This window comes from Felis catus, chromosome B4 (genome assembly GCF_018350175.1).
Source record: "Felis catus isolate Fca126 chromosome B4, F.catus_Fca126_mat1.0, whole genome shotgun sequence".
In the NCBI taxonomy this organism is placed as follows: Eukaryota; Metazoa; Chordata; class Mammalia; order Carnivora; family Felidae; genus Felis; species Felis catus.
In genome coordinates, this window is record NC_058374.1 from 141,996,604 (window position 1) to 142,100,706 (window position 104,103).

General features: G+C 50.3%; 2 protein-coding genes and 1 pseudogene across 4 annotated transcripts; 2 read left to right on the top strand and 1 right to left on the bottom strand.

Annotated features, from left to right (window-relative positions):
- Positions 1–17,184: 17,184 nt before the first annotated feature.
- Positions 17,185–67,446, top strand: SHANK3 (SH3 and multiple ankyrin repeat domains 3). Of its 3 annotated transcripts, none has more exons than XM_023257676.2 (22): positions 17,185–17,499; positions 17,889–18,092; positions 18,912–18,983; positions 21,037–21,145; positions 21,221–21,372; positions 21,468–21,635; positions 21,806–21,922; positions 22,328–22,405; positions 23,370–23,436; positions 29,164–29,437; positions 32,410–32,612; positions 33,769–33,882; positions 39,128–39,203; positions 39,496–39,578; positions 40,108–40,232; positions 40,334–40,466; positions 41,428–41,508; positions 45,548–45,571; positions 49,169–49,299; positions 49,923–50,007; positions 54,691–56,947; positions 64,911–67,446. In XM_023257676.2, exons 1-22 carry the CDS (start codon positions 17,200–17,202, stop codon positions 65,500–65,502), a joined length of 5,445 nt encoding a protein of 1,814 aa, XP_023113444.2. In that variant the 5' UTR covers positions 17,185–17,199; the 3' UTR covers positions 65,503–67,446. The 3 variants fall into 3 exon arrangements, with proteins under 3 accessions (XP_023113444.2, XP_023113446.2, XP_023113445.2); XM_023257678.2 differs by lacking the exon at positions 64,911–67,446 and adding an exon at positions 63,831–64,891; XM_023257677.2 differs by lacking the exon at positions 45,548–45,571.
- A 5,563-nt stretch (positions 67,447–73,009) lies between these two features.
- On the top strand, positions 73,010–78,992 carry ACR (acrosin). Its single transcript, XM_003989430.6, has 5 exons — positions 73,010–73,162; positions 74,022–74,228; positions 74,431–74,714; positions 77,635–77,780; positions 78,330–78,992. The coding sequence occupies exons 1-5, from the start codon at positions 73,086–73,088 to the stop codon at positions 78,885–78,887; spliced, it is 1,272 nt and encodes a 423-aa protein (XP_003989479.5). The 5' UTR covers positions 73,010–73,085; the 3' UTR covers positions 78,888–78,992.
- Positions 78,993–89,255: 10,263 nt separating this feature from the next.
- LOC109501933 lies at positions 89,256–90,322 on the bottom strand (annotated as a pseudogene).
- Positions 90,323–104,103: the final 13,781 nt, after the last annotated feature.

The window sequence follows — 104,103 nt, forward strand, 5'->3', positions numbered from 1 at the left end:
GGGCTAGGGAAGATAAGGCTTATCTGGGTGACAACAAGGTGGAGAGACGAAGACAACTTGTCAGTTGAATTACAAACAGGGGTCAAGTTGGTCAAGTTTTATTCAATCTTGTGTGCAAGGGAAAACCCTTGCATCCTTAATGCCTGAGACCACTTCAAAGATCCACTCAGGGCAGGAAGGAGAATCACCAGATACACTAGTCACACTAGATACAAAACAACCTCTGGTTACAGATCACTTATCTGTGAATGACACTCAGCCGGGCTAGTGACTGGTTTCAGAACAAATTATGCCATCAGTAAAGTTCATCAGATCATTGCATGTGCATATTTCACCAGGAATGATGATTTCTTCCCAGAAGGAAGTTCTGCACAGACCAGGTGGGGGACAACTTTTCCTTGCCAGTGCTTCCAAGGAACTAGATGAAGCTCAGAATGAACATCTTCCAGAGCAGATCCAATACTTAGCAGCAGACTCTAGACCCCATGTGTATGGCAGCCGGGACACCCACTGCCTGGTGCAGGTCTGGCTGTGGGGCTGGGAGGCAGCTGCTCCTGCACGGGTCCAAGGGCTTGAGGGGGATAAGGTTGATGTGTGAACTTCTCAGTAGTGTAGCCTTTCAGAGCAAGACAGGGGCAATTTAATGTAAACACAGGAACAGAAGACTTAGGCACCAAGATAATTGCACCATTTTGCACATCTTCTGCATAGTCCTGATGGATGGATATTGGAGGAAGATGACCCTAAATCCGGTGGGACTTACAGTGAGCATCGGTTCTGGATCTGAGGGGCTGGGATGGTGTTGACTGTGCACTAGTAATTAAAACCAGGCCTCATACCGGCCCATGTGATGGAGTTGAGATGCTGCAAACTCCTTGGTTTAATGGTGTTGAAAAACAAAATTCAACAGAATAAATTTAAAGATCTAATGATCTTTATTCAGTAATTCTTGGATGGGGCAGTATCCGATCCAGTAAGTAGAAAGGAGCTCCAAGGAACTGTACAAAATGGAAGGATTTTATAGGCAGAAGGAAGGGGGACAAGGAAGTTAAAAGAGTGGAATGCTTTAGGTAAGGTCACCTTTCCTTAGGGAAGGCAAGGGGTCTTATCATGCAGATGATCTCACTGTGCTGACTAGGAAATTGCAGATTCATTGGTTTGAAATTCCACTCCTGGGAGAGGCTGAAACTGCCATTAGGTTAGGTGATAAGTCTTGCTGGGGCTTAGCAAAAGTGACTCCATCTTGGGGCCTGCTGTTTCTTTTGAGCAATGGAGAAAAAGGCATCCAAAGACTGAGACAGGAAGGTATTGTGCTTGAATTGCTCAGTTGTCCCCTAAGTGTCCTCTGAGGGGGCCTGGAGGACACCCTGTCAACAAGACATTAAGGAGTGTAGTTTGGAGTAGACAGGGGAACAGCAACACCCTTGAAAGGTTCTGGGAAAGTTGGCTGCTGTAGGGAGGAAAAGGAACAAGGTGAAGAGATATTGGGGTGGCAGAGGCTACATGGCCAGGCAGATGTGGTTATCATGATGATCAAACAAAATGGTGTGGACTCAGAGACCATTGCCTCATTGCCTTGGAGTCACCCTCCAGGACACAAACAGAGGGCAGTGCCAGTGGAGGCTTGGGCGGTGGTGGAAAGACCCTGGGTCTCAGGAACTGGCCTGTATTGACTCACAATGCAGGAAAGTCCCTCCAGCTCCTCTTCCAATTCCTGGACATGAGTCATTCAGAGACCTTGAGCCTTCTGCCAGAGGGAAAGACCTGGCGGAAACACCCGAGGCCATGCAAAGTCTTCCCTGTGGCCTCCCCTGCAGGGAGGTGCAAACTTTTGCCCAGATTGCCATGCACTGGCGAGTGGGGCAGGGGGTGGGCTGGGGAGGGACACTTGAGGTTTTCAGGGATTGTTAGGTACTGATTCTGAGCTAATGCCACTTCCCAGACACTCTGATGCCTCCAAAGTCTACTGATCAGCAGGGTGCTTTGGAGGTCAGGTGAGATATGCATTCTGGACCAGTTCATCTCACAATGGACACAGTGAATATGTGACTTTATCTTGTATTAATTTCCCCAGTTCTCAAAATATATTGAGCAGCCAATGTAACACTATTTGCTGGTCCAGGCAAGGACTTCCAAGGCAGGAAGCCCATATGGGCCATTGAGAGGCCTCTAGGGCTCCCCCCTTATATCAGTTGAGGAAACATCAGCCACATTGATAACTAAATCTCCAAATCTCAGAGACTTAATGCAACAGATGTTTATTTCTTGTTCACAGAAAGTCAAGTTTACAATATTGGCAGGGACTGGGGAGTCTCTGCTCCGTACAGTCATTTAGGGACCAGGGCAAACGAAAGGCTGCCATTCTCAAAATGTGGATTTAAGGTCATCTTTTTTTTTTTTATTTTTTTTAACGTTTATTTATTTTTGAGACAGAGAGAGACAAAGCATGAACAGGGGAGGGGCAGAGAGAGAGGGAGACACAGAATCGGAAACAGGCTCCAGGCTCTGAGCTGTCAGCACAGAGCCCGACGCAGGGCTCGAACTCACGGACCGTGAGATCATGACCTGGGCTGAAGCTGGATGCATAACCAACCAAGCCACCCAGGTGCCCCTTAAGGTCATCTTTAATGCCTGGATCCTGGATGCCTACACCCAGCAAGCAGAAGGGTGAAGAGAAAGCATGCAGGCTTGAGCAGGAGGTATTTACAGGTCAGGCCTAGAGCAGCACATATCATTTCTACCCAGATCAGTTCCAGAACTCTGTGACATGGCCCGACCTAGATACAAAAGAGGCCGAGAGGTGTGGACTATTGGTGTTGGGGCACCAGCTTTTTGACACCTCAGTTTGCCAACTGTGGCAAAAAAGAGTAACTCCTTAGGAGACCAGTTCTATGGTGCTGCTGGGGGAGAGTATATCTCTAGAAGTTCAGACTAGATGCTTCCCTTTCAGTCCTTCCAATGACTTTGTAGGCACTAATTCCAGTATTAAATCCTTCTCTGCTCTAATTAGCTGTACACAAGTCTATAATCTATATCCAAACTCTAGCTTTTACAGTCAGTGAGATCAGAGGTAACTTAAGTGAAAGGCTACTTTTCAAAAAAGAGAAATAAAAGATTTTGTAACAATTTACCACAGGATGGAAATAAAATCTTTCCTCAGAATTCATGAAGTATAGACTACCTTCAAATGAGTGTGCATTTTATTTTTTTTAATTTTTTTTTTCAACATTTATTTATTTTTGGGACAGAGAGAGACAGAGCATGAACGGGGGAGGGGCAGAGAGAGAGGGAGACACAGAATCGGAAGCAGGCTCCAGGCTCCGAGCCATCAGCCCAGAGCCTGACGCGGGGCTCAAACTCACGGACCGCGAGATCGTGACCTGGCTGAAGTCGGACGCTTAACTGACTGCGCCACCCAGGCGCCCCAAGTGTGCGTTTTAAATCTAGACTACCTGGGTGGTTTGGGATTGAGTTGAAGTGGTTATAGTTTGGCAGCATTGGGGCACCTAGCAGGAGCAAATGCAAATCATCAGTCTGAACTCAATTTCTCCAGGTTCCCACAGGTTGGATTAGCCAAACATGAGATCACAATCTAAAATCACAAACCATATAAGTATGCTAAAAATGTTCACAGGAAAAAGCAGTTGAAAACCTAAGTAAGAGATGAGAAACAATCAGAAAAGATCAGAAAAAAACAGGGAAAGGGAAAGAATCTGATAGATCTGAAAATGAACAGAATATAACTTTAGAAAAGAAAACTATAATTGAAATTTCAGTGGGCAGATTAAATAGCAAACTAGACACAGCTGAGAATTATTGAACTAGAAGATTGGCCTACAGAAATTACCCAGAATGCAAAATAGATTAGGAGATGAGAATATTTCAGAACAAGAGGGTCTAACATATTTAAAAATTTTTAATCTTTAAAATAATTTCACACTTTACAGTTTCATTAGATATATTCACAATCTTGTGGGAATCATTACCATTGTCCATTTCCAGAACTTTTTTTATCATACAAAACAGAAACTCTGTACTCTTTAAATAACAACAACCTAGTCTCTCCTTCCCCAGCCACTGGTAACCTCTAGTCTGCCATCTGTTTCTATGAATTTTCCTATTTGAGATACCTCATATGAGTGATCATATAATCGTTGTCCTTTTATGAATGGCTTATTTCACTTCATGTTTTCAAGGTTCATCCATGAGATCTAACATATTTTTAATAGAGGATACCGAGGAGACACAACATTAAAAAAGAGGAAAGTAGTGAATTTCCAGATTTGATGAAAGATATAACCCCTAAATTTGGGAATCATAACAAATCCCAAATAGGATAACTAAAACTAAAATAACACCTACACATATATTGAAATTGAATTATATTAAAGACAATAGGTTCTTAAAAGCATCCAAAAAGAATAATCTACAGAATAAATAACTTAAAACAGCATATATTTCAATGTCAACATAGAACCCAGATGACAACACCATAGTAGGTTTAAAACGTGGAGTGTACATAACTGTTAACCTAGAATTGTATACGTAGGGTGACAGATTGCTAGCTGCCTATTCTAATATCCATCATGTTTTCTTCCTTATTAACAGAGCCCTGATTTTGTAGGGGATCAACAATGTGTTCACCTAAGAAAGGACTTCATTTCCTAGGCTCACTTGCATCTAGACTCAGTTCTAGCCAATGAGATGAAGCAGAGTCATCAAGCAAGATTTCAAAAAAGTTCCTTAACAAGGTCAGACATCTGTTCATGGTGAAAACTCTGCAAATGATGGCTAGAAGAGGACCTTCTAAATCTGATACAGGCCACCTCCAAAAAAACGTTCAGGTAACATCGTACTTAATGGTGAAATATCAAACATTTTCCTCCTATGATTGAGAGAAAAGCCAGGGTGCTTGCTCTTACCACTTTTATATAACACTGTACTGGTGGTCCTAGCCATTGCAACAAGGCAAGAAAAAGAAATAAAAGGCCTGACAACTCAAAAGGAGAAAATATTTTGCTATTTGCTGTTGACCTGATTCTTTATGTAGAAAATCCTAAGGAACCCATAAAAATGCTATTAGGAGAAACCGGGTGGCTCAGTTGGTTAAGTATCCAGCTTCGGTTCAGGTCATAATCTCACAGTTTGTGAGTCTGAGCCCCATGTCGGGCTTTGCACTAATAGCTTAGAGCCTGCTTCGGATTCTCTGTCTCCCTCTCTCTCTGCCCCTCCCCGCCTCTCTCAAAAATAAATAAATAAATATTAAAAAAAATAAAGATGCTATTAGAACTAAGTGAATGTAACAATTTTACAAACTACAAAGTTTATATAAAAAATCAGTTGTATTTGTGTATACTAGCAATAAACAATTATAAAATAAAATTAGAAACAAAGCAAATAAACAAAGGAAAAAAGAGACCAACAAAAAACAAGAGTCCTAACTGTAGAGAGCAAATTGATGGATACCAGAAGGGAAGACTGTAGGGGGATGGGTGAAATAGGTGACAGGGATCAAGAGTACACTTATCACAATGAGCACTGAGTAATGTATAGAATTAGTGAATCACTATATTATACACATGAAATTAATATAACACTACATGCTAAAAAAATAATAATGAATTCTAAAAATAAAGAAGTAAAATTAAATTTTCATTTGCAATAATGTGAAATAACAAAATTCTTAGGAATAAATGTGACAAAAATGTGTAAGAACTTTACACTGAAAACTACTAAGCTTTGCTGAGAATTGCTGAGATAAATTAAGGACGACCAAAATAAATGAGGGGATTTACTGTGCTTAAACATTGGAATATTCAATATTGTTAAGAATCCATTCTTTCTAGATATATATTTTAAATGTTTATTTATTTTTGAAGAGGGGACAGAGAGAAGATCCGAAGCGGGCTCTGTGCTGACAGCAGAGAGAGCCTGAAGTGGGGTTCCAACTCATGAACCACGAGATCATGACCTGAGCTGAAATCAGACGCCTAACTGATTGAGCCACCTGGGTGCCCCTTTTCTAGATATATTTATAGATGTAATGCAATATCAGTCAAATTCCTATCAGGTTTAAAAAAATTTTTGTAGACATTGACAAGTTGATTCTAAAATTTATATCGAAATGAAAATGACCTGGAATAGCCAACAAGATTAAAACAGAACAAAGTTGTAGGGTTTATACTACTTGATTTCAAGACTTTATAGAAATTAAGACAATCTGGTATTGAAGAAAGTATAAATATAGATGGAAGGAAAAGAACAGAAAATCAGGAATAGATATGCATATATGTGATCAACTGATTTTCAACAAAGGTGTAAAGACAATTCAGTGGAAAAGGAAAGCCTTTTCAAAATGGTGCTGGGATGCCTCTAAAGCAGCAAAATCTACAGAGGCAGAAGACAATAGTGGGGCTGAGGAGAGAGGAATGGAGAGTTAATGTGTAAAGGCACGGTTTCCATGTGGGATAATGAAAAAAGTTCTGGAGATAAATAGTGGTGATGAGTGCACAACACTGCAAATGTACTTAATGCCACTGAACTGCACACTTAAAAATGGTTAAAATGGTAAGTTTTATATTATATATATATATATGTATATATATATATATTTTTTTTTACCACAATAAAAATATTTTGAAAAAATTTTTAAAGCTTATTTTTATTTATTTTGAGAGAGAGATAGAGAGCAAGCGGGGAAGGGACAGAGAGAAATGAAGACAGAATCCCAAGTTGGCTCCATACTGCCAGCACAGAGCACAATGTGGGGCTGGAACTCACGAACCGTGAGATCATGGCTTGAGCTGAAGTCAAGAGTTGGAGGCTTAACTGACTGAGCCATGTAGGCGCTCTTTGAAATAATTTAAAACGTGGCCCGAGGGGTACCTGGGTGGCTCAGCCGGTTAAGTGACTGACTTCGGCTCAGGTCATGATCTCAAGGTTCATGGGTTTGAGCCCGCGTCAGGCTCTGTGCTGAACGCTTGCTCAGAGCCTGGAGCCTGCTTCGCATTCTGTGTCTCCTTCTCTCTCTGCCCCTCCCCTGCTTGTGCTCTGTCTCACTCTCTCTCTCAAAAATAAATAAATATAAAAAAGAAAAAAAAAGTGGCCCGAAGCAATTGGACATCCCAAAATGGAAAACACAAACAAAATCTAACTTGAAATTAATCATAGTCCTAAATGTTACAACTAAAACTTCTAGATGAAAACATAGAGATGGGGGGCACCTGGGTGGCTCAGTCCGTTAAGCATCTGAACTTAGCTCAGGTCATGATCTCACAGTTCAGGAGTTCGAGCCCCATGTCAGGCTCTGTGCTGACAGTGCAGAGGAGCCTGGAGCCTGCTTCGGATTCTGTGTCTCCCTTGCTCTTTGCCCCTCCCCCGCTTGTACTCTCTCTCAAAAATAAATAAATATTTTAAAAAATTAAAAAGAAAGAAACAGAGGAAAATTTTTGTGATCTTGTGGTAGGCAAAGATTTCTTAGGACAAAAGAATATTTTTGTGTCCAGAATATATGAAAAGATACTAAATTTCAGTAATTCTAACTACCCAGTTTTAAAAAAATGAGCAATAGACTTGAACAGGCATGTCACAAAAGAAGACACATGAATGGTCTATAAGCATATGAAAAGAGGCTCAGTATCATCAGGGAAATGTATATTTAAACACACAAGGAGATACCGCTGCACATCTATTAAAATGGGTAGGATTAAAAAAAAAAAGTCAATGCCAAGTATTGGCAAGAATGTGGAGGAAAGGAAAAAGTTGGAATTTAAAACGATACTACCATTCTGGAAAAACGGCTTGCCAATTTCTTAAAAAGTTAGCATACATACATCTACCATAAGACATAGCCATTCTAACCCTACATATTTACCCAAGAGAAATGAAAGCAAAAGTCCACACAAAAACTTCTACACAAATGTTCATAGCAGTTTTATTCACAATTGTCCCAAACTGGAAACAACCCAAATATACATTTCAACAGAAGAATTGACAAACAAAATGTGGTATTTTCATAAAATGGAATATTCCATAGAAAAGGATGACCTGAGTGAAGTTCATCCCTAGAAGGGCTTCCCTTCAGGGCAGAGGGCAGGGATGAGCAGGTGGAAGGCTACTCTGGCAGAAGGTAGGCCAGGGCTGCCCTGTCATTGAGGAAATCCAGAAGGGGGGGCTGGGAATAACTTTTTAAACTAAATTAAATTAAATTAAATTAATTTCTGTTAATTAAAAAATTAATTAAAAAATTATAATGTTTACTTTATTTTTAAGAGAGAGAGAGAGAGAGAGACAGAGCATGAGCGGGAGAGGGGCAGAGAAAGAGGGAGACACAGAATCTAAAGCAGGCTCCAGGCTTTGAGCTGTCAGCACGAAGCCTGAAGTGGTTCACTCCCACAAATCGTGAGATCATGACCTGAGCTGAATTCAGATGCTTAACCGACTGAGCTACCCAGGGGCCCCTAGAGACTCCTTTAAACTACTATTCCATTTACAATCCATGTGCCTGTCTTCCAATACTGGGATGGATTTATGATTTAAAAATATACATCATTCTTTTTAACACTACTGTATTGTATACCTAAAAATGATTAAGATGGTAACTTTGATGTTATGTATTTTTCACCATAATAATAAAAAAAACCTACATAGTTCTTGATTTGTCAGTGATCTTTGGTTAGGGGGAATGGGTCAACATGTGAGCAAAACTCAGTCTTGCAAGAAAATGTCATTGGAATCCTAATTGTGAAATTATATAGGCAGATATTCCTAACTTTTAATTTCACTATTAAAATAATATTTAAAATCTAATGCTCTTTCTAAGATTATACAACAAAGATCAGTCATCCCCACACATCACTCTGTTTTGCCACTATGTATGAAAATGTTCACTAGGATGCATTCCTTGGGTTGAAATGACAGAAACCAGATCTGAACTAGCTTTATGATGTTAATAAAAACTCGAGTGTTTATGTTGCACCACGCCCATGGTCAGCATTTCACGTCCATTTATCCCATCTAGTCCACACAATGGCCCAGGAGGCCAGAAGCCAACCTGTGAGCCTTGCCTCATACTCAGCAACTTGAAACAGGACCTGGCATGCAGTCAGAATGAATGAAGGAATGAAATAATTCCTACCATTGTCCTCAACTTACCAGAGCATGGAGCTGTGCTCTGGAGACATAGGAAAGACATAGGAAAGCTAGGCTTACACAGCTAGGCCACCCAGGTGTTTGGAGGCAGAACTGGGACTTTAATCCAGGCACCTGCTATAAGGACAGCCCTTCAACCCGTCCATTATGTGGACTCTCAACCCAGAAGGGAAGTGTATTGGGTCTCCAAGAGAAGCAGAAGTGCTTTCAGATTTCAGGCACTGTTTAGGGACTTACCCTTCAGAGCCTTCCTTGTCTCCCGTATCTATATTTCTCTCAGTGTTGTCTTCTCAAGGCTGGAATCTTGGTCACCAGTAGCTACTGAGTTCAGATCTCTCTTATGTATCTCAAGAGTGGAGAAACAGTTATAAGAGGTAAAATCCCAGGGCAGGATTGTCACTTGCCCTGGTGGATCACATGTACACTGCCATGGTTCAGGTCCTGGTTTCTACTGTCTAGCCATACACGACTTTGGACAAGGTAAGTTACTTAGTCTTGATGGCTTTTGTTTCCTCATCTGCTAAATGAGAACAATAACAGAGGCTGGCTAGTGAAGGACATGTAGTGCTCAAACACCTTAGTAAGTAATTTATTTTCATAATTCTTGTTACATATTTCCTTTTTATTTAAGCAATTTTCATAAAGCCTTGTGGTGGTCTCTCTGTAGAAAAGTCTCACTGTGAAGTTGTAACTATTGCCTGACCCCATAAGCTTTGGAGTTTGGGTTATTTCCTTCTTTGTAGTCCCCAGGACCACCAAGCTAAGAAATTACCATGAAAGTAGTCCTGGAACATTAAAAAAATAATAATAAAAAAAATTAAAAAAAGGGGCACCTGGGTGGCTCAGTCAGTTGAGCGTCTGACTTCGGCACAGGTCATGATCTCGCTGTCTGTGAGTTCGAGCCCCGCATCGGGCTCTGTGCTGACAGCTCAGAGCTGGAGCCTGCTCCAGATTCTGTGTCTCCCTTGCTCTCTCTGCCCCTCCCCCACTCATGCTCTGTCTCTCTCTCTCCCGCAAAAATAAATAAACATTTAAAAAAATAAATTAAAAAAAAAGTAAAAGTAGTCCTGGGATAGGGGCACCTGGATGGCTCAGTCAGTTGGGTGTCTGACTTTTGATTTTAGCTCAGGTCATGGTCTCACAGTCATAAGGTCAAGCCCTGCTCTGGGCTCCGCACTGATCCTTGAGCTTGCTTGGGATTCTCTCTCTCCCCTTCTCCCCCTTTTCCCCACTCAAGCATGCACACGTGCACATGCTCCCTCTCTCTCAATAAAAAAAAAAGTTAAAAAAAAAAAAAAGGAGTCCTGGGATAGTGGCACTTCTCTGAAGGGACACATTTAGGCTGCTTAGGATTCCCACATAAATACAGGCCCAATTGAGTTCATGGCCCCAAATTACAAAATTTTCACAGAAATAATCTACCATGAGTGACAGTCAGTAGACACCACAAAGAGCAAGATTAGACCCCCCAAAAAAGTCATACAATGGAACTATTGCCTAGAAATTTAAAAATAAATATTTTTAAATGATTAAAGATAAGAGAAGACATTTTTTAAGTTGCATTAAATAAAAAAGAAAAACCCATATAAAGAAAGAGAAAGCAGATTTGATAATGTACCAAACTGAACTTCTAGAAATAAAATCAATAGTCATTGAAATAGAAAACTATATGGAAAAACCCCCCAACTATATGGATAGAATTAACAGCAGATTAAACACAGTCAAAGAGAATATTAATGAGGTGGAAGTCAGAATTGGGAAATTATCCAGAATATAGCACACACAGAGGAAAAAAAAGTACTGAGAGGAAAATAATTGTCAATTTCAACTTCTACATTGCTAAATTTTCATTCAAGAAAGAGGGCAAAATAAGAAATTTCAGAGACTGAAAGAATTTATCACTACCAGACATTCATTAAAAATATCTGAAGTGTGTGCTTTCAGGAAAAAGAAACTTCAACCTAGAAGGAAGAGTGAGTGAAGAAACAGGTTCACATATGGCCAAATCTAAACCAGTGCTGACGGCTCCACAGTGAGAATAACAATGAAAAACATTAATTTGGAGGTGAAATGGCAGGGACAGGAACCTAGAGGATGAGAGAAATGATTGCAGCTAAAGCGTTCTAGTCTTATCATTACACAGAAAAGAGATAGAGATAGTAAATGACTTTAGAACTTGTTAATTATGCATGTTGAAAATTTAAGTGTATTTATGAAAGTGATAGGCAATGCATAATTTCCAAACCAACGGAAGTTGAGGGAAAGGGAATTATAGAATACTCGATCCATCCAATTCAGGACAGAAAGGGAGAAAAAAGAAGCATAGAGAGAAAAGGTAGACAACACAAAGGAAGACAGTAAAAATGAATTAAAGCATATCATCAAACATAATAAACACACCATTAGAGGTTTAAAACTGTAAAATTGATTTCAAAAATCTAGCTACACAGACTGTACATAAAATTCATACCTAAGATATAAGGAACATAATGGAAAAAGATATATGAGGTCAACACTCACACACAAAAAGGACTGTAGTATACTAATTGGTGGAAAAAACAAAATTAAGGCCAAAAGCGTGATTAGGGATAATGAGGGGTACTGTATAATGACAAAAAGAATAATTTATCAGGAGGCTATAATAACTCTAAAGCTGTTAACAGTTAAAAATAGTCTCAAAACATTTAAAACCCAAACTGGCAAATTTCACGGACAGACCGCTAAAACCACTATCATAGCAGTGCGATTTTAACCCATTTCTCTTGGTAATTTATAAATCAAGTAGATGCAAAATTAGAAAAGGCATAGACTACTGTAATAATGCAATTAACAAGCTTGATATAATGGAGATTATATACCCCATGCATCCAACAATTCCTATTAAACAGGAAACTTGCTGGGGCGCCTGGGTGGCGCAGTCGGTTAAGCGTCTGACTTCAGCCAGGTCACGATCTCGCGGTCCGTGAGTTCGAGCCCCGCGTTGGGCTCTGGGCTGATGGCTCAGAGCCTGGAGCCTGTTTCTGATTCTGTGTCTCCCTCTCTCTCTGCCCCTCGCCCGTTCATGCTCTGTCTCTCTCTGTCCCAAAAATAAATAAACGTTGGAAAAAAAAAAAACAAACAGGAAACTTGCAGGGCATGTATACCACTATAAAGAAAGTCTTCACAAAATCCCCAAAGATCAGTATTATGCAGACCTCCTCCTTCTCCCACCATAATGCAATAAAATAAGAAATCAGCAACCAAAGTTTAGTCTTCCCTCCAAAAAACCTAGTATACATTTGAAAATGTAGGGGCGCCTGGGTGAAGTGTCTGACTCTTGATTTCAGCTCAGGTCATGATCTCAGGGTTCATAAGTTTTAGCCCCAAGTTGGGCTCTGCACTGATAGGGTGGCGCCTGCTTGGGATTCTCTCTTTCTTCCTGTTCTTCCCCAATTTATGATCTTTCTCTTTAAAATCAATAAAAATGTAATTTTAAATAAATAAATAAATAAATAAATAAATAAATAAATAAATAAATAAATAAAATAAAAAATGGGGGGCATCTAGCTGGCTCGGATCAGTGGAGCATGCAACTCTTCATCTCAGAGTTGTGAGTCCAAGCCCCATGTTGGGTGCAGAGATTACTTAAAAAGTAAAAAAAAATCTTGGGGTGCCTGGGTGGCTCAGTTGGTTGATCATCCAGCTCTCAATTTCAGCTCAGGTTATGATACCACAGTTCGTGGGTTTGAGCCCCGTATCGGGCTCTGTGCTGACAGTGCAGAGCCTGCTTGGGATTCTCTTACCCTTTCTCTGCCCCTCCCTCCGTCTCTCTCTTTCTCAAAATAAATAAATAAACATAAAAAAAAAAGAAAATGTAAGTGAGCATACTTTCAGCAATTCCCAAGCCAAAAAAATAATTGATATTATAAGATCAGAACAACACGAAATTAAAAATACTACTTATCAAGACTTAAGGGACATAACTAAAGTGGCACTTGGAAATGGACAACCTTACATGCTTATTGTGAGAAAAGAGAGACTAAATGTTGAGTTAAATATCCACTCAAAAATTGGAAAGAGTCATAACACAATAAAAAAGTAGAGAAATATAACAGAATAAAACAAAATAGAAAATAGAGATGATTAGCAAAATAAAAAAAAAAAAACTGATTCTTTAGAAATAGCTTGTATTCCCAGAAATTAAAGTGAACAAATTAGACTCAGGATGAAATGGAACCTAAATATACTGATAGACATTAAATAACTAGAAGCAATAAAAAACCTACCCACAAAAAATACACCAGATCCAGACAGTTTTACAGTCAACTCAACATTCAAGGGTTCCTGCCTCATGTGTCCTGTGCTGGAGTCTGGGAGAGGGTCTGATGTGAAAACAGAAAGGTGGGTGTGAAGAGCCTGTGGGTTGAAGCTTTTATTTATCCACTCGGCAGATATACGCTGCACATCTATGGGGCACCAGGCACTATTCCAGGGCTGTGGACACACCAGTGAACCACAGGAGCCTATGTTCTCGTAGGGCAAGACAGACACTAAACAGTAAGGAAGTGAGTATGTTAGAAGAGGTGCTGCGGAAGAAAGAGTAGATCAGAGGAAGGGGCGCAGCAGTGAGGGGAAGGAGGGTACATTGAAGAGAAGGGCAGTCAGTGGAGGGCTATGAACAGAACACCCCACCAAGTTGTCATGGAAACCAAGGGGGAGTCTGGGGAGCTGGGAGAGGGCCCCACAGGAGGGCAGGGTTGGGATTTGGAAGCGGGCCCCAGGAGTGTAAAAGGAGGGAGGGGCACAGTCGAGCTGAAAGGAGGCAAAAAACTTTGTCAGGAGAGAGCCTACCACAAAGGCCAGGAAGGTGTGGACCACCAATGCTGGAGGGGGCTTAAGAATGTCAGGGTTTGGAGTATCAAGTCAAAGGTGACAGATGATTGATGTTTGGGAGGCAGAGCGAGCATGTGTGGTGGAAGTGGGGGACGGGAGGCGGCATGGTTGTGGGCAGGGGCCCATACCAGAATGAGTCTGCCCCGTGCCAGGCATTGGGCCAGGCGCTTTGCCTACATGAATTCCCCCAGGCCTTATGAGGCCTGTTTTGCATCTGAATACGTGTGGTGGGAGAATGTGGGAAAAATATCTTTCTGGCATCTTGGTCTGGATGGAAGGAGTGGGAAGCAGAGGGCCATAGGCCTGGTGACCCCTCACCTTCAAGGACAGACATAGGCGTGCAGAGGGGGCTCGGCTGGGCTGTGGAGGGGGGCAGGGGCAGGCAAAGGGTGGCCCTGCCTGAGAGGTGGAGTCAGGTGGAACCCCGGGCTGCTCGGGAGTCTAGGGGAGGTGGTGAGGGGCCTGGTTCTTTTATTCTCAACGAAATGAAGGGCAAAGACACCCACTGTCCTTTGCCTTCCTTCTCGATAAACCCATCATGTTGCGGGGATGGAAGGACATAATGTGGGTAACGTGCTTCTGGGTATTGTTATTTTTGCTGTTTGCTGGGGTGGTGGCAGAGCTGGGGGGATGTGCAGGCTTGGAATTCATTCATTATGTGCCCACCCCAAGTGCCAGGCACTTTGTGGAACCAGCACAGAACTGAGCAAGGCTCTGGTATCTCCCGGGCAGTGCCAGGCCCAGCCGAGCCTGGAGACCATAAATCTGTTGGTTGCTGATCAGCAGATATGAGGTTTTCTCCCCAAAGGTTTGACGGCCACGGTGCAGGACTAGAGTGGGACTCACCCTGGGCAGTAGGTTGGTAGAGGGAGGCCTGGGAGGGGCTCCTGTGAAGTCCAGGCTGGGTGGGCACGGTGGCAGGGCCAGGCTGGGGCTGCTCCTCTTGGGGTCCTTCTTTCATCCACCCAGAACTAAGGGCTCTGCTGAGCATGTCCATGGCCTAGAGCCAGCCACAGCAGGATGAAAGGCTGGGAGCAGGAGTGAGGGCAGGTGGGGGTTGTGGTGGGAGGGCTGGGGAGGGCAGGGTGGGCAGGAATTGTGGGCCTGGATTGCTTGGTGGTGGGGGGTGGGGTGGGGCAGGAAGATAGTGGAGACAGGAGAGGGGCTGGGAAGCATTAGTTTCCTCTCTCCAGGGCTGGGCCACAGGAAATCCAACCCTCGTGCTTCCCAAGGTGCTTCCTGAAGATAAAAAGTAGGCTTCTGACGGCCCCTTCCTGCTCCCCCCTTTCCCCAGCCCTCCCATCCTGCCCCCAGCCCCCAGGGGACCATCAGCTCTAGCACTCAGGCCAGACCAGTGGCCTTGGGAAGAGCCTGGACAGGGGGGTGGGAGGTCTGGGCATCCTGGGGCCACACTTCCGGGCAGCGTGGGTCCGCCCAGGCTTGAGGAGAAAGCAGGACCGACCCACAGACAGCGCTGGATCCTGCTCTGTGGGGTCAGTGGGGAGTCCAGGGAGGCAGAGATTTTTTCCTAAAGGGGTAGTAGTGGAGGAGAGAGCCAAGGCTTGTCCTTGGGAAGAAGGCCTTGCTCTGGCTTGACCAGAGACTGTTCTGGGGGCAGAGAGGTGGGTATTGGTGGGGAGGGGGCTTTGTGGTGGGCGACAGTGGTTAAGGTGGCTCTGTAAAGAGGGGGTCTGTTCTTGGAGGGGTGCCATGCACTGCTCCTGTGGGGTCAGGAGGTTTCCAAGTTGTGGTGGGGAGGAGTAGGGAGGTTTTCTGTGTGTGTGTGTGTGGGGGGGGGGTTCATTCAAGTTTATTCCTGGGAGGCTCAGGGGATCTAAGGCTGTTGTTCTTGGAGAAGGTTTGGAGAGGCTGGTGGGGGGTGGTGGGGTGCGGGCAGGGTCTCTTTCCACCAGGGAACAGAGGGTATGCCCATGTTTGGTTGTTCTGTGAACATAATCAAGTCTGTTCAGTGAAAGGGTGAGCAGTTCGGCTATGGGGGTCAGGGCCTGCTCTTTGGGGGCATGGTCAAGGCATGTTGGGGAGTTCTATGGAATCAGGAGCTGTTTCTCCGGAGATCAGGGATATTTCTACATTTAGGGGCTGCTCTTTGCTCTCGGGGGTCTTGGGGGCACAGGTTTTGCAGCACTGGGGTAGTTTTGGGAGGCTTATCAGTGTTGGGGGGGTGCCATGCTCCAATGGGGCGGTGGTGCCTGAGCTAGTTTCTTGACTGCGCTCCCCTCTTCTCCGCCCACTCATCACCCCCTCCCGCGTTGCCACGACAACGTGTAAAACTAAAATTCACTTTCCCGTCGCAGGTGGAGACTAGTAGCGCCCCCTCCCCTAAGCCTGTCCTCATAGGTCGCGCCCCCATCCTGTCGTCGCTAAGGTGACAGGGAGGGGGCGACAGGCATTGGATCTAGGCAGACCAGGGGGCCTGGAGAGTGGGGAGGAGGAAAGGCGGCCTCGGAGTCCGGAGCGAACTCCCCAAACTCGGCTGGGGATGCGGGAAGCCGCGCTGAACACTATTCAGCGTGGTCGTAAGGGTTAAGTCGGAGGGTTAATTGGCTCCGACCGTGGAAGAGCCCTTGGTCCCTCCCTGGCCCCGATGTCTCCTCCGTCTCACCCCCCAAGCCTGGGGCAAGGCTGGTCACCCTCTCCCCCGGGCCTTGAGTGGGGTAGAGAGGTCGGTAGAATGGGGGGGACGCTGCCACCCCCGGAAATTAATTCTCCTGTTTTTTCTCTCCCCTTCCTGCCTCGTCTCTGGTCCTTGTGCCCAACGCGGACCCCACCCCAGCTTCAGGACCCCCTCCTCTCCGAATCTTCTTCGGTGGTCCGCGGATGCTCGCCCGCAGCCGAAGGGCGGCGCGGCCCTCGCGGTTCAGCCACTCCCCCCACGCCGAGGCCTAGGATTTCCCGCCCCCCCCCCCCCGCCGCCAGCGAGCAGCCCCCAGGGCCCCCGCCCTGTGGGGCGGCCCAGGCCCTCCGCACGACCCCTCCCACCTCACCCCAAGACCGCCACGGTCCCCCTCGCCCCCGGTCCCCGACTGGCCCCGAGCCCTCCCGGCCCCCGCCTCCGGCGCAGCCCCCTAGCCACCCCCGCTTCCCTCCCGGCTCAGGCCCCCTCCCCCCGCCGCCCCCGCCCCCGGGGAAGGCAGGCGCCGCGCGGAGCCGGGGCCGATGCAGCTGAGCCGCGCCGCCGCCGCCGCCGCCGCCGCCCCTGCGGAGCCCTCGGCGCAGCTGTCCCCCGCGCCGGCCCCGGCCCCGGCCCCCCCCGGTCCCCTCCCGCGTAGCGCGGCCGACGGGGCTCCGGCGGGGGGGAAGGGGGGGCCGGGGAGCCGCGCGGAGCCCCCGTGCGCTCCGCTCCCGGCCGCGAGCCTCCCGGGCCCCGGCCGGGGCGCGGGCACGGGCGCGGGGATGGACGGCCCCGGGGCCAGCGCCGTGGTCGTGCGCGTCGGCATCCCGGACCTGCAGCAGACGGTAAGCCCCACCGCCCCGTCCCGGTAGCGCCCCCGCCGTCCTCGCCCAGCCCCCCCCCCTCCTTACACCCACCCCACTCCCCCACCGCGCGCTCCGAGGCGGGCGCGGGAGACCCCAGGCCCGCGGCTACTCACCCCTCCCCCGCCGCCTCCGCGGAGACCCTCCCCACCGGCCGGGCGGGGGCGGGTCCCGGGGAAGCACCGCCCTCGGGGCGGGTCCTCGCCCGCCGGCCGCGGAGGCGCGGGGTCCGCGGCTTGGGCTGGGGAGCCCGGGACTCCGGCGTGGGGGGTGGGGGGGAGTTGGGGTGGGGGGGGTCGGGGGGGCTCCCGGGACCTGGTGCTCTGCGCGGGGTCGGGCCGGGCCGCGCTCACGAGCTCGCTCCGCTGCAGAAGTGCCTGCGCCTGGACCCGGCCGCCCCCGTGTGGGCCGCCAAGCAACGCGTGCTCTGCGCCCTCAACCACAGCCTCCAGGACGCGCTCAACTACGGGCTCTTCCAGCCGCCCTCCCGGGGCCGCGCAGGCAAGTTCCTGGACGAGGAGCGGCTCTTGCAGGAGTACCCGCCCAACCTGGACACGCCCCTGCCCTACCTGGAGGTGAGCGGGCAGGGGCGCGCGCAGGGCACCACCACAGGGTTCCGTGGCAGGAGCAGCGAAGGGCACGGTAGCGACGGACGCGGACGGGAAGAGTTAGTGTGGAGCGGTGTGTGTGTGTGCGGGGCGGGGGTGGGAGGCTGTGTGTGGCCAGCGCAGTGAGCGGTACGTGCAGTGTGTGTGCGGTGCGCAGTGTGGTGTGTGTAGCGTGTGAGGTGCGAGCCTTGTGTGTGGTGTGCAGTCAGCATCTGTGCGTCGGGGGCACACCGTGGTTCTGCAGAATGGGGTGTGAGTGTGCAGAGCGGTGTGTAGAGCGAGCCGGCGCGTTACCTGTACGCACATCTGCCCCCTCCCCTTCCAGGGGGTCTCTGAAGGCAGACCCGGTCATAATGGAAAGGATATTGCATGCGCCGTCAGGCGTGGGGACACAGGCTTGTAGTTTGGGGCGGTGGTGGCAAGTGCCATGAGCATTAAAATATGCATTATGGTGGCTGAGCACGAAGTGGCTTGGCCTTTTTGGTGTCACAGGGAAATAGGGTTTGTTCTCCTCAGAGAGGACATATCTAGGAAGGTAAGCCTGGAATCAGGTCTTGGAAGAGGAGCGGGATTTTCCAGGGGATCCTGGGGATGGGAATGAGAGGGAAAGGGTGGTGCAGGACAGCAGGCATTCATCCCATCTGAACTTGGGGTTGGCTCTGTGTCACTGGCAGCATGAGCTTTGTGTGGCTGGCAGGGTGAGTAAGCAGGGCTTGGTTTTGTCGGTGCATTTGCTCACTCAGCCCAGGTGAGTGCCTTTTCTCTGCCTTTTTTTCACCTGAGCAGTTTCGATACAAGAGGCGAGTTTATGCCCAGAACCTCATCGATGATAAGCAGTTCGCAAAGCTTCACACAAAGGTAAGGAGGCAGCCACGGAGAAGGGACTCCAGAGTTACCTCCTGACCCCCACGAGCAGTGTTCTCTTCACCCCAGCCTTGGCTGGATTTCGTGATATTGAAAATGTCCTTTAAAAATTCTCGAGAGCCCTCCTTCTGCTCCTAGCACCCTCCACCCTGGCTGGGGGCTGAGCACAGTCTCTCTAGCTTGCCTCAGTCTGTTTTCTCCTGTGTCAGGGGTCCACAGCACGTGCTGGGGCTGCTGGAGGGCTGGGTGCAGCTGTTGTGTGGGTGGTCTGGTGATGGGCTCAAGTCAGATCAGATTCTGGCTGACCCCTCTGGTGGGCTCCTGCGGGGTGGTGGTGGTGGGATATGACAGGGCATGGTGTCTTGGTGGGAGCCTGGGTGGGGTGAAAATGAACAAGCACCAACCAATGTTCTCATTTAGGGGAACCGGGAGGGGGTGGGGGAGAACAAGGGGCCTAGCATTTAGTGGTCGCCCAGTGCTGGGCACTAATGATTGGGCATCTCATTAATTTTCTCCTGGGAGGGACTATTATTATCCCACTTCCCAGATGAAGATACTGAGTCCCAGAGAAGTGAAGTGACTTGCTCACAGGTGTGCAGACAGTGAAGCTGGGGCTGAACCCTGGTCTGTTTGGCTCTGGGTCCCTGTGCCTAGGCACACTTGCTGGGCACCATTGCTAGGTAGGCCTGACCCTGAATATTCTCTGAGGGGCACCTCACTGCCTTCTCTGAATGTAGGAGAGGCAGTGTGGGTGCCACAGCCCCTACCCACAGGCCGACTCTCTCAGCTCCCACCTCAGGCTCCAGTGACCAGCGGACATTTGCTTTCTGGACACTTCATTGACAATCCCTGGAGCCTGTCTCCTTCTAGGAGAAGGATCTGAGCACTATCACCCCTGTGTCCCAAGGACCCCTCTGTGACCCTCGGGCCTCCGTGCCAGGTCTCTCTGCTGCCCCTGGGGCACACAGGGGTCAGGGGCCATGACTCCGGCTGGGCAGAGACTGTGGTGGAAAGGTCTCCCTCTCTCTCCACTCACCCCAGTGTGACCCTGTCGCTCTGGGTTCCTCCCAAAGTGGTTACCTCTTCTCTAAAGCTGTCCCAAGCAATCCCTAGGACATTGGTGACTATTGGCCTCCAATGAGTCCCGCTTGCTTTTAGAGCGAGTTTCAACTCCTTACCCCAGGCCCGTACTTCTACCTGCCTGGCCTCTGACCACCCCCACCATCATACCATCCACCCTGGGCCCGGCTGAGGTCTCTCCCCTGTCAGGAGCACCTTTCCTCCTGTGTCATTGTCCAGACCCATCTTGGTTCCCATTTATGATGTACCCTGATCGTTTCTAGAAGACCTGGGGCCTCCAGCCGGGGCGCCGTGCCTTGTGCATGCAGCATCTGTAGCAGCAGCCTCAGTGAGGCTTTGGATGAGTGAATTTTGCTGAGTGAATTGATGCATGACTAGGTGAATGAATGAAAGGCAGTCAAAGTCATGTCACAGGAGGGGCTGCTTATGGGTGCGGAAGGGCCTCTGGGGTGGCGGTCTGCCTTTGCATGATCTCATGAGGAAGAAGGAGCAGGCTACCTTGGGGGTGATGGGGACTTGGGGGTGACAGGGACATGGGCTGTGGTGAGGGTAGCTCCTGCCTGGGAGCCTTGGGCTGTTCCGGGCTGGGCAGGTTGGCGCACCAGGCCTGGGGGGGAGGAGCCAGGGGTGAGGTTGGGGTAGGGAACTCTCAGAGGGGCATGGCCAGGGCAACGTGGCCTTGATGAGGGGCTGGGTGGGCTGAGACTAATCATTGCGGTGGGTGTGGGATGCAGGGAGGGACTTCAAGCAGCAGGAGGGCCCAGTTGAGCTGGGAAGGGCCATGGTGGGGGTATAGGGCTTGAGGTGGTATGAGGGGGCGACAAGGTCATGATGTAGGCTGACAGGTCAGACTGGGGGCATGGGGCAGGAGATGCTCCACAGGTGGCCTGAGGCCTCCTGGTGGAAGGTGGGTGACAGAAGATAGTAGCTGTGGGGCTGGGCTGAGTAGGATGGCTGCGTGTTCCAGGCAAACCTGAAGAAGTTCATGGACTACGTCCAGCTGCACAGCACGGACAAGGTAGCCCGCTTACTGGACAAGGGGCTGGACCCCAATTTCCACGATCCTGACTCAGGAGGTAAGAAGCAGAGCAGGAAGGGGCATGGCCTTGGAATGGTTGGGACCTTAACCTTCATCTGTCCCTTGAACCCAGAGTGTCCTCTGAGCCTTGCAGCCCAGCTGGACAACGCCACGGACCTGCTGAAGGTGTTGAGGAATGGTGGTGCTCACTTGGATTTCCGCACCCGCGATGGGCTCACTGCCGTGCACTGTGCCACACGCCAGCGGAATGCCGCAGCTCTGACGGTCAGTGTGGGTGGGGCCCTGGCCTGGAGGGGCATGTGGCCCAGCAGGGGGAGGAAGCTGGGCCCCGCATGAATGCTGAGGCTCCTTGCCCTCAGACTCTGCTGGACCTGGGCGCTTCACCTGACTACAAGGACAGCCGCGGCCTGACGCCCTTGTACCACAGTGCCCTGGGGGGCGGGGATGCCCTCTGCTGCGAGCTGCTCCTTCACGACCATGCTCAGCTGGGGACCACCGATGAGAACGGCTGGCAGGAGATCCATCAGGTAGGCAGGGAGTGTGAAGGTGGGGAGTGTCTGCTTCTGTCTGGGGGTAAGGGTGAAGTTCCTGGCTCCGTCAGGGAGTGGGGGGCGGGTTTCCCGGCCCTATCTGTAGGATTGAGGGTCCTCTCTGTTGCTCTGTTCGGGGACCCAACAGCACCTCCCTCATCCCCCAGGCCTGCCGCTTTGGGCACGTGCAGCACCTGGAACACCTGCTGTTCTATGGAGCTGACATGGGGGCTCAGAACGCCTCAGGAAACACAGCGCTGCACATCTGTGCCCTCTATAACCAGGTGTGACTACATGTGTATACGTGCATGTGCGTATACAGGTGCTCCGGTACAGTGCTTACGTGTGGACGCATGTTGGGTCCTGTGTGCTACTTCCTGAGTGCATGTCCTGTGTCCTGCCGTGAGCTGTGGCCTCGTAGGCCTATGTGTGCACATCTGTTCCCTAAACGAACAAGTCACATGTCTGAGTTGTGCACATCCGGGCTTTCTGGGTCAAGTGGACTTGTGTGTGTTGTGTGTACCTGATCTGCCAATGCCTATGCTATGCACATGTGCACGGGACGTGGAGGTGTGGGTGTATGTGCCCTGCACCCCCGTCTGTGCCCTGGTATGCGTGCATGCTGTTGTATCCTGATCCCACCCCTCCAGCTGCCCAGTTGTGACCCCCCACTCCGACCCTCCCAACAGGAAAGCTGTGCTCGAGTCCTACTTTTCCGTGGAGCTAACAAGGATGTCCGCAATTACAATAGCCAGACAGCCTTCCAGGTATAAGAGCGATTTACAGGAACATGAGGCTGACCGCTGGGTGTCTGTCTCTGCGTGACTTGATCTCTCTGGGCCTTGGTTCTTCCCCTGTAAGGCAATAGCAGAGCTCTCACTCCAGGATTGGCCCAGGGTGAGGTAGAGGAAGAGGGTGGGCCAGTGCAGTGCCCAGTTCATGGTGGGGGGAGGGCTTCACTGTGGTTGGTTTCCTTGTCTTCCTTCCAGGGAGAGAGGAAGGTCATAGGGCTCTGGGGTCAGGGGAAAACCAGTGTGGGCTTGACCTGCCAGAAACAGGCCGGGTACAGAGGCCAAACCAGGGGTGAGAGGATTGGTTCCAGTCCCTGACTTAATTCAGGTGATGTTTCTGAGCCCCTTCTCCAGTTGGGTTTGGTTCTTGGCACTGGGATGACTACATGGGTGGGTCTCTGTATGACCTGGAGTTTGTGGGTGGGGGAGACTTTTGGACCATGGAGAGAGCTGGGATTCTCTTCTCAGCGAATGTGAGGGCCTTCAGAGGTCTTGTCAGAGATGTGAGGAGAACAGGTAGGTCCTCCCTGGGCATCAAGTCAGGGGGCAGACGCAGTAGCAGAAGAGCCTGGTAGGTTTGAAGGAGTCTGGAAGGGCCTGTTAGATGACTAGATGCAGGGGTGGGGGAACAGAAGACGGAGGGTAGCAGGTGTGAGGCCATGGCTGACACTTGTGCGCTGGTGTGTGCGGAGGGGCTGTGACGAGAATCACTGGGGTGACCTGTAGGCCCGGACTGTCCTAGTTTTAGCTCTGAAAGTTTCATGTCCCAGGAAACCTCTCAGTCCTAGGCAGAATAGGGTGGTGGGTTAGACAGGGGCCACAGTCTGAGCCTGGGTACCCCAACCAAGGAAGATCCCACACAGCAGCCCAGGCAGAATGCACAGGGGCCGAGGGGGGCAGGTTTGGCATCCCTGAGCCCCCCCTCGCCCTCCCTCCTCAGGTGGCCATCATCGCAGGGAACTTTGAGCTCGCAGAGGTCATCAAGACCCACAAAGACTCGGATGTTGGTGAGTTCTGCTCAACCCAGGTCCCTGTTGGATGTGGATTTGTGGGGGTTGTTGGGGCTCCCACAGGTACAGGGGTCAGTGGGGATGGTACAGGGGAGCCCTCCATACCCTGAACCTCTCCCTCCCGGCTCTACTTTGGTCAGTGGTCCTGAGGTGTGGGGACTGTGCTGAGGGAGGGGCCTGTGTAGAGTGGACAGAGGGTCTGAATAAGAGTCGAGAGTATGGTTAGGTTGGGGACACTGCTGGGTTTAGGGATGGATTTAGGTTGAGAGTGGGGTTGAAGTTAGGGTCAAGATTCTTCTCCTGTTAGGTTGTACAAAGGGCCAGCAGGGGACATGGGGCAGTGGATCTCAGTCATTGACCCTCAGTGTGTCATTGGTGCCTGGATTAAGAGGCAGTTTAAGCGGCCCATGGCGTGCTTCAATATGACAAGATCACGTAAAGAAAACAAAACACAGTGGTGGGGATGCGCTGAGTTCTGAACCAGTATGCCAAGGAGATCCCAGTATATGCCTGACTCATGGTCTCAGTAGGAAAACCAGGAGATGCCACCGGTGGCAGAAGTATGGGCAGAGCCATCACACTGGAGCCTCAGGGAGGTCCCCACCCACTCCCATGTGATGGGTGTGGAGCCGCTCTGGGACCTGTCCTTAGAATCCTGCCTGCTCTATCCTGTGTGAAGTGGCTGGGGCTATGGGAGAGGGTAGGCCTCCCCTCTGGAAAGGCCACCCCTCCAGCTACCTGGCCACAGAGGGGCTCCCTTCTCAGCTCCCTTTGTCCTGGGTGGACCAGGTTTTCCCTCCCATGGTTCTCTGTGGAACACAGACTCCCAAGCTCCCCTTTTTGCGATGGGTGCAGTGTCCTCATTTAAAAAAAAAAATTATAAGTGACGTTGGACAGCAAAGGGCTAGGGTTGGCCTTGGTTCTATTGTGAGGTTACAGTCGGGGCTGGGGTTGAATTTGGACTGGGTTAAGATTAAGGTCAAATTCATGTTTAAGAATTCTTCCTTCTGTAGTGTCTTCCCTGAAAAGACCGTCTCAAATGAGGCTTGGTTATGAGCCTGTCATGTCCCAGGCAGGCCAGGGGACCATGATGATGGACCAAGTCTCTAAGAGGGGAGGGGTGGACTCAGCAGCTGCAGAAGCTCAGTGCAGCGAGCATCAGTAGGCGCTCGTTGGAGAAACGGCTGGGCTGATGACGTGGTGGAGAATTTGGGTCCAGGTTCTGGTGGGGAGAGAACCCCGATGAGCTCTGAGGTTTGAATTAGGGACAAGAGACAGAGTGAGGGCTCAGTTATAGTCTGGCTGGGACTGGTAAGTGTTTTGGAGGTAGTTGTTAGCCTGGGAGAACGGTGGTTTGTGGACATGGGGATCCTTTCATATTCTCGTGGTTGACCATGGGAGAGCTACTAAGGCCTCTGTGCCTCAGTTTTTCTTAAGTAAAATATGGTTATTTGCATACCCTTCCTATCTCTGACCTCCTGTGGGATTTGATTCTGTGTGTCTGGACTCTGGCAGGTGGCCTTGGTCCATCTGACTAGAGGGAGGGGGGTGTCTGGTCCTGACCAAGAGAGAGGAAGGCTCCAGCTGCCTCTCATTTTCCTGATGTGGACAGAGATGCTAGGGTCCCTAGGGTCACCGTTATTATGATTTACTGTCTGGCTGGCCCAGAGTGTGATCACCTGCTTTGCGTTGGGCACACTGTTGCTGAGCTGATGTACAGAGCAGGCAGCCATACCTGTTAGTCCCTGTGTGGGCACTGGCTTTGCTGGCCACGTACCCTAACCTGCTCAGGCATCACATGTATGCTCAAACGGCATAGCCGGATATCCTTGAGTTACAGGTAATATATCCATTAGTATTTACTATAAGCTTTGTTATCTTAGGCCACTCTCTCAACAACCCTCAACAAGTGATTATTATTAGTCTGTTTTTACAGAGTTGGTTAAGGGCAGAACCTGTCTTTGGACCTGGGCAATCCAGGGGTTTGTCCTTGTCACTCCTACTCCCTCTGCACACCTTCACTCCAAGGACACTCCCTCAGTGACATTCACAAGTGGCCATGTCTCACCCCAGCTTGGGGTGGGACCCCCTGGGTGGGTCTGCATACAGAAGAGCTGGAGGGAGGCTCTGCCTATCCACCCTCCTTTTTCTTCCTCAGGAAAGGAGCCCTAGTGGAGGGTCTGGTAGGCTGGGTCCTGTTACCCTTCAAGGGATGTGACACATTGAAGCCTATTGGCAGGCCTCTAGCCCTTAGACTGATAGGTCTGGGAGCAGTCACCTCTGCCTCCTCACCTCTGTCACCTCAGGCCAACTGAGGGTCCACATTCTCCCCTCCATCTCTCCCATACATGCTTTCAAGGGCAGGTCTCACTGACTTGCTGTCCCATAGTGCCTGAGGGAAGTGCTTCTAATGCTATAGCCAGGAATCTCGTTAAATTTTTTTTTTTTTTTAATGTTTATGTACTTTGAGAGACAGACACAGAAGCGGAGAGGGGCAGAGAGAGAGAGGGAGACACAGAATCTGATGGTGGGTGGGGGGAGGAAGTGGGGGGCTCTGAGCTGTCAGCACGGAGTCTGACACGGGGACGCAGGGCGCAAACTCGTGAACTGAGATCATGACCTGAGCCGAAGTCTGACGCTCAACTGACTGAGCCACCCAGGCACCCCACCAGGGATCCTGTTAAATGTACATTTTGACTCATTGGGTCTGGGCGGAGCCTCAGAGTCTGCATTTCCAATGAGTTTCAGCTCTGAGGTGAGGCTGAGGGTTTGTTGCCCACACTTTGGTAACGGGAGTCTAGAACAGGGCTTGGCCAATGAGACCTTGCAAGCTAAATTCAGCCCACAGTCTGCTTTTTTGTTTGTTTGTTTTGTTTTTAAATTGAGGCTTTAAAATTGAGGATTTAAATTTCATTTAAAGTTGAATTCACACAACATAAAATTAATTATTTTAAGTGGAATTATTCAGTGGTATTTAATATATTCACAGTGTTATACAACCAGATCTATTGAATTTCAAAACATTTTCATCACCCTGAAAAGGAAACCGAGTATACATTAATTATTCCACATTCTCTTCTCTTTTAGTCCCTGTCAACCTTTAACACACTCTCTGTCTTTACAGATTGACCTATTCTAGATATTTCATATAAATAGGATCATATAATATGTGACTCTTGGTTTTTGGCCTCTTTCACTTAGCTTGTTTTCAAGCTTCATCCATATTGTAGGATGTATCACTACTTCATTCTTTTTTATGGCTGAATAATATTCCATCATTTATATTTATAAAATTTTGTTAATCCATGCATCCTCCAGCAGGACACTTGGGTTGTTTGTACCTTTCAGCTATCATGAACATTGCTGCTGTGAACATGTGTGAAATATATTTGAATATCTGTTTTCAGTTATTTGGGGGTATAAAGTTAGGAGGGAATTGCTGGGCTATATGATAATTCTATATTTAACTTTTTGAGAGACTACCAAATTGTTTTTCATCATTTTACGTTCCTACCAGCAACATATGAGAATTCCAAAGTCTTCAAATCTTTGCTAACGCTTGTAATTGTCAGTTTTTTTTTTTTTTTTAATTATGGCCACTCTAGTCAGTGTGAAGTAGTATCTCATTGTGGTTTTGATTTGCATTTCCCTAATGGCTAGTAATGTCGAGCATCTTTTCATGTGTTTATTAGCCATTTGTACATTTTCTTTGGAGACTTGTCAAGTCCTTTGCTTATTTTTTAATTGCTCACAGAACAAGTTAGGAAGTTTTCTTTCCTCTTCTAGTTTTTGGAAGAGCTTGAGAAGGATGGGTGTCAATACTTCTTTAAGTGTTTGGTAGAATTCACCAGTGAAGCTGTTTGATGCTGGAATTTTCTTCGTTGCAAGATTAGTGATTGTGGATCCATCTCCTTGCTTGTTATAGGTCTGTTTAGATTTTCTACTTCTAGAGTCAGTTTTGGTAATCTCTGTTTTTCTAGAAGTATGTTCATCTCATCTAAGTTATTTAATTTGTTGACATACAATTGTTCATAGTGTTCTTTTTTAATCCTTTTTAATTCTGTAAGATCGGTAGCAGTGCCACAGTTTCACTTCTGATTTTAGTTGATTGTGTCCCTCTTCTCTTTTTTCTCTATGCCAGTCTCGCTATAGGTTTGTCAGTGTTGTGGATATTTTCAAAGAAACAACTTTTGTTTTCATTGATTCTCTCTATATTTCTGTTCTCTTTTTCATTTATCTTTGTCTATCCTTATATTTCCTTCCTCTGCTAGATTTGGGTTTTGTTTGCTCCTCTTTTTCTAGTTCCTTAAGATGTGCACTTAGGTTATTGATTTGAGACTTTTATCCTTTTTTGATATAGATGTCCACAGCTATGAATTTCCTTGTTGGCACGGCTTTTGCTGCATCCCAAAAGTTTTGATGTTTTATGTTTTTGCTTTCATTTTCTCAGAGTGTTTTCTAACTGAGTTTTCTAAGAGTGTGTTGTTTAATTGTTACATATTTGTGAGTTTTTCCATTTTTTTTGTTATTGTTTTTCTTGAATTCTAGCTTCATCCCATTGTGATTGGATAAGATGCTTTATGTGATTTCAGTTGTTTAAAATTTATTTAGACTTGTTTTGTGGCCCAACATGTAGTCTACGCTGGAGAATGTTGCATGTGCACTTGAGAATAATGTATATTCTGCTCTTGTTTTCTGTAGTGTTCTAAACACATATCTGTTAGGTCTAATTGGTTCAAGTCTTCTATGTCCTTATTGATTGTCTTTACTGATAGATTGTTCTATATATTATTGAAAGTGGGGTGTTGAAAGTCTTAAATATTATTATAGAACTGTCTATTTCTCCTAATGTGTTAATGTTTATTTCATATATTTTGATGCTCTGTTGTTTGGCACATATATGTTAATAATTGTTAATCTATTTGATGAATTGACACTCTTTTGTCTACATGCAATGTCCTCCGTCCTTGTAACACTTTTTATCTTTAAGTCTGTTTTGTCTGATATAAATGTAGCAACTTAGCTCACTTAGTTACTATTTACATGAACTATCTTCCTTTATCCTTTTACTTTAAACCTACTTGTGTCTTTGGATCCAAAGTGATTCTTTTGTAAATAGCATATAGTTGGATCATGTTTTTAAAAATCACCATCTGCTTTTTAAATAAAGTTTTATTGGAACTCAGCCACACCCATTTGCTTATATATTGTTTGTGGCTGTTTTTGTGCTAGAGTGGCAATGTTGAGTCCTTGGGACAGAGACTATATGGCTTGCAAAGTCTGAAATAGTTACTATCTGATTCTCTACAGAAGTTTGCCAACCCCTTGTCTAGAACATCTTTTACGGTTTTCCTTGTTAGAGTCACCTATAGATGGTCCAGTATAGCAGTAGTGTAGTGAGCTTTATCATATGTGGCCTGTTCTGTCTCTGCTGAAGCCTGCGAAATGGGCAGTTCCAAGAGCAGGTCTGAGCACACTCAGGACCTCATTTGGCTGACAGGAAGAACAGGCTTCTACCCCTGAAGCTAGAGTTAGAGGCAGTTTGGGATGTGATCCCTAATGGTAGCTTCAGTCATAGGCTGGCCAACTGTCCTGGCTGTCTAGGACTGAGGCAGTTCCTGGGACATAGGATTTTAGTTTTAAAATCTGGAAAGCAAACCAGGGTGTTGGTCACCCTATCTGGTTGCCCGGAGTCTCATCTGTGCCCCCCCCCCCCAACTCCAGTACCATTCAGGGAAACCCCCAGTTATGCAAAGCGGCGGCGGTTGGCTGGCCCCAGTGGCCTGGCCTCCCCTCGGCCCCTGCAGCGCTCAGCCAGTGACATCAACCTGAAGGGTGAGGTGCAGCCGGCAGCTTCTCCTGGACCTTCTTTGCGAAGCCTCCCCCATCAGCTGCTGCTCCAGCGGCTGCAGGAGGAGAAAGACCGGGATCGGGATGGTGACCAAGAGAATGACATCGGTGGCCCCACAGCAGGCAGGGGCAGCCAGAGCAAGATCAGGTAGGAGGGGTCTGGGAGGCCCTGGCAGGGTCTGGGTGGGTGGGGTGCTGGGACCCGAGCAGGAGGAACCGGCATGGAGAGGCCTAGTGGTGCCTGGCACCTCTACAGTGATGGGCTGAGGCTTGGGGTGGGGGGCTTGCAGGCCCCCAGATGGGCCTCCCGGATGGGAAGCGGAAGAAGGTGAGGCCCTGTCCACGCTGATCTGGTTGGATCTGGACTTGCTCCGAACAGAGCTCAGGGAGCATGTTGGAAGGAGAGGGTTTGGCCAGCTCTGTGCTTTACAAAGTTTCTTGCAGTGCTAGGAGGGCAAAGGCTGAGATGAGGCAGGGCTGGGTGGTGTGGGGTTAGGGGTCAGGGAATGGAGTTTTATCTCCATGAGGGCTTGAAGCCTATGAGTGACCCCTATCCCTGTCTCCAGGGGGGAGTCTTTGTCTTTCCCCCACCCCTCCAGCCCTATATAACCACAAGACTTTGCTTCTACTCTTTGCCCCTTACCGTTAGCACTGGGACCCTGAGAAGCAGGGATATGCGGGGGGGGGGGGGAGGGTGTGGGTGGGGTGGTGGTGGGGGTTTTGGCATCTCTGGCACTTAGAGGAAGAAGCCTGGGCTGAAGCCCCACCGGCTTTGGTGGGCACTGGCTCTATAGATGGACAGTTGTAGACCTGGCATCAGTTGACTGGGTGACAGCTAACCACTCCATGCTTAGGTTTCTCATCGGTAAGGTAGAACTAATTCCACACAGTGGTTTCCTCTGGGAAGCCTTCCAGAACCTGGGCAGGTGATGGGTCCCTCCTGGGATCCCCTGGCCCACAGCACAGTCCAGCCACTGCTGGTTAAGGCATCTCTCTTCCCAGCACTTCGAGGGCAGGAGCCGTCCTCTTACAGCTTCCCCAGAGCCAGTCACATAGGAGGTGCTCAGGAGACACTGTTCAATGAGTTACATAAACAGCACTTTGTTTTCAAGATGACAGCTGGGCTGAGCAGCATATGTGTATCATCTCACTTCACCTTGGCCATACGTGAGGCTCTTCTCTATTATTGTTTTATAGATGAGGGTCCTGATGCTCAGATGGGGTAAGTGACTTGTCTAAAGTCACAGAACTAGGAAGCGACATAACCGGGCGGGCCCCAGGTAGACCTGGTTCCCAAAGTTTGTAAGCCTGAGTGTTCAGCACAGGGCTTGGGGTGCAGCATGAGCTGATAGAAACCATTTCTTCCTCTGCCTTTGTCCCTGCTCATGCAGCTGTGACCTGTGATGTCTCTTCTCTTTCCGTGGCTCTGCCCAGACTCCAAGGCTGTCTGTCCTGCTCCAAATCACCTTAATTCTCCCCTGAAGCTTTTGCATGTCCCATGGATTTCTTAAGGGTAGGATGGCCCAGTGGTGAAAGGAACGAACTTTGGGATATTTCGGTTTTCCAGAAACAAAAAGCTATAGATGCCCTGCTTTCATTTATCTTTTTGTATATTCGTTTATCTTTTCAGCAAGCATAGAACTGAGACCTGCTCTTTATGGGGCTCTAGCTCACTGTTCTGTGGGGATGGCAGGATTATTATTATTTTTCTACAAACATTTAGTAGGTGCCTGGAGTGGTAGGAGCAAATAGCAGGGAGTCCTAAAGGTGTCAGAAGGACACTGGCAACTGGGGCCCGGGCCTAAGAAGCAGTTAGCTGGGCAGTGATTCAGGTAAGGGGGCCTCTTGGTGAGTGGCCAGGAGGGGGCTGAGGAAGTTTGGTGCACCACGGGAGGGAGAAAACCTCATAGGAAGAGATGGCCTTTGGTGAAGGGAGAGAGGATGGCATTTGAGCTGCGGGCTGGGGTGGAGAGGTGATGCAGAGGGATGCCTTGTCTTGGGTTTCCCCTCCCCCCCAAACCAGCACCCCCTATTGGTAGAGCCTGGCAAGGAGCCCTTAGCCCCCTGCAATGTGTGACAGAGTCCCCCCCCCCCCCCCCAGCATCCCAGAGCAGGACAGAGAAAATTGGGGCTGTAGCTGAGTGACAGTGACTTAATAGCTGGGAGCATGAGTGGGATTAGAATGAAGTGCTGGGAACAGTATCATGAATAGCCCAGAGGAAGAAAAGGTCCCTAACCATGTGACTGGAGTGTAGCTGACTCTCACATCCCAGAGAGCCGGGCTATTGCCTGAGAATGTGGACCCGGGCTGCCTAGGTACTAGGGAGCCAGTGCAGGCTTCTTAGCAGCGGGAAAGTGGAGGGCCGAGGCCTCAGGCTCCGTGCCCAGGTCGGGGGAGCTGTCCGGGGAAGGTGGTCAGCATGGAGTGGGCATGGGCATCAGAGGCAGGTATTGCGGAGGAGAGGACACAGGTCTGGGGGAGGATTTGGGCGCCCGGCACGTGGCAGGGGCCAGGAGGAGGAGAAGGCCAAGGCCTGGGCAGGCGGGCTGGGGGCGGGCCGCTGGGGGAGCCGCCCCCCCCAACCCCTCCCCAGCTCCCACCCGGCTCTGCCCACCGCGTCCCCCGCCTTCCTCAGCCGACCCCTCCTCCGCCCCCTCCGTGCGCTGCAGTGCCCCTCGCCCCGTGGCCTCTCCCGCCGCGGGGGCCGCGGCGGCGAGGCGGCCGCTGGAGGGGAGGGAGGAGGGCCGGCCGCCGCCGCCGCCGCCCGCAGAGGGAGGAGCCGGGCCGCGGAGGAGGCGGGGCGCGAGGAGCGGCCGCGGCATGGAGCGAGCCCGGCGCGCCCGGGAGCGCAGCCCCGCGGCCCCGGAGCCCTGAGCGGGCGCGGCTCGTGCGCTGGCGGGAGCGGGCCGGGCGCGGCGGCGCGGCCCATGGAGCGGCCCCGGGCCGGGCCCCCGGCGGGCGGGCGGGCGGCGGCGGGCGGCGGGCGGCGGGCGCTGCGGCGGCGGCTGCGGTGAGGCCGGCGGCGGGGCCGGGCCGCGCGCCATGGAGGCCCCGGGCGCCGGCTTCGCGTGCCCGCTGCCCCCCGGCATCGCGTCCGTCACCTACGTGTTCGTCTACAGCCCGAGCGGGCCCGGCGGCCCCGGCGGCCCCGGCCCCGCGCCCGGCCCCGGCCCGGCGCCCCCCGCGCCCCCCGCGCCGCCGCCCCGGGGCCCGAAGCGGAAACTTTACAGCGCCGTCCCCGGCCGCAAGTTCATCGCCGTGAAGGCGCACAGCCCGCAGGGCGAGGGCGAGATCCCGCTGCACCGCGGCGAGGCCGTGAAGGGTGAGGGGGGCGCGGGGGGCGGGGTCGCGGGGCGCGCGGGAGGAGGGCGGGGGGCGCCACTCCCGGGTGCGTGGTTGGGGTCCTCCGCGATCGTGGAGGGGCTGATGCCATTTTCGGGGTCTGTGTCATGGGGGGGGTGTCTCTGGAACTCTGAGCCGCTGTGGTCATTATGGGATGCACCTGCCACTGGGGATTCCTTGTGTCACCGTGAAGGGCTCTGTGTCAGGGAGGGGTGCCTGCCTTTACGGGGGGGGGGGTCCTGTCATGCGGGTCCCTCTCCGTCCTCTGTCACTGTGGGTTCCCTGTTGTCACCATGGAGGTTCCTCTCGTCATGGGGGTGTTTCTGTGTCATGATGGAGGTTGGTGTCATTGGGGTTCTGTGTATTTGAAGGACCCTATCCCATCAGGGACCTTCCTCGAATATGGGATTCCTGTGTCACTTCTGAGACTCATTCATTGGAAATCCTTGTGATAGGTGGGGACCCTGTCCCATGGTGGGGGATATGTGTGACAGTTATGTGGGTGTCTGTGTATTATGAAGGTTCCTGTCACTGACGCTTCCTGTGTTTTGGGGAGATCCTGTGCCATGACAAGCTCCTCTCATCATGGGGGCCTCTGTCATTACTGGGGTCCTATCCTTGTGGGTGCTGTATGTCCAGGGAGCCTGGGAAGGAAACAGTTGTGAGGTCGGCCCTCCTTTGGTCCATCATGTGGCCTAACCCTTGGTCGCAGCACAATGACCCTGAGTTTTTGGCAGTGACCTTTGGGGTGGGCGACAGAGCAAGGATAGGGGTTGGTTCAAGGAGTAGGAAGAGAAGGGTCAGCCGAGAGGACAGGAGCAGGATTGTGGCCCCTGCCTCTGCTTCCTGTCCCCCCTCGAGTGTGTCCATCTGTGTGTCTCTCTGTCCCCCACATGCCTGTCCTGTGCTGTGTCCATCTGTTCCTTTCTGTCTTCTGTGTGACTCTCAAAATCTTCCCAGGGAAAAATCCAGGAGGATGAAGGGGAGGAAGGGAACAGAAGAGGAGAAAGGGTGAAGGAGGGGTGTGTGTGAAGGGTCAGGGTAAGCAGAGCCTGAGCCTGAGGTGGTGGTGGGTGAGGTGGGTTCCTGAGTGTCCTGCTCTACGCTGACACCCTATCTGGCTTCTGTCCCTCCAGTGCTCAGCATTGGGGAGGGCGGTTTCTGGGAGGGGACCGTGAAAGGCCGCACGGGCTGGTTCCCGGCCGACTGCGTGGAGGAGGTGCAGATGAGACAGTATGACACACGGCATGGTGAGTGACCCCCCCATCCCCTGGGTGGCTACTGAGGGGTACTGCCCCTTCTAGCTCCCCTGTGGTCTTGCTTGGAGTTAAACCCGCAGATATTCACAGAGAAAGGACTAGAGTAAACTCAAACACACATCTGAAGTGGACGCAAACTTGTGTACGTGACAGACACAGGGTGCACACACCCTGTACGTACTTAGGAGCACACGTGCAGGGAGCTGGGCACTTTACAGCTGTAGAGACACACGTGACCTGCCCATAGGACACGTATTATGAATGTGCATCTGTATGTGATCCCACATGTGGCTCCCAGTGACTATAACCCCCCGCCAGACACACACACACACACACGTAGTCGTCACAGAAATACTGGGTGTTTGGGGTGTGAGATTCCTGTGTGGCTGGCAGATAAGTAAAGAGGTCAGTGTGAGAAAAGAGGCGTCTTTCCAAGGTGGACAGATTGTCCAAGTGGGCAGTGCAGGGAAGCCTGGGCCAGCCAAGAGGAAATGAGGCCAGTTGGGCCCGGAGGGGCTGTCGTGGGTGCCTTGGGGCCAGGATGGTCCGAGGGTAGCAGGTGGGGGACGGCTCCATCCTCGGCCTGCAGGGAGGCCGTGAGGGCAAAGGCTGCAGTTCTTGAGGCTGGTGGACGGCTTTAGTCAGATCTTGCTGACTGCCTGGGCCTCCAGAAGGCACCCCTCTGGGTGTTGGGATCTGAGGTGGTCCTGCCAGCAGAAAACAGTGGCTGTTCCTTCCATAGCTCCCAGGCCCCCGGACCCATGAGTGTTGTTTCTGCCTTAGAGAGTCAGTGGGAGAAGTGGTGGCCAGTGATTGTTACCAGTGTCGCGTCTAGACCAAGGGTGCACGCATCCCTCCCTCTGCACGTGAAGGGCTTGGGCCCAGGGTTGCTGTGCTCCGTTGCCCTGGGTTGTGAGTCTCTCAAGGGGACAGCCCCCCTCCTCCCCCAGCCGTGTGGCCTGGACTTCTGCTCTGTGTGGAGCATGGCAGAGTCCCACGGAGGCAGGGGTGCAGCTGCTGGCCTGTTCCTGAGCAGATGCCTTTAGTACTTTACTCAGCCATTCCCTATCTTGCCCTGACGGATCTCCTGGTGGCTGGGTGCCTCTAAGGGACATGGCCCCCTGTTGTCTGCCTGTGGAGGGTCGTTGGGGCCGTGTGTCCAGGTGGGGAATGGTTTCAGAAGTTCGGGTCCTGGTGCCAACTTCATGGAGGAGGGTGGGGAAGAAAGGGCCTCTGGCCTGACAAGTAGGGACGGGGTCCTATGCGCCCCTGTGGGAGGACAGTGAAGACTCTGGTTTGAGAACTGTGTGGATCCAGAAGCTGATCTGAAGCCGGGAGGGGGTTGGGGAGGTCTGGACTGGAGCTGGGATTTGAGAAGAGCAAATGTTTACTAGGTGTTTGATGTGTGCTGGGCCCTGTGTTGGGAGCTGGGTTGCAGAGGCCGGCTCTCTGCCTAGAGAGGAACAGGCACGCACAGCAGCTACAGCAGATATGCTGGCGCGCGGCTGTCATGATGTGAGTCCAGGGGGGCCCCCGGGGTTGCCCTGAAGGAGTTGGAGAGGAGCCGCGAAGGAAGCTGGGGGTCTGCTATGCGGTCGGTTAGCTGATGGGGCCGGGGGCCGGGCCTGCTGTTGCAGATCTCCGTGTGCTGGCATCTCGCATGCTCCTAGCAGCGTCTGGACGTGTGGCATAGTTTGAAGCACTTGTATAGATGAGAACTCACTTACTCATCCCGGCAGGTCTAAGAGGTGGAGGCTGTTGTTAGTTCATCTCGAGGAGGGCAGTGGGCTGCAGAGTCTGCTATAGCTGCCATGCTTCAGGGCCTCTGAGTGAGTGAACTCAAGTGTGTGCGCTGAGAGATGGGGGGGCTTTACTGGGGAGCGTGAGGCCGGTCAGGTGGCTGTGAGAGCAAGTGGAGGAACTTTCCAGTTTGCTGCAGCGTTGCAGGAGACTGGGTCGTATTGTCTCGATTCTTCAGGTCGTTTAGGGTTAGGGTGAAGGCCCAGGCAGAGCAGAGTGAGAGGTGGAGAGGGCTAGGGTGGGCTGAGAATCCCGAAATGGGAGAGTGTAAGGAGTGACCTGGAGAAGGAGTTGTAGGCCTCCGGACAATTGCAGGGCTCCTAGACCAGGGTGGCTCTGGGGTTTGTCACCTGAAAGAGTCAAAAGGGACCTAAGTAGATGGGATCCTTTCATGGGTAGGCAGAGGGAGAGAGGCCTGTGGGGTCTGCCAGCTGGCAAGGCGTGGGAGTGACCCTCTGTCCTCATCTGAAGACCAGCCACCAGCTGCTCTGATCTGGGACCCAAGTGCTGAGTTCTGCCGGGGGCCAGAGGGCAGCTCAGGGATGGGAGTCTGCTTCTAACAGGCCCAGCTTTCTTTCCAAAGACAGATCTGTTTCTGAGACTGGAGATTGGGACAGAGAAGGACTTACAGGCCAAAAAGGGGCCACTGCTGGGGGCCAGGCTGATGCCCAGGGTCATCAGAGAGTGTACCTCCCAGGCACCTGTCTGGGGCAGAAGGGGTAAAAGGAGCAGTTGCAGGCAGAGAGCTGAGAGCTGAGGTGAAGCCCTGTGTGCTCAGAGGGTCTGTAGGGCACCTGGAAAGCTCTGGCCAGCTCCTCCCTCCCCTCCCCTTCCTCCTTCCCTCCTCTCCCTCCATCCCTCCTTCCCTGTCTTTCCAGTACTTGGGGGGGTCATGCTGTGTGTTTTCACTTGAGCTGGCTTTTACATGTCTGATTAATAAAACTGGAAGATGAATTTTTGTTATGTAATTAGGATAATTTGTTTGACAAAATCTAAAAAATGGAGGTTAATGAACTGTGCAGTTTGAGGGGGTCCTTCTGCAGGCAGGTACCATGAACGTTCCAACATTTTCAAACGTTGGGTCAATGTGAAGAAGGGTGTGATGGAGGCAAGAAGGGGTCTGATGCTCCCCCTCCACCAGCGGTGATGAGACTTGGCCTGCTCTGGCCTTGGAAACGGCAGAATGGTGTGTGCAGCCACGTTACAGAGGGTCTTAGGACAGGCAGTGTGTGGGAAGAGGAGAGAAGGGAGCAGATGAGCTACTGGGTGGGTTAGGGTTAGGGTGACAGGTTACAAGCCATCAGAACCTAGAGGACCCTTCGAGGTAAATTTTCCTGCTCTACAAGGAGAGGCTTCAAAGGGGTCTGTTGACTTACTGAGAATCATACTAGTGGCAGGATCCTGCAATTTGGACCAGTACTTTTCCTGACACCTGTGTCTTCTTACATTAACAGGAATTCTTTCTTTGTTCTATCCAGCCACTGTTCCATCTATTCTTAAATTCATTTATCCCTTGACTCACTATCCTTTCTTGCCATCCGTCTACTCTTCTATCAACCCACCCAGCCAGCCCCTCCTTGCATCCATTCATCTACCCACCCACATACGCACCCACCCAACCATCTATCCATCTATCGATCAATACACCGATCAATCCACCAATCCAGCTATCCCCTCTCTGTCGACCTACCCTGCCCACCTATCCATCCCTTTACTTATCCACTACCGTTTGTTCCATCCATTCTCCCCGCACCAGCCCATTCTCTTTTCTCTCCATCCACTTAAATATCTATTTACCTTTGATCTGATCTGTCCTTCTGCTTCTCTCTTGTTCCATCTATCCATCCATGTACTTATTCAGCCAGTTGTCCACCCATCTATTCTTCCAGTTAGCATTTGCATGGCCTGTTATATGCCAGCTGCTGTGCTAGGTGCTGGGATCACAGAAATAAATAAGAGGTGGTCCTTACCTATGAGGAGCTCACAATCAATTGTAGCTTCCCTCTCTGATCTCATTTCCTCTCTCTCTCTCTCTCTCTCTCTCTCTCACTCTCACTCTCACTCTCACTCTCACTCTCACTCTCACTCCCTCTGTTCCAGCTGTATGGCTGCTCACTGTCCCTTGAACACCCAAACCCAGCCCTGCCATGTGGGTTTTGCCCTGCGTGCCCCTGCTCCCTGGAAGCCCTTTGCCCACAGAGTCTTCAGGCTGCTCCCTAACGTTCTGTGCCTCCCAACTATCCTTTCCTGATGAGCCATCATGTGACCACCCTAGAATTGCAGACTTTCTCTGCACCCCCACTTTGCTCCCTTCTCTCCTAACATTTGCCAGCAGTTGACATGTTATGCATGCACCTGTTTCCTGTCTCTCTGTTCTCTCTCTTCCAATAGATTGTAAACTCCACAGGGTAGAGGCTTTGTTCTGTTCCCTACTATATTCTCAGAGCCTAAAACAAACAGTGCTTGGTACACAGTTGGAGCTCAATAAATACTTGTTGAATGAATGAATTAATCTTGAGAAATTCTAGAATGGTAGGGAATGGGAGAGGAGCTGTGGATGAAACATGAGGTGGTGGTGGAGCCACGTCGGGAGCCCTCCAGGGTCCTGGAGAGCTGGGAGCCAGGAAGGCAGGAATGGGGGCTAGAGTGTAAGAGAATCTTAACTTACAGGCAGCTGGAGAAGAAAGCCTGGAGCACAGGGGCTGTGGCTGCAGATGTGGACTGGGGTCTGCACGCTTGCAGGAAATCAGCAAGGCCACGGCCATGGGCGGAGTAGCAGGTGGACAGCCGGCTAGCCCTGCAACAGCTGTGAGGGACTTAGAGATCAAGAGTACAGATGGGGGCAGGAATCTGTGGGATGCAGTGACATCAGCCCCACACCTGGACCTCCTGTGCACTCAGAGGCAGGCTCTGGAGGAAGGGACCTGGGAGACTGAGCATCGGTGGGCTCTCGTGAGAGTCTCAGTGAGGACACAACGCCACCTCCATGCCAGTGCGCGTTGCCTGCAGCATGACCCTTGCACGTGACCACAGTCATATGCACACACGCCTATATGAGCACGGCACTTACACGTGACTGCAAGTTACACACACACCTAGGCCTACACATGTACACAGCTTCTTTGCTCCTGGCTTTGGGGCTTGCTGACTCTTTCTGAAGATGGCCCGGCCTTGCCCCTGGCTGTGTGCAGCCACTCCGTAGAGAGATGGGCCAAAGCTCCTACCCTATTCTGGATCCTGACCCCCGGAAGCCAGGATTTCCAACATGGTCCCCTCAGCCTTCTTACCTTAGGACCTTTGGGCCCCTCACTTCCACGTGGGTACAACCAGGCCAGGGGTGTGTGTGTTGGCAGAGGCTGGTGACCAGCATGGTTGAGGGGCAGTTCAGGTCGGTTGGAGGATGTGGCCCTCCATCAGCTCCTGAAACTCCCCTCAGAAACCCGGGAAGACCGGACGAAGCGCCTTTTCCGTCACTACACAGTGGGCTCCTATGACAGTCTCACTTCACACAGGTACAGGTGGGGGCCGGTGGGCAGGTGGGCAAGGGTAGGCATGCATGCGGCTGGGATATCAGGCGTGGAGGGAGGACCAGAGCTAGTTGAGGAGGCCTGTGGATGAAGGGGTCAGAGGAGGCGAGGTGGTCCCCAGCCCACCTCTGTCTTCTGCCTTCCTCCGTCAGCGCAAGGGTGACTTCTGGGGTGGGCCATGCCCGTGGGATCCTGTTTGGGGCATGTGTGGGGTCAGCCTGGCCAGCTGTACTCTCTGGCAGGGCTCTCCTCACCCCTCCCTGCTTTCTTCCACCAGCGATTACGTCATTGACGACAAGGTGGCTGTCCTACAGAAACGGGACCACGAGGGCTTTGGTTTTGTGCTCCGGGGGGCCAAAGGTAAGGAAGAGTAGACAGCACCGAGAGTGGGTGTGGGGCTGGCTGCCAGACTGCCAGCATGTGTCTTGTCTCTGCTCCTCCTCTCTGCTCTCCTCCCTGCCTCACCCCTGCCCTATCCTCTGCCCCTGACTCCCCCACTGCCTCCCTCGCTGCTAGTTCGGCTCCTGTCCCCCTGCCTTGCTCCTCTGCTCTGACTCTGTATCCTTGGTTTGGAATATCTCAGTACGAGGCAATCCCTTCCCCCTGTTGATTTCCAAGGTCTCTGCTGAAGCATGTCTAAGGGAGGCGAGTCCTTTCTGGTGGGGCCGAGGGGGGCAGTTTCTTCCCTGGGTGGCACTGCCTGCTGCCCCCCAGCCCCAGGACACCCTGACATGCTGCCTCAGTTGTCCTTTGTTCGGCGTGCGGAGCCACTTGTGGGAGGTTGCTATGTGGCAGCTGCCTCCACCTGGACCACGCAGGTGAAGCACCTTCCTAACTGCCCTCCCCCATTCCCAACCCCTCCCCCCTCCCCCCCCCCCCCCCACCGCAGCAGAGACCCCCATCGAGGAGTTTACACCCACGCCGGCCTTCCCTGCGCTCCAGTATCTTGAGTCGGTGGATGTGGAGGGTGTGGCCTGGAGGGCCGGGCTGCGCACGGGAGACTTCCTCATCGAGGTGAGGCTTGTCCTTACCTGTGCAGCCAGGTGGGGTGCTGACCTCTGAGCCCCAAGGAGGACACACTTGGAACATCCCCACCACCCACCTGTCTGTCCCAGGTGAACGGGGTGAACGTGGTGAAGGTCGGGCACAAGCAGGTGGTGGCTCTGATCCGCCAGGGCGGGAACCGCCTCGTCATGAAGGTTGTGTCTGTGACGAGGAAGCCAGAAGAAGACGGGGCTCGGCGCAGAGGTGAGGGGCCGGGCTTCAGGCCTCTGTGCTCAGACCTTCCCCTCTGGCTCCTGACCTGAGACCTTTGACCCCAGGCTCACTTTCCTCTGCCCACGCCCTGACCCCAGACTGTGGAGGTCAGATGCCTAAACCTAGGTGAAATACCCACGTTCATGGCCTGGGTGGCTTCCCAATCCCTGATGTTAGCCCACCCACCCTGGCCCCCAGCCTCTGACCTCTGACCCCTGACCCCAGGGTGCCCCTCCTCAGATCCCCACCCCCTCCTTCCCGGCGTCCCCCCAGCCCCTGGCGTGGAAGAGCCCTCCTCCCGACACTGCCAGCAGCTGCCTGGAGGCCGGGGTTGCCATAGCAACTGTGAGGTTGACGCTGCCGCCGCTTTATTGTCGGAGGGAAGGGGGAGGCGGCACCTGAGGGAAGAGGAAAAGCGTCTTCTCCCCGCGACGTCGCGGCACAGCCTGGGCCCAGGAGGCTTTGCCAGCTTGGGCCGGCCCAGCCCAGATCCTGGCTCTGCTGCCCACACCCTGGTCCCCCGAGGGGCAGCGGCCTCCAGGGCCTGGGGTGGGGGGGCCCTGGAGCAGCAGGAGCCCAGCCTGCCGGGAGACCCCTCCCAGCCCCCACCTCATGGCTCTGGTGCCCCCTTGCTCAGCCCTCGGAGCCTACAGGGTGGGCATTCAGGTGGGAGCTGGCCAGCACCGTGACCCCCATTGGGGCCCTTGACCACCTACCTCCTGAGGCCCCAACTACCCCGGCCCCGCTGGGCCCTCAGCAACCCCCTGAGCTCCCAGCGCCATGAAGAAGTTTGCATCCAGCCGCAGCCTGAACAAGATCCTGGCGCAGTGCGACTCATCCTCACGGGAGTACGAGGAGATCCAGGCGGTGGAGCGCAAGTGGCACCTGCACCTGGCCACGCCGCGCTGCCTGCTGCTGGACAGGAGGTCCAAGGCCTCCCTCTTCTTTGCAGCCCCGCCGCCCCCCAAGAGGGCTCCCAGCACCACGCTGACCCTGCGCTCCAAGTCCATGACGGCTGAACTTGAGGAACTTGGTGAGCAGTGGGGGGTGGACAGCAGGCAGACAGTCCAGGGTGGGAGGCCAGGCAGAGTGAGCTGGGGCCAAAGCCAGGTAGAGACAGGGGAGCGGAAGGACAGACGGACGGATGTACGAATAGGTCAAAGATAAATGGGTGGGTGCTGGAGTGGTGGGGAGGGGTACAACACATGGATGGCATGAGGGCTGGATATAGACAGTGGGCCAACCGGGACTGATAAGGGTGCAGGGCCTGGCCTCCCAGTGTGTTTGCATGCATGTGCACCTGCTGCCTCTGGCTCTGTGTACTTCCAGTCTGACTTCTGTCCTCCATTTCATCCAGGTGAGGGAAGAGCAGAAGTTAGGGGACCTAGGCTCTGCCGTGGCTCTGCTGACACTAGCTCTCTGATCTTTGTGCTTATTTTGCCCTCCTAACACCTGTTCACTCATTAGTTAAGCATGGGTTACAGCAAGCTGCTGACCTCATAGGGCTGTGTGAACATCACTAGTATGATGGTGGGACAGGCCCTCATAAGCTGCAAGAGGCAGATAAGAGTATGTCAGGGCTTTGGTATGGTATGTTGTGAGCACGGTCCTGGGATGACCCCCAATAGCTTCGTTGTAGGGCATGTCTTGAAATATGTGACTGTTAATAGCCTCAGCATAGGCGTGTCCAGATATACATGACTGTGTCCTGACATATGTGGCAGTTAATAATGGGCATATCCCAATATACATGACCCAGTTCTAGTCCCAGACTTTTCTATGGCTCTAGCCATAGAAGGAATGCTGACTCTGGTCCTAGGCTGAGTTCTGAGATAGTCCTGTCTACAGGAAAGGCCCCGATCCTGGTTCTAGACTGATCCCCAACCTTGGCTTCAGGCTTTGTTCATTCCCAGCTATAGAAGGAACACTTACCTGTCTCTGAAAATTGTTCCTGATCTTACAAATAGAGTGACCCCTGACCTTGTCCTGGCCACAGGTTGAGCTACCCCCTCCTTTCAGGCAGACACTCTTGACTGCAGTGTCATTTAGTGTGGACTTCAGCCACCAAGATAGGTCAGGCTGACATGGTCATACTTTTCTTCCCCATAAATATTCTGAAGAAAATAAAAGCCAAAAGGATATAGCCAACTCAAGACAAAGGAAATTTCCCAGACCTCAAGAATGAAAAGAGAAGTCAGTTAAGTGAGAGGAAGCTGATGATGCTTCCATAGTCCATGAGGGCTTGGGACAGTGTTATAGACCCTAATGGCAGGGGCTAGGGTTCTGTTGCTCCCACAAAGCCAAGAGATGAGGCTGTGGACCCATGAGAAGTGGGAAAACTAGAAGCAAGCCCAGGAACCAGCATTAGCATCAGAAGAACTAGAAATCAAAGAATATGAAAGAGGCAAAATAAGGTGTTTAAATACAAAGTTTAAGGAAACTAACAGAACTCATAAGGAACAGGACAGTACAAAACAAAAACAAAAACAAAAACAAAAACAAAAAAACAAAAAACAAAACCAAAAAGAAAAAACCCAAAAACCAAAAACCAAAAGATGAATAAACAGATTTTAAAAGATCCCTAAAGAACTGTTATGGAAACAAAAGGTATAGTCACTGAGATTAAAAAATCCATGACTGGGATAAACAGTGTACTAGATTCAGCTGAAGAAAGAAACAGTGAATTAGAAGATAATTCTGAGGAAATTATCCCAAGTGCAGCACAGAAAGATAGAGATATGGAAAATGTCCCTAGAGATAAGAGATAATGGAGAACAAATGAGAAAATCCCAGTCTAATGAGAGTCCCAGAGGGAAAGATTAAAATGGGGAAGAGGCAATATTTAAAGAGTACATGGCTAAGAATATTCAGAAATTGAATAAGGACATGAAATTCCATTTTGAAGAAGTATAAACCCCAAGCAAGGAAATAACAAATCTACATCTAGAGCTGTCATAGTAAAACTTCATAACACCATAGACAAGAAAAATCTTAAATACCAGAGAAAGGAGCTGGATGACATAGAAAGGAACAATGGTTAGACTGACAGCAGACTTCTCATCAGCAATAGTAGATGCTAGAAGACAATGGAACAATAACTAAAGTCTTGAATTAAAATGCCTTTCCACCTAGAATTCTGTCCCCAACTAAACCCACTCATTGAAGAGTGAGGCAGAGAAGCTGGCAGACTTTTGGCCCCAGGGTCACAAAGGTCCAAGACTAGTTATGGGGGAGCTGATCTGTCATACTGGTTGAGAATGGAAACTGATTGACAAACCAGTACCCGTAGGCACCTGGGTCCGGCTGGACTCCAGACCAAGGCTTTGGTGGGTGGGTCCCAGGAGTCTCCTTCCAGAGGCTGTCACATAGCCATGATGAACTGCATGTTCAGAAGGGACCCTCCTAGTTCTGCATGAAGAGGTGCATAGGCAGCCTGAGATCTGTAATCCAGGGGCCAGGGGACTGAGCTCTGCGGAAACAGAAGAATTGCCTTCTGCTTTATGGGATGCTTCTGTCTAAAGAAGCTCCTTCCTCTCTGCTGTGATCCGGGGCCCTCCTGCTGCTGTGTGACAGGGTCGTTCCGTACACCCTTGTCTTTCAGAGGTGTTCTCTCTCGCTGCCTCAGGTCAGCATTGTTTCCACCATTTTTTTCCTGAGCAGAGTCTGGGGGAGGACAAAGGGACAGCTTAGCACAGAGCCTCCATGCACACTGCTGAGTGAGGGCGGGCTCACAGCTTATGTTGAAGCTGGACCTAGACTCTATGTAGCTCCATTCAGAGAGGGAGAAGCTACTCCTGCCTCCAGAGGACAGCTGTCGGGGGAAACCAGACTGCTTGCTTACTTTCTGTAGGTTTGAGGAAGCCAGGCCAGCATCAGGGTTTCCCTGGGTACCTAAGGGGTCATCCCATGATTCAGTGTTTGTGCTTTTATAAGATAGAAATAAGACCTGTAGGCTCATTGGCAGCATAAACATGTCAGTTCTCTGTCACACTGTTAAGAACTGATAGAACCTGTTAGGATGCTGTGGTCTATTGAGAGGACGGCCTGAACACCTGGGAAGAAAGGAAAGTGTGAGGCCGCAGAAGAAGCAGGTGGCAAGGGTGGAGACTCACGCCCATATGGCTCCTTGCTCCTTGCTCCTTGGTGGGTGTGGGGGAGAAGCAAGGTCATGCAGGAGGGAGAGGAGGTAAAGAGCATACTGTGGGGGATGGTAGTGGCAGTGTCCAGAAAATGAAGGCCCAAGGTGACTGGCGGAAATGGGGTTGAGAGGAAGAGGTTGGGGTAGGAGCCCTCCTCCCAAAGCAGGTTGTGGGAGGAGACGGAAGGGTGGGGCACTCCCAGTGCCCTTCAGCATGGTCAGTGGTCACCACATGTCCGTCTGCCTGAACCAATAATGAGCCGGCTGCACAGAGCAGTGGAGACTCAGGCCAGGGAGGGCCTTGGTGGGTCTAAACCTCTCCTATTTCTCTGCCTTCCTGTGAGAAATCTGGGGCTTTTGGGTCCCTTTTTCTTTCGTGATGGGAATGTTAGAGCAGGTGCCGTGCTTGAGTGTGATACCTGATTAGCCGTGGTCTGGCAAACACATTGACCTGCTCTTTGATACTGTACGGAATACTCAAGGGTGACCACTGCAACTGTTAGTGGCCTCTGAACTTTTTTTGGGGGGCGGGGGTTGCCTTTTTTCTGAACAAACATTTGATTGAACTGAGTATGATTAAGTTGTGTGTGGACATCTCCACACGTGTGTGCATGCCTGTGTGTGCATAAGTGCAATTATGCATATGTGTGAGTGGAGGTGCATGGATATGTATGTGTGTGTGCATGTGCATGTGTATGCATACACACAAGCATGTATACCTGCTTGTGGTTGTTTCCACCTTGAGTTTCAAGCTGGGTACCAACTTGGCATTTGGGCACATTTGCCACTTGGGGTCTGATAGGGAGGGTTAGGCCAGGGTTGTACAGGATCTGGGAGGTCCCGGTTGTTGGAAGGGGTGGGAGTTGGAAGGGGGCCCAGATGCCGATGGATGAAGCCTGCCTCTTACCCCTGTGCTCTGTTTCTTGATTGCAAGCCTCCATTCGGAGAAGGAAAGGGGGTGAGTCATCTGCTGTGTCCCCATGCCCCCAGCTTTGTTTGACCCTGTCCAGGGAAGTGCTGATGTGTGAAGAGGCTCCATGTCAAGTCAGGGTGCTCTGGAAGCCTGGGCTGTACCTTCCTGTCGGCCTTCTCCCTGGGGATCTGGTGGGGGTGCAGTAGAGGGAGCTGGGGAAGGATGGATGGGGGGGTCCAGGGGTGTGGCTCTGTGGGGGTGTGTCAGTGAGGCACAGCCATGGGCTTTGGGGGCTCAGGTGAGTGTGGGGGCAGCCTAGTGAGGCAGAGCTGGGAAAGCCTCCCAGTGGAGGCCACACCATTTGCCATGTTCTGGAGCTGGGTAGGGGGAAGGTTCAGAGGGCTCAGCTGTGGGTCTCCTCAGGGAGCATGGTAACTGGGCCAGTGTGGGCAAGAGTGTTGGGTGCTCAGCTCTGGCCCATTTGCTTCTTTCTGCCTGTTTTCTGGGGGCTCCTTGTGCCTGGTGTGTGGGTCCCATTTCTGTGCTGATCTGTTGTGGGGTCTAGTCCGGTGCTGATAGTCCCTTCAGAACAGGAGTCTAGGCCCCACAGCATTGGGGAGGGAGCTTGGAGCTCCTCTGCCCAACATAGCCCAGGCTGTTGACTTCACCACCCCCTGCTCCTCCCATCAGGCCTCACCTGTTTGTTTGAGGCTCCTTCCTATATGTTCTGTGTGTCCAGCCTGGCTGCAAAGAATGTAGCTTCCATGGTGGAGGGGACAGAGTCTGAGGTCCAGCATCTGGTGAGATCTCAGGGCCTGGCCTCTGCCAGTCTTCTCCATCTCTCAAGTGGACGGGAGACTCTTTCTGCTGAATAGGAGTCAGAGCCAGAGGGAAGCCTGAGGTGGCTTTGTGGCCCCAGGCATGTGCGTTTGCCCATTTGTCCGTGTGCCTGGTGCCCACCCATCCCTCACTCTGGGATCCACAGGGCCTTCCCTGTGCTGGGGGCACACCAACACCATCTGTCTGGGCCCAGGCTCTCCAGCATGGCCTTTGGTCCGGCCCCCAGAGCTCTCCTGTTGACCCTTGCCCTAATCTCAGGTGAAGTGCTTTCCTTGGTGTCTTTTCAGGTATTAAAACTGGGTGTCCCCTAGGGACGCCTTTCTTCACTCTATGAGGCAGACACAAGCTATTTCTGGAATATTTTGGTTCTGTCCTAAGATCATTAGCGGAGCTCCCAGGGTGCCATGCTGTGGCCTGTGCACTTCTTCCAGTTGTAGGGGAGGTGACGGGTGATTCCTCACCCCTGGGGCCCATCATACCTGCTTGGGTTCTGGCTGTTTAAACAGCTGCACATCGAGCTGTGTCGCCAGCACATGTGGAATCTTGATAACCAGTGTGTGTGAGGCTGATGGGAATGTGCGGTTCCCAGTGCCCCAGACCTGGTTCCTAGAGGGCTTCATTTTCTTTTTCGAGTATCTAAAATAATTTAAGAATATATTTTCTAATAACGGTGGGGATTGGTGTCAACCTCACCAGCTGTTAGTTCGGAGAATTCTTGATTCTTTCTCTTTTGGAAATAATTCTTGCCTGGCCCCAGCACCATCACCTTACCTCCAGCAGTATTTGCTTTGCTAACTTCATGTGCACTCTGCTTCTGGTCTCTGGGATTGAGTTCTTCTGGAGCTAGAGATGCAGCTTCTAAACCCACAGCTCGGGTGAGCACATGCTCACCTTTTACTTCACTCATGTCTTCATGTCTGAGGTTTCTGGACAATGTGGTTGTTAAGTCTGACCCCTAACTTATTGAATCTATGATCTGGAGCACTCAGATCTCTCAGAAATTCAGTTTCTTTTTGGGTAAAATGAGGGCGGTATCAGTATCTTTGTGTGGTTGTGAGGAATGAGAGGAGAAGGCTCACCAGGAGCTCTTTTCACTGAAAATCACCAAGGACTGAACGCAGGGTGGTGATGGTGGTTTCAGCTTCCAAAGGGGAATTATTTGCTTCATTACAAAAACAAAGAAGAAGATCCCTCTAACGAGCCCTTCCTGGTGTGCACCTGGGCCCAGGTACCAGTGGCGCTGGGAGCTACACCCAGGACCGGTAAGCTAGTCTGTAGAGGGAGCATGCTCTGGTGAGTTGTAACATTTGCTGAACTCCTGTGTTACTCAGGGCCCAGGCTGGACACTCAGGGCAGGCAGGGGATGGTACTGGCTCTTTCCTCCTGAGAGCTCACGGGCTCTCTGGGGAGAGAAGGCGCACCGTGTGTGTTCAGTGCTTCCCCTGAGCCAGGCAGGGCAGCACTTGTCATGTGTAGACACGGACAGTAGGTACAGACAGTAGACACTGAAGCAGCCACCATTTTCGGGTTGTTTTATCAGATGAGGAAACTGAGTCACAGGGAGGTTAAGTCAGGACAGAGGTGGTACGCGATGTGGGTCTGGTCCGGGTTGGGTGCCGGCCAGCTCTGACTTCTTTCTCCGTGGCAGTTGCCGAGTGGGTTGCAGAGGCAGAGCCAGGAGGTGCTGGTGGGAGGTGTTGGGGCTGACTGTGTCCTCTGACAACAGGCACTTGGAGAGCGAAAGCCCGGGCGTGACCAGACACATGGCCCTCTAGGGTGGCACGGGCCCTGAGGGCTTGGGGATTCAGAGCCTGAGTGACGAGTGGGGCGAGGTCAGTGTGGCAGCCATGTGGGCACGGGAGCTGCCCCCCAACTCCTGCTGCAGCCCACATCCGGCCCTGAGTGGACCACAGCTGCCAGTTCTCAGACACATGCGTTTAACACAATTTCCAGGTCATGTTGATAATCAAAAACACCACTTTAAAAAGTACTAAACAGCTTTAATAAAAACAAGCAAACAAAGCTTTTCTTTATGATGGATTTGAAAAGAATGCTGCCTGAGGCCTCCTGGTGCCTTTCTCCCTTCTAGGGCCTCGTTCACACATCAGCTCCCCACCCCTCCCACCCCCCATCTTCCTTACCCTCCTCTCAAGGGGCCCATGGAAGCCCCTTCAGCACCATCAGCACCTCCCACCCAGGGTGGGGCTGCTTTTCCAGGAAGGGAGGTTCTTCGGCCTGCTCATCTGCCTGGAGCCATATTTTTAGGTCCCTAGCCTGGTTCTGTGAGTTCTGTTTTCAGGCAGTGTCCCCTGTTCATTCATTCGTAGCTTATTCACACCTTCCATGGGCACCTGCTGCACACCAGGGTCTGTCCTAGGGCTGAGGTCCACCAGAGGCAGCTTAGCTTTTGGTGCAGCAGCTACAGACAGATGAGTAGTGCCAGGTGTTGAGGAGAAAAGGGACAGGGCCAAGGGCAACAAATTCAGGAAGACTTGAAACTCCAAACAGTGCTGTCCCTGTCCTGGTCCTCTCCCGAATGGTCAGTCAGGCTTTTCCTGGAGTGGGGTCCGAAGGGTGACCTGGACCACCCTTGGAGGACAGAGCGGCCAGGCGGGAGTGGGACTCAGATGGGATGCATGTTACTCGGCTTCTGGCCCCCGGCCTCAGGTCTGGAAGAAGGGACATCAGGCGGGCAGGGCCCAGTGGCTCCGTTAACATCAGGAGGACTCAGCATGGGGTGCACGAGGGTGGAGCAGGTTCAGGGTGCAGGTCGTTGAGATGGTGCCTCCCTTGGCTGTGCAGAGAAGCTGGATGAGATCCTGGCAGCCGCCACGGAGCCCACGCTGAGGCCAGACATCGCGGACGCTGACTCCAGAGCTGCCACTGTCAAACAGCGGCCCACGAGTCGGAGGATCACACCTGCTGAGATCAGTGTAAGCCACCCCAGCAGCTGGGGGGGGGGGCATGGGGAGGGGAGAAGGCAGGGAGGGGCGCGGGGGTCAGAGCTCCATGTACCCTACTGTGCGTTTGTGCATTTTTCTGGGGTGGGAGTCCGTCATTTGGACCCTCCTCTCCAGGGGTGAGGGTGAAGGACCCCATGGCTTCTCCTCACACACGTGGGGAAATCTTGTCCTCCCAGAATGGCCACAGTTTAACAAATGCTGAGTGCTCACTCTTGGCCCTGGGTCCCAGTGCCTCCTGCATAGCCACACCCAGGACCACCTAGAGCACCCCAGCCCTGTTGAGGGTACAATGCAGTGTCTCTGCACCCCGCCCCCCGACTCCTCTCACTTGGCATCTTCTGGGCTACTCCCCCAGCCTTGTCCATGTCAACCCTACCCAATACTCTATGCCCAGGCCCCCACTGGCTATGCCCCTGCTCTCTGGAGTCTCTGCGCCTGGGTCTGAGTCTTGGGTCAGGCCCCACTGGTGCCAGCACCATTGTGATTAGTGTGTGGGGTGTTTGATCTCAGGCTTAGAAGGATGGCTGGGGCTGGATGGAGAACTGGGACCCCCAGTGCCCTAGAGCCTCCTTCTAACCCCCCAACTCCAACAGTCTTTATTTGAGCGCCAGGGCCTTCCAGGCCCAGAGAAGCTGCCCGGCTCCCTGCGGAAGGGGATTCCACGGACCAAGTCTGTAGGTACGGCTGGGCTGGGGGTTGCATGGGGCTGGGGCGGATGTGGGGCTGGAGGACCCTGTCTCTCCCAACCCTCCAGTTGGGGTTTTAAGGTTTCCTTAAGGTTTCCTCTGAGAACCCCATCTCCCTGGTCATAGCCCAGGAATCTCATTTGTTTGTGGACATATGTGGGATCCGTCCTTTCCCCAAATCCAGAGAAACTGCCAAAAGAGACCCTTGAGGCTTCCTCACTCCATCCACCACTTCCTGTCCATTGTGTCCGCATCCCTGCTCTGGTCCACTATTGCCCCACCATCCGCTCCTCCCCGTCCAGTCTGCGCCCCCGACATTCCTCCCCGTCCAGTCTGTGCCCCTCCATCCGCTCCTCCCTGTCCAGTCTGTGCCCCCCACACTCCTCCCCGTCCAGTCTGCGCCCCCCTATCTGCTCCTCCCCCTCCAGTCTGCGCCCCCCGACACTCCTCCCCGTCCAGTCTGTGCCCGCCATCCGCTCTTCCCCGTCCAGTCTGTGCCCCGCCACCCACTCCTCCCCGTCCAGGCTGCGCCCCCATCCGCTCCTCCCTGTCCAGTCTGCGCCCCCCACACTCCTCCCCGTCCAGTCTGTGCCCCTCCATCCGCTCCTCCCCGTCCAGTCTGCGCCCCCCGACACTCCTCCCCGTCCAGTCTGTGCCCCTCCATCCGCTCCTCCCTGTCCAGTCTACGCCCCCCACACTCCTCCCCGTCCAGTCTGCGCCCCCCACACTCTTCCCTGTCCAGTCTGCGCTCCCCCACGCTCCTCCCCGTCCAGTCTGCGCCCCCCCACACTCCTCCCCATCCAGTCTGTGCCCCTCCATCCGCTCCTCCCCATCCAGTCTGCGCCCCCCACACTCCTCCCCGTCCAGTCTGCGCCCCCCCATCTGCTCCTCCCCGTCCAGTCTGTGCCCCTCCATCCGCTCCTCCCCGTCCAGTCTGCGCCCCCCGACACTCCTCCCCGTCCAGTCTGTGCCCGCCATCCACTCCTCCCCGTCCAGGCTGCGCCCCCATCCGCTCCTCCCTGTCCAGTCTGCACCCCCCACACTCCTCCCCGTCCAGTCTGTGCCCCTCCATCTGCTCCTCCCCCCTCCAGTCTGCGCCCCCCGACACTCCTCCCCGTCCAGTCTGTGGCCCTCATGCGCTCCTCCCCGTCCAGTCTGCGCCCCCCCACACTCCTCCCCGTCCAGTCTGTGCCCCACCATCCGCTCTTCCCCGTCCACTCTGTGCCCCCCCATCTGCTCCTCCCCATCCAGTCTGCGCCCCCCACACTCCTCCCCATCCAGTCTGCGCCCCCCACCAGGTATTGCTCTGTGTCTCTCTTTTCCTTCACAGCCAGTCTTCTCCAGAAGTCACTTGCAGTTGCTGTCTCTGTCCTCATCTGCTCCTCAGCTTGGGGCAGCATAGCTCTGTCCACACCTAAAACTGACTTTGCTGCCACCAGGGCCACCAGTGGTTTGCAGGGCATTCCTTCCAGCAGACACATGACCAGCCCTTCTCTTGTTGACCTCAACTCGCATTTGATTTTTCTGCTCACCTCCCCAGAGCTTTAGGACATTTCCTGGTTCTTTCCTCTGTTCTCAGGCTGTACCTGTTCAGGACAAGATGTAAACCTAAAAAAAACCTCCACACCAAATGTGGGTCCTCTCAAGGCTGTGTCCTTAGCCTCTGTGCCTTCTGTACCTGTCTCTTTGGGGCCTCATCATGCCTCACACTCGCTGTCACGCCTCTCATGTAGCCATCTCTCTCGACCCCAGACTGGGGCATCTCACAAGCTCCACTCACTGCCCTTCCTTCTAGACATGTAGTCCCCCCTCACCTGCCCACTTCTCTATCCATTCCTTCACAGACCTGCCCACTTGTCCATCCATCGGTCTGCATACACTGCAGCTCCCCCATCATCTGTTCATCATCAGAGTAAACACCACAGTGTTTATGCACACTGGTTCATTTCATACTTACAGTAACCCTGTTGAGGTAATACTATTAGTACCTCTGTATTACAGGTAAGGAAACTAAGGTAAAGAGGTAAAGTGACTTGCCCAAGGTCTTACCTTGTCTTCTGGTAAGACATCATGCCAGCCATCTGCCCAGACCTACCCAAAGGGGGCTTTCTGAAGAGCAGATACCACCCCATATCCCTCCAGTTCACCCGTGGCGGGCTCTTCATTGCCTTGGGGCCTTGGGGACCAGTCTCAGCCTTCTCCTACTTCATCTGGGGGCATTTGTCTCCATTTCCTTCTTACCTGGGTGTACCAACACTCGCTATTCTGCACCTGGCCTCAGTCTGCCTGGATGGCCTGTCGCTCAGCCCAGCCCAGTCCCAGGACTGACCACCACAGGTCCAGATCTCAGTGCCTTCCCTGCAGGATGTGAGCCTCTTGGTGGGTATTCCTCCTGGACCCTCCTGTGCTCATTCTGTGAGTGAGTGAGAGGGGTTCATCTTCAGGCTCCTTGCCCTGGCCTGCTGCCCATCACCAACGTGAGTGTTGGTCAAGGTGTCAGATTCCCAGAGTCCCCCACCCACCCTTGTCCTGGGCACATGATTCAGTCCTGGAAACATCAGCGTCCTGGTCCATAAACTTGAGTCCCATCTAGTACTTGCCTCCAAGTCTACGATGTGGCTCACCCAGTGGGCTGTACTCAGAGGCTGAGTATAGGCATCAACCACTGATACTGTTCCTAGATGCAGGTCCTGAATCTTGAGGCTGGAACACAGTGTTTGAGAAATGTTTGCTACTCTTCATTGGACAGAGGTCCCCACCCCACCTTGGGTGGTATCAGAACAGATTCCCCACTTCATCCCAGGCAAGTGACTTATCTTCACCCTAAGTTAGAATTTGGCATGCCAAATCTCCTGCGTCTTCTAGGAGCACAAGCTTTTCCCCATGTAGTTTGTCTCATAAGTTGTGCAGCGGGGAGGAGGCCCCAAAAGAACCTGGCACAAATCTTGTGTCCAGCCATGGGGGTGGAAGGCAGACCTAAAAATGATGATGATGATGATGATGATGATGATGATGATGATGATGATCTCGGCCTCCTTCCTGGGATGCTTCTAGGTGCTCAGCCCCATGCTGTAGGCTTTAAATGGCTCCAGCTGTGGCAGCCCCACAACAGGGGCCAGCATTTCGCTTGAGATTAGGAAACTGACCTGCTAAGAGATTAAGTAATGTCAGACAGTAACTTCCAATGCTAGAATTCAAGCCACACGAAAGCCCACCTTTGCTGTGCCCGGGGTGAAGAGCTGTCATGCAGGACAAGATGTAGATCGCGCAGTGTGGGAGGCCCGGGGAGACCACCTTGGCTAAAGGAGGAGGTGGCTGGGAACAGGCAATCTGCATTGTAGTGAGTTCGTAAGAATGCGAGCAAGTACAGAGTGAAGCCAAGTGTAGATTCCCAAGGCACTCCACCAGAGACCTGTGCGTATCAACATGGAGGAAACATTCATCCACTGTCCTCCGGTTGGGCCGTCGAACACTTGCAGCCTAACTGAACATGCGTACGGTACAAGTGTCCATGTTGTGCCCACAAGGACACTTGGGAGATCTTGCCAGGCTCTAGCCAGGCAGCAGGACAATGAGGGCCCTGAGCATCCCAGTCCTGTTCTTGCCCAGACCCTAACTCAGGCAGCAGAGCGGGTTTCATTTTAAGCCTGTGTTGCCCATGAGAGAATTGAGATTCAGGGGGGCCCAGGGCCCGGCCTGGGGCCACACAGCCCATAGGGAGTACAACTGACACATGGGTCAGGTGCTTAGTCTACAATTCCACTTTAGCTCTTCCTCCTTCCCTTCCACCCTCCCTCACTGAAGTTCAGCCATTGAGGTTATAGCAGTGACCGGGCAGTGTGTCTGGTCCAGTCCACTTGGGTCTCTGGGATGGAGCCTCTCAGGGCTTGTCTTTTCACAAACACCTTCTCACCTGGGCGCCAGCCTTCTTTCTGCCAGATGCATGGCTCAGCTGGCCACAGTCCTGCTGCCCCTCTGACTACAGTCCGTGCATCACTCCTACTCTGGGAGAGCGTCCCCCTAATTTCTGACCATCTCTCTTCTTCCCGTCTCTGGTTGCCACCAGGGAACTCCCGGTGACACCTGCTTGTTCCATTGCTGCAATGTGGCCTCGCTCAGTCTTGGATGGAAGCCATGCACCAGCCGCCCCTACCTCTTCTGTGCAGTTGTCTTCACCACTCCACGTGGGGTGATGTGTAGGGGCTGCCCCGATTCTCTCCGGGTGTCTTCTTTGGGCCCTCTCAGTGTGATGGGGCTTGGGCAGGTCTTGGCCCGAACCCAAGACTTTGGGTCCTTTCACAGTCTGTTGGTGGGGCCCTCCTCTGCCTTATATCTGAAAGAATACCTCTCCCCAAGTCTTTCTAAGAGCCCCCTCCCCCCAACTCAACACTGGGCTTGGGGTGCAGAGCTGGCATCCAGGGAGGAGACCAGACTAGGGGCCTCGCTCAGATCTCCTGCTCTGGGCTGCCCTGTCCCCTTTTCTCTCAGACCCCAGCCTCTGTGCCCTTCTTGACCCCGTCCTCCCCGGCTGGGTATCGCTTCCCACCAATTTCTAAGGGGGTGGTTTCGCAGTCCTTGCATCTGGGGCCATGGCTGCCCTCAGGTGGAGTCAGGGCAGGGCTGGCCCCTGCACAGGGCCGGCGCCGGGGTCTCACCAGGGCCCTTCTGTCCGCAGGAGAGGATGAAAAGCTGGCGTCCCTGCTGGAAGGGCGCTTTCCGCGCAGCACGTCCATGCAAGATACGGTGCGTGAGGGCCGTGGCATCCCGCCCCCGCCGCAGACCGCACCGCCGCCCCCACCCGCTCCCTACTACTTCGACTCCGGGCCGCCCCCCGCCTTCTCACCGCCACCCCCTCCAGGCCGCGCCTACGACACAGTGCGCTCCAGCTTCAAGCCCGGCCTGGAGGCGCGCCTGGGCGCTGGGGCCGCGGGCCTGTACGATTCCGGCGCGCCCCTGGGTCCGCTGCCCTACCCGGAGCGGCAGAAGCGTGCGCGCTCCATGATCATCCTTCAGGACTCGGCGCCGGAGGCGGGCGACACCCCCCGGCCTCCTCCGGCGGCCACCCCACCGGAGCGTCCAAAGCGGCGGCCGCGGCCGCCGGGCCCCGACAGTCCCTACGCCAACCTGGGCGCTTTCAGCGCCAGCATCTTCGCGCCGTCCAAGCCTCAGCGCCGCAAGAGCCCGCTGGTGAAGCAGCTGCAGGTGGAAGACGCTCAGGAGCGCGCAGCCCTGGCAGTGGGCAGCCCTGGCCCGGGGGGCGGCAGCTTCGCCCGGGAGCCCTCCCCGACGCACCGTGGGCCTCGGCCAAGCGGCCTTGACTACGGCCCCGGGGAAAGCCCCGGCCTCGCGTTCGGGGGCCCAGGCCCGGGCAAGGACCGGCGGCTGGAGGAGCGGCGCCGCTCAACCGTGTTCCTGTCGGTGGGAGCCATCGAGGGCAGCACACCTAGCACAGACCTGCCCTCCCTGCAGCCCTCCCGCTCCATCGATGAGCGCCTGCTGGGGGCTGGCGCCGCCACCACCACCGGCCGAGACCTGCTCCTGCCATCCCCCGTCTCTGCTCTGAAGCCATTGGTCAGCGGCCCGAGCCTTGGGCCTTCAGGCTCCACCTTCATCCACCCACTCACCGGCAAACCCCTGGACCCCAGCTCGCCCCTGGCCCTCGCCCTGGCCGCTCGAGAACGTGCTCTGGCCTCCCAGGCGCCCTCCCGGTCCCCCACGCCTGTGCACAGCCCTGACGCTGACCGCCCTGGGCCTCTGTTCGTGGATGTACAGGCCCGCGACTCTGAGCGAGGGGCGCTGGCCTCCCCAGCCTTCTCCCCAAGAAGCCCCGCCTGGGTTCCTGTGCCTGCTCGGAGGGAGCCGGAGAAAGCACCCCGGGAGGAGCGCAAGTCGCCAGAGGACAAGAAGTCCATGATCCTCAGCGTCCTGGACACATCCCTGCAGCGGCCGGCCGGCCTCATCGTCGTGCACGCCACCAGCAATGGGCAGGAGCCCAGCGGGCTGGGGGCTGAAGAGGAGCGCCCGGGCACCCCGGAGCTGGCCCCCGCCCCCGCACAGTCAGCAGTGGTGGCAGAGCCCCTCGCGAGCCCCCGGGCTCAGCCCCCTGGCAGCACGGCTCCGACAGACCCCGGGCCGGGCCAGGGCAGCTCCGAGGAGGAGCCAGAGCTGGTGTTCGCTGTGAACTTGCCGCCCGCCCAGCTGTCCTCCAGCGATGAGGAGACCAGGGAGGAGCTAGCCCGCATTGGGCTGGTGCCGCCTCCCGAAGAGTTTGCCAACGGGGTCCTGCTGGCCACCCCACTTCCTGGCCCAGGTCCCTCACCCACCGTGGTGCCAGGCCCGGCCTCAGGGAAGCCGAGCAGCGAGCCGCCTCCTGCCCCTGAGTCTGCAGCTGACTCAGGGGTGGAGGAGGCTGACACACGCAGCTCCAGCGACCCCCACCTGGAGACCACAAGCACTATCTCCACGGTGTCCAGCATGTCCACCCTGAGCTCGGAGAGTGGGGAGCTCACTGACACCCACACCTCCTTCGCCGATGGACACACTTTTCTACTCGAGAAGCCACCAGTGCCTCCCAAGCCCAAGCTCAAGTCCCCGCTGGGGAAGGGGCCGGTGACCTTCAGGGACCCGCTGCTGAAGCAGTCCTCGGACAGTGAGCTCATGGCCCAGCAGCATGCCGCCTCTGCCGGGCTGGCCTCCGCTGCCGGACCTGCTCGCCCTCGCTACCTCTTCCAGAGAAGGTCCAAGCTGTGGGGGGACCCCGTGGAGAGCCGGGGACTCCCAGGGCCTGAAGATGACAAACCAACTGTGATCAGTGAGCTCAGCTCTCGCCTGCAGCAGCTCAACAAAGACACACGCTCCTTGGGGGAAGAGCCGGTTGGTGGCCTGGGCGGCCTGCTGGACCCTGCCAAGAAGTCGCCCATCGCGGCAGCTCGGTGAGCAGGGCAGTGTGGGGAGGGTCCTGTCCCGTGTCCATGGCCCCCCCCCACCCTGTGTTTTCTGTGTTTTTCCTCTCGTCTGTCCACCATCGGAGGTTTCCTCCGTTCCCCTCCCCAGTCCATTCTATCCCACCCCTTACCTGTCCGTGGCATGCCTCTCTGTCCACTTGTGTCCTTTGTCTGCCCTTGCTTTGTCTGTGTGAGACAAGTCTCATTCAGGGATCTGAAATCTTGGGGCCGCTGTTCTCTCCATCCTGTTGGTGCTAGGAGTGGGGGCTGGGCACCCATCAGAGACCCAGCGGGGCCGAGCACCTCCACAGCCCTCCTGGAGACGCCCTGCCTCGGGGGGTTCTTGTGGGCTCTCACTCTTTTGCTCCCGACCAAAGCTGCCTCTCCTGTTACGGGTTGTTCTGTGCTCCATCCTGGAGTTGCAACCCGCTCCCCTCCCCCCACTGTTCAGCTTCGCTGTGAGCCTGTGGGCCCCCAACCCCATCCTCCCTGTGGCCACATGGCTGGTGCCACCTTTCCTGTAGCTGCCTCCTGCCTTGCTTCCTTTTGAGGCTTAGAGTACACAGACTCCTTTTCCTTTTGGGACGCACCAGCAGCTCCCTGTGTTCTGCCCCAGAAAAATTTGTCTCTCTGCTCTGCCTCAGAGCCCCTTAAACACAGACTGCAGTGCATTTTCAAAGTGCATTAAGAAGCCATTCTTAGGGGGAAGTCACAGCATCCCTCCATACTCCATCTGCCCTCTCGCCTTCTCCGTACCTTCCCTGTTCCTCTGTCTGTCTGCTCGTCCCACCTCTTGCCCAGGGTGAGGACTTGAAGAGGCCACGTTGTGCCCTGGAAATGGGGGTGGGGGTTGCTGAGCAAGGGGCTGGGGTGCTGCTCTGGTAGAGCTGCCAGAGCCCCTGGGCTGGTCCCTTGGATATTTCCTTGAGGACCCCATTCCCAAGGCTTTGCTCCTGAAGGGGTCCCCCTTGGGCCTGTGGGCTCCATGGATGTTGGTGGGAGAGCTGGTTCCTGCCCACTGGTGCTGGTCTGAGGCAGCTCTGGTAACCCCCTGGCTGGCCCTTGTCTGCCCTTTTCAAGCTGCCTTTGCCTTCTGTACCCCTTTAGGCCCTCCTCCCTCTTCTGGCTTTGTTGGGGGGGGGTGGGGTGTGAGGTGCCACTGCCTGGCCTCCTTCTTGCTCCCTGAAGACCAGCCTATTGGGCCCTTTCCTGTCAGCCTTGGAAGGCACAGCTCACAAAGTGAGGGATTCGGTCTTATTCACAAGGGCTTGTCTGATTTACCTTCTTCCAGTTAAGGGTTCAAAAGATATGTGGGGGCTTGGGAAGCTCACGGTGCCTCCCCTAAGTGGTCCAGGAATATTGTCCTTCAGCTCCTGTCATCTCAGGGGCTCGCTTTGGGGCCCTCTCCCCTTTTGGCCTCTTCCAACTCCCAGCTGAATGTGAAAGCCCTCTTTCCAGCAGGGCAATGACAAAGGTACCCTGAGAGTGGGCGTTATGGGCATGGCCAGGGTATCCATTTGGGATGAGTAGCCCAGGTCCTGGGCCTCTGCAGGACCTAACCCCTGGGGACGGGGGGTTCCCTGACCCACCCTCGACCAGCCCCTATCTTCATCTCTGCTTCTCCTCCCTTGCCAGTCCCTCTGTTCTCTATGTCCTTTGGTCCCAGTGAAAATTAAAGCCATTTAAAGTGGGAAGCACAGTTCCTGATACAGTGCAGGCCCTCAATAAACGTTTGCTCAACAGACGAAAGAACTAAGCTAAATGCAAGCACTGTCTTTTGTGACCTGTAATCTAGGGAGGGGGCTTAGGATAAATATCACTGAAGGACAGACACATGATTCAGATGCACTGGTTGTTGGACCCCATGATCAGGCTCAGGCGAGCCTGGGTCTTGTCATTTGCTCTGCTGGCTCCCATGGGGTGGCTGGGCACCCTGAGCATTTCTCCTCTGTCAGGGTAAAGGTCTCTTGTCCCATGGCTCTGGGTTGTGCCAGGACCCTGTGTTTGTGTTCTGATTTGGACATGGGATGGGCCAGGGCAAGACCCACAGGTGCCAGCTTTGCACCCCACCTACCCCACAGGTGCACTGGAAAGGGAGCCTCTTTGACTTGGCACTTCTTGCAAAAGTCCAGCCTCTGATTGGCTTCACATGGGTCCCCTGCTTTCCCCTGGATGAATCAGCAGGGTCAGGGATGCTGTAAGGCCTCCATTGGCCAGGCCTGAGTCCTGTGCTCTCCTGGGAGCTGGGGCACGGGGCCAGCCCACCTAGCAAACAGGTGCTGAGAGTGAGGGAGGGTGGGTCTCCAGAGGAAAATCAGCTGCTGTTACGGGGGTCCAGATGCTGGAAAACCTAAAACAACACAAGTCCCTTGTGACATGTTCTCACCAACGTCGGCAGTTTGCTTCATTCCCTGGCATCAGCTTGGGGTCAGAGGGCCCTGGATATCAACCCTCAGCTAGTTGCACCTGAGCTCTGTAGTCTTGGACGAGCCACTGTGAACTTCAGTCCCTCCCCTGTGAGATGGTGACGGTGACGCCCTGAAGCACCGAGCTCAGGGCTGCAGCATGGTGGGTTCTCATGAAGTGGGCACTCAGCCAGGTCCTTCGTGGGAAATAAAAGGGCCGGATATTGCACTAGAAAATGCCAGGTCATATTATTTCACTTCTACAGCCATTCTCTCAGATGGATAACAGCATACTCTCCATTTTCCAGACAATAAAACTAAGGTTCTAAAGAGGTCTATTGCAGCTGGTAAGTGGTGGTATCTGTCTGGCCCCAAGCCCCACTCTCTGTTCACTGTACTCTGGGGGCTGTGTCGTTAAGCCCCTTCTGGTGACGGATGCTGGGTTTCTGTGCGGTAGCCTCTCACACAGAAATGCGCACCTGTTCACTGGGTAGACTGACACCGTTATCTATCAATCGCGTATACCACAAATAGCACGTGTATTCTGAAATCGCTTATCCTCGAGTCCTCGCAGCGCTACCTCATCAGCCCAGCTACACGGAGCCATCCCTCTGCCCTGCCTTCCTATTCCCACTTCCCTCTGCACCCCCTTCTCTCGTTCACACTTCCTTTGGCCCTCTCTGCTTCCCCTCACCCCTCAGATCTGGGTGAAACCACAGTCCCCAGTGGCGTGGACCCCACTGCCCACCCTTGGCTTCTGGCCAGAGGCAGGGGGCTGAGCGGAGGATTCAGTGAGCGTGTGGAGTCGGCCCCTCCATGTGGCTGGCAGGAGCTGTGGTGCCCGCCAGGGCTGCTGGGCAGCTCTCGTTTGCAGCTCACTGTGGCTGGAACCTAGCACTCCTCTCTCATTTAGTGCTGAACTGCTAGTGATACGGTCTCTAAGAGAAACGTTCAAAGTGCAGGAAGTTCTGGTGTCTGGGTGGGGCTGTTTCCTTCCCGGGACCATTCTTGGCAGAGGCCCCAGAGTGATTGCCTTGGCCACCTGGAGGGACCTCTGGCTTTTTGCGACATTGATCCTAGACTAGTCATCTGCTCTATGCTTCTAGCTTCGGGTCTAGCCCTCGTATAGACAGGACGTCCATCTTCTCAGAGCCCCACCGTGGTCTTTGAGGCTCACATCTGTACCCAACTCCACTCGCCTTCGGATCGGAATCCCACATGTCGTCTGAAGTCCATAGTGTCTCTGAGCACTGCAGAAACACTCAGCTCTGCTGTGGCTTTCAGTTTTACATCTGTCTGACCCTCACCTCTGGTTTCATAGAAAAAAGTTCATGGTGAAATAGCTGTGGAAATACAAAGTGAAAGGGGTGTCTTTCCTGCATCTTCTTAGCCCCTTTGATGTGCTTTGCGCCATGGCCTCGAACCTGTTAGGTCTCAGCTTCTCTGGCAGATCGTTAGTAAGTGTCTTGCAGAAGACTCACATTCCTTATGATGGGGTAGAAACCCTGCTCTGGTGACTTTCTGTGTACCCCGTTCTACTAACATGTTTGGCTGGGATCTGGATACCACCTTGTGTCACCGCAGGTATCTCAAGGCCAGTGGGGCTTCTTCTGAAACCTGGGCTGACACTTGTGGTGTGACGGCCGACGCGAGAGCACTGGGGCCAGGATGTGCTTTGTCCTTGCGGGCCACACGAAACCGGGTCACATGCTTCAGGAGCCCTGAACTATGCTGGGGGAGCAGGAAGTGCTCACAGATGAGGGGATGTAGAGGCATTTGGAGGGTGTTGAGGTTGGGCGGTGAGAAGGCGAAAGGCTGGAGACGCCCTGAGCGGAGAGTGCGCTTCGAAGCTTATGAGTCTGTATCTAGTTTTGCGCTGCTGTTGGGGGTTCTGTCCCTGAGTGGAGCTCCCAGACTGCAAAAGCCCACAAGGCCTAGGCCTGCCCTGCATGAGTGCACTGGCAGAAGGCCCAAGACAGAGGCCAGGGCCAGAGCTTGGGCTTTTCCTTGTCTGTTGGTGCCAACAGGCCAACAGGCAGTCAAGCCTGGGAGGGACACGTCCCGTTATTTTTGTTTGCTGACATTTAGCTTTGTCAGTGAGGAAATGAGGTGAGAGGTGCTGAGTGAAAATGTCTGGACCCTGAGGTGGCCGGGAGGGTGAGGATAAGGGCCGGGGTTAATGCTGGGAGCCCTCCATGAAAAGGAGGAGGAGCTGAGGGTGGCTCCCGGTCCCTGGTGTGGGGAGGACGGGGGGAAGGGAGAGCATGTTTGGAGGCCCCGGTAGAGGTCTGGAGCTCAGGAGAGCCTGGGCTCACATGTAGCATTCTTGGGCACGTCAGCCGTAGCCAAGGGTGGGAGTGGACCACCTGGCCCAGGAGAAAGTGTGTGTGCCGAGAGGAGAACCCACAAAACCCATCTAGGAAGGAAGGGGTCCTGCCACAGCCTGGGTAACTGCAGGGGTGTGGGGCAAGGGGCAAGGGGCGAGGCCAGACCCCAGTGGCTGAGGAATCACCAGGCAGCAAGACAGTAGCAGATTCAGACATGGTGGAAGAGACGTCCGGGGCCACGGGGCCTTGCGGAGCCATCCGGAGGAGGCGGCTGACGGCATTCAGGGGTGCCCGGTGAGGTACCGCTCGTTAGGGGGCGGGTGGGCCAGAAGCCCTTTGGGAGGCTGGCGGGTGCTGTGATGTGGCCACACCGTGGCTGGGGCCCGGCTGGGGCGGCGTCAGTTGAGAGTGGCGATGGACGGTGACGGCTGTGCCGAAGTGGCGTGGAGACTTGGCTGTGGACGCTGCTGGGGTTCCTGCTCAGGGGACGACGTGGGCGGTTCCCTGCTCCCCTGGAGGAAGGGAGGAGGGGCAAGCACTTGGGCCATGGGTACCCTTGGCCGCTCCCTGCTGTGTCCTGGGGCCTTGGGAGGCCACAGACTTCCTTATGCTCTTCTTGTAGGCCTCCTGCCATGTCCACCATGCTTTGGGCATCCTTAGGACTGGCTCTCTCCCCACTTCCCCACCCAGTGGAATACGGCTCTTCATTCCCTCACTCATGGCACCTCCTGGCATCAGCCGCATTTTCTCCGGCAGGTGCCCATCTCCTGGCACCCACCACCTCTCCTCAGGAGGGTCTGCCTGGGTGCTGCTAGAGCCTGCCTCACCCCTCTGACAGGAAGGAGCGCTTCGGCACTGGCCAGAAGGGCGTCCTGGAGCCCAGACCCTGCTCTGGGCTCAGGCCAGGCGTCTCCACTGCACTCCCCAGCACCCGTCCAGTTCTCTCTGCCTTCACAGCTTGGCTGTGGTCCTGCCAACTTGCCAATATGCTTCTGTCACACCGGAGACCCTGGGCACACCCACATGGTTCCACTGAAACTTAACCCTTGGGGTAGGGCTAAGCAGGATTCCCTCCTGAGACACGAGGTCCTCAGGCCTGGGTCGCTGTGTGAGAGTCATGGTGGAGCTCTACTGGGACCATCCCCTCCGCACCTTACCCTGCACTGCAGCCCCCGCCCTAGCATTTCCCTAGCAGTCACCGCCACCTGGGCACCCACCGCCCCCTTGCAACATCCCCTTGGGTACCCTCCCTCTCTCCTTCACTGCCGACCCACTTTGCCCCAAAGCCCAGGTGGTGCCAGGGAGATCAGGTGTGGTGGGAGCAGGGAGGGTTTCTTCTGGCTGGTGCCTGTTCCCTGAGCCCACCCCAGGTGTCCTTAGAGCCCCTCGCCATGGGGGGTAGGGCGGAGGGAGGCCTGGTTTCAGGAGGCTCTGCTGTGGGTCTGAGCACTGGGGGGAGGCAGCAGGGAGAGCGGCTGAGGGGAGAAAGCCGGTGGAAAGTGATGGAAGCTGGAAACTGGAACTGAGGTCAAGCGGGAGGGACAGACAGAACTGGATCTTTAGGGAGAGGCTGGTCTTGCCCAGGTAGGAGATGAAAAGACAAAGCCTGCACGGAGGGGCGGAAGGACGCCCAGGGTGCCCTGTGTGGTGCGAGACTGGCACCAGTCAGGATAGCGCAGAGGTGGATGGGGGCACCCAGAGGAGGCTCCTCAGCCCGGCAGGGGCAGGGCAGGGGCAGGGGCAGGGGCAGGGAGGGGGGATGGCAGCTGCACAGGCCAGTCAGGCCGCAGAGAGTGTAAGGGGACATGAAGTGTCACCCAAGTGCCAGGTGTCTGCCGAGCACTTGCCACACAGTGTCCCAAGGAAAGCCTGTGGAGGTCACACAGGCAGACCCGGAACCCACCCAGATCTGCCCACGTGTGGCCTGCAGGTCCCTTTCCCCAGCAGCCCCAGATTTGCTCTCTCCCATTGTACCTGACTGAGTTCCTCCCCCAGTGGGTGTCTGGCCAGGGAGACCTGTACCTGGCTGCCGTACTGTAGCTGTGACTGTGGGCCATGTGCCTGCTGTGTGGGCCTGGGCTGCTAACACTCTTTCTCATTGCTCTCTCCTGCCCATCTGCATGTGGCTGCTCTGTCTAGCTGCGCGGTGGTCCCGAGCGCCGGCTGTGTAAGTGAGCATGCCCATCCCATGCCTCTCACTGTCCATAGCTGCACCTGGTCACCCTGGTCTCTGCTCTGCTTGGCTTCGTGAGGCTTCTGTGCCACCGACAGCCCCCTGAGGCTTCCCCTGGGCGCAACTGGGGATAGGGACCGAAAGGAGGGGGTGGGAGAGGGGAGTGGGTTTTCTCTGGAGGTGCCCCCAGGTAGGCCTCTCACCATGGCCATGCTGGAGAGGGGCTGCAGGTCTGGGGGTCCTGTCAGGTGATGCTGGGAAGAGAGGCATCATTTGTGTGTGTGTGTGTGTGTGTGTGTGTGTGTGTGTGTGCACACGTGTGCTGCTGTGTCCCTGTCACGAGCAGGCTGCTGCCATTCCTGCCGCTGCTGCTGCATGTCTGTGACGCGTGTGGGTGCCGTCCTGTGCAGGGAGGCCGACTGTCATGGGTGTGTCGCTGCCTGACACCTGCACATGCTGCTGCTCTGTGTGGGCATGAGCGCTGCCTGGTGTCTGTCTCTGACTCATGGACTTGGTCAGTCTGTGCAGCCACCAGCCTTCATCACGACTCAGCCGTCCCTGAAGCCTGCCCAGGTTTCTCTGGGTCTCCTCAGGAGAGCAGAGCTGTGTGTGGGAGTGGGGAGAGGTACTGCCAGTCTTACTGTCCAGGACACGGGCGGATGGGGCAGTGCCCAGAGCCTGTGTCGGAGGCTGTCAGGGATGGGGCAGTCGGCCCTTTGCCACGAGAGGCTGTTTCCTCTGGTGGGCTGCTCTTGGATCCCCATGGAGTGAAGGGGCCCTCTGTTTTTACTCTTTATGTTCCATTCAGTTTAGGCCCCTTCTCTCCCGGAAGGGCCCTGGCTCTGACCCTGGGGGCCAGACAGAGGGGCCCTATCATGACCACAGGACCCCACCCTTCTTTCTTCCTGTGGCCCTAAGGCTACCCCCACCCCAGCCCCAGTACCCACCCGACCTGCGTCCTCCTGGCCACTGGCCCCTCTCCCCTCTGCCTGCCCCCACATCTCCTGGCGCCCCTCACCTGGCCTTGACCCCCTCTCCCTCCGCAGGCTCTTCAGCAGCCTCGGTGAGCTGAGCTCCATCTCAGCGCAGCGCAGCCCTGGGGGCCCGGGCGGCGGGGCCTCCTACCCGGTGCGGCCCGGCGGCCGCTACCCCGTGGCGCGGCGCGCCCCGAGCCCAGTGAAGCCCGCGTCGCTGGAGCGGGTGGAGGGGCTGGGGGCGGGCGCGGGGGGCGCGGGGCGGCCCTTCGGCCTCACGCCTCCCACCATCCTCAAGTCGTCCAGCCTCTCCATCCCGCACGAGCCGAAGGAGGTGCGCTTTGTGGTGCGCAGCGTGAGCGCACGCAGCCGCTCGCCCTCGCCGTCGCCGCTGCCCTCGCCAGCGCCTGGCCCCGGCCCCGGGGCCCCCGGCCCGCGCCGGCCCTTCCAACAAAAGCCGCTGCAGCTGTGGAGCAAGTTCGACGTGGGCGACTGGCTGGAGAGCATCCACTTGGGCGAGCACCGCGACCGCTTCGAGGACCACGAAATCGAGGGCGCGCACCTGCCGGCGCTCACCAAGGACGACTTCGTGGAGCTGGGCGTCACGCGCGTGGGCCACCGCATGAACATTGAGCGCGCGCTCAGGCAGCTGGACGGCAGCTGACGCCCCCTCCCCACGTCCCAGCCGCGCCCTGCCGGCAGGGCCCCCCACCCCCACCCCCGGGCCGCGGGCTCGGCCTGCCCCCCACAAAGGCGCCCGGGCCAGGAATGTTGCATGAATCGTCCTGTTTGCTGTTGCTCGGAGACTTGCCCTGTACATTGCTTAGTGCCCTCCCCGGCCGGCGAGTCCCACCCAGCACACGGTCAGGAAGGGCGAGGGCCAGGGAGGCTGGAGCGGGAGAGGGTTGGGGGTGGGGTGCTCCGGCCTGACCATCTCCTGCACAGCTCCTGGTGGCTACTCTCCCAGAGGGGGGGACCTAGTCCAGCATGCGAGGTCAGGACACACCTTGGTGACTCGGGGGGAGGGGGGAGACTTGGGGTTCTCGGTTGGGGGCCTAGGAGCCCCCCCCTGTTTTGCATATTTTAATCCACTCTATATTTGGAACGAGAAAAGGAACAAATATCTCTGTCCTTAATAGCTTCCCTTCCCCTGCCCTACAGCCCCCCCCTTCCCCCCCCCCCCCACTGGTTCCGCTGCTGCTGCCCAGTCTTCCATCTCTGGCCCCTCACTGCCACTGCCACCCCACATGGGGCGGGGGACGCTCCAGCTGGTCTGGGGTTGGCCAGGGTCCTAGTAGCCCGCCCTGGGGCCCCAGCTCGGCCCTCTCCCCTCGCTGAGCTATAGTGTGCCCCACCGACCCTTCAGGTGCTGCGTGGAGGAGGGGCGGCAGGCAGCGAGTCCTGCTGGGCACTAGCCAGGTCAGGTGGCCTGGGAGACCATTGCCCTGGGGAGGGGCAGGGCCCTGGCATCCGCCCCAGCCAAGTCCCTCACAGGGTCCCTTCCCAGGAGGGGTCTAGCCTCCTCCCCACACTGTTGGGCAACCACAGCAGAGAAGCCTCCCTGCCTCAGACCCCAAAGTCTCCTGTTCCTGCCCTGTGTGTGTGTGTGTGCGCGCACGCACGTGCGAGTGTGTGAAACTCTGGGTGCGGCTGAGTGCGTCGGAGCCCTGTGTGTGCCTGACTGGAGTGTGGTCCCAACGGGCCACTCTGGACTAGTGTGGGGGCTTCAGCAGTGTGCACAGGGTGCATGTATGGGTGTGTCCCTGTGAAAGCACCCCATTTCCACTTCCAAAGAAAGTCAGAGGCACCCTAGGACCTGCTGTTTGCCCAGCCCGTCCTTCCAGAGCCTCGTCTAGCCTGAGCGGGCCTCCTTGGTGAGGCTCTGCTGCTTGGACAGGCTCCCAAGAGCCCTTGGAGGCAGTGCCCCACCCCCCACTGGGCTTCTGGGGAGGGGGGATCATAGAGGACCCCTAGAGTCAGGCCACCGCAAGCCCTGGGGAGAGGCAAAGACCCCAGAGGGCACCCCAGCCCCCCTTACTGTGACTCCTCACACTCAGCAATGACCTGTGGGGTGGGGGGCCCTGGGACGTTTTTAAACCTAGGGTTTGGAGTCTGGACTAAGCTCCATCCACGTCACTCACAAGTTTCTGTTTATATTTCTAGCTTTTTTTAATAAAAAAAAAAAAAACAGAAAACTGAAGTTTTCACAGCCCAGGGGCCTGGCACGCCGGTCTGTGCCCGCCTGCCCCGCCCTGGCCCACCGGCCCCATTCCCTGGGCAGAGTCACACCCAGTAACCCTCTCACCGACAGACCAGGTCACACACAGCAGCAGTCACTGTAACAGACTGCCACATACACCCTCAGTCTCACACTCACCTGTGGGTTTTTGGTTCCGTTCAATTTGGGTTTTTAACTTTACAGGGTCAGTCCCGCTTCACCCCTCCTTTTGTATGGAGTTCCATCCGGGGGATTTCACCCCTGCTCCAGTCCTGAGGCCTCCTGACCCTGACGTTGTGATACACCCCACAGAGATCTATGTTTCTTATATTATTATTATTGATAATAATTATTATAATATTATTATGTAATAAATTTATAAGAAATGAAGCCGTCTCTCAGTTGCCTGTTTGAGGAGGTATTGGGAGCACAAACTGCTGGCCCCTGAATGGGACGAACCTCAGCCTTGACACGAGCATTCGGCCACATGCACTGGTGACTCTCAGCCCTGTCTCAGTCTCCTTGTTGACCCCACGTCCCCATGCCAGGCTTCTCTTCGCATCTCTTCCGGACTCCTGCTGGGCCTCAGCTCATGCTTCCTGTCTGGAAGCTTTTCTCTCTGCCCACCAGCTCACTGAGTGTAGCCCTCCTGAGGTAGGAGTCCAGTTGTCCTCTGTCCCCCTGCCCCACCTCCCCCACTGTGTCCATTCGTTTCTGAATTCTTTGAACCTTCTCATGTCTGTGCCTGCTGTCCTGCCCCCATGGCTACTGCCCTTTTCCGGGCTTTACTACCCCCCCACCCCCACCCCACCTGAGCTGACAGTCATGTGAGCAGCTGGCTGCTACCAGCCAATGATGTGGCAAGGCTAGTGTGGCACCGGGTGGGGCGTGGCCCACCCACAGGAAGGGCAGAGGCACCTTAAGGGTGGAAGAGAGGGTGAACAGTGTGGATGGATGGATATCTTCCCACAGAGTGGGCACAGGAGGCCCAGCGGGAGTTGGGAGAGGGCTCCTCAGGCATCAGTCACCTGACAGGGTCTTGGCAGGGGCAGTGCCTGCAGATCCTGGCCCCACTGGGTCAAGGTGGAGTGCAGATCTGACAGAGTAATAAACGTGGACCTTGACTTGGGTTATCGATGGTCAGGGGTGGGACCAGTGGGAGATACCACCGGAAAGTGTGAAGATCCCAGAGAGAGTGAAGTGGCTGGGAGACGGACAGACTCCAGTGTCTTCACCCAGAGGAGGTAGGGGCAGGCAGAGGTGCTTTGAGGGAGCAAGTGCAGGTCTGGCTGGCCTGGGAGGGAGGGTGAGGCCCTGTGAGGCTTGGACCTTGAGAGGCTTGCAGGCTATCTAGAAAGCCCCACAATTTCAAATTTTCAACTTTTTCAAAATTTTAGTTTTCATTTTCAAGTCAGAAACTGTGGTCAGCATACAGAAGAGGCCATGAAGGAAGTCAAGGAGTAAGGAACTGGGAGGGTCTAAATGTGGGGGCAGAGGTGGGACCCTGCCTGACTTGCTGTCTGCCTGAGCCAGGGTGTTGGGGGGCTGGTATCCTCTGCACGAGGAGCCCTGGGTCTCTCTGGGTCTGGGTCAGAGCTTGGGGTAAGTACAGCTTTTCAACAGAAGAGAGGAGGAGGAAGAGGAAGGCAACAAGCCTTCCATAGAAAGGGCATCACCCACTCTGGCTCCTAAGGGGTTTGGGGGAGAAAATGAATACCCCCCACCCTCATACCTCAGAAGACAAGTCAGAACCTTCAGTGCCTGTGAGAGCAGACGTGGCAGAGGAAATCCTCTCTGCAAGTTGAGGACTAGGGGAGCTGCAGCCCCAAATGCTTTGGGGCAAAGACATTTTCACTCAGGGCTAAGGTCTCCTCATGACCTCAACATATCCTTTTGGGGGCCCTAAGCAACTCACCAACACTCTTTCTGGAGCCTGGAGCAGAGGCTGCAGCCCCAACTCTCCCTCACCCCAGCCACCACTGCCTGAGGTCCTGTGAACAACTTGGGCTGGATGGATGGACGTGTCTGCTCTGCAGAGGGTCTCGCTGGAGAATGGGTGGGGTGGGAACCTCAAGGGTTAGAGATAAGGGTGAGGAAAGATGAGGTAGGAGTTGGACTGGTCAGGGGAGCAGGGGTAGGAGTTCAGAAGTGAGGGGCAGGAATCAGGCTGCGGTAAGCAAGGGGGCATATGGGGGTGGGAAGGGAAGGAGGGAGGTGAGGTGGGGGGGGATGGGGAAGCCCTCATCCTGCTCCCTGTGCTGGGAGCTTCAACTTGCTTTGAGTCAAGCCTCTAGTAGCCATTGGGACCCCCTTTTTTTAAATAAAAATTTTTAATGTTTATTTATTTTGAGAGAGAGAGTGAGAGTGAGCAGAGGAGGGGCAGAGAGAGAGGGAGACACAGAATCTGAAGCAGGCTCCAGGCTCCGAGCTGTCAGCACAGAACCTGATGTGGGGCTCGAACTCACAACCCATGAGATCATGACCTGAGCCAAAGTCAGATGCTCAACCGACTGAGCCACCCAGGCACCCCTGGGATCCCTTCCTCTGGCCCCAGACTCCTACCGTCTGGTACCTTCCTGCCTCTCTCCCTTGTGCTTTGGAACAGCGTGGAGAAGTCACTCTTATTTGAGATGTTTGCTTCTTCCATTAGGGTTAATGACAGAATTAGACCTGGTAGGCCATGTTCCTATCCCTCATTACTGTGGCCATGGGGGCAGGTATGGACTGGCAGCCCTTTCTAAAATCAGGAGTGAGTGTTACTCTGTGGAGTCAGATAGTAGTTGCCCTCTAGAATCTAGACATTGGGACTTCAACTTTGTTACTGCATAACCCTAAATGTTTTGAAAAACTAGGTGCTACTTTTCATCTTGAATCTTATAACTAACATTTTCGTCATATGGTTAAATACTTGCAAAGGTTGTGATTTCTAGAAAATTGTACATATTAGCATTAAAATTAATGTTGACATCATTCCGTTAAATGATTCTCATGGACCTAAATACCATATCAGTTTTATACCCATCAAAATCTTATAAAAACACCTGAATAGGTGTTTTCTTAAGTAGTCAAAACTTCCATGATCACTTGAATTCTTGCTGCAACGTCTTGAGGTATAATTCCAAAGCCTTTTTGGTTACTTTATCAGGCACAATCTGACACTTGGCTAAAATAAGCGAGGACTCCTAACAGTAGGTGAATTGTAACTTAGGTTTGTGAAATAGGACTTCCTGAACTTCAGGTAGAGGAGGAGAGATCACCTGATATGAAGGCTTAAAAAAAAAAAAAAAAAAAAGAAACCTAAACACAGGAGCAGAGTCCTCCTGAAATCAGGTAGAAGAAATATGTTCTGTGACACTCAGGTCTGAGAAGAGATCCTAACAGTCGGGTAAAGTGCACAAGGGCCCTGAAACTCTCCTAGGAGAGATGACTCCCTACACTCAGGTAGAAAAGAGAGCGCCCCACTGACATGCAGGGGGCAGTGATAAAAATCTTGTGATACTCACATAGTTGATGTTATTGAGACCCAGTTACATTCCTCTAGGGGAAAGAAAACCTGTTGCTTGTCAGGAAGGTAAATAATGCATATCAAAACTCAAGTGGAATCATTCTGCCACTAATTGGGGGGATATGGCTTTGTCACTCCCTACTAAACAAAGATAAGATGTCCTGGGCCAGTGTTAGAAGATGGAGGAGGAACAGGAAAGTATTCCCCAGAGAAGGCACTTTGAGACTGGAAAACCAAGCAGGCCACTACATACTGTTTACTCTGAGTTTGTTTTTGTTACGATTTAATTTTGAGTAAGCTCTACACCCAGCATGGGGCTTGAGCTCACAACCCTGAGATCAAGAGTCACACGCTCTACTGACTGAGTCATCCAAGCACCCCTGTTTACAGAGTTTTATTCAGGTGGATTGGGCAGAGAATGACTGCATAGTTGAAAGATTTCATACGATGAGGCACATGCAGAAGGGCCGTAGTGAGATTGCACCTAATGGACAGCCGACCTTTAATTAGCTCTTGTGTCACCACCTGTGCCTCAGCAAGGGGAAAGACTATGTTATCTCCAACAGATTCTTGGGGGAGGGGGTGAAAACAAGCCTTCCCCCATCCTGGCCTTGGCAGGCATTCCTAAGGTGTGTATATCAATCTCCAAGGTGCCCGGAACACATAGCCCCAAGGGAGGTCACTGAGCAAACAGGAACAAGATGGAGGGCCAGAGATGGAGTCAGTATTGTCAGCAACCCTAACCCAGTAATAGGAGAGGGAAGATCTTCTGGCCTGCAAGAAGAGTAGACTTGGGGACACTCGTGTATAGAAAATGAGAGCTTCTTGACAATTGGGTAATGAGATGAGATGTCCGGACAATTGTCTAGTGGAAACGAGACATCTGACAATTAGGGAGAAGAGATGGAAACACTGGACATGCAGGTAGGGAAGGCAAGGCCTTGTTACACTCGAATAGGGAAGAGGAGACCCCTTGGTTGCTAAGAGAGAAGAGCTGGAACCTCCAGACATAGCAGAAGAGGTGAGTGACAAGATCTCCTGACTCTCTGGTGGAGGGGAGCTCCAGATGCCCTGGAAGGAGACAGAAAACCTTCAGGTAGAGAGTTGAGACGAGAATATCAGATATTTACAGAGCAAAGGAGACCTTGTGATATTCAGGTAGAGAAGATGAAAGCTCATGACTTTCAGGGAGGGAGGGAGACTTCCTGGCAGCCAGGTGGAGGACATGAGAGTTCCTGGCACTTGAGCATGGCAGGCGAAACCTCAGGGCACTCACAGAGGTGAGATGTACTTCCTGAGCCTCAGATAGGGGATATAGGACCTCTTGGTTCTCAGGTAGAGAAGATGCAACAAAATGACACTCAGGCGGTCCAGACGAGGCCTTTGGCCTTGAGATGGAAGAAGAGAGACATCCTCACATTCAGGAAGAAGAGATGATAGCTCCTGATACTCTGGTAAGATGTTCAAGACCTGCTGGGCATTCAGTTGAGGGGGATGTGACCTCCTGAAAGTTACGTGAGATGAGAAGGTATGACATTCATATTTAGAGGAATAAAGATCATCTGGAAATCTGAAAACCCTTAATACTAAGGACACGAGGTGTCCCGACATTCGGGTAGGAGAGGTGCACCCTCCGGACATTCAGATTGACTAGTGGAGAACTTACACTCAGGTCGAGGATGGGAGACTGCCCTTCATGCAGGTAGAGATGTGATCTCTCACACTCTTACAGAAGAGGTGAAACGTGTTAACACGCAGGTATGTGAGGTGAGCCTTTGTCAACCTCTGGTAGGTGAGACACAGTCTCCTGACAATCAGAAGAAATGAAACTTCCTGATATTCAGTTAAGTGTAATGAGAGTTCTTTACACTTAAGTATAGGAGACACACCTTGTTGCACGTAGGTCCCAGAGGGGAGGCCTGGAGACACTCAGGTAGGAAACACCAGAGCTTGTGATACTCAGGAATGAAGAGAAAGGTGGGCTTTGAAGTACTGAATTAAGGAAATTCAGAATGGCTCTCTGAAAAGTGTGCTGATAGCATGTACTTGGAAGAGGAAAGACAGTTTTCCCCACACAGTATTAAGGATCGATTAATCTGACCTGATTAACCTGACCCCTTGTAACCACTGACATGCGCCATCTTGACACAGAGGGACAGAGCTGCCCTTCAATCCATGTTTGGAACAGGAAATGTGCTTACAGCCTGCATGAGGGGCAGACCCTGAGCTTGCACAAAGCTAGAACCTCAGATGATATGGGACCTCAGAAGGGTAACTCGGAATGAAGATCCTGGCCTTGGGACAGAGGGAGGGGGCTGCACCCAGGAGTCAGGGGGAGCCCGAACAGGAAGTTGGGAACTCCTCTGAGCCTGAACCAGTTAAGCGAAAGGGCTCCTGCCTGGCCTGATGCCTGGGGGGGGTGGGGGGGTGGGGGGTGGGGATGGGAGGTCGCACTGCTGATTGGTCAGGAGGCCACAGGTCTTTGTGAAGTCGCTAGGGTTCCAGGCCAGGCTGGGGCAGGAGTATGGTGGAGATGCTGCCAACTGCCATCCTGCTGGTCTTGGCTGTGTCTGTGGTTGCTAAAGATAACGCCACGTGTGAGTAAGTGTCAGGGACACCTTTGGGGTGTGTGTGGAGAGAGTGTCTTCTGAATAGTAAGCCCCACCCAGACTCTCCGTCCAGGGCGAGGGAGGAGGCCAAGCGCGGGCCTTAGTCGTTCCTGGGTCTCACAGGTGTGACCTCCACCCCCCACTCAGACCATCCTTGTTCCCAGCTTCATCAGCCCATGGGCCCCAGGGCTGACCCCTGGGTTCCTGTGGCTCCCACAGCACAGACACTGGGACCTCTTCCTCACCTGGAGACTGGCCTCACTGCCTCTGGAACATCAAGTCTTACTTTTTAGGAGGACTTTTATTCCCACAGATACTGAGGTGTCCCCACCTGTGTATGACTCCTAAGGCCCCAGGATACCATCACGCCATGCCTCGGGGATCCCCACTCCAACTTAGACTCCTACAGCCTCCAAGATACCCCCAAACTATTGTGGCCTCTCCCCAGCTCCCAGAATTCCTGTCCCTGGACCCCCGCGGCTCCCCATACCTGGGGCCACTGGACCTGCCTTGGCTACTCTGCCTCCTCTGCCACCACCCACCCCTGCCTTGCAGCCTCGACACCTCTAGCCTCTAGCCGTCTGCCTAGGGCTCTCCTACATTTCTAGGGCCCTTACTGTCTGTCCTGCTTTCCGTGGCCCTTTCTTTCCCCCAAACCATTTCCTAGACGCTGTAGCTCCTGGCCTCGCCACCACCCTGACAGCGCTTCTCCTCAGCATCGTCCCCCCTGGACTCTACCTACTCTGGGCCACCCCACTTTCAGCAGACCCCTAGCCTTACCTCCCCCATTGTGCAGGTAGGACAGGCTGGACCTGTTCTCGGTTTGAACCGTGCCCCTGGTCTCTCCTCAGTGGCCCCTGTGGGTTACGGTTCAGGCAGAACCCACAGGGGAGTGTCCGTATCGTCGGAGGGCAGGATGCGGCACTCGGGGCCTGGCCCTGGATGGTCAGCCTCCAGGTCTTCACTTCCCACAACAACCGAAGGTATCATGCGTGCGGAGGCACCCTGCTGAACTCCCACTGGTTGCTGACGGCTGCTCACTGCTTCGGGTCCAAAAAGTACGTGTGGGAACGCGTGGAGGGAGGTCTTCAGGAAGGCTGTTCTGGGGCAGGGACTTTCCCCAGAGCTCTCTGTGCAGTCTCCTGGGCCTAGTGGCGACCAGACCTTTGACAGGGGAGGGCTCTGAGGGTCACCATCACCAGAGGTTTCTGTCGAGCCAGTCCCTACTGAGGATAACCTGGCTTGCCTCTGTGCCCGCAGAAAAGTATATGACTGGAGACTGATTTTTGGAGCAAGGGAAATTGTGTATGGGAGCGATAAACCAGTGAAGCCGCCTCAACAGGAGAGATATGTCGAGAAAATCATCATTCATGAGAAATACGTCCCCAGTTTAGAGTACAATGACATTGCTCTCTTGAAGATCACCCCTCCAGTTCCATGTGGGCAGTTCATCGGACCCGGCTGCCTGCCCCAATTTAGGGCAGGCCCACCCAGAGTCTCCCAGGCCTGCTGGGTGGCTGGCTGGGGATTCTTAAGAGAGAATGGTGAGTATGGAGGGGGCTCTCAAGGGGGGACACTGCTGGTCATTCTCTTGGTGGTCTCTGAGGGGAAGGGGTAATATGTGCTGCCTGGTGGAGTGACACCCAGACCCCACCAGAGCCCTGTAAGTAGGTTCCGTTTTATAGCTGGAGAAACCGTTCAAAGCCTCACAACTTATGACTAGTGTGGTCGCCGAAGGGAAGGCTGAACGCAGGCACAGGAGAACCTTGGTGCTCTTAGCACGGGGTCTAGCCTGTGTCTGTATCTGGGCCTGGAGCCTAGCTGCTGCATTCTGGAAGTGGGTGCTCCTGAAACTTGGAGAAGAGCTCTGGATACGGTTTTGTGGCTGTGGGCCAGTCCCTCTCCTCTCTGGCCCTCCATTTCCCCATCTGTGAATGGAAGGGGCCGGTCACGTGGTCTCCGAGCTCTGAGCCCCCTGAGCCCAGCCCTCCTGGTCCTGATCAGTGCACCTCTCCTCCCCACCCTTGGTGGTCACAACGCCAGAACCCACCCTGCCCTTTGGAGTTACTTAGTTTTCACTGTGGGAGAGGTTTTTTGCAGGTCAGCAGTGGGCAGCAAGGGTTTGACCAGCAGGTTAGGCCTTTTGGGTTTCCAAAGGTGGTCTCATGGAAATCTTTACCCAGTCACACTGGGGATGTGAAACAAGACTGAAATCTCTTGTGTCCTTTGATAATGGAAAACCGAGGGTTCCCAATTCAAGGCACTGCAGTCGTTTGGAGTCAAAACTCAGGCTTTCCTGGTGACAGAACCTTGGTAGTTTCAGGGTGCTTCCTGGAACTCTTCTTTCTCAAGGCTGGTTCCACTCTCTGGCAGGTTTGCTGTCCGTTCTGTCCCTCAGGGAAGGGCTTCTCTTCCCATGCACCCTTGCTTTCACTGGCCTCTGCTGGCCCGTGGCCTTCTCTCCCTGGCCCGGGGTGTCACCCTCTGTCTGGCTGTTGATGTCCATGGCTCTGCCGTGGCCTCTAGAGCATTCTTTTTTTCCCACTCACCGGCCTACCCTGCCCTGCCCACCCACTTGGACACGGGCACAGCATTCTGGGGTTCTTGCCGTCCCTGGGGGGACTGATCTCAGGGTTCCCATCTGCACCCCCACCTCCACCCTCACCTTTGCTATCCTTTCGCTCAAAAGGATTCTAGGCTCCCAGCTACACCCTGGACATCATGCAAAGTCTCTTTTGTTCTAGAATTCCCCTCAACGTAATGGGTTTTCTATTATTTTTTGGTGAACACTCCCCCACCGCCAAGGCCAAGTCTTAAAGAAATCTCCAGTCTCCAAAGTTCTGTGACATTCCTTCAGACCTTTCTTTTTCTATGTCCTCCTTGAACCCATACGCTCTGGGGCTGAAAGAGCACTTTGGGGGTGGTCTTCCTTTTCTACTGAATTTTGAATGCTTGCAGACCTTTTTAGCATTTTTCCTGTAAAGCCAAGGTGTCGGGATTGAGAACCCCCTTTCTGTTTCAGGACACCTGGCTCTTGACAATGAAACTTGTGGCTGTCCAGACTCTGTAGGCTGTGCCATAGATTTAAAAGGTCACCTTAGGGGTGCCTGGGTGGCTCAGTCGGTTAAGCGTCCGACTTCGGCTCAGGTCATGATCTCACGGTTTGTGAGTTCGAGCCCCACGTCGGGCTCTGTGCTGACAGCTCGGAGCCTGGAGCCTGCTGCAGATTCTGTGCCTCTTTCTCTCTCTGCCTCTCCCCCACTTGTGCTCTGTCTCTCTCTCTCTCTCTCTCTCTCTCTCTCAAAATTAAGTAAAAAAAAAAAAAAAAAAAAAGCTCACCTTAAATGAGCAGGCTTCTTGTGGCAATTTCAGTGTCACCCCTGTCTCAGGGACGGGGCACATACAACACTCTCACTGCTGCTTGGATGGTATGCAAAGCTGAGCTAAAGGGACCCAAAACATGTTCAAAGCCACAGAGACGCACATTCCGCTGTTTTCCGGGTGCCTACTGTGTGCCTTGCTCCCCCCCCCCCACACCTTGCTGCACGTGGCTCTGGCTTCACGTTGGCCTGCATCGCCATGTTCCAGGTCTGACTGCCACCTCGCCACCTGTATGCAGGCAATTTCAGACTCCCCTGCCAGGCGGTGGCTGGGCTGTGGGTGATGCTGTAGGGGGGCCCTTCTGTTTGCGGGGCCACTGGTGAAGGGGGAATGGCTGCACCTATTCTTGAGCTCTGTCTAAGCCAGATGCGAGGTTGGCTGATTGAGGCATCGCCTGGGCTGGACCTTCCTTAGCCCGAAGGTCATGATGGAGCATCTGGGGCTGTAAAGGAAGTTCTGACTTGGCCTCAGGTCATTCCAGCCACCTGCGCCCCTGACAAGTCTGTCTGTGTGTGGACACGACCCCACAGCTCTTCCCTTTATAGAATCTCCTCAAAGCAGAAGGGAGGCACGCAGGAGGGACTCCTCCCGTCCACAGCTGAGCAGAGGCATCCCGGGTGAAAAGCAGGGAGGGTGACCCAGAGCTGTGCTATGGGGGATGAGACGTGTGTCTTGGGCTTAAGTGTAGAGGAAAACCTTGGTCTGAATCCCGGCCTCACCACTTCCCTGCCAGGACGAAGTGGAGGAAAGGCGAGTCACAGCCCTCCACGCAGGGGGTTGCTGTGGGCTGTAAATGAGGTGACACACTCTGGCTGTTAATCTGCCCTCAGCACACACAGCCCTGGAGCCGCATCTGCATCTACCGACTGCACACGCCCACCTCCACCCCACACCCTGCGTGCTCTTCTCCTCAGGGTTATGTGAGGAGAGGCCAGGGGCATTCGCTCCCACGGGTTTAATGGTTTTATTTCATGGGTTTAATCAGAGCATTTGGGGGCGATGGGGTTCTGTGGGGGGACGGGGCAGGGCTTTCCCAGCACACGTCTGTGCTCGCTGACCACTGAGCCAGGCGCCTGGCTGCAGCCTACAGGACGTCACCTACACTGCAGGAGGCACGCGTGAACCTCATCGATCTCGACTTATGTAACTCCACCCAGTGGTACAACGGGCGCATCCGGTCCACCAACGTGTGCGCGGGGTACCCTGAAGGCAAGATTGACACCTGCCAGGTAACTCCCCTCAGGTGCCCACTTCCAGCCGACTCCTCTTGTTTGAGTCCCTCCTGTTTGAGCTACACTACCGCTAGGGCCCTGCTCCAGTGACCCCTTCCCTGGCCCCATCTTCCAGCAGTGAGGGTGGGGGGAGACACTAACCTGCTGCCCCTACAGAGGACCAGTTGCCACACCGAGAGCTTATTCTGCCATGGCACAGGGGTCAAACCACCCAACCGCCACCCCTGAAGAGAATGCTTGCCTCTCTTTGCCAGAAATCAAAACCTCCCAATCCACGTGTACACAGGCCCATGTATGCGTGAAGCCACATGCATGGACGCATGGGTCGCTTACTCCCTCCTCACTGGAAGGAAACCCATGACAATCCATACCCTTCTCACATTCCAACCGAAGATGTCGGTACCAACTCAAAGTTTGCCACAACCACTGTGTTCATGGCAGCAGGAAGTCATGTGACCCAGAGACTGTCCTTCCAGAGCCTATGGCCCTTCTGGGCAGGGGAAAAGTGGCTCAGGCAGAGAGTGACTCCTGTGTCCTTCTGGGCAGGGGGACAGCGGCGGTCCTCTCATGTGCAGAGACAACGTGGCAAATACCTATGTGGTCGTGGGAGTTACAAGCTGGGGGGTAGGCTGTGCCCGAGCTAAGCGCCCTGGAGTCTACACGGCCACCTGGCCCTATCTGAACTGGATTGCCTCCAAGATCGGTTCTAATGTCTTGCACATGGCTCAAGTGCCCACCCCTCCTCCTCCCACTACTCCAGCACCCCCAGTCAGACTCCCCTCTGCCCACCCTTCTGCTCGCCCTCCTTGGTACTTCCAACGCCCTGTTCAACCACTTCCCGTGCATCCCCCTGCATCTCAACCTCGACCCCGACCCCGACCCAAACCCCCAGCCCCGTCCCTGCCTCCACCTCCACCCCCACCTCCATCCCCATCCCCACACCCTCCCGCACCCCCACCTATCACTAAACCTCCCCAAGTGCTTTCTTTTGCCAAGCGGCTACAGCAACTCATAGAGATCTTGAAGGGGAAGACCTTTTCTAGTGCAAGGGGGTATTATGAAATGGAGACCACAGACCTCCCCGAACTGACGGCTGCTTCCTGATCCAACCCCATTCCCAACAGACCCAGTGAGCCCTTCACTCTTGAGAAAAAAAAAAAAAGATGAAATAAATAACTATAACTATAACTATAAATACATATCCATGAAGAGATGCTTTCTGGAGTTCTTCCTACCTGCCCTCTCCAACTCAGTCCAAACCCTACCACATCAAATCTACCCTCCCTCTTTCACCCTCCAACAAGGTGGACTTGCTTATACGTTAACATCAGTTGTGATTTTTTAAATCTTGATTTTTATCTTTATTTTTATAAAGCCTTTTTTTTTTTGAGAGAGAGAGAGCACAAGCAGGGGAGGGGCGGAGAGAGAGGAAGACAGAGGATCCGAAGTGTCTCTGTGTTGACAGCAGTGAGCCTGATGTGGGGCTCGAACTCACGAACCATGAGATCATGACCTGAGCTGAAGTTGGGTGCTCAACCAAGTGAGCCACCCAGGTGCCCCTAAATCTTGATTTTTAAAGTTGGAACAAGGTGACCTGGGGCCATGGGCCTGTTATGGTCTTTATTTCACACTCAGTGTCTCTGTATATTAAATTAGTAGGTGTGGGTGCTGGCAGTACTCCTGTGAGCTGAACTGATTCAGAAGGAGGAGTGTGCATCTGAATCCATTGGAAGAATGACCCCAATCTGAAGTTTTGTAGAGTGGCCGACCAGTGCTCAGTCTGCATGGCTGACCCCAGGCAGGAATCTGCCCTCAACCAGAATTGCTCATGCCCATTTGTAAATCCTGAGAAAGATCTTGATGGGCTCAGGTCAACTGCCTACTCTGGTCTGGGCATAAACCAAACCTAGATGCTGGATTAACCACTTGAGAATTAAAGATGGCAGGCTCCAAGGGCGCCTGGGTGGCTCAGTAGGTTAAGTGTCCAATCTTGACTTCAGCTCAGGTCATAATCTCATGTTCATGGGTTTGAACCCCGTGTCGGGCTCTGTGCTGACAGTGAGGAGCCTGCTGGGATTCTCTCTCTCTGTCTCTCTCTCCCCCTCCCCTGCTCTCTCTCTCTCTCTCTCTCTCTCTCTCAAAATATATAAACGTAAGCTTAAAAAAAGGAAAGATGGCAGGCCCCAGAAGGAAACCCTCTTGGCTCCTGGCTGGGCAGTTGCTGCAAGAAGCATCCATTCTCTTCTCTGTTCACCAAACTGTCTGTGCACGTTTCATGTGCGAGATGGTCCCATGTGCTGGTTGCAAAGACAGATGGCAGAAGGTGCAGGAGCATGAGGGAGGAACCTGGGGCGAGGAAGACCAAGGACCCTGTCCTCTTCCTGCTGGGGCGGCAACAGAGACGGATGAAGCAGCACGAGTCTTCGTTTTCAGGATTCATCAGTCTGACTGGGTTCAAACAAACACCCTGCTTTACCCCTCCTCAGCTGTGTGGCCTTGGGAATATGGCCAGAGGGTTGTGTGACAATGAAATTAGGACAGATAGGAAGCATTCAGAGCAGAGTTGACACGCTGTAAATGCTGTAATTTAGAGCCAACTGGCGAGGAGATGCTGGGTAACCTCATGTTTATCTGCAGAGGCGCTCTGGTGCATACCATCTGCACACTCATGATCCCTGAAATGCTAGGCTACAAAGGAAAGCTTGCAAATTGGTCTGGGCAGCCCATAGCTCTGTAGTGTAGCAATGTTTGATTAAATTAAAACCCCACATTTTATCTGCCTTGGCTAAGAACTGACATTGCTAAGATTGTCCATTATTCTTTTTGTTGGTTTTGGTCTGTCTCTTCTAAAGACGGTTTCTTACTCTCCCTACTGGGTACATAAGCTTTGTACCCTGGTGTCAGATGCTAGATATCCTCTAAACACTGAATAAAACTCAGAGTCAGTCACACAGCGAGACAGAAACCAACTATGGGCCACGTGATCCAGAACAGAAACAGTCATGGCAGCAGCTCTGGACCTGCCCTCACCCTTCCTGGGCAGTCCTGAATCTTGAGCCAGAGCCCCGTGGATCTGCAGGTGGGAGTGGTGGGGCAAGGTGTGCTCAGGCTAGGGAATGGGGGTGGGTGTGGAGGGTTTGGGACAAGTTTGGAGGAGCTACAGTACCAGTGGTTTCCTTCCACCTTCAGATCATCCCTCCTCCTCAGAGCCTCCCAGGATCCAGAACACATTCTTCCGGCACTCTCCTTTTTTTTTAAGCATTTATTTTTTTTTATTATTTTTTAAAAATTTACATCAAGTTAGTTAGCATCTAGTCTAACAATGATTTCGGGAGTAGATTCCTTAATGCCCCTTACCCATTTAGCCCATCCCTGCTCCCACACCCCCTCCAGTAACCCTCTGTTTGTTCTCCTTATTTAAGAGTCTCTTATGTTTTGTCCCCCTCCCTGTTTTTATATTCTTTTTGCTTCCCTTCCCTTATGTTCATCTGTTCTGTGTCTTAAAGTCCTCACATGAGTGAAGCCATATGATACTTGTCTTTCTCTAATTTCACTTAGCATAATACCCTCTAGTTCCATCCACGTAGTTGCACATGGCAAGATTTCATTCTTTTTGGTTGCCGAGTAATACTCCATTGTGTATATATATATATATATATATATATATATGTACACACACATACCACATCTTCTATATCCATTCATCCATCGATGGACATTTGGGCTCTTTATATACTTTGGCTGTTGTTGATAGTGCTGCTATAAACATTGGAGTACGTGTGTCCCTTTGAAACAGCATACCTGTATCCCTTGGATAAATACCTCATAGTGCAGTTGCTGGGTCGTAGAGTAGTTCTTACTTTTTTGAGGCACCTCCATACTGTTTTCCAGAGTGGCTGTACCCGTTTACATTCCCACCAGCAGCGCAAAAGAGATCCTCTTTCTCCGCATCCTCACTAACATCTGCTGTTGCCTGAGTTGTTAGTGTTCGCTATTCTGACAGGAGTGAGGTGGTATCTCATTGTGGTTTTGATTTGTATTTCCCTGATGATGAGTGATGTGGAGCACTTTTTCATGTGTCGGTTGGCCATCTGGATGTCTTCTTTGGAGAAATGTCTACTCATGTCTTTTGCTCATTTCTTCACTGGATTATTTGTTTTTTGGGTGTTGAGTTTGATAAGTTCTTCATAGGTTTTGGATACTAACCCTATATCTGATATGTCTTTGCAAATATCTTCTCTCATTCCATTGGTTGTCTTTTAGTTTTGCTGATTGTTTCCTTTGATGTCCAGAAGCTTTTTATTTTGATGAGGTTCCAATAGTTCATTTTTGCTTTTGTTTCCTTTGCCTCTGGAGACGTGTTGAGTAGGAAGTTGCTGTGGCCAAGATCAAAGAGGTTGTTGCCTGCTTTCTCCTCTAGGATTTTGATGGCTTCCTGTCTCACACGTAGGTCTTTCACCCATTTTGAGTTTATTTTTGTGTATGGTGTAAGAAAGTGGTCCAGGTTCATTCTTTTGCATGTCGCTGTCCAGTTTTCCCAGCACCACTTGATGAAGAGACTGTCTTTATTCCATTGGATATTCTTTCCCGCTTTGTCAAAGATTAGTTGGCCATATGTTTGTGGGTCCATTTCTGGGTTCTCTACTCTGTTCCATTGATTTGAGTGTCTGTTTTTGTGCCAATGCACTCTCTCTTCTTTACACGCTCGAATCCTCATCCCTCTCTCCTCATTGGGCCTGTCATCTGTCGCTGACACTTGGGTCTCCTCCCTGGAGAGACAGAGCCTATGCTTGGGGAACACTTGTGGGAGGCCATGGATTGGGTAAAACCTGCAGAATCCACGTGATGGTTTCTTGTGTATCTTCTAGAAACTTTCCATGCCGATGAATATATTTATATACAATCTAATCCCCTTATTTATTCGCTGTTTATGCTACTCTGACTTCCTTTTTCATGTAGCAAATTAGGCATATTTCCATCTTAGCACATAGGGACCCACCTCCTCTAAATTATGTTCTGCAGTAGGGCTCCACATTTCCTTCCTGGGAGGGAATATCTAGCCTTCCGCTTTAGCCTTCCCTCAATGTGCCCATTTCCCCATATGTAAGCCTACACTGGTTTATATCAAACTCACTGATGTTTGCAAAACTAACAGATGTTCTAATTTACATTTTAAAAATAATGAATGAATTTGTTTATAAATGAAATGAGACTCTTCTGATAGCCTTCATGTCCCTGTGGATATTGTAACCCTGAAAACGGCTCCCAGATCCCGGAGCAGGTACTGCTGCACAGAGATGGAAAGAACGGGGGAGAAACACACAGGCTGCATGATGAGCCAGCACCAGAGGGCATCAGGGCATCTGAGGGATATGCTCACTGCTTCCTTGTAGGGTGGTTAGGCAAATGATAAGTATTTTTAAAGAATAGAATTCATACTGAATTTTATTGCTAAGAACAGTAACAAAGTGATTTGACAGTGGCTAAATCTGTGCACATGGTAAAACCCTGACTCCTGAGCGTTCGGGGGGGGGGAGGTGGGGGTGTGGGTAGACGTACAATAATGAGTGTAGGTACAAGTTCTAATTGTGAATTTGATACATACATGAAATTTTATATTTTCAAGGAAAAAAATGATCTCAATGAATATAATTTTGGTAAATTAAAAAATTTTTAAAAATTCTTTTACATTGATTTATTTTTGAGAGACAGAGTGAGACGGTGTGAGAGTGGGGGAGGGGCAGAGAGAAGGAGACACAGAATCCGAAGCAGGCTCCAGGCTCTGAACAAGCTGTCAGCACAGAGCCCCACATGGGGCTCGAACCCACAAACTGTAAGATCATGACCCGAGCTGAAGTCTGACACTCAACCGACTGAGCCACCCAGGAACCCCTAATTTTGGTAAATTTTAAGTGGAAGCAGAAAAAATGGAGGTAGTTCATTCTTTTTTAAAAGTTTATTTTGAGAGAGAGAGAGAGAGAATCCCAAGCAGGCTGTGCACCATCAGCACAGAGCTTGACCTGGGGCTCGAACTCCAAATCATGAGATCATGATCTGAGCCAAAATCAAGAGTCAGACACTCAACTGACTGAGCCACTCAGGCTTCCCAGTAGTTCATCTTTAGTGTGTAGAAAACTGATCAAGAAACAGAAATCAGCTTAATGCAGTTTTCTGCAGAAAGTACTCTTGGACCAAGAATCATCAGTGACCTGCTTCTGGTCACTATAGTTGAGCCCATATACGTCTCTTGGGTAAATACTCAGACGGTGCAATGGCTGGGTAGTATCTCAGTGTAAATTTTGACATATGAATGCACCCAGGGCACCAGCACCACAGTCAATATAGTGAACCTGCCCATCACTCTGAAGGCTCCCTTCTGGCATTCTGTCATCCCTGCAGCCCCATTGGCCCAAGCAACTTCTGATCTGTTTCTCTCATTGTGTATTCATTTGCATTAAAAAATTATAAATGCAATCATACAGTGACTGCCCTTTTTTTTGTCTAGCTTCTTTCATTCAGTGCAATCATTTTGAGATTTGTCTCTATGGCAGTGTGTTCCAGCAGTTTCTTGGTCACTGATGAGTGCTCCACTGTGTGCCTGAACCACAATTTGTTGTTCTGTTCACCAGGCGATGGACTTTCAGCTGTTTACAGTTTTTGGCCATTGCAAATAAAGGAGCTATGAGCATTTGTACACAAGTCTTTGTGTGGGCATATGCTTTCGTATCTCTTGGCTAAGTACTTATGTGCTGGATCATGTGGTAGGTGTGTGGTTAGCATTTTTTTTTTAAGATTTAAAAAAAAATTTTTTTACATTGATTTATTTTTGAGAAACAGAGTGGGACAAAGTGTGAGCAGGGGAGGGGCAGAGAGAGGAGACACAGAATCTGAAGCAGGCTCCAGGCTCTGAGCAAGCGGTCAGCACAGAGCCCAATGCGGGGCTCGAACTTACAAACTGTGAGATCATGACCTGAGCTGAAGTCGGATGCTCAACCGACTGAGCCACCCAGGCGCCCCTGGTTAGCATTTTTAAAAATTGCCAAAATGTGTTTTCAAGGTGGTTGCCATATTCTACATCCCCATCAGCTGTGTCTGAGAGCCTGTACCTTTAACGCCTCGCCAAAACTTGGTGTGCTTGGTCTTCTCATTTTAGCCATTCTTATAGGTTGTGTGGTAATATGTCATTTGTGGGTTTCCCCCACAAATGTAGTTTATAAGTAAGTTTGAAGTATTATCAGTGAGGTAATAGGGCAAGAATATTTGACAGTAGCAAAATGTGGGAGGGCACCTAGGGAAAGAAGGAAGCAGAGAAAAAAGGCATAAAATTAAATTTGTCCAAATAGAATTTAAGTTTTTCAAGCATCATAAACATCAATGGAAAACATGTGAAGGGCACACGATAGCGACAGCCGTTAAGTTTCGCTGTTAAGATCCTGCTAACGTCTTTGCTGCATCTGATGAAGAAGCTGGCGGTCTGCCTCCCATGTAAAGATATTCCAGTTTCCAACCCCCCAGAGCCTCCCTGAGGGAGAGCAACACTTTGTGTTGAAAACAAAGTCCTCAGGGCACCTGGCTAAGCTCAGTGTAGAGTGTGCCACTCTTGATCTTGGGGTCCCGAGTTCAAGCCCCATGTTGGGCATAGCAATTACTTTTAAAAAATTCAAAACAAAAACAAAAACAACCAATAATAAACAAACACACACAAGTCAACTACTTAGCCACAGTTTATCCCCCACTTTAGGGTGATGATAGGTTTGTCCTTCACAAGAAGCATTTCCTGTGCTGCCTTATTGACCTTTCTATTGTTCGTTTAGTTCCAATGTACGCTTTGGTCTTGCTCCACAAAGTCTTTCCTTCTCCCCAAAGCTCTAGGAAATCCCAGTTTTGATCTGCATGCTCAGTGAGAATTCATTTCCATGATATTTTCATAAAGAAGATAAACAGTGCAGAGAGAGCCCAGGGCTGGGACCTAAATTGACCCTAAATTCTCCTGGGTGGCTTGAGCTGTTGCTCAATTGACCTTGTTAGGCAAGTGTGTGCCAATGTGTCAGATTCATGCTACATATCAGCCCAGACAGATCCGGGAGTGTGGTTAGGGTAAAATGATTCTTTAGGTTATATACTTCAGGAATGTTTATAAAATGTAACCTAATTCTGGGTTTTTAAATTTGTGAGATAAGAATCCAAGCTTCAATAATTTTCACCTTGATTAAGATGACTTAACTGCTGCATTATATTAAAGCAGTTAAAGTGTTCTTGCCATACAGAACGGGATCGTGAAGACGGCCTGGTCATGGTGATGTGGGGTCAGTGATGGTGAATGGGCTGTCCTACCGTTTCAGCTTCTACTTTGCTCTCCAGTCACCGAAACACTGTCTACTCACAGTAAATGTATATATTTTTCACATACACAGCTTGGTTCAGATTACTTTGTAGAACATAGGCCACTTTCAAAATTGTAATCAACATTCCTAAAAGCAAACAAAACAAAACAAAACAAAAATTCTACACATTCCTTCTTCCAAAGCCTTTGAAAACAAACCTCAAACATTCCGAAAAGTGGTGCTCTGCATTTATGCAAGATGCAGCTATTAGAAAGTAAGGAAGGAGCAAATTAATAATTGTGGCAATACAATAATTTGAAAATTATACTTGGATCCTGTGAGTTCAACCAAATGTTAGCTTATGGCTGCATCAAACCAAGATTTAATGAACATTCTAATCAGTTTAAACTTTGTATTATTGCTCTTCTTTTAAGGAAATAAATTCTCTAATACCAGTGCCATATCCTCTAGGTAATTTGTTTAGTGTGATTCTACCCAAGACTGGTGATTGTTACCTCCTAACTACGCCCCAAGTGCATAGGTACTCTGTGAGCTATACAGGACAGGATGCACTTTGGGAAGATTAGACCGCACTTCTCTGTTAAGTCTTGTTCAGAAGACCATAGAATGCACCCAAAGTGACCTTCCGGAATGTTTATCCACACTAGAGGTGATAAATAGAACTCATGTGATCACAAATTCTTATAGAAGCCAGCAAATGTTAGAATAAACTGGCTCTTCAATTTAGTGTTTCATTAATACCTAAAATCTGTTTTTGTTTATTAGTAAAATTAGCATTACTTCATCTGACAAAAGAATAAATATACTTATAAAGGTATAACTCACAAGTTAGAATTTTAAATAGACTCAGAGCTTCTTAGATTCTTAAATCAGCAAATCTCTCTGATGTAGAGGGGAAGCCCCTATGCAGTTTGACTTTCTTTAGCTGTCTAAGGATTAAATTAAATGCTTAATTCATATTCAATGCAGGTGTTTCAGTTCACACCAGACCCTGAGAATTCACTGAGAAATCTGACAAGAGGAGTGTCGCCATTATTGTTTTGTTTAATGAATGTCATAATTGTAAATACATATAATAAACTTACACTGCACCAAGAGCATCTTTTTTTTGTTTATTTTGAGAGAGCATACACGTGTATGTGCGCATGAGTGGGGGAGGGGCAGAGAGCGAGAAAGCGAGAGAGTGAGAGAGAAACAGAGAGAGAGAAACAGAGAGAGAGAGTCCCAAGCAGGTTCCGTGTTGTCAGCACTGAGACCGATGACTTGGGGCTCAATCTCATGACCATGAGATCATGATCATGAGATCATGACTTGTGCCAAAATCGAGGGTCGGATGCTCAACCGAGTGAGCCACCCAGGTGTCCCCGCACCAAGAGCATCTTTAACAGAGGTGCTGACGGCACATATTGTAACACTGTTTTAAACTACAAATGCTAAATACCTATTTCAAATACTCTAATTTGTAAATATCTGTGATGTAACAATGGCACTTTACCACAGTGAATGGGGAACAATGCCACTTTTTTTTTTTGCCCACTTTATGATTTAATTTCCTTAACCAACAATTACATTAACACTTATATGCCTTTCAAAAATGTGCAATACACAATCACAAGACTATGGAACTAAGTTTAATCATACTTTAATTAGAAAACTCACTTTTGTATTCTTATGTTTCTGGTAAAGGAAGAACAAAGTGTTAACTATAATAATTCCAATGTAATGACTTTTGTTCAAGATTATGAAAAATTTGAATATTTTCCCTCAAGACCATTTCATTTCAAATTTATGCCGTTTGTTTAGTCACCTGACCAAAAAGAAAGGAAATAAAAGGAAAAAAGATACTTGTCCAGATTAAATAGAGAATGCTAACAAGCATTCAATGCATAGCTTTCTTGGTTGATCTGCCGCACATACCAGTGCAAAGTACTGTCGCACCGGGGCATACCAGAAAGGAAGACCCGATCGTCTCACTCTTAACTAGGCTCAAAAATTTTCATTAAAAAAAAATTTTTTTTAATGTTTATTTTTTAGAGACAAAGCATGAGCTGGGTAGGGTCAGAGAGAGAGGAAGACATAGAATCTGAAACAGGCTCCAGGCTCTGAGCTGTCAGCACAGAGCCCGACGCGGGGCTCGAACTCATGAACCTGAGCTGATCATGACCTGATCATGCATGACCTGAGCTGAAGTCAGACCCTCAACCGACTGAGCCACCCAGGTACCCCTGGGTTCAAAAATTTTTAAATCAGAGCTTTACTAAGTTTCTTTAATCCTTCTTCCAATAAGGCACTGTCACCCTGGTCAGGAAATACCCACAGCTCTGATAGTACTTTATGTTTGGTTCTGTCCTGCTCATCCAAGCAGCAGCAACACAGCCCTTTTGAGAAGTAAAGGTAATCACCTGGCTGTTCTGATTTCTCAGGAGGCTGCTGCTGTCGTATCCAGTGCTAATGTCCTGTACCTGCACTATAACAAGTATCACACAGAATTGTGGATAGTCTTTTGGAGAATAAAAATTGTGAAACCTTTCAAATACACTTTTGAGGTTAGTTGGAGCATAACACAAGACTGAGAAGTCTTTTAAACTTTTTTTTTTTAAAGGGGTGCCTGGGTGACTCAGTCAGTTAAGTGTCTGACTCTTGCTTTCAGCTCAGGTCATGATCTCGTGGTTCATGAGATTGAGCCCCTTGTGGGGGCTCTGCGCTGACAGTGCGGAGCCTGCTTGGGATTCTCTTTCTCTCTCTCTGGCCCTACCCTGCTTGTGTGTGCGCACGCGCTCTCTCTCTCTCAAAATAAATAAATAAACTTAAAAAAAGGAGTCTCTGAATTTGATAACCATATTTTCATAACCCTTAATCAGTCACTGTTTCAATGTGGTGTTCATGGTTTCCAGGTATGATGCCACCTTAACAGCAACAATGGCTGTACTCACCCCACCTTTATGCAAAGGGAAGTTCCACATGGAAAACCAATGAACTAAAAGGACTTCTTTCCCATTTTCCAGGAGGCCTTCCCACCACCCACCCCTGTGTTACTGAGAAATAATGGGCGTATGTTACTCTATACCTTAAGGCATGCAGCAGATGGTTTGATCTGCAGCTATTGTGAAATGATTGCCACGGAGATTCAGCTAGCATCCATCTTCTCATAGAGATATAACAAAAAGAAAAGAAAAAAGGAAAGAAAGGAGAAACATGGTTTCCCTGTGATAAGAACCCTCAGGCCCTCCCCTCTGTTAGCCCCCTGGCTGTGCACCGCGCAGTTGCTTCCTTTTATTCTACTCCCAACCCACTTAAAACCTGCTAATGTTTCTTCACAACGAAACCCTTCTTTAGGTGCAGCTGGCTTCAGATTTTTGGAAGAGACTGTGGTGGCTAACATATACACATCCGTCACATCGGCATTTCTTGACGTAGTTTTCCTCCCGCAATCAAATGCCCATCCCCAACACAGCCACCGACGTGAAAACTCTCCAGCGGCCGTCCTCCTCGAGTTCTGCCACTGCCGTCAGGGTCTGCAGCATTTAGCCGTAGACGAGTCTGGAACAAGTCCTGGATTCAGGAATTGTAGGCTTAAAGCCAAACGTGCGAAAGGCCACCTCCATGGTCACATCTGCCCCCATGAAAAGATGCATGTATAGCATTTCAAGGTGGTCTTTGAATTCAACTCCCTGTGCAAACAGGTCTTTTTCAGACCCTTCATGTACCTCTTGCAAGTGTCCCACAGAGGATCTCTCTTCAGTGGGTTAGTACCCACTACATTTTCATTCCAGGGATCGTTGCAGGGCTCCACACAGTTTCCATACATTTCAGGATTTCTTTATCATGAGGAGCTGTGAACACCAGTTTCCCGATAGCCCTTGTATCTGTTGTCTTGCCTGCAGTTGTGAGAGGCGCTCCTGGGCTGCATCTGACAGAAAAGGTGCAGGGGTTGTACTGAGGGAAGCAAGAGGCAGGGACAAGGGCAGCCGGCGCAGCGAGCTGAGCAAGTCTGTAGCTGCTGGTTACTTGACACCGGTGTCCTACGTTCCCAAGACGGAGTCCCTGTGAAGTCTCAGCAACAGCCCAGAAGGCATTTGTGCATTCTCTGTTTGTGTTGGCGTTTCACTGTAAGGCCATTCATACAGCAAAACCCCGCCCCCATGGCAGAGTCAAGTCCTGAGGTTCTAGAAGTCATTTGGCGACAAAGATGATCTCGAGACTTCTTGCTTGTTCCACGCCAGAACAGATCTTCAATTTGCTCTTTTGTTTTGGGATTGTTCAGCGTTTTATTTAAAAGGGTACGATCCAGGAAGAGCCACGTGGAAGAGATGAATAGGGCAAAGTATGTGGGGGGACGCGCTGTGGAGATCTGTGCTGTCTCAGGACCCCACGCTCCCAGCACTGCTATGAACTCACCAACCTGGAAATCGCCCGGTTTCAATGCGCATTTCCCTAAAGACTAGTGATGTGAAGCATATTTTCATGTGTCTACTGCCATTCACATATCTTGTTTGGTGGTCTGTTCAAATTTTTGCTTTTTAAAAATTTTTTATGGTCTTTTTTTAGAGTTTTGAGAGTTCTTTTTATATGCTGCACATAAGTCCTCTATCACATATATGGTTTGTAAATACTTTCTCCCAGTCTGTGGCTTGTCTTTTAATTCTCTAAATAGTGTCTTTTTAAGAACAGAAGTTTTACATTTTGATTAAGTACATTTAATCAATATGTTCTTTTATAGAGCATTCTTTTTTAAAAATTTATTTATTTTGAGAGAGAGCACATGTGCAGGCCAGGATGGTGGTGGCAGAGAGAGGGGAAGAGAGAGAATCTCACGCCGGCTCCGTGCTCAGCGTGGAGCCCGTCACGGGGCTCGATCTCACGAACTGTGAGATCATGACCTGAGCCGAAATCAAGAGTCAGATGCTCAACTGACCGAGGCACCCAGGCACCTCTGCAGATCATTTTTTTTGCATCATATATAAGAAATTTTTGCTTCATTCAAGGCCTCAAAGACTTTATTTCATGTTTTCTTTTGGAAGTTTTAGAGCTTTAGGTTTTACAGGTAGGTCTGTGGTCCATTTTGGGTTAATTTTTGTGTATGGTAAACTATGGATTGAAGTTCGTTTTTTGGTGTGTGGATATCCAGTTGTTCCAGTGCCACGTGTAGAAAAGACTTCTTTCTCGAGTGAATTGCCTTTGTATCTCTGAAGAAAATCAGTTGTTCACGTATGTACGGTTCTACTTTGATCTATTCGTTTACCTTGATGCTGATATCACACTATCTTACTGAGTACAGCTTTACAAGAAGTCTTGAAATCAGGTAGTGTACATCTTCCAATTTTTTTTTCAAAGCTGTTTTGGCTATTTTAGGTCCTCAGTATTTCCATATGACTTTTAGAATCACCTTATTGATTTATACAACGAATCCTGCTGAAGTCTTTATTGTGATTATGTTGAATCTATAGATCAGTTTGAGGAGACATGACATCTCAACAATATCGAGTCCTCTGAATCATTCATGCAGTATATCTTCCCAACAAAATTTATTTAAGACTTCTTTAATGTCCCTTAGCCATGTTTTGGTCTGAGTGTGCAGGGCCTTTTGTCAGTATTTTGTCAAAGTTATTCCTAAGTATTTCACATTTTGATACTACTGTAAATGTAATTTTCAATTGTTCATTGCTAGTATACAGAAATATAATTATTTTGTGTGTGTATATTAATTATGCATCCTGAAACCTTGGTGCACTCACTTCTTAATTCTAGCAGCCTTTTTTTATTGATGTGTAGTTGACACATAATGTTACGTTAGTTTCAGGTATACAACATAAAGGTTGGACAAGCCTAGAAGTTATGCTGTGCTCCCCACAAGAGTAGCTGCCACCTGCCACCATATATCACTATTACAATGTCACTGACTGTGCCCCTCATGCTGTACCTTTCATTCCCGTGACTTATTTATTCTGTAACTGGAAGCCTGTGTCTCCCACTCCCCTTACCCATTTTGCCCATCCCCCTCCCCCCAGCCCTCTGGCAATAATGTGTTCTCTGTATTTATGGTTCTGTTTCTGCTTTTTGTTTGTTTTGTTTTTTAGATTCCACATGTAAGTGAAATCATATGGTATGTGTCTTTCTTTGACTTATTTCACTTAGCATAATACCCTCCGGGTCTATCCAGGTTGTTGCAAATGGCAAGATCTCATTATTTTTATGGCAGAATAATATTCCATTGTGTATATACACCACATCTTCTTTATCCATTCATCTATTTATTTTATTTAAATTGTAATAATATTACAATATTTTTTTTTCCTAATTTTATTTTATTTTATTTTATTTTATTTTTTTTATATGAAATTTATTGACAAATTAGTTTCCATACAACACCCAGTGCTCATCCCAAAAGGTGCCCTCCTCAATACCCATCACCCACCCTCTCCTCCCTCCCACCCCCCATCAACCCTCAGTTTGTTCTCAGTTTTTAAGAGTCTCTTATGCTTTGGCTCTCTCCCACTCTAACCTGTTTTTTTTTTTTTTCTTTCCCCTCCCCCATGGGTTCCTGTTAATTTCTCAGGGTCCACATAAGAGTGAAACCATATGGTATCTGTCTTTCTCTGTATGGCTTATTTCACTTAGCATCACACTCTCCAGTTCCATCCACGTTGCTACAAAAGGCCATATTTCATTTTTTCTCATTGCCACGTAATATTCCATTGTGTATATAAACCACAATTTCTTTATCCATTCATCAGTTGATGGACATTTAGGCTCTTTCCATAATTTGGCTATTGTTGAGAGTGCTGCTATGAACATTGGGGTACAAGTGGCCCTATGCATCAGTACTCCTGTATCCCTTGGATAAATTCCTAGCAGTGCTATTGCTGGGTCATAGGGTAGGTCTATTTTTAATTTTCTGAGGAACCTCCACACTGCTTTCCAGAGCGGCTGTACCAATTTGCATTCCCACCAACAGTGCAAGAGGGTTCCCGTTTCTCCACATCCTCTCCAGCATCTATAGTCTCCTGATTGGTTCATTTTGGCCACTCTGACTGGCGTGAGGTGATACCTGAGTGTGGTTTTGATTTGTATTTCCCTGATAAGGAGCGACGCTGAACATCTTTTCATGTGCCTGTTGGCCATCCGGATGTCTTCTTTAGAGAAGTGTCTATTCATGTTTTCTGCCCATTTCTTCACTGGGTTATTTGTTTTTCGGGTGTGGAGTTTGGTGAGCTCTTTATAGATTTTGGATACTAGCCCTTTGTCTGATATGTCATTTGCGGTAATAATATTACAATATTTACTGTAAACAAAGACAGCATGGAGCCTGCTCAGGATTCTCTGTCTCCCTCTCTCTCTTCCCCTCCCCCCAGTTGCACTCTCTCTCTTTCTCTCTCAAAATAAACTTAAGAAATGAATGTTGGATTTTGTCAAAAGCTTTTTCTGTGTCTACTGAGATGGTCAAATGGTTTTATTTTGTTAATCTGGTAAATTATATTGGCTTCTTTTTAAAAATAAACTTTTATTTCAGAATAATTTTAGATTACAGAACAGTTGTAAAGTAGTACAGAGTTCCCGTATGCCCCTCATCCAATTTCAGGTTCCCCTGTTGTTAATATCTTTATCACCGTGGTATATATGTCAAAATTAAGAAGTCAACATTTGTATGTTACTATTAGCCAAACTCCAGACTGTATTCAGATTTTCCCAGTTTTCCCATTACTGTTATTTTTCTGTTCCAAAGTCCAATCCAGGGCACCATGTTGCTTCTATGTGTCAGGCCCATTAGTGTCCTGTGGTCTGTGACAGTTACTCACATTTTCACTTTGATTTTATGTGGCCTTGACAGTTTTGAGGAATACTGGTTAGATATTCTGTAGAAAGTCCCTCAGTTTGAATTGTTCTATGTTTTTCTCACGATTATTTGATTATGAGTTTTCAGAAAGAATCCCATAGAGATGAAGTACCCTTCTCATCACTCCTATGGGGAGTCCATGATGTACACGTGACATCAGTGGTGATGTTAACCTTGGTCACTTGGGTAGGGTAGTGTTTTCCAGGTTACTTCACTATTCCCTTTCCATATTTATTCTTCGGAATTGAGTCACTCCATTTAGCCCACTCTTGGGGGGTGAGTGGTGGTGATGAAGTGTCAGCTCCTGCAAGGTGTAGTATCTATGTATATTATTTGGAGTTCTTCTGTAGGGAATATTTGTCTCTTCCTATTTATTTATTTATTATTTTAGCAGTTTTAGACTCATCTATATTTTATACTTTGGATTATAATCCAACACTATGTTATTTAATCTGTCAGTCACATTGCTCTAGCTTTGGCCATTGGGAATGTTTTCACATTGGCTACTGTGTCCGTTTCATGTGACATTTTATTTCTTTGAATATATCCTTACTTTCTGATACTACAAATACTCCAGGCTTATCTTGTATTTTCCCTGTCTCAGTCCTGTTATCAGTCATTTCTCCAAGATGACCTAGTTCCTTTAATTGGAGAATGTTATTTGGAAACCAAGACCAGGACACAAGGCTTGTTTGTTGATACTGAGATGCCATTGCTTTCAGGGCCTCTAAGCTAGGTAAGACAAAACTAGATAATGGAGGCGTGCATCTTAACTCTTAACTTTTGAATGTTTAATAGACATTGCATTCCTGGAATAAACTCCACTATGATTATAGTGTATTATCCTTTTTACATATTGTTGGGTTTCATTTGCTAAAATAAAAAAATGGTGCATTTATGTTCATGAGGAATATTGGTCTGTAGTTTCCTTTTCAAGAAACATCTTTGTGTTAATCTTGCTATCAGGATAATGCTGGCCACATAAAATAAGTTGGGAAGTGTGTCCCATGCTTCAGCTTTTTGTAAGAGCTTGTGTAAAATTCATATTATTTCTTCCTTGAATGGTACAATTTGCCAGTAAAGCTATCTGGACCTGGAGTTTACTTTGTGCAAGGGTATGAAATTGGGAATTTAATTTCTTTAATATGTATTTGGTGGGCAATTCAGGTCCTCTGTCTTCTTGAATGAGCTTTAGTAGTTTTTATCTTTCAAAGAATTTATCCCTTTCATCTAGCTAGTCAGATTTATAGGCATAACATTGTTCATAGTATTCACTTATTATCCTTCTAATGACTGCCTTTGTGCTATATTTCTACTGATGTCACCTTTCTAATTCCTGATATTGGTAATTTTTAATCTTCTCTCCTTTTTTTCTTCTTGATTAGTCTGACTGGACTAAAGTCAGCTTTACTGACTTTTTTTTTTTTTTTACTGATTTTTTTTTTTTTTAAATTTTGAAGTTTGAGAGAAAGAGAGAGAGCGAGAGGGAGCATGAGTAAGGGAGGAGCAAAGACAGAGAGTCCCAAGCAGACTCCGTGCCCAGAGCAGAGCCCAACGCCAGGCTCAAACCCACAAAACATGAGATCATGACCTTAGCCAAAACCAACAGACTAAGCCACCCAGGTGCCTAGTCTTACTGATCTTAAAGAGCCAGCTTTGGCTCATTGACTTTCTCTATTCCCCCCCTCCCTTGTTTTCTATTTCATTGATCTTTTCTCTTATCTATGTTATTTCTTTTCTCCTACTTGGGCTTATTCTTTTTTTAGTTTCTTTTTTTAATTTTTATTAAAAAAATTTTTTTTAATGTTTATTCCTGAGACAGAGAGAGACAGAGCATGAGTGGGGGAGGGACAGAGACAGAGGGAGACAGAATCTGAAGCAGGCTCCAGGCTCTGAGCTGTCAGCACAAAGCCTGACACGGGGCTCGAACTCACAAACTATGAGATCATGACCTGAGCCGAAGTCGGTAGCTCAACCGACTGAGCCACCCAGGCGCCCTTCTTTTTTTAGTTTCTTAAAGTGGAAGCTGAGGTCATTGATTCGATATCTTTCTTTTCTTCTAATATAGGTATTTAACACTATCAATTTCTCCATAAGTATTGCTTTAGTGACATCCCACATTTATATATGTTGTTTTCATTTTTAGTTGGTTCAAAATACTAATTTCCTTTTTGATTTAATATTTGATGCATGAGTTACTTAGAAGTATGTCATTTAGTTACCAAATAGTTGGGACTATTTCTGTTATTGATTTATAATTTAATTCCATGTTATGGTCAGAGCACATATTTTGAATAGCTTGATTCATTTTTAACTTTCTGAGACTTGTTTTATGGCCTAGAATATAGTCTATTGTCATAAATGTTTTGGCTGTACCTTAAAAAAAGATGTATATTATTCTGTTTTTGGTAGAATGTTCTATAAATGTCTATTAGTTCAGGGTAGTTGAGAGTGTTCACATTTTCTATATCCTTACTGGTTTTCTGTGCATTTGTTCTCTAAATTTTTGGGAGGGGTTATTGAAATCTCTGAATATAATTGTAAATTTGTCTACTTCTCCTTGTAGATCAGTTTTTCCTTTGTATATATTTTTAACAGACATATTGATAAAATAATTCACATACCGTACAGTTCACCTCTTTAAATTCAGTGGCTTTCAGTATACTCAGAGAGTTCTGCACATCACCACAATCAATTTTAAAACATTCTTATTCCCCTAAAGAGAAACCCCACACCCCTTAGCTGGTAGGAAGGCAGCTATGCTCAATACTATACAACCAATGCTTCCTTAGCTGCTAGAAATGTAAAATGGTACATTCTCTCTGGAAACAGTTTGTCATTTCTTTAAAAAAATTAAACATAGAGGGGCGCCTGGGTGGCGCAGTCGGTTGAGCATCCGACTTCAGCCAGGTCACGATCTCACGGTCTGTGAGTTCAAGCCCCGCGTCGGGCTCTGGGCTGATGGCTCAGAGCCTGGAGCCTGTTTCCTACTCTGTGTCTCCCTCTCTCTGCCCCTCGCCCGTTCATGCTCTGTCTCTCTCTGTCCCAAAAATAAATAAACGTTGAAAAAAAAACAAAAAACAAAAAACAAAAAACAAAAACTCTTCCAAAGCTTTGTAAAATATATAACCAGAAAAGTCTTAAAACTGTTGGAAATAAAACCTACATAAGTATGGGCAAAAAGGCTAACAGTTATTAATTTGAGTTGAGAACTGTAATTCTCACGATAAAATCCAGCACTTGTATAGCACGTGCTGTGAAACAGAGAAGGCTTATCAAAGCTAATGCACTGAATAGAGGTTTCAGGTTTATTATAAACCTAAGAGGAAAAATCCAGACTTTATATGTTTTTTTCATTTTTTTAAAAATTTAAATTCAAGTTAGTTAACATACAGTGTTGTCATGCCTTCAGGAGTAGAACCCAGTGATTTATCTTTTACGTGACACCCAGTACTCATCCCATCAAGTGTCTTCCTTAATGCCCACCACCCATTTAACCCACCCCCCACCTCCCGACTCCAGCAACCCTGCTTGTTCTCTGTATTTAAGAGTCTCTTATGGTTTACCGCCCTCTGTGTTTTTATCTTATTTTTCCTTCCCTTCCCCTATGTTCATCTGTTGTGTTTCTCAAATTCCACATGAGTGAAATCATATGGTATCTGTCTTTCTCTGAATGACTTATGTCACTTAGCATAAGACACTTTAGTTTGCACATTATTGCAAATGGCAAGATTTCATTCTTTTTCATCACTGAGTAGTATTCCATTGTGTATATGTATACATACCACATCTTCTTTATCCATTCATCAGTTGATGGAAATTTGGGCTCTTTCCATAATTTGGCTATTGTTGAAAGTGCTGCTATAAACATAAATTCAAAATGGATGAAAGACCTAAATGTGAGACAGGAAGCCATCAAAATCCTACAGGAGAAAACAGGCAGCAACCTCTTTGACCTCAGCCACAGCAACTTCTTATTGGACATGTCTCAAGAGGCAAGGGAAATAAAAGCAAAAATGAACTATTGGTACCTTATCAACATAAAAATCTTCTGCATGATGAAGGAAACAATCAGCAAAACTAAAAGGCAACCAATGGAATAGGATAAGATATTTGCAAATGATACATCGGATAAAGGGTTAGTATCCAAAATCTATAAAGAACTTACCAAACTCAACAAACAAAAAACAAATAATCCAGTGAAGAAATGGGCAGAAGACATGAATAGACATTTTCCCAGAGAAGACATCCAGATGGCTAACAGATACATTAAAAGATGCTCAACATCACTTATCATCATGGAAATACAAATCAAAGCCACAATAAGATACATCCTCCCACCTGTCAGAATGGTTAAAATTAACAACTCAGACTTTGTGTTTTTTTAATGTTTATTTTTGAGAGAGAGAAAGAGAGAGAGAGAGAGAGAGAGAGAGAGAGAGAGAGAGAGGTTGGAGGGGGGAGGGGCAGAGAAAGAGGGGCACACAGAATCTGAAGCAGGCTCCAGGTTCCTAGCTGTCAGCACAGAGCCCAATGTGGGGCTCAAACCCACAAGCTGCGGAGATCATAACCTGAGCGGAAGTTGGATGCTTAACCGACTGAGCCACCCAGGTACCCCTTTTTTGTTCATTTTTTTAAGACAAAGTAAAATGAGTGTTTTTTTGTTCTATAGGTCTCATTTTTGGGTTGGGTAACACTTCTCATTCCTTTGTCAGGGTACACATTTTTATTCGTCAACATTTTTCTTGACTTAGGTTTTTCTTTCCTTTATTTTTTGATTCTTTCCTTTAAATGACTGTGTCAGTTTTTTTTTTCCCCATGTAGAATATTTTACAACTATATTTACAGGACATTAAATCTTTGATACCATTTCATACTTTCACTGTATTAACATGATTATCATGCATATCTGTATTGTAGTTTTAGAGAAAAACCTTTGTTGTAGGTTTCTTCAAGGCTTAAATAATACATAGCAGTTCACTTATATATCCAGTTTCTCAAAGAACACAGAATGCTTCTTTTGTCCCTGGGAAAACTATTTAAGAGCCAATTAAATTCTGAAATATTTAGAACGTTATTTATTTTAATGTAATCATATGTTCCTAAGCAAGTCTAAGCTGTTATAGGTGTGTACGCACTATAATTTATTGATCATTTAAGGAGAGGTTGTGCCTTGGAGGAAAGGCATAATAAACTTATAGTTAAATAATCTTCATACTAATACATTTTTCTTTGACTATATGATTTTTGATTCCTTGAGTCTTTTTGTTTGCATGGGCAGAAATTTGAGATCATTGTATATTTAGGAAGCTAAGGTCACAGATTGCTTTGGGCTCCTCCGACAGCTGATTGCATCAGTGTTCACCTCAGCGACAGATCTGGTGGGCATGTTGGAGGGAAGGCATATACAGAAGATAACTTTAAAGATGGCATTATAAATCAGTTTCCCCAATTTACATAAATTAGAGCTGATTGCAATAAAGATATTTACAAAAGCATATAGGAAAATATCAAAAACTGATGTTGGAGAAGTGGGGGAACATGGATAAATGCAGCTGGATTGTATTTTCCTTCTTGGTGTAGGAATTTGTGGTAAACAGAGTAGTGTGTGGCAGTTTCACTTCTTCTTTGTTAAAATATTCAGAAATCCTGTACTTGAAAGAAAGATGCCTCAATTGTCAGTCAATTTATGAGGTGAAGATTAAAAATAAACATGAATAGTGTAAAGACAAGTTTGGTTTGGTTTGTTTGAATAGCTTGCTGCTGATTATGTCCTCATTAACTACCTGGAAGTTCTTTGCTGTGTTATTTTGTTGTCACCTTCCATGACTCTTACAATGTGCCATTAGGGGTTAGGTCATTGTAGGTCATTGTGCCTATGTTTGAAAATTTCCATGTTAAGTATTAAAGTACTATAAGAAATTACAGTAGCACCATTTTGATTAGTCCAAATGTTTCAAGGTTTGGAATAAATCTTGACTAAAGACATAGAGAACACAACAAACAGGAAATGCATGAAGTCAGTCCTTCCTTATTAGTAATTACTTCTAATGTAAAGGAACTGATCTCTCCAATTAAAGGCAGAGCTTGGCTGACTGGCTTAAACGACAAGATCTGGCTATATGCTGTCTACAGGAGCTTCACTTTAGACCCAGTGACACAAACAGGTTTAAAGTGAAAGGCTGGAAAAGATAGTCCATACAAATAACAAGTGGTGGAGAGATGGTGCGGCCATATTAATATCAGACAAAATGGATTATAAGTGCAAGCAGTTGAAACTGTTGTAAGAGACAAAGAAGGACATTAGGCATTGAAAAAAGGGTCAATTCATCAAGAAGATAATTAGAAACATAAAGGATAAATACAGATACTCTAAAAACATATATGCATATATGCACCAAACAACAGAGCCCCCAAATAATGAGGCAAACATTAACATAATTGAAGGGAAAAACAAACAGTGCTACAACAGTATCAATTGAAGGCATCAGCATCCCACTGTCAATAGTGTACAGAACATGTAGACAGGAAGTCTATAAGGACATGCAGGACTTTAACCACACTGCTCGTCAACTACACATAATAGACATATATAGCACACTCTACCCAATAGCAGCAGAATACACATTCTTCTCAAGCCCACATGGAACATTCCTTAGGACAGATCATGTTTTAGGCCACAAACAACTGTCAATAAATTTAAAAGGACTGAAATCATACAAAGGATCCTCTCTGACTACAGTGGTTGAAGCAGAAATCAACAACAAAAGAAAAACTGGGAAATTCACAAATATGTGGAAATTAAAGAAATGCTCTTAAACAAACAATAGATCAAAGACTACATCACAGAGAATACAGAAGATACTTAGATACTTACAGACAAATGAAAATGAAAACACAACATACAAAAACTTATGGCATGCAGCAAAGGCAGTGCTCAGAGGGAAATTTATAGCAATAAATGTCTGTTAAGAAAGAAGAAAGATCTCAAATAAGTAACCTAACTTTATACTTTTAGGGAGTGGAAAAAGAAGAGCAAACTGAACCAAAGCTAGCAGAAGAAATATAGAGAATAGAGAAGCCACAGAGGGGCACCCAGGTGGCTCAGTCAGTTAAGTGACTGACTCTTGATTTCAACTCAGGTAATGATTTCAGGGTTCATGAGATCAAGGCCTGAGTCAGACTGCATGCTGAGCCTGCTTTGGATTCTCTTTCTCCCTCTCTCTCTCCCTCCCTTGCTTGCACTCTCTCTCAAAATAAGTAAGCATGAGAGAAAGAAAGAAAGAAAGAAAGAAAGAAAGAAAGAAAGACAAGAGTAATTACACCAGAAGTCAGTTTGAATAGATCAACAAAATTGACAAAACTTTAGCTATAATGACAAAGAAAAATGAGAAAAGGTGAAAATAACTAAAATAAAAAATGAGAGTTGTATCATTAAGACTAATTATACAGAAATAAAAAAGTAGGAAAATCTATAAATAAGTACATCTTCCAAATTATGTAACCTAGATAAAATAAACAAATTCTTAGAAAAACACAAATTACCAAACTGATTCAATAAGAAATAGAATAAATTGAAAGTTTGAACAGACCTACAAAGAGCAATGATTACATCAGTTTGGAAAAAGAGAGAGAGAGAAAAAAAGACCTTCTAGGAAAGAAAAGTTCAGAACCAGATGCCTTCACTGGTGAATTCTGAGCAATAGGTCAAAGACTTGATCTATTGAATTCTGAGCAATAGATCAAACATTTAAAGAAGAATTAACACCCATCCTTCCCAAACTATTCCAAAAAATAGAAGAGCAGCCATTTCCTAACTCATTCTAAGAGGGTAGCATTATTTTGATATCAAAGCTACATTGCAAGCAAAGAAAATTACCATCAACAGTTCCCTAAAATCCCTTAAGAATTTACCTAAAATATCTCTAAAATCCCTTAAGAATACAGATGCAAAAACCTTTTGCAAAAGACTAGCATATTCAATATCATATTAAAAGGATTATATGCCATCAACAAATGGGTTTGTTACAGGAATGCAAGGGTGGTACAATATGCAAAACTCAATCAATGTAATATATGACATTGATAGAATGAAGTGGATAAACACACAGTTATGTCATTTGATGTAGGAAAAGCATTTGCCAAATTTCAAGTCTTTGATAATAAACACACTCAGAAAATTAGCAACGGAAGGGAACTTCTACGACGTGATAAAGGTCATATGAAAAACCCATAGCTAACATCATACTCAACAGTGAAAAACTGAATACTTTCCCCCTAAGATCAGGAATGAGGCAAAGATGCCTGCTTTCACACTTTAATATGATATTGGAAGTTCTAGTCAGAGCACTTAGGCAAGAAAAGGAAACAAAAGGCTTCTAAATTAGAAAGGAATCAATAAAACCTTTTCAGTATGCATATATGATTCTATTTGTAGAAAATGTACAAGTATCCACAGAAAACTACTAGAGTTAATAAAATAATTCAGCAAGGTTTCAGGGTACAAGATCAACACAAATAAATGATCTGTGTTTCTATAACCAATGAGCAATCAAAAAAGGAAATAGCTTCCACAGAATATCTGGAAATAAATGTAAACAAGAAGTGAAAGATTTTTACATGAGAACTACAAACACTGCTGAAAGAAATTAAAGACCTAAATAAACGGAAAGAGATCCCATATTCATCGATTGGAAGACTTAATATTGTTAAGATATCAAAACAATCTTTAAAAAGAACAAAGTTGAAGGACTCATACTTCCCAAGCTCAAAATTGTGCTATGAAGCTACGGTAATTACAATAGTGTGTACTCACATAAGAATACACATCTAGACCAACAGAATAGAGAGTCCAGAAATAAATTCGTATAATCATGACCAATTGATTGTTGACAAAGGTGGCAAAACCATTCAAAGAGAAAACAATAGTCTTTACAGGGGTGCCTGACTGGCTCAGCTGGTGGAGTGTGCAACTCTTAAATCTTGGGGGTTGTAAATTCGAGCCCTATGATGGGTGTAGAGATTAGGAAAAAAAAAAAAAAGGAACAGTCTTTGCAAAAATGATGCCAGAACAATTGGGTGTCCACATGCACAGGCATGAAGTTGGACCCCTACCTCATACCATATACAAAAATTAACTCAAAATGGATCAGTGACCTAAATATAAGAGCTGGAACCATAAAACTCTTGGAAGAAAACAAAAAGGTTAAGTCTTCATGACTTTGGAATTGGCAATGGATTCTTAGATAGGTGAGCAACAAAAGGAAAAAAAATTGGACTTTCATGCATCAAAGACATTATCAAGGAAGTGTAAAGACAATCTATAGAATGGGAAAAAATAGTTGTAAATCATAAATATGAGGATTTAGATCCAGAATATATAAGGAATTCTTATAACTCAACAACAAAAGGACAACCCAATTTAAAAGCAGGCAAAGTATTTGAATAGATATCTCTCCAAAGAAAATTTACAAATGGCTAACAAGCATATGAAGAGATGCTCAACATCATGTCATTAGGGAAATGCAAATCAAAACCACAATGAGGTACCACTTTACAACACTAGAATGACTAAATGTGTCTTTAAAAATGGAAACTAACAAGTGCTAGCAAGGATGTGGGGAAATTGGAACCCTGTCCATTGCTTGTAGGACAGTAACATGGTTCCACTTTGAGAAACATTGGAAGTTCCTCAAAAGTTTAAACGTGCAATTACCATATGATCCTTCAATGCCACTCCTAATTATGTACTGTACCATGGTCTGAATTATGTCCTCTTGGAATTCATGTTGAAGCCCTAACCCTCCATGTGACGGTATTTGGAGTCAAGGAATTTAGGGAGTTAATTAATGTTAAATGAGGTAGGGCCCAATCTGGATGTCAAAGGATGTATGGTCTTTTAAGAAGGCGAAGAGAAAGAGATCTCTCTGATCACAAAGAGGTCCTGTGTGCACACAGTGAGAAGGCAGCTGCCTACAAGCCAAGAAACAAGGTTTCAGAATGAAACCAACCTTGTTGGTGCCCTTAGAGTACCCAGGCTGCAGAACTGAGAAACAAGCATCTGCTGTAAGCCTTCCGGGCAGTGGTAATTTGTGACAGCAGAAGCCTGGTGCTCATGGAAGTCCACGTACAAGCCTGTTTG

Coding starts and splice junctions, on each gene's coding strand:
- ACR (XM_003989430.6), top strand. CDS start 73,086: ATGGTGGAGATGCTGCCAACTGCCATCCTGCTGGTCTTGGCTGTGTCT. Junction 73,163..74,021: donor AAAGATAACGCCACGTGTGA/GTAAGTGTCAGG, acceptor GTCTCTCCTCAG/TGGCCCCTGTGGGTTACGGT. Junction 74,715..77,634: donor GGGATTCTTAAGAGAGAATG/GTGAGTATGGAG, acceptor GCCTGGCTGCAG/CCTACAGGACGTCACCTACA.
- SHANK3 (XM_023257676.2), top strand. CDS start 17,200: ATGCAGCTGAGCCGCGCCGCCGCCGCCGCCGCCGCCGCCCCTGCGGAG. Junction 21,373..21,467: donor GGAATGCCGCAGCTCTGACG/GTCAGTGTGGGT, acceptor CCTTGCCCTCAG/ACTCTGCTGGACCTGGGCGC. Junction 22,406..23,369: donor ATAGCCAGACAGCCTTCCAG/GTATAAGAGCGA, acceptor CTCCCTCCTCAG/GTGGCCATCATCGCAGGGAA.